The sequence below is a fragment of the Pseudophryne corroboree genome, chromosome 9 (genome assembly GCF_028390025.1).
Source record: "Pseudophryne corroboree isolate aPseCor3 chromosome 9, aPseCor3.hap2, whole genome shotgun sequence".
NCBI lineage: Eukaryota > Metazoa > Chordata > Amphibia > Anura > Myobatrachidae > Pseudophryne > Pseudophryne corroboree.
In genome coordinates this window covers 326,471,973-326,616,151 of record NC_086452.1, presented here as the reverse complement: position 1 = coordinate 326,616,151, position 144,179 = coordinate 326,471,973, and the positions used below count along the sequence as shown (strand labels likewise).

Genomic DNA, 144,179 nt, shown 5'->3' with positions numbered 1-144,179 from the left:
AAAATGCCCCAAAAAATGCAAATCAAGATATTAGCAATCTGTTATGTTAGTTGAGATTTAGATAAGCTTTGAAAGCTGTGCTTGCCCTTCCTTCCGCACAATTTGTATAACCTTTATCTGTATAAATTGACACAAATATTGAATATGGAAGACAGGGCTGTCCTGAACTCCAAATTCAGTAGGTTCAATAGAACAGGAGTTATTTCATATTTTATACTTAGAAGCACATTGGGGCGCACTTCACGGACTTTGAAATGTAGAAATAAATTGAGCAACAAGCTGTATTGGCAGAAATATACCTCCGCTGCAGCTACCATTAGGACGATTGACACATGCCGTCAGAATCACAAAGACATTGCACTCTGCATATAACTCTGCACATATGCAAAGAAGCTAGTTTGTAAAAACTAGACTTGCTAACTTTCTGGGACATCCCTTTTGTGACTGAGCCATTATTGGTGTTATCTCTACCACCAATAAGCACTTAATATTTCCACTACAGGGAATAATCTGTGTAAGCTACTAGGGTGGCCAATCCCGGAATCGGGATCCACAGGATCCCGGACTGTAGGCCTAAAATTGTCCGGGATTCAATCCCGGGATTGGAGCCTCCAAACCCAGGGATTTCGGGATTAGAAGCCCTCTTGTTCTTTAATGCCAGGCAGCGTTGAGCGTCCTCAGGAAGCTCAGGCGCTGCCCAGCTCCTTCCTCCCGGCTCCCCCTTCCCCATGATGTGTGCACTGGATAGCGTGATGTGAAGTCAGAGGTCATGTTGTTCAGTCTGCCACCAGCCGCCCACGCTGCCAGGTCCGCACCTCACAACCCACCGCCTGCAGCAAGTGAGCCTGTCAGCATTCTCAGAGGATGGTGAGTAGATCTGTAGGCTGGGTGGGTCTGGGAAGGGGGTGGGGCACTGAAGCAGGCGCCGTGGGCTGCGTGGGCACCCTCTGCAGCCGACACCATTTACGGAGACAGACCAGGACCGGTGCTAGGGTGTTCGGCGCCCTCCTGCAAACTATAAATTTGCGCCCTCCCACACTTTATAAAGGGATAGCGTGCGCTGGAAAAAGGGGTGTGGTCTCACAAGGAATGGGCATGGCCACACAAAGTACCCCCATTTCAATTAACTTCACACAGTAGCACAATCGTATTCACTTTACACAGCAAGTAGTAGTGCCGCTTATACACATAATGCCCATAGATAGTAGTAGCGCCCTGTATACGTAATGGCCATAGTAGCAGCGCCCCCTTATACGTAATGCCCATAGTAGTAGTGCCACTTATGCGTAACACCGATAGTATTAGTGTCCCTTATATGTAATGCCCATTGTAGTAGTGCCTCTTTTGCGTAACACCGATAGTATTAGTGTCCCTTATATGTAATGCCCATTGTAGTAGTGCCTCTTATGCGTAATGTCCATAGTAGTAGCGCCATTTAAACATAATGCACAAAGTAGTAGCACCGCTTATACGTAATGCACATAGTAGCAGCGCCGCTTTTACATAATGCCCATAGTAGCAGTGCCACTTTTACGTAATGTCCATAGTAGTAGTGCCGCTTTTACATAATGCCCATAGTAGCAGTGCCACTTTTACGTAATGTCCATAGTAGTAGTGCCGCTTTTACGTAATGTCCATAGTAGTAGTGCCGCTTATATGTAATGCCCATAGCAGTAGCGCCGCTTATACGTAATGCGCATAGTAGCAGTGACGCTTTTACGTAATGCCCATAGTAGTAGTGCTGCTTATACGTAATGCCCATAGCAGTAGTGCCGCTTATACGTAATGCGCATAGTAGCAGTGGCGCTTTTACATAATGTGCACAGTAGTAGTGCCGCTTATATGTCATGCCTATAGCGGTAGTGACGCTTATATGTAATGCCCATAGTGGTAGTGACGCTTATATGTAATGTCCATAGAAATGGCACTTATACAAACAACCCCCCCACACACACACACACACACACACACACACACACACACACACACACTCTCTCTCTCTCTCTCTCTCTCTCTTTCCCTTCACTTACCTAACAGTCTGGCTAGCCATAGCAGCAGCAGCAGCCTGATCCGTGTAGCTCTGACCCCATTCCAGTGTAGCCACGCCCCCTTTTCACCCCGAACCAACCCGACCAATCTTGCTGTCACAGGTGAGGGGGAGACGAGGCTCCAAGCTGCTGGCGTTGCTGCCTGTCATGTAGTGTGACAGGCTAAGCAGCCGGCAGCAGCAGCAGCGGGGGACAGGCCGGCACAGCAGCGGGGATGCAGAGCAGAGACAGCGCCTCTCCTGGCCTGGTGCCTGCCTGCCCTGCATCCCTTTGCTGAGCGGGTAGCGCCGGGCCTGAGTTAGACGCTAAAGGTTCCACTTCACCTCTAGCGTCTGTTTCCCTGCTCTCCTCCAGACGCTAGAGGTCAAGTTAGACCTGTAGCTTCTGACTGTCTCTGTCAACAAGTGTCGGCTGCAGCGGGCACCCACGCAGCCCACGGCGCCTTCTGCAGTTAGGGTGCAGGTGGGACCCCTGGCAATAAGCATGAAACCCCTTGTAATGATCAGAAAACCCCTGGCAATTAGCATGATACCCCTGACAGTGAGCATGAACCCTTGGCAACAAGCATGAGACCTCTGGCAACGAGCATGGAACCCACAGCACGAAACCCCTGACAACGAGTATGAACCCATGGCAACGAGCATGAGACCCCAGGCAACGAGAATGAAAACCCTGCCAATGAGCATGGAACCCAGAGCAGGAAACCCCTGGCAATGAGCATGAGACCCTGGCAATGAGCATTAGACCAATGGCAACAAGAATAGAACCCAGAGTAATTAGAAGCCATACTGTGGGGCAAAATTGTAAGGGATATAGGGCCTAATTCAGATCTAAACGCTGGGCTGCATTTTTTGCTGTCCTACGATCAGATAGTCGCCGCCTACAGGGGGAGTGTAGTTTCGCCGTGCATATGTGCAGAGCCGGTCCTAGGCATAGGCAAACTAGGCAATTGCCTAGGGCATCTGGTATGCCTAGGGGCACAAGCAACTTCTGCTGATTAAAATGATATGTGGCATGCCTATATTCTGTGTGTAGCATTTTGTATGCAGATACAGCCACAGTCGCACACAGTATATAGGCATGCTGCATATCATTTTAATCAGCAGAATTTGCTTGTGCATTCTAGCCACATAGCAATGCAAATAAGATGCATTTTCATAAAAAATAGGCACCCAACATTAGTAGAGCTGCAAGTTGACTCACGCCAGGAACTATATGTGCCATTATGTGTATAAGGGCATTAATAATGTCTAACATATGTGTAAGGGGCACTATGTGTGTCATTATGTGTATAAGGGCACAAATAATGTGTGGCATATGTGTAAGGGACATTATGTGTGTCATTATGTGTATAAGGGCATTAACAATGTGCGGCATATGTGTAAGGGAAATTATGTGTATAAGGGCATTAATAAGGGTTGGCATAATGTGTAAGGTGCATTATGTTTATAAGGACATTAATAATGTGTGTCATATGTGTAAGGGGCATTACTGTGTGGTATTATGTGTATAAATGCATTACCAATGTGTGGCATCATGTGTATAAGGTGCTCTACTTTGTGGCGTAACGTATAGAAAGGACACTACTGTGTGGTCTAATGTGAATAAAGAGCAATATGGTGTGGTGTAATGTGAATAAGGAGCAATATGGTGTGGTCTAATGTGAATAAAGAGCAATATGGTGTGGGGTAATGTGAATAAGGAGCAATATGGTGTGGTGTAATGTGAATAAGGAGCAATTCAGTATGATGTTATGTGAATGAGGGGCACTACTGTGAGGAGTAACATATATAAGGTAAAGTGGTTCTACTGTGTGATGTAATGTAAATAAGGGACACTATCGCATGATGAATTGTGAATAAAGTTGCACTACTGTGAGGCATAATTTGAATTGTGGGTACTATTGTGTGGGCATGCCCCTTGCCAGCAAAAACACATACCTTTTTGGGCTGTGTGCCGAATGTGCAAACTGTTCTTATTTAAATTACAAGGTGTAGGAAAACAAAAAAAGGACTGCTATGGAGGGTGATGGTGCTGGGAAAGGGTTGCAGGGTCAGAGGCGGAACTAGCGGTGGTGCTAGGGGGCACCCGCCAAAATCTTGCCTAAGGCATCATGTTGATTAGGGCCGGCTCTGCATATGTGCGATTGCATGTGTAGCTAAGCTGCAAAAATCCACTTTGTGTAGTCTGTGGGCAACCCAGGACTTACTCCTCCAGTGCGATGAGAACGGGCTGATCGGGCCGGAGCTGACAACAGACACCCTCCTTGAAAACGCTCGGTAATGCCTGTGTTTTTCTCTTACGTCCTAGAGGATGCTGGGGTTCCATTTAGTACCATGGGGTGTAGACGGGTCCTTTGGGAGCCACTGGCACTTTAAGAGTTTAACAGTGTGGGCTGGCTCCTCCCTCTATGCCCCTCTTACCAGACTCAATTTAGAAAATGTGCCCGGAGGAGCCGATCACAGCTAGGGGAGCTCCTAGGAGTTTTCTTAGTTTTATTGTTTTCTAGAGTTTGTTATTTTACAGACAGGCTGCTGGCAACAACCTCCCTGCTTTGTGGGACTTATGGGATGAGTAGTGTCCAACCCAGAGAGGTTAATGGCCACTATCTCCGCTGATAGGACACAGAGCCCCTGAGGGTGATGATCGTTAGCCGCCCGAGGCGACTGCTCGCTCCTGCAGCGTGCCGCCGCCCCCTAAGAGAGCCAGAAAAAAGAAGAGTGGTGAATCTGACGCCTGAGTTCCAGTAAGCGGGTCCCTGGCGAGAATGGCGGCACAAGGGTGGGATCGCAGCTCTGACAGGCTGCGCTCCGGAAGGCTCAGCGGCACACTGTGTATGGCGCTGTGAGGGGCATCCTGGGCCAGCGCAATACCCTACACTAGTCACACATAGCTTTCAAGGTCTAACCCAGAGCTGGCCCTAGGCATAGGCAAACTAGGCAAATGCCTAGGGCATTTGGAATGCCTAGGGGCACAAGCAGCTTCTGCTGATTAAAATGATTTGCGGCATGCCTATATTCTGTGTGTGACTGTATCTGCATATGAAATGCTACGTTACAGTGTATTCCTGGAATTCACTGTAACGTAGCATTTCATATGCAGATACAGCCACAGTCGCACAAAGAATATAGGCATGCAGCATATCATTTTAATCAGCAGAAGCTGCTTCTGCATCCTAGCTATATAGCAATGCAAATAAGATGCATTTTCAGCAAAAAAGGCATCTCCTGCTCCATGGCGTATTGGGGCAAGATGTATGAGGACACATCTGTATCCAAGCAGAGGCAGAATTCACAGTATTAGCGGCTGTGTGAGTGCTGTTGGTTGTGCAATAGTGTTCGGCATATGTGTAAGGGACAGTTTGTGTATAAGCGCATTAATAATGTGCGGCATATGTGTAAGGGACATTATGTGTATAAGGGCATTAATAAAGGTTGGCATATTGTGTAAGGCGCATTATGTTTATAAGGGGCGTTACTGTGTGGTATTATGTGCATAAATGCATTACTAATGTGTGGCATTATGTGTATAAGGTGCTCTATTGTGTGGCATAAAGTAAAGGAAAGGACACTACTGTGTGGTATAATGTGAATAAAGAGCAATATGGTGTGGTATAATGCGAATAAGGAGCAATTCAGTGTGATGTAATGTGAATAAGGGGCACTACTGTGAGTAGTAACTTATATAAGGTAAAGTGGTACTACTGTGTGATGTAACGTGAATTAGGGACACTATCGCATGATAAAATGTGAATAAAGTTGCACTACTGTGTGGCCTAATTTGAATTGGGGGTACTATTGTGTGGCCATGCCCCTTCCCAGCAAGAACATGCCCCTTTTTGGGCTGTGTGCCTAATGTGCGTACTGTTCCTATTTAAAATATAGGGGGTAGGAGCACCAAAATAAGGACTGCTATGGGTGAGGGGTGATGGTGCTGGGAAAGGGGTGCAGCGTCAGAGGTGGAACTAGCGGCGGTGCTAAAGGGAACCAGCCAAAAACTTGCCTAGGGCATCATATTGGTTAGGGCCGGCTCTGTACGCCGATTGCTGACAAGGTGAGCGGCTGCACTAAACACTCTTTCGGAGTACACACTGGAGGGAGGGCAACTTAGGTAGAATAAAGCCAGTTTGTGCAAGGGCCTCCAAATTGCCTCTTTTTCCTGCCAGTATACGTACGGACTGTCTGACGTGCCTACTTGGATGCGGTCACTCATATAATCCTCCACCATTCTTTCAATGGTGAGAGAATCATATGCAGTGACAGTAGACGACATGTCAGTAATCGTTGGCAGGTCCTTCAGTCCGGACCAGATGTCAGCACTCGCTCCAGACTGCCCTGCATCACCGCCAGCGGGTGGGCTCAGAATTCTTAGCCTTTTCCTCGCACCCCCAGTTGCGGGAGAATGTGAAGGAGGAGATGTTGACGGGTCACGTTCCGCTTGACTTGACAATTTTCTCACCAGCAGGTCTTTGAACCTCTGCAGACTTGTGTCTGCCGGAAAGAGAGATACAACGTAGGTTTTAAATCTAGGATCGAGCACAGTGGCCAAAATGTAGTGCTCTGATTTCAACAGATTGACCACCCGTGAATCCTGGTTAAGCGAATGAAGGGCTCCATCCACAAGTCCCACATGCCTAGCGGAATCGCTCTGTTTTAGCTCCTCCTTCAATGTCTCCAGCTTCTTCTGCAAAATCCTGATGAGGGGAATGACTTGACTCAGGCTGGCAGTGTCTGAACTGACTTCACGTGTGGCAAGTTCAAAGGGTTGCAGAACCTTGCACAACGTTGAAATCATTCTCCACTGCGCTTGAGTCAGGTGCATTCCCCCTCCTTTACCTATATCGTGGGCAGATGTATAGGCTTGAATGGCCTTTTGCTGCTCCTCCATCCTCTGAAGCATATAGAGGGTTGAATTCCACCTCGTTACCACCTCTTGCTTCAGATGATGGCAGGGCAGGTTCAGGAATGTTTGGTGGTGCTCCAGTCTTCGGCACGCGGTGGCTGAATGCCGAAAGTGGCCCGCAATTCTTCGGGCCACCGACAGCATCTCTTGCACGCCCCTGTCGTTTTTTAAATAATTCTGCACCACCAAATTCAATGTATGTGCAAAACATGGGACGTGCTGGAATTTGCCCAGATGTAATGCACGCACAATATTGGTGGCAATGTCACAAATCCCCAGGAGAGTCCAATTGGGGTAAGCCATTCTGCGATGATGTTCCTCAGTTTCCTTTAAGAGGTTGTCAGCTGTGTGCCTCTTCTGGAAAGCGGTGATACAAAGCGTAGCCTGCCTAGGAACGAGTTGGCGTTTGCGAGATGCTGCTACTGGTGCCGCCGCTGCTGTTCTTGCTGCGGGAGGCAATACATCTACCCAGTGGGCTGTCACAGTCATATAGTCCTAAGTCTGCCCTGCTCCACTTGTCCGTGGTTAAGTGGACATTGGGTACAACTGCATTTTTTAGGACACTGGTGACTCTTTTTCTGAGGTCTGTGTACATTTTCGGTATCGCCTGCCTAGAGAAATGGAACCTAGATGGTATTTGGTACCGGGGACACAGTACCTCAATCAAGTCTCTAATTGCCTCTGAATTAACGGTGGATACCGGAACCACGTTTCTCACCTCCCAGGCTGCCAAGGCCTGAGTTATCCGCTTTGCAGCAGGATGACTGCTGTGATATTTCATCTTCCTCGCAAAGGACTGTTGGACAGTCAATTGCTTACTGGAAGTAGTACAAGTGGTCTTCCGACTTCCCCTCTGGGATGACGATCGACTCCCAGCAGCAACAACAATAGCGCCAGCAGCAGTAGACGTTACACTCAAGGATGCATCGGAGGAATCCCAGGCAGGAGAGGACTCGTCAGACTTGCCAGTGACATGGCCTGCAGGACTATTGGCTTTCCTGTGTAAGGAGGAAATTGACACTGAGGGAGTTGGTGGTGTGGTTTGCAGGAGCTTGGTTACAAGAGGAAGGGATTTAGTTGTCAGTGGACACCTTCCGCTGTCACCCAAAGTTTTTGAACTTGTCACTGACTTCTGATGAATGCGGTCCAGGTGACGTATAAGGGAGGATGTTCCTAGGTGGTTAACGTCCTTACCCCTACTTATTACAGCTTGACAAAGGCAACACATGGCTTGACACCTGTTGTCCGCATTTGTGTTGAAATAATTCCACACCGAAGAGCTGATTTTTTTTGTATTTTGACCAGGCATGTCAATGGCCATATTCGTCCCACGGACAACAGGTGTCTCCCCGGGTGCCTGACTTAAACAAACCACCTCACCATCAGAATCCTCCTTGTCAATTTCCTCCCCAGCGCCAGCAACACCCATATCCTCATCCTGGTGTACTTCAACAGTGACATCTTCAATTTGACTATCAGGAACTGGACTGCGGGTGCTCCTTCCAGCACTTGCAGGGGGCGTGCAAATGGTGGAAGGTGCAAGCTCTTCTCGTCCAGTGTTGGGAAGGTCAGGCATCGCAACCGACACAATTGGACTCTCCTTGGGGATTTGTGATTTAGAAGAACGCACAGTTCTTTGCTGTGCTTTTGCCAGCTTAAGTCTTTTCATTTTTCTAGCGAGAGGATGAGTGCTTCCATCCTCATGTGAATCTGAACCACTAGCCATGAACATAGGCCAGGGCCTCAGCCGTTCCTTGCCACTCCGTGTCGTAAATGGCATATTGGCAAGTTTACGCTTCTCCTCAGATGCTTTCAATTTTGATTTTTGGGTCATTTTACTGAACTTTTGTTCTTTGGATTTTACATGCTCTCTACTATGACATTGGGCATCGGCCTTGGCAGACGACGTTGATGGCATTTCATCGTCTCGGCCATGACTAGTGGCAGCAGCTTCAGCACGAGGTGGAAGTGGATCTTGATTTTTCCCTATTTTAACCTCCACATTTTTGTTCTCCATTTTTTAATGTGTGGAATTATATGCCAGTATCAATAGCAATGGCCTACTACTATATATACTGCGCACAACTGAAATGCACCACAGGTATGGATGGATAGTATACTTGACGACACACAGGTAGGTACAGCAGTGGCCTACTGTACCGTAATGCTATATATTATATACTGGTGGTCAGCAAACTGTGCAAAAATGAAATGCACCACAGGTATGGATGGATAGTATACTCGATGACACAGAGGTAGGTACAGCAGTGGCCTACTGTACCGTAATGCTATATATTATATACTGGTGGTCAGCAAACTGTGCAAAAATGAAATGCACCACAGGTATGGATGGATAGTATACTTGACGACACAGAGGTAGGTACAGCAGTGGCCTACTGTACCGTAATGCTATATATTATATACTGGTGGTCAGCAAACTGTGCAAAAATGAAATGCACCACAGGTATGGATGGATAGTATACTTGACGACACAGAGGTAGGTACAGCAGTGGCCTACTGTACCGTAATGCTATATATTATATACTGGTGGTCAGCAAACTGTGTAAAACTGAAATGCACCACAGGTATGGATGGATAGTATACTTGACAACACAGAGGTAGGTACAGCAGTGGCCTACTATACCGTACTGCTATATATTATATACTGGTGGTCAGCAAACTGTGCAAAACTGAAATGCACCACAGGTATGGATGGATAGTATACTTGACGACACAGAGGTAGGTACAGCAGTGGCCTACTGTACCGTACTGCTATATATTATATACTGGTGGTCAGCAAACTGTGCAAAACTGAAATGCACCACAGGTATGGATGGATAGTATACTTGACGACACAGAGGTAGGTACAGCAGTGGCCTACTGTACCGTACTGCTATATATTATATACTGGTGGTCAGCAAACTGTGCAAAACTGAAATGCACCACAGGTATGGATGGATAGTATACTTGACAACACAGAGGTAGGTACAGCAGTGGCCTACTGTACCGTAATGCTATATATTATATACTGGTGGTCAGCAAACTGTGCAAAACTGAAATGCACCACAGGTATGGATGGATAGTATACTTGACGACACATAGGTAGGTACAGCAGTGGCCTACTGTACCGTACTGCTATATATTATATACTGGTGGTCAGCAAAATTATGCACTGTACTCCTACTATATACTGTCTACAATGCAGCACAGATATGGAGTGTTTTTCAGGCAGACAATACTGGTGGTCACTGGTCAGCAAAACTCTGCACTGTACTCCTCCTATATAATATTATACTGGTGGTCCCCAGTCCCCACAATAAAGCAGCACACTTAGCACAGATATGGAGTGTTTTTCAGGCAGACAACGTATACTGGTGGTCACTGTCAGCAAAACTCTGCACTGTACTCCTGCTATATAATACAGCTGCTCCCCAGTCCCCACAATTAAGCAGTGTGAGCACAGATATATGCAGCACACTGAGCACAGATAAGGAGCGTTTTTTTCAGGCAGAGAACGGATAAAATTGGTGGTCACTGATCAGCAAAACTCTGCACTGTACTCCTCCTATATTATACAGCTGATCCCCAGTCCTCCCCACAATTAAGCAATAAAGCACAATCAAGTTCAAAAATAAACGGAGAGGACGCCAGCCACGTCCTCTCCCTAACATTTCCAATGCACGAGTGAAAATGGCGGCGACGCACGGCTGCTTATATAGAATCCGAATCTCGCGAGAATCCGACAGCGGGATGATGACGTTCGGGCGCGCTCGGGTTAACCGAGCCATACGGGAGAATCCGAGTATGCCTCGGACCCGTGTAAAATGGGTGAAGTTCGGGTGGGTTTGGTTTCCGAGGAACCGAACCCGCTCATCACTAGTTATATCCCAAATGGAGCAGTTTCACAACAGCCATCTTCAAAACAAGTCAGCCTGGGAATGGCTGAGATTGTTAAGTTCTTTGTGCTCTGAACGAAAGATATGGAGTGGTAAGTCCCGAGCACAAGAACGTGACGCTGAAATGAAGACTAGGTATAAATAATAACCCCTAGCAACCTAACTCCGTTGTTTCACCCGTGTGATCCGTCTACACCTGCGAGACTATGTGTTCTTAGGCCCACGGCAGCCGCATTTGAAGGGCGGATTAGGTCTGCCCAACTCCGATGCCCCCCGGTCTTAGTATGAGACAAGGCGTAAATGGAGACGGGATGATAACAAGGGGACCTCTAACTAAACACAAAAACTGAGCTAGGGGCTATAATAGAACTACAAACTAATAGTATGTGCGGCACGGCTGCCAAAGGAAAAGGAAACCAAGGTACGCTATCCTAACCCAACACGGCACCGCCGATTACCAGGTAGGACAGCTATGGCGGAATACCTCCGCAAAAACACTAAAAGGAACAAGAATAAACGGAATACCGCGACCAAGGCCGCAAGGCACGGCTGAAGGCCGCTACTCACAACACCGGGAACAACCGTAATTGAACCGGAATCTTCGTATCTCAAACGGAGAGGCAGGAAGAAGTACAAAGATTAGCTTCCGACACGAGGAGTCAGGACCACCGGAACAAGATGATTGGATACAGAACACCGGACAGGGAATTTTCTCCAGAGCAGGAACAGCTCACAGGAAGCTATCACCGGCGTCTGTGTCAGGCACTGAGAGAGAATATAACAGGGAGCTCTCCAATAGCAGCAGCGGATCTAAATTAGTAATGTCGTGCAGCTGCCCTGCTGCACGACCCAGAGCTGACAGATGGATTGATTAATGGATAGCAACGGGGAACGCGGTCCGCCTGTGGCGTCCCCGTTGCTAAGGATTCAGCGGCTAGCGTGCACGGCGTCCCAGAGTTGCCATGGACCCGGCGGCTCAGCGCGCACGGCGTCCCGGCATTGCTAGGTGCCGTGTGGCTCAGCGCGCACGGCGTCCCGGCGTTGCTAGGTGCCGTGCTGGGACAGGAGGAGGCGCCTAACAGTACCTTCCCTTGAGGAGGGGTTAAGGAACCCCTACATCCGGGTTTATGAGGAAAGTCCTAAAAGAACAACCTCTTAAGTCTAGGGGCATGTAAATCCTTGTCCAGGACCCAAGACCTTTCCTCTGGACCATACCCTTTCCAGTGAACCAAAAAATAGAGCCGACCACAAGAGAAAATTTAGAATCTAAGACCTTCTCCACTAGGAATTCTTGTTGACCCTGAACATCCACCGGAGGTCTACCCTGAAAAATTCTCTGAGGAAATCTCCTGGAAAAGACACATGGCTTCAATAGAGAACAGTGGAAAGTGTTGCCGATTTTAAGTGACTTTGGTAACCGTAGCCGAAAAGCCACTGGATTGACTTTTTTGACAATAAGGAATGATCCAATAAATCTGGGTCCCAATCTAGCCGAGAGTTGTCGGAGCTTGATGTTGCGGGTTGACAACCACACCTTATCCCATACCTTAAATGTGCATGGGCATCGGAACCTATCTGGAAAAAAATTCTCTCGGAAAGCAGCCTTTTTGAGGGCAAGGTGCACCTTTCTCCAAATAACTCTGAGACGAGAGGTTATGGTCAAGGAAGAAGCTGGACAATGAGGAGTAAAGGAATGGGCTTTACAGTGAAGGCCCAAAACCGAAAAGAATGGAGACTCCTTGGTGGAAGAATGGCAAGAGTTATTGTAGGCAAACTCAGCCTGAGGAAGAAAATCTGACCAATCGTTCTGAAGTTTGGCAGTATAAAGATGTAAATATTGTTTTAGTGACTGATTAACACGTTCAGTCTGCCCGTTAGATTGTGGATGGTATCCAGATGTTAAAGAGAGTTTCATGTTCAATGAGGCACAAAAACGTTTCCAAAAACGGGCAATAAATTGTGGTCCCCGGTCTGAGACTATATCCACGGGTAAACCATGAAGCCTGAAGACATGACGGAGAAACAGAACTGCCAAAACTTGAGCGGAGGGTAATCGGAGAAGAGCAATGAAGTGGGCCATTTTGCTAAAATGGTCCACCACTACCCAAATTACCCAGAATCCGGATGAAAGAGGAAGATCCACCACAAAATCCATGGAAATGTGTGACCATGGCCTGAGTGGAATTGCCAGAGGCATGTGTTGCCTGACCGGCAGAGATCGGGATATCTTATGCTGAGCACAAACCTGACAGGAAAGGACAAATTCCCTTACATCCTTGGAAAGATTAGGCCACCACACCGAGCGAGAGATTAATTCCAAGGTTTTAGCAATACCTGGATGACCAGAAACCTTACTATCATGAAACTCAGCAAGGACAGTGCCTCTCAAGAACTCAGAGACGAAGAGACGATCAACAGGAGTAACACTGGGAGCCTGCTGCTGAAGCTGAACTAGCTGTGTGAATAAATCCTGTGTGAGCCCGGCCCGGATGACGGACGATGAGACAATGGGAGTTGCGGAAGAGAGGTTATCGTGAGCAAGAAGAAAACAACGTGACAAGGCATCGGCTTTGGTATTCTTGGAACCGGGCCTGAAGGTGATGATGAACTTAAATCGAGTAAAAAACAGCGCCCAACGTGCCTGCCGAGCATTTAGCCGTTTTGCTGATTCAATATACTGTAGACTCTTGTGGTCAGTGAACACAGTAATGGTATGCTTCGCTCCTTCTAGACAGTGCCTCCACTCCTCAAATGCCCATTTAATTGCCAGCAACTCTCGATTACCAACATCATAGTTGGATTCTGCGGAGGAGAATTTCCTGGACATGAAGGCACATGGGTGTAACTCCAGAGACTCGGAGTCTTCCTGAGAAAGGATGGCTCCCACTCCAACCTCAGAGGCAACCACCTCGACAATAAAGGGAAGATCTGGGTTAGGGTGTCTGAGTACTGGAGCCGAGACAAAGGCCTGTTTTAGGGCCAGGAAGGCAGACTTGGCTTGAGGCGACCAATTGGCAGGATCAGCTCCTTTCTTTGTCAAGGCCACAATAGGAGCAACTAAATCTGAAAAGGCATGAATAAAACACCTATAATAATTCGCAAAACCTAAGAATCGCTGGATAGCCTTTAAGTTAGTGGGTTGCGTCCAATTTAGGATTGCCTGGAGTTTCTTTGGTTCCATGTAAAACCCCTTTGGAGAAATAATATATCCTAAAAAGGACACCTCCGTGATGTGGAAATCACATTTCTCCAGTTTAGCGTACAAATGATTCTCCCGTAACCTCTGAAGTACTTGTCGCACATGGACCACATGCTGTTTGGAAGACTTAGAATAAATCAAAATGTCGTCTAAATCAACGACCACGAACTTTCCTAGAAAGTTGCGAAGAACATTGTTAATAAGATCCTGAAACACCGCAGGAGCATTAGACAGACCGAATGGCATTACAAGATATTCGTAATATCCAGACTGTGTACTGAAAGCCGTCTTCCACTCATCCCCAGATCTAATTCGGATGAGGTTGTAGGCCCCTCTGAGATCGATTTTGGAGAAAATAACCGCAGTAAGGAGCTGATCAAACAGTACCGAAATCAATGGCAAAGGGTAGGTGTTTTTAATAGAAATCTTATTCAAGGCCCGATAATCAATACACGGTCTAAGAGATCCGTCTTTTTTCTCAACAAACCCCCCCCCCCCCCGCACTTAACGGAGACTTCGAGGGCCTAATAAACCCCTTCCTCAGGTTCTCCTGTACATAATCATTCATAGCCTTAGTCTCGGGGCCAGATAATGCATATAGTCTTCCTTTTGGCAGAGTGGCACCAGGGACTAAGTCAATGGCGCAGTCATATGAACGATGAGGAGGCAGAATATCCGCATTACCCTTAGAGAAAACGTCAGCAAAATCCTGATATTCCGAAGGTATAAGTTCCGGAGTGACAGCCGCGACCCGGATTGGATGAGAAATACATTCTTTAACACAAGAACTCCACCGGGAAATTTCCCCAGACCGTCAATCTATGGTGGGATTATGAAAGGCAAGCCAGGGGTGACCTAAAATAACAGGCACAGCCGGACAATGGGTAAGATAAAACTCAATTTTCTCGGAATGTAAGGCCCCCACCGTCAGTTGTACTGGAGGGGTGCGATGAGTAATTACCCCATTAGAGAGTGGACCACCATCTAACCCGTGCATGGTGATAGGTCTATCTAAGGGAGACTGCGGAATTCCCAAAGCCTGAGCCCAGGCAAGATCCATAAAATTCCCAGCAGCTCCGCTGTCAATAAAGGCTGACACAAACGAACTGAGACTTCCAGAAGAAATTTTTACAGGAATTAACAAGGAATTATTTGAGGAGATTAACTGTAGACCCAAGTGAACCCCCTCACAACTCACTTGGTCAGAGCGTTTCCCTGCTTATTTGGACAGTTACTCGCCACGTGTCCCTTACCACCACAATATAAGCAGAGCTCCGACTTTAGCCTTCTGGCTCTTTCTTCTGGAGACAGCCGGGAGAGACCCACTTGCATAGGCTCCTCGACGTCCTCAGGGAAAGCATATACACCTGGACTAGACCTGAAACTAGCCCCTCTTTCAGCCCTCCGTTTTCGGAGACGACGGTCAATCTTAATAGCAAGCTCCATGAGCTTATCTAAAGTCTCCGGGGCTGGATACTGAAGAAGGCTATCCTTAATTACTTCAGACAAACCGAGGCGAAACTGACTGCGCAGGGCAGGATCATTCCAGCCACAGTCGTTCGACCAACGGCAAAATTCCGTACAATAGGCCTCGGCGGGACTTTTACCCTGTTTAAGTGCATGTAAGTGGCTTTCGGCCGATGCTTCCCTATCTGGATCATCATACAATAAGCCTAACGATTTGAAGAAGGCATCTACTGTTTGTAAGGCTGCATCATCAGATTTTAACCCAAATGCCCAGGTTTGGGGATCGCCTTGAAGCAAAGACATCACAATGCCCACCCGCTGAAACTCTGTACCTGAAGACCGGGCCTTAGCCGAAAATACAGTTTACAGGCTTCCTTAAAATTAAAGAAATCTTTTCGGTTACCCAAAAAGCGATCAGGAAGGTGCATTTTTGGTTCAGGAGTCACACCCGGGGAAGCCCGCAGTAGATCTTCCTGCGACCTTACCCGAAGGGTAAGATCCTGCACCATCTGAGTGAGTTCCTGGATCTGATTGGCCAAAAGCTGATTGGGATTCATGAGGACAGAATTCCAACACCTCCCCAGTTAGAATATTGGATTAATTTTGCTTATGTAAAGTTTTGTTTGTTTTTTTGGGGCCGGTGATAATGTTACGTTCTTTGTGCTCTGAACGAAAGATATGGAGTGGTAAGTCCCGAGCACAAGAACATGACGCTGAAATGAAGACTAGGTATAAATAATAACCCCTAGCAACCTAACTCCGTTGTTTCACCCGCGTGGTCCATCTACGCCTGCGAGACTATGTGTTCTTGGGCCCACGGCAGCCGCGTTTGAAGGGCGGATTAGTTCTACCCAACTCTGATCCCCCCTGGTCTTAGTATGAGACAAGGTGTAAACGGAGACGGGATGATAACAAGGGGACCTCTAACTAAACACAAAAACTGAGCATGGGGCTATAACAGAACTACAAACTAATAGTATGTGCGGCACGGCTGCCAAAGGAAAAGGAAACCAAGGTACGCTATCCTAACCCTACACGGCACCGCCGTATACCAGGTAGGACAGCTATGGCGGAACGCCTCCGCAAAAACACCAAAAGGAACAAGAATAAACGGAATACCGCGGCCAAGGCCGCAAGGTGCGGCTGCACGCCGCTACTCACAACACCGGGAACAACCGTAAGCGAACCGGAATCTTCGGATCTCAAACGCAGGTACCAACCGACACAAAGGCAGTAAGAAGTACAAGGATTAGCTTCCGACACGAGGAGTCAGGACCACCGGAACAAGATGATTGGATACAGAACACCGGACAGGGAATTTTCTCTAGAGCAGGAACAGCTCACAGGAAGCTATCACCGGCGTCTGTGCCAGGCACTGAGAGAGAATATAACAGGGAGCCCTCCAATAGCAGCAGCGGACCTAAATTAGTAATGTCGTGCAGCTGCCCTGCTGCACAACCCAGAGCTGACAGGTGGATTGATTAATGGATAGCAACGGGGAACACGGTCCGCCTGTGGCGTCCCCATTGCTAAGGATCCAGCGGCTAGCGCGCACGGCGTCCCGGCGTTGCCATGGACCCGGTGGCTCAGAGCGCACGGCGTCCCGGCGTTGCTATGCGCCGTGCAGCTTAGCACGCACGGCGACCCGGCGTTGCTAGGCGCCGTGCGGCGACAGGAGGAGGCGCAGCGGCCGTGCCGCGCCGAGACCGTTGCTTAGCAACGGTCCGGCGCTGTGGAGAGCCGCCACGCCTAACAGAGATACGGCGAGGAGACAAAAGCGGTGGTTAGGATGAGTAGCAATTATTCTAAGGGTAGGAGGGTTGTTGTACACTCCTTGCTCTGAGCTCAGGCATGGAATGGAGCTATCTAACTGCCCTGGCATTGTATTGGCCACACGTGACAATAGAAGGTGTGTGCTGAGAGTCACGGGGGCACTCCCCCATATCTCTGCATGCCAGGCGGTCGATCAGATTGACGGAAGGTGGAACTGCTCTGCCAGCCCTTGTATGTGAGCCAGGCAGCCGAGCAGAGTGCTCGGCCAGCCCTGTTCTCTCTGCATTGCTGGCATGACCCATCAGGCCTTCTGGCATTTGCCAGAAGTGCCAAATGGTCAGTCCAGCCTGGCCTGAGCCTGCGCTCGACTATGACTGCAGTGAAATTTTACTGAAGCACTGCACAATTATAAGGGATGAAGTTATTCATACATTTATACTGACTCTGCTCTTCATAGTAGTTGTCCTCTGATTGGAGTTTAATCTCCTTTCTGCACTTCCAAGACCAGGGGGTATATTTCCTAAAAATCTATTATGGAGTCATCTTTATGATTGAAAATGGATTTAAATCTATTCCTTTTGATTTTCTAAAATCCTTAAAAAATCCCTAATTTACTAAGAATTGATTTTGCATTTAATGTTCAAATCGAATTGAATGTTGATCGATTTTGCTAAAGGATTTTGAGTTGAATTTATGAAATCCCTTACCAATCGAATCTAAAATCCCCTTAAATGTCAAATGCAAATACGAATCCTTATTCCTTCCTATTGGGCCAAATGTATCACATGCACATTAATTAACAGGGTTCAAAATTGGAAACCTCAATAAAAGTGTAATTTAAGGGTGTGGTATGGAAGGTCGACAGTAACTAGGTCGACAGTGTCTAGGTCGACCACTATTGGTCGACAGTAACTAGGTTGACAGGGTCTCTAGGTCGACATGGCCTAGGTCGACAGATCAAAAGGTTGACATGCGTTTTTTATATATTTTTGGTGTTGTTTTCTCCATACAGTGACCGGGAACCCCAATTAGTGCACTTTGTCGCTCACCATGCTTTGGGCAAATACGAATGGAACTTCCTTATTCCTTCTTATTGAGCCAAATGTATCACATGCACATTAATTAACAGGGTTCAAAATTGGAAACCTCAATAAAAGTGTCATTTAAGGGTGTGGTATGGAAGGTCAACAGTAACTAGGTCGACAGGGTCTCTAGGTCGACAAATCAAAAGGTCGACATGAGTTTTTATGTATTTTTTGTGTCGTTTCCTCTGTACAGTGACCGTGAACCCCAATTAGTGCACCGTGTCCCCTTGCATGGCTCGCTTCACTTGCCATGCTTCGAGCAAGGTGCCTCCCTACGCTCATGTTACTATTCCCAATCATAGTCCACGTGGATTGTTAAGTATGAAAAGTTTAAAAAAAGAAAAAAATTGTGAAAAACTCATGTCGACCTAGAACATGTTGACCTAGAGACCCTGTTGACCTAGTTAATTTCGGCCAATAGTGGTCGACCTAGTTACTGTCGACCTAGAGACTGGATCCCTTAATTTAATGTGAAAGTAAGTTGTAATTTATCTTCATACCACAGTGAGTGCTGTTTGAGTATTTGACCTCATTTGTGAAGAGATGGCAATTAGTAGGAGTAGCAGGGCCGGTTCGAGCCCTCTCTGCGCCCCGGGCAGGAAATGGGGGCGTGGCTTAATAAGGGGGCGTGGTCATTTACGCCCCCTGTACAGTAGTAGCGCCGCTTAAATGCTGAGCGGTGCGCGATGACGTCATTGCGCACCGCACAGCAAAAGGTTCTCTCCATGAAGGGAAACTAGACGCGTAGCGTCTAGTTCCCTTCACAGGGGACACAGCCGGGGTACACAACAGGCAGCGGAGGGCACAGCAGTGGCAGATCTTGCCATGGTGCGGCGCCCTCCGGAAGGTGGCGCCCCGGGCAAAAGTCCTGCTTGCCCGTGGCAAGATCCGCTACTGAAGAGTAGGCAAGTCAGCATAGGGAGTTGGAGTGATCCTGCACCTGCTGCATCTAATGTGGTGGAGAGTGAGGGCCACCAAACAGACTCTGGTGAGTGAGCGCAGGCTGGTAAGACTAAAGGCCCATACACACTGGGCGGCTTTGAGCTGAAAGCAGCTCACCTTTGGTGTTTTGAGCTGCTTTCAGCTCAAAACTGCCCAGTGTGTATGCCCCGGCGATGAGCGCTGATGCGCGCCACCGCTTCATCGCTGGTGGCCGCCGTTCATCTGCTGGTATTACCAGCAGATGAACGGCAGGGTGAACAGCTTTCCATAGCGCCCTGCTGACATGGCTAGGCAGGGGGGAAAACCGCCCAGTGTGTATGCACCTTAAACCTGGCAGGAATGTTAGATTTAGTTTGGCAGAAAATTGTCCCTTGGTAAATGTTATCCTTAAATATTATGAGGAATTATTTGGTAGGAGGATACAGTAAACCTCAGGTAGGAGCAAAAATATTATGTGGCAGGAGGCTGTAGATGCAGTGAGGGTGTGGTATAAAAGATAGATAGTGTCTAGTTAGACAGTCAATAGATAGACACCATATGTTAGACAGACATTAGGTCGACAGGTTCAAAAGGTCAACATGAAAAAGGTAGACAGTACAAAAGGTCAACAGGGTCAAAAGGTCGACAGGGTCAAAAGGTCGACATGAGAAAAGATAGACACCATGTTTTTTGCATTTTTGTGGTTTGTGTGGATAGTTTTGTCATCTGGGACCCCCAATTGTAGAAAGGCATACCCTCGCGGGGCTCGCCACGCTTCAGGTTTATAACCAACTCTATGCCGACATGCATAGAGAAGGTATGAAATAGTCCAAAAACATGTTAAATAAAAATACACTTGTCTATCTTTTTATGTCGACCTTTTGACCCTGTTGACCTTTTGTACTGTCTACCTTTTTCATGTCAACCTTTTGACCATGTCGACCTTTTGACCTTGTTGACTTAATGTCTGTCTAACATACTGTATGGTGTCCATCTATTGACTGTCTAACTAGACACTGTCTATCAACTGGATACCATGCAGTGAATAGCACTGGGACATTGAAGCGCAGTAAACCCCAGTGCATCAAGCGTTTTTGGGACAGAAGAAAAATGGTTAAGGGGAAGATGACCATGTGGTACTGGAGGTGGTTCAATTGAGCACATCCACTTCAATGAATATGAGGAGCAGGTGAGGGCTTGCATTCCACAAAAAGCGGTGTCAGGAGTGAATGTGCATGACACTGATGCACCACCATGTCCTCCTCAATCTGGTAAATTGTAAATACCCTGCTTAATCCAATATTTACAGATGTTTTTTGTTGTTTTTTGAATGGTGTTTCTTTAATTTTTAAACATGCTATTTTGTTTCAAGTACTCACTGCAAGTACACAGGCACTGTGTTGGCCATTTGTACACCTGTAATTAATGTTAACTTAATGTTTGTTTCCAGCCCAGCCAACGAAAAGCACTTCTGCACCACAATCCACACCAGTTGATGATCAATGTCCTGGTAATTATTGCCAAAATGTGTCTTAATTTTGCGATTGTGTTTTTATTTTAACAATGAAACCATGAAAAAAATTTGAAAAATTATATGTACATACAGCTAGAGATAAATCTCAAACTGTATATATATCTGGCGCTGAAATGCAATGTATGGTAATAATTTACCAGATGGTGATAAGTAAAAATCGTGACTTATAGGGCTGCTGAGCAAAACAGCTGGTTAGGCTGAACAACTAATTGAAGTACAAAGAAGGAAGAAATGCTCTGCGCACCAAAAATCACTTGGAATTAATTAATTGATTAATTAAGTGCAGTCTAGCAAGGAGAATGATTGACTCAATGAAGCTTGACCTTTTTTATAAAGAAAAATATTTTATAAAACAGTTAATGACACAGAACAAAGTATATGAGACAAACAGTACATATATATATATATGGCTATTACAACGGAGAATAAGTATTCCAGCAAGTCTGTCCTCTAATTACCATTGTGGCAGCAATTACAAATTTTTACATTCTCCTCGTGCAAATGCATACAGGACTCTGCATTACATCTCAGGAATCAGCACGGGGGTAATTATTACCGTTTGTTTTGCTTCTAATAATTTCATATTGTGGAGCCATCTGTGGACATTTTATATGATTCCACACTGGGACGCCAGTGTCAGAATCAATTGTTGCTCTCTGTAAAGAGCCTCTTTCACTTAAGATATCTGATCTGCATTTTAGATACATTGTATGCTGTTTAAACAGCACGTTCATAAAAGTTAGATACAGTGTTTCTGTTTACACTTGCAAGAGGTGAAAACCTCCGGTTTTTATACTGCTATATATATATATATATATATATATATATATATATATATGTACTGTTTGTCTCATATACTTTGTTCTGTGTCATTAACTGTTTTATAAAATATTTTTCTTTATAAAAAAGGGCAAGCTTCATTGAGTCAATCATTCTCCTTGCTAGACTGCACTTAATTAATCAATTAATTAATTCCAAGTGATTATTGGTGCGCAGAGCATTTGTTCCTTCTTTGTACATGAAAAAAATGTGACAATAATGAGTATCATACCACAGACTTTTGTTAAGAAGTAGTGTTGTAATATATTGTTTTGTTTTCTTGGAACAAAAACAACAAGGTGTAAAGGTGTGTACACATGGGGGGTCATTCCGAGTTGTTCGCTCGCAAGCTGCTTTTAGCAGCTTTGCACACGCTAAGCCGCCGCCTACTGGGAGTGAATCTTAGCTTATAAAAATTGCGAACGAAAGATTAGCAGAATTGCGAATAGACACTTCTTAGCAGTTTCTGAGTAGCTCCACACTTACTCGGCATCTGCGATCAGTTCAGTGCTTGTCGTTCCTGGTTTGACGTCACAAACACACCCAGCGTTCGCCCAGACACTCCTCCGTTTCTCCTGCCACTCCCGCGTTTTTCCCAGAAACGGTAGCGTTTTTTCACACACACCCATAGAACGGCCAGTTTCCGCCCAGAAACACCCACTTCCTGTCAATCACATTACGATCACCAGAACGAAGAAAAAAACTCGTAATGCCATGAGTAAAAAACCTAACTGCATATCAAATTTACTTGGCGCAGTCGCACTGCGGACATTGCGCATGCGCATTAGCGACTATTCGCTCTGTTGCGAGAAAAAAAAAACGAGCGAACAACTCTGAATGACCCCCATGGTGAGATAAATCTGTAAGATTTTGACTATATAGTCAAAATCTTATGAAAAGTTAGTGCATAGCTCAAGGTATTAGGCAGCTTGCAATACAGATGCAATCCCAATGTGCGCTTCCGTGGGGTCGGTATCGTAAGGCTATATAGACTGTGCAGGTAAGTCAGTCTTGACTATCTAGTGTACTATCTAGTACAAAGTATAGTCAAAATCGGCACTCAGTCAAAATCGTAAATGGACAAAATCTCAAGCACAGATAGTCAAAATCTGTCCTATCTGTGCTATCTGGGCTCTGGGGGAGTTCAAGGGAAATCGCATAGTCAACATCGAGCATAGCAAGGATCTCACCTTGTGTACACACCTTAATTGATCATTTTGAAATTGCATAACAAATATCTGCATATTTTTTGCAAGTCATATTAGTAAATAAGTAACAATGTAATTTCCAGAACATAAAATTGGACCATCATCTGCATTGGCCCAGCACACCACTACTGAGGTGCCACCAACACACCTCAGGCTCTTGCAGTGGATTCTGGTAAGGGGTGTCAAACCTATATTTAAACAAGTAAATATGAAAAATGTAAAAAGCATCCTGTTGCAAAAATGAAAAACAGTACTCACTGGGATTATAGTCATTTTTTTTTTTTTTTTTTTGCACTTTCTGCAGTTGTAAATTAACTTCACCTTTTGAAATGTTTGTGGCAAAAAACAATCGGTTATACCTGTTTTCTTTAATTGTAGATTTTGAACTCTCTCTATTGGAGGAGTATCTAATTTCACAGCCCATGCGAGATGATGATGATGATGACGGAGAGACCTTCACCCTGCATTTGCACACCGTAACACCAATGCCTGAGGATGATTTCCCACAACCACAAAAACTACCACACACATCACCTCCACCTGCAATAATCAGAGATCAGGACATACTACATGCCATCCAAACGTTTGAGCAGACCGAAGTTGCATTTCTACAACATCAAACACAACAAAATCTAATCTAATAGACAAGTTAGGAGACTAACTTCAGTGTTAACAGAATTAATTCAAACATAGTGCGTCTGAGTACAGCTATTGAAATACAAAACGGCCACACTGCCCCACATGCTTTTGGAAACTTTTAAAGTTATCACAATCAATTTCTAATCAATAGAATGGTGTTTGAAGCCAAAATTGAATGTCTAACATCAGTCTAAACATTTGTGGATTTGAGGAGTGATTTTGAGTTCGATTTCAAATCGATTTGCAAATCGAATTTCTGTAAATGAGGGGATTCTTTGTTGGGCTATGCGAAAATATTCATTATGGTATGAACTTACCGTTGATAATGTTATTTCTCCTAAGTACACAGGATCCAGAAGATAACATTAGGATATGATGACACGACAGCGGAATTGCACTAATCGGTCAAAGCTTTCAGCCTCCCAGCATGCAACGGGCCCGTCCATATATCCCAAGCCTCCTGGCTCAGGCAAATCAGTTGTTTTTCCAAAGCTCAAGGCAAGAGAATCATAGAGAGCCCTAATCAGGAGAGAAAAACACACATGCATACCCTTTCATACAAGAAGCAAGAGGTTAGTGATCCTCAAATCAAGTGTGTCAGTGTGGGATCCCTGTGGATCCTGAGGATTTGGGAGAAATAACGTTAAGTTCTTACCATAATGAATATTTCTCCGGCACGGTCCACAGGTTATCCACAGGATAACATTGGGATGTCTCAAAGCAATTTAGTGGTGGAGACGCTCCTGATTGGACAGGAGAATCCTTCGCCCGAATTCAGCGTCCTGAGAGGCAAAGGTATCAAAGGCATAATGTCTAATGACTGTGTTAATGGAGACCATGGGGCTACCTAACATATCTATTCTGCTAAAGCACCATGTTGTGCTGCCCATAATGGACCTACCTTATAAGTAGAATGAGCAGAGGCATTATCCAGAACAGGGAGATCAGCTTGAGAATATGCTTCTGAAATTTTCATCCGAAGCCACTTCGCCAGTGTCTGCTTATCAGCAGGCCATCCTCTCTTGTAAAATCCGTAGAGAATGAAGAGAGTCTCTGCCTTTCTGATGGCACTGGTACGATCCATGTAGATCCTTAAGGCATGGACTACGTTCAAAGATCCATCTCCCGCAGAAAGGTCCGACCCCTGGAAGGCCGGGACTACAATTTCTTCGTTAAGGTGTAATTTAGACACCACTTTAGGAAGATACCCAGATTTAAGAACTGCTCTATCTGGATAAAAATCAGAAATGGAGGGCGACATAACAATGCCCCTAAAACTGAAACTCTTCTAACTGAAGCAATAGCCAGTAGAAAGAGAACTTTAGCTGTAAACCATTTAAGATCCACTCTTTTAAGTGGTTCAAATGGGGCAACTTGAAGGGCCTTTAGGGCTAAATTTAAGTCTGAAGACACTGTAGGAGGAACAAAAGGAGGTTGAATGTGCAGCATTCCCTGGAAAAAAGTTTGCACATCCTGCAGGTTAGCAATTTTCTTTTGGAACCATACAGTCAATGCTGACACCTGTACTCTCAAGGAAGCCACCCGTAAACCTTTATCCATTTCTGCTTAAAGGAATACTAAGACTCTGGAAACACTGAAAAACCAAGGGTCAAATTTTTGAACACAGGGGGTAATTCCAAGTTGATCGCAGCAGGATTTTTTTTTAGCAGTTGGGCAAAACCATGTGCACTGCAGGGGAGGCAGATATAACATGTGCAGAGAGAGTTAGATTTGGGTGTGGTGTGTTCAATCTGCAATCTAATTTGCAGTGTCAAAATAAAGCAGCCAGTATTTACCCTGCACATAAATAAAATAACCCACCCAAATGTAACTCTCTCTGCACATGTTATATCTGCCTCCCCTGCAGTGCACATGGTTTTGCCCAACTGCTAAAAAATTTCCTGCTGCGATCAACTTGGAATTACCCCTACTGCACTATTTAATATCGGCTTGCCATATTTGGTGATAAATGTGAGCTGAGGAAAGTTTCATTGCTCTGAGCATAGTTTGAATTACCTGTTGTGAGAATCCTCTTGCCTTCAGGATGGAAGTCTCAAGAGCCACGCCCTCAAAGTCAGTCGATCAAGATTTTGTGTGATACCCAGGACCCTGAGACAGTAGATCTGGACGTTGAAGAAGTAGGAATGGAGCATCCATCGACACCCTCTATAGATATGTGTACCAATGTCTTCTGGACCAAGCCGGAGCTATTAGTATCACAGCACCCTTACCTTGTCTTACCTTTCACATCACCCTGGATCACAGGGCGATCGGTGGAAACACATGAGCCAGACGAAAGTTGACAAGTCATCCACAAAAGTCACTCTGGGATCCTTTGTTCTTGACCCGTATGTGGAAACTTTGTTGTTCTGATGGGACGCCATGAGATCTATCTCCGGTAACCCCCATTGTCTACCAGAGTTTGTAAGACCTAGGGGTGTAAAGCCCATTAGTTTGCATGAATGGTGTGTCGATTGAGAAAATCCACTTCCTAGTTTAGGACTCTCGGAATGAATACTGCGGACAAGGCTGGATAATGAAGATCTGCCAACCTTAACGTGTGACTTACCTTCTTCATTGTGTTTTGGCTGCGAGTTCCTCCCTGATGCTTGAGGTACGCTACTGCCATTGCCATGTCCGAGCGGATTCGAACTGGTTTCATCAGAAGAATATTCTTTGCCTGAATAAATGCCATATATATGGCCCGAAGTTCCAATATATTTATTGGCAGGCAACTTTCTTCCTTGGTCCGCTGCCCCTGGAAACAACTCCTTCCTGATACTGCTCCTCAGCCCTGCAGGCTGGCATCCATTCTCAGAGTTTCCCAATCTGATATCCAAAGGAGTCTCCCTTTGTCCAGACAGGATGTCTGCAACCACCAAGCTACTGACCTCCTAATTTCCAGAGGAAGACCATAATCTGTGCTTTTATTGTCTGATGAAAACCATTCCCATGGAAAGGATCAGACGCTGCAGATGTATTGAGTGGAACTGAGTATACTCCATCATGTCGAATGTCTACACCATCAAACCCATCACATGCATTAACGCGTAAATGGATACCGTTTGAATGTGTAGCAACTAGGGAGGCCAATCCCGGGCCGTTTTTTCAATCCCAGGATCCCGGGATTGCAGAAGGGAGCAGGGAGAGTGGGAGTGGAGGGCAGTGGAAAAGAGTGTAGAGAGCACGGAGTCTGTAGGGTGCAGCGCTGGATAGTGAGTGTAGTGTAAGGAGCAGCGCTGGATAGTGGGTGTAGTGTAGGGACTAGGGAGCAGCGCTGGATAGTGGGTGTAGTGTAGGGACTAGGGAGCAGCGCTGGATAGTGGGTGTAGTGTAGGGACTAGGGAGCAGCGCTGGATAGTGAGTGTAGTGTAGGGAGTAGCGCAGGATAGTGGGTGTAGTGTAGGGACTAGGGAGCAGCGCTGGATAGTGGGTGTAGTGTAGGGGGCAGCGCTGGATAGTGGGTGTAGTGTAGGGACTAAGGAGCAGCGCTAGATAGTGGGTGTAGTGAAGGGACTAGGGAGCAGCGCTGGATAGTGGGTGTAGTGTAGGGAGCAGCGCTGGATAGTGGGTGTAGTGTAGGGACTAGGGAGCAGCGCTGGAGGGTGGGTGTAGTGTAGGGAGCAGCGCTGGATAGTGGGTGTAGTGTAGGGACTAGGGAGCAGTGCTGGAGGGTGGGTGTAGTGTAGGGACTATGGAGCAGCGCTGGAGGGTGGGTGTAGTGTAGGGACTAGGGAGCAGCGCTGGAGGGTGGGTGTAGTGTAGGGACTAGGGAGCAGCGCTGGAGGGTGGGTGTAGTGTAGGGACTAGGGAGCAGCGCTGGAGGGTGGGTGTAGTGTAGGGACTAGGGAGCAGCGCTGGATAGTTGGTGTAGTGAAGGGACTAGGGAGAAGCGCTGGAGGGTGTAGGAAGCGGAGTGGGAGGGAGGCTGAAGCGAGCACTGCAGTGAGGGAGGGTGGGTGTCAGTAATACTACACTTACTATTAGACGGGCGGCAGCCATGGACAAGATGCGCTGAACGCGCCGGAGGCCTTTCAAATTGTAGCGCTGGCCGTCAGCCAGTCAGAACGGGCAGTCCGGCAGCCAATCAGGAGCCACTGTGGCCGCTTCCCTGATTGGCCGCCGGTCCACCAGCTGTGATTGGCTGGCGGCTGGCGCTACATTTGAAATGCCGCCGCGGTCTGTGTTCATGGCTGCCGCCCGCCTAATACTGCCACCTGCCTAATAGTAAGTGTTACTTACACCAACCCTCCCTCACTGCACATGCGCAATGCAATCCCGTGAATCCCGGGATTGGAGGCTCCAATCCCGGGATTCAAATCCCGGCATTTTTGGGCCTGAATCCCGGGATCCCGCCGATCCCGATCCCGGGATTGGCCTCCCTAGTAGCAACTCCTGAATCCTTAAATGAATTTTGGATATTTTGTTCAGAGGTAAAATTACTCTCTGAATACCCACTTCTAAAACACAGCCCCCAAGTGAGTCATGCACTGTGACGGAACCAGAAACGGATTTGCCCAATTTATGAGCCATCCGTATCTCTGTAAACAGGCTATTATCTGTTGCAGATGACACTGAAGCCATTCCTGAGACTGTGCCAGGATAAAGAAGTCGTTGAGGTATGGAAAATACCTTATCCCCTGCTAATGGAGATAAGATGCCATCACCACCATAATTTGGGTGAATACACTGGGAGCTGTGGTCAGTTCAAATGATAGGGTCTGAAACTGAAAATTATGCTGGAGAGCAGTGTTTAATGGTTCATTAGCAAACTTAACACCTGCAGTTTTGACCAAGGAGGATTAGAGCTAAATGGATACACTATTTATTATCTGAGAACTAATACAGAATACATTAGGATACCTATATGCTGGGATCAGTAAATCTTCTCCTCCTTGTCTCTTCTCAGTACGGGTGTCGGGGCGAGTCTCGGTGGCGCATTTGGATCCTGCAAGGCTGTGCGGCATCAGGATCCATCTAACACCACATACGAGACCAGAAACCGCCGCCCGTCCTCTTTTCTTTCACGGCACAATTCGCTCTTCCACTCTCATCTGCTCTCTGCTCAGTGAAAAGGCTAGACAGCAGATGGGAGTAGCGAGCATAGGCGTGCGCAGAGACTGACTGGCGGGTGCCGCTCCGGACTTCCCCCCCTCCACGGCATTATAGTGTTCTCTCACCTCCCCTGTCCTGGATATAGACTGCTTACCTGGCCGCCTAGGTGAGCAGTCTATGGGCCGCCCAGGTAAGGGGAGGTGAGAGAACACTATAATGCCGTGGAGGGGGGGGGAAGTCCGGAGCGGCACCCGCCAGTCAGTCTCTGCGCACGCCTATGGTAGCGAGTTAGAGTGCCCACTGTTTCTTCCTTCATCTGTGTTCTCACAAGCACATTACCAATGACACTGAGGTACCAAACTTTTCTTCTGATATGGCAACTGAAAGGGATTAATGACATATGTATGCATCAAGCTGCCTCTGTTTAAAGTGTACCTGCAGGATTGTCCAGGAGTATATGCAATGTTACCAATGTTCCCATATGATTTGAGATAGGGGGCACCTGTTTAAATTCCTGCCTGAGCTGTCAAAGATAGAGGTGCAGCTTACAGGTGGAGTGTAGCTCTGAAATTATAATGTTTTGCACTATAAGGTACATCTGATCAATCATAGCCTCATGTGATTTTACAGAGGCTTTTTGAGCTTAACATATTAATAGCAGACACCAAGCTACCTCATCTAGTGTGATATTGACCTGTAAAACTTAACACCCCTGTTAGACCATTGTGGGATGTATACAATGTTATATTGTGTTTCTGTATGATTGGGAACAGTGGGAAGTCAATATTGTCAAGCAGGGCCGTAACTACGTGTGTGCCAAGTGGGCTTGGCACACAGCGCAGTTGCCCTGAGGGCACACGGCCAGCGGCATGTAATGAGTCAAATTGACTCATTACATGTTGCCTCTAAGTCTCTGCGCCGTGCGCCGCGCTGTGAAGATAGAAGACATCAGCGTCGCCGCCGGGCAGCGGAGAAGGAGGAGGGAGGGGGAGCAGGGAGCCGCAGCAGCGCTATGTTATTGGTAGTAAGCGCCGCTGCAGCATCCCCCTCTCCTTCCGTATTGGCTGCAGCCAATACGGAAGGAGAGTGGGATGCTGCAGCGGCGCTTACTACCAATAACATAGCGCTGCTGCGGCTCCCTGCTCCCCCTCCCTCCTCCTTCTTCTCACCTCACTGCCTGCACCGAGGGAGCTGCACGAGGAGCCTGTCAGCGGGGAGAAGGTAAGTATATCCCCCCCCCCTCTCTCTCTCTCTCTCTCTCTCTCTCGGACACCGCCTGCCGCAATGTGTAAAAAATGGGACTGGCTGCCGCAATGTGTAAAATGGGACTGGCTGCCGCAATGTGTAAAAAATGGGACTGGCTGCCGCAATGTGTAAAAAATGGGACTGGCTGCCGCAATGTGTAAAATGGGACTGGCTGCTGCAATGTGTAAAAAATGGGACTGGCTGCCGCAATGTGTAAAATGGGACTGGCTGCTGCAATGTGTAAAAAATGGGACTGGCTGCCGCAATGTGTAAAAATTGGGACTGGCTGCCGCAATGTGTAAAAAATGGGACTGGCTGCCGCAATGTGTAAAAAATGGGACTGGCTGCCGCAATGTGTAAAAATTGGGACTGGCTGCCGCAATGTGTAAAAAATGGGACTGGCTGCCGCAATGTGTAAAAAATGGGACTGGCTGCCGCAATGTGTAAAATGGGACTGGCTGCCGCTATGTGTAAAAAATGGGACTGGCTGCCGCAATGTGTAAAATGGGACTGGCTGCCGCAATGTGTAAAATGGGACTGGTTGCCGCAATGTGTAAAAAATGGGACTGGCTGCCGCAATGTGTAAAAATTGGGACTGGCTGCCGCAATGTGTAAAAAATGGGACTGGCTGCCGCAATGTGTAAAAAATGGGACTGGCTGCCGCAATGTGTAAAAAATGGGACTGGCTGCCGCAATGTGTAAAATGGGACTGGCTGCCGCTATGTGTAAAAAATGGGACTGGCTGCCGCAATGTGTAAAATGGGACTGGCTGCCGCAATGTGTAAAATGGGACTGGTTGCCGCAATGTGTAAAAAATGGGACTGGCTGCCGCAATGTGTAAAATGGGACTGGCTGCCGCAATGTGTAAAAAATGGGACTGGCTGCTGCAATGTGTTAAAAGGGGGACTGGCTGCTGCAATGTGTAAAGAGGGGGCCTGGCTGCTGCAATGTGTAAAAAGGGGGCCTGGCTGCCGCAATGTGTAAAAAGGGGTCCTGGCTGCCGCAATGTGTAAAAAGGGGGCCTGGCTGCCGCAATGTGTAAAAAGGGGGACTGTCTGCTGTAATGTGTAAAAAGGGGGACGCTGTCTGCTGTAATGTATAAAAGGGGCTCTACCTGGTGTAGTGGCGCTACTGTGGGGCCTATCACTCTGCTGAGGCACCTGTGCCGGATACTTTGACAGCCTATACAAATCACTCTGCTTGTGTGTGTGTGTGTGTGTGTGTGTGTGTGTATATATATAGCAGACGAGGGGACTGCAGCATTCAAATTTGAATAAAGGTTTTTTACTGAAGCATATAAAAGGTTACAAAATGCCTATACAGGGCCGACGTTTCGGTGCTGCAAGCACCGTTTTCAAGGCAGGCATGAAATACTGAATAAAGATAGCTAACAAAGGTAGTTGTTAGCTATCTTTATTCAGTATTTCATGCCTGCCTTGAAAACGGTGCTTGCAGCACCGAAACGTCGGCCCTGTATAGGCATTTTGAAACCTTTTATATGCTTCAGTAAAAAACCTTTATTCAAATTTGAATGCTGCAGTCCCCTCGTCTGCTATTCACTACTCTCACCGAAGGCACCAGGAATCAATTGTTCCAGCACGGAGTGACGGTTCGTACCAGTACTATATATATATATATATATATATATATATATATATTTCTCTAACGTCCTAAGTGGATGCTGGGGACTCCGTAAGGACCATGGGGAATAGCGGCCCTGCAGGAGACTGGGCACATCTAAAGAAAGCTTTAGGACTAACTGGTGTGCACTGCCTCCTCCCCCTATGACCCTCCTCCAAGCCTCAGTTAGATTTCTGTGCCCGACGAGAAGGGTGCACACTAGGGGCTCTCCTGAGCTTCTTAGTGAAAGTTTTAGTTTAGGTTTGTTATTTTCAGTGAGACCTGCTGGCAACAGGCTCACTGCATCGAGGGACTAAGGGGAGAAGAAGCGAACTCACCTGCGTGCAGAGTGGATTGGGCTTCTTGGCTACTGGACATTAGCTCCAGAGGGACGATCACAGGTTCAGCCTGGATGGGTCCCGGAGCCGCGCCGCCGGCCCCCTTACAGAGCCAGAAGAGCGAAGAGGTCCGGAAAATCGGCGGCAGAAGACGTTCCTGTCTTCAATAAGGTAGCGCACAGCACTGCAGCTGTGCGCCATTGCTCTCAGCACACTTCATACTCCGGTCACTGAGGGTGCAGGGCGCTGGGGGGGGCGCCCTGAGACGCAATAAAACACGATAAAAATACCTTACATGGCAAAAAATGCATCACATATAGCTCCTGGGCTATATGGATGCATTTAACCCCTGCCAGAATATACAGAAAAACGGGTGATAAGGCCGCCGAAAAGGGGGCGGAGCCTATCTCCTCAGCACACTGGCGCCATTTTCCCTCACAGCTCAGTTGGAGGGAAGCTCCCTGGCTCTTCCCTGCACTACAGAAAGGGTTAAAAGAAAGAGAGGGGGGCACTAATTAGGCGCAGTATTAAAACATACAGCAGCTATAAGGGGAAAAACACTTATATAAGGTTATCCCTGTATATATATATAGCGCTCTGGTGTGTGCTGGCATACTCTCCCTCTGTCTCCCCAAAGGGCTAGTGGGGTCCTGTCCTCTATCAGAGCATTCCCTGTGTGTGTGCTGTGTGTCGGTACGTTTGTGTCGACATGTATGAGGAGAAAAATGATGTGGAGACGGAGCAGAGTGTCTGTAACAGTGATGTCACCACCTAGGGGGTCGACACCTGAGTGGATGTACTGTTGAAAATTACGTGACAGTGTCAGCTCTGTATAAAAAAACAGTGGTTGACATGAGACAGCCGGCTACTCAGCTTGTGCCTGTCCAGACGTCTCATAGGCCGTCAGGGGCTCTAAAGCGCCCGTTACCTCAGATGGCAGATACAGACGCCGACACGGATACTGACTCCTGTGTCGACGGTGAAGAGACAACCGTGATTTCCAGTAGGGCCACACGTTACATGATTGAGACAATGGAAAATGTTTTATACATTTCTGATAATACGAGTACCACCAAAAAGGGGTATTATGGTGAGGGAAAAACTACCTGTAGTTTTCCTGAATCTGAAAAATAAAATGAGTTGTGTGATGATACGTGGGTTTCCCCCCGATAACAATTGATAATTTCTTAAAAAGTATTGGCTGTATACCCTTTCCCGCCAGAGGTTAGGGTGCGTTGGGAAACACCCCCTAGGGGGGATAAGGCGCTCACAAGCTTGTAAGAACAAGGGCTCTACCTTCTCATGAGATGGCCGCCCTTAAGGATCCTGCTGATAGAAAGCAGGAGGGTATCCAAAAATGTATTCACACACATACTGGTGTTATACTGCGACCAGCAATCGCCTCAGCCTGGAGGTGCAGTGCTGGGTTGGCATGGTCGGATTCCCTGACTGGAAATATTGATATCCTAGATAAGGATAGTATATTATTGCCTATAGAGCATTTAAAAGATGCATTTCTATATATGCATGATGCACAGCGGAATATTTGCCGACTGGCATCAAGTATAAGTGCGTTGTCCAATTCTACCAGTAAAATGGTCAGGTGATGCGGATTCCAAACGGCATTTGGAAGTATTGCCTTTAAAAGGGGACATTTGGGGTCGGTCTTTTAGACCTGGTGGCCACGGCAACAACTGGGAAATCCACGTTTGTACCCCAGGTCGCCTCTCAAAATAAGACGCCGTATTATCAGGCGCAGTCCTTTGTTGGCAAGCGGACAAAAGGTTCCTCTTTTCTGCTCGTGACAGAGGGAGAGGAAAAAGGCTGAAGAGATTACCCAGTTCCCAGGAACAGAAATCCTTTCCCGCCTCTGCAAAAGCCCTCAGTATGACGCTAGGGCCTTACAAACTCAGGCACGGTGGGGGCCCGTTCTCAATGAATTTCAGTGCGCAGTGGGCTCACTCGCAAGTAGACCCCTGGATCCTTCAGGTAATATCTCAAGGGTACATATTGAAATTCGAGACGTCTCCCCCTCGCCGTTTCCAAAAGTCGGCTTTACCGACGTCTCCCTCTGACAGGGAGGCAGTTTTGGAAGCCATTCACCCAGCAGGTGATAATCAAGGTACCCCTCCTGCAACAGGGAACGGGGTATTATTCCACACTATTGTGGTACCGAAGCCAGACGGCCCGGTGAAACCGATTCTAAATCTAAAATCTAAAATCTTTGAACACTTACATACAGAGGGTCAAATTCAAGATTGAGTCACTCAGAGCAGTGATTGCGAACCTGGAAGAAGGGGACTACATGATGTCTTGGGACATCAAGGATGCTTACCTTCATGTCAAAGTTTACCCTTCTCACCAAGGGTACCTCAGGTTATGGTACAGAACTGTCACTATCAGTTCAGACGCTGCCGTAGGGATGGTCCACGGCACCCCGGGTCTTTACCAAGGTAATGGCCGAAATGATATCCCTTCGAAGGAAGGGAATTTTAGTTATCCCTTACTTGGACGATTCCCTGATAAGGGTAAGATCCAGGGAACAGTTGGAAGTCGGTGTAGCACTATCTCAGGTAGTGTTGCGGCAGCACGATTGGATTCTCAATATTCCAAAATCGCAGCTGGTTCCGACGACTTGTCTTCTGTTTCCTAGGGATGTTCCTGGACACAGTCCAGAAAAAAGGTGTTTCTCCCGGAAGAGAAAACCAGGGAGTTATCCGAGCTAGGCAGGAACCTCCTAAAACCGAACCAAGTCTCAGTGCATTAATGCACAAGGGTTCTGGGTAAAAATGGTGGCTTCCTACGAAGCAATCCCATTCGTTAGATTCCACGCAAGAACTTTCCAGTGGAACCTACTGGACAAATGGTCCGGGTCGCATTTTCAGATGCATCAGCGGATAACCCTGTCACCAAGGACAAGGGTATCCATCATGTGGTGGTTGCAGAGTGCTCATCTTCTAGAGGGCCGCAGATTCGGCATTCAGGACTGGGTCCTGGTGACCACGGATGCCAGCCTGCGAGGCTGGGGAGCAGTCACACAGGGAAGGAATATCCAGGGCTTAGGGTCAAGCCTGGATACATCACTTCACATAAATATCCTGAAGCTAAGGGCCATTTACAATGCTCTAAGCTTAGCAAGACCTCTGCTTCAAGGTCAGCCGGTGTTGATCCAGTCAGACAACATCATGGCAGTCACCCACGTAAACAGACAGGGTGGCACAAGAAGCAGGAGGGCAATGGCAGAAGCTGCAGGGATTCTTCGCTGGGCGGAAAATCATGTGATAGCACTGTCAACAGTATTCATTCCGGGAGTGGACAACTGGGAAGCAGACTTCCTCAGCACGACCTCCACCCGGGAGAGTGGGGACTTCACCCAGAAGTCGTCCACATGATTAAAAAACTCGACAGGTATTGCGCCAGGTCAAGAGACCCTCAGGCAATAGTTGTAGACGCTCTGGTAACACCGTGGGTGTACCAGTCAGTGTATGTGTTCCCTCCTCTGCCTCTCATACCCAAGGTACTGAGATTGATAAGATGGAGAGGAGAAAGCACTATATCCGTGGCTCCGGATTGGCCAAGAAGGACTTGGTAACCGGAACTTCAAGAGATGCTCACGGAGGATCCGTGGCCTCTACCTCTAAGAAGGGACCTGCTCCAGCAAGGACCCTGTCTGTTCCAAGACTTACCGCGGCTGCGTTTGACGGCATGGCGGTTGAACGCCGGATCCTGAAGGAAAAAAGGCTTTCCGGATGAAGTCATCCCTATCCTGATCAAAGCCAGGAAGGATGTAACCGCAAAAACATTATCACCGCAATTGGCGAAAATATGTTGCGTGGTGCGAGGCCAGTAAGGCCCGACGGAGGAAATTCAACTGGGTCGATTGCTACATTTCCTGCAAACAGGAGTGTCTATGGGCCTGAAATTGGGGTCCATTAAGGTTCAAATTTGCGGCCCTGTCAATTTTCTTCCAAAAAGAACTAGCTTCAGTTCCTGAAGTTCAGACGTTTGTAAAAGGGGTACTGCATATACAGCCTCCTTTTGTGCCTCCAGTGGCACTTTGGGATCTCAATGTAGTTTTGGGTTCCAAAAGTCACATTGGTTTGAACCACTTAAATCTGTGGAGTTAAAATATCTCACATGGAAAGTGGTCATGCTGTTGGCCCTGGCCTGGGCCAGGCGCGTGTCAGAATTGGCGGCTTTATCCTGAAAAAGCCCTTATCTGATTTTCCATTCGGACAGGGCGGAATTGAGGACTCGTCCTCAGTTTCTCCCCAAGGTGGTTTCAGCGTCTCACCTGAACCAACCTATTGGTGGTGCCTGCGGCTACTAGGGACTTGGAGGCCTCCAAGTTGCTAGACGTTGTCAGTGCCCTGAAAATATATGTTTCCAGGACGGCTGGAGTCAGGAAATCTGACTCGCTGTTTATCCTGTGTGCACCCAACAAGCTGGGTGCTCCTGCTTCTAAGCAGACTATTGCTCGTTGGATTTGTAGTACAATTCAGCTTGCACATTCTGTGGCAGGCCTGCCACAACCAAAAATCTGTAAATGCCCACTCCACAAGGAAGGTGGGCTCATCTTGGGCGGCTGCCCGAGGGGTCTCGGCTTTACAACTTTGCCGAGCAGCTACTTGGTCAGGAGCAAATACGTTTGTAAAATTCTACAAAATTAATATCCTGGCTGAGGAGGACCTGGAGTTCTCTCATTTGGTGCTGCAGAGTCATTCGCACTCTCCCGCCCGTTTGGGAGCTTTGGTATAATCCCCATGGTCCTTACGGAGTCCCCAGCATCCACTTAGGACGTTAGAGAAAATAAGAATTTACTTACCGATAATTCTATTTCTCATAGTCCGTAGTGGATGCTGGGCGCCCATCCCAAGTGCGGATTGTCTGCAATACTTGTACATAGTTATTGTTACAAAAATCGGGTTATTATTGTTGTGAGCCATCTTTCAGAGGCTCCTCTGTTATCATACTGTTAACTGGGTTCAGATCACAGGTTGTACGGTGTGATTGGTGTGGCTGGTATGAGTATTACCCGGGATTCAAAATCCTTCCTTATTGTGTACGCTCGTCCGGGCACAGTATCCTAACTGAGGCTTGGAGGAGGGTCATAGGGGGAGGAGCCAGTGCACACCAGTTAGTCCTAAAGCTTTCTTTAGATGTGCCCAGTCTCCTGCGGAGCCGCTATTCCCCATGGTCCTTACGGAGTCCCCAGCATCCACTACGGACTATGAGAAATAGAATTATCGGTAAGTAAATTCTTATTATATATATATATATATATATATATATATATATAAAACCATTGTGGGTAATCAGAAAAATGGTTGGAAAAATTGACTGGTAATATTGATAAGTATAATAATGTGCTTTTTAAACAAAATGTTTATATCGGTGTGCCTTAATTAATTTTTTATTGCATTTTTAAATAAGTCTATTTGTATTCTGTATTTATGTATTGTGTTAAATTGTGTATGCTTATTAGCTTTGAAAATTGCCGCTGACGAGCCACCAGTTTTGTAGCTCTAGCGTAGTTTTTATGAAATTAGCTGTCTATTTACTGATTTATTTATTTTTATCAGATTGTATTAATGATTGCTGTCTAATACTTTTAAGTGAAGCTGCTGCTGCTGCTGCTGCTGAGAATTAGAGCGGCTGATGGTAATTAACAATTATTGGTACCATTATTGATATGTGACTGCTATATAAAGCTCGTGCTGACGTCTGGTAAGCTAACGTCCTGATGAAGTGATTACGAAATGCATTGAGGTGGGTCTTACCAGGCGATTCCTGTTTCACATGAGCTGTCATCCCCGACTTCACCCGATACAGGTGTCCTGACGGATTGGTCGCTGAAGCTGGTGCGGTCCGTGGTCCCAGATCCAGGTGCAGCGGGCTGCAGCTTTTGCCTTGTGGTTTTACTTTTCATGTGATACACAGCCCACAGAGTGGGCTATCAGGGTACGAGTCCAATGCTATTCATTTGACCTATCCTGTGTATATATGTGGTTTATGAATAAAATTGATTTGCACTATGAGCGCATTCTCCTTCTTTTGCTATTTCCAGATACTTTGCTCTTGAGAGTCAGAGCTATATGAGGAGTACTGCTGCGTTGTGAATATACTCCGGTGCTACAGCCCAGTGTTGTGCTTTTACCTGCGGACTGAGACTAATCACCAGCGCACCTGTACACATCTCTTTTCTGTGGATATATATATATATATATATATATATATATAAAACCATTGTGGGTAATCAGAAAAATGGTTGGAAAAATTGACTGGTAATATTGATAATCACCTTTAAAAAGAATTAAATTGGAAACAGTACAAGGGGATTATTGCAACCACACTGTTTATAGGTGGTTGACAGGAGAGACCAATAGAGGACCTAGACAACGTTCCTCGTTTAATAGACACAAAACACCATTCACAGTGGATTCCTCATACTCCTCCAGTGAAACTGAGAATAGTGATCTTTTGCCCCCTAGTGGTAATTTTTTAGGGGTTTCTCAGGAACCAACAGGTGTAGCTGGCAACAAGGGCCCAAAGGCCGCACGAGGAGGGGGCAGGGGAAGAGTAAAAAGAAAATAGCTTCAGTTAATAATGTATTTAACTTATCTTCATATAAATTAACCCCAGCAGAGGAATCAGTATTAGCGTTGGGACTCTCCTTTGTACCGACTTTCAGAAGGGAAGATTTTGACCACCAAATTGATATGTATAAAATGGGCCGTAAATTACGCTTAAGAGAATTTTTTGGAGACACAACCATATCCCAGGCTAGCAAGAAAGTTTTCATTATTAAAAAACCAAGTGAATTTGATCCCCCCTCAACAAATTCAAGCATAAAAACTTTCATGAGAATGGTAGATGAGGACTGTAAACAATCCTTTAGGACCAGGTGCAGTTATCAAAACATCAGTTTAGCACAAAAAATGTCAATTAGGTCCCTTCAGGATAATGACCAGATTGTAATACGGATGGCTGATAAGGGTGGGGGAGTCGTAGTACTTGATTACAGTTATTAGGATGAGGATGTCAGATTACAGCTAGCTGATACGGCTACTTACACTAAGAAAAGGTATAACCCTATGTATGAAATAAAGGGCAGGGTAGATTCCCTGTTGTCATGTGGCCTGTCCAGTGGCTGGTTGGATGAACAATTAGTAAAAGTATTGACAGTTGATCATCATGTCTGTCCAATACTGTATTGTATTTCTAAAATCCACAAGTCACTTGACAGGCCACCTGGCCGTCCGCTAGTATCGGCAGTTCATTCGTTTCTACAACCTTTAGCACAGTATATTGATTTTTTGTTGCAACGCATTGTGGTGTGCAGCAAAAGCTACATAAAGGATACAGGAGATTTCTTATCCAAACTTATGCGGATTGGTGACTTACCCTCTGAGAGTTTGTTTGCCACAATGGATGTTTCTTCCCTGTATACCGTAATCCCCCATGATCAAGGGGTTTCAGCGGTAAGGGAAGCAGTGATTAATTTTGATTTTTGCGGCCCACCAGTCGACTTTCTTTGTGAGATGATTTATGTTGTTCTAACCTTGAATAATTTTCAATATGCGGATTCTTTTTATGTGCAGAATGCTGGGACCACGATGGGGTCTAATTTGGTGCCAGTGTACGCTAACGTCTATATGACTCAATAGGAGAACACTTATATTTACCCCAAATACGGTCCCAGCATTCTGCACTACTATAGATACATTGATGACATATTTCTAGTGTGGGGGGATTCCCGTGAAAAATTCTAGGAGATGGTCCAGGAGCTCAATGGGCTTGACAGCCCAATATGATTCACCAGTAATGTCCAGACTAACCAAATTGAGTTTCTTGATGTTTCTTCTGTTTTTCACTAGCCACCATCCAAAATCCCTTAAGAACGGGTTGCCAATTTCACAATTTTTACGGGTAATGCGTAATAACACAGAAGAGGAGGCTATGGAGAAGCAAATAACAGAGATGGCTGTCCGGTTTGAGGAGAGAGGCTATTCGATGGGCACAGTGAAGAAGGCTCTGAAGAGAGCAAGATATATCTTTAATAATGGACATTCTAAGACCAATCCATCATCATCTGATAGAATGGTTATTACTACCCAATTTGATACCAATGCTCCAGCTTTTGCACGATCAGTCAAGAAACATTGGTCAGTAATTGCTACAGATAAGACGTTTAAAAGCATAGAAAAAAAGCCCTTCATTTCATTTGCTAGGGGCCCAAACCTTAAGCAACTACTGATGAAACCGACTAAAAACTTTGAACTTACACCAAAATCAACGTGGTTGAATCCTAAAAAAGTGGGGTGTTTCCGATGTCTTGGGTGTACAACATGCAACATTATGCTGACAGGAAGAATTTTCTCTCACCCACATACGGGCAAGAAAATTGCTATCAAACAATGTCACATGTTCAACTGATCACGTTGTATACATATTAATGTGCCCATGTGGCCTTTATTATGTGGGCAAGACTGTCACTTCATTTCGCGAGAGAATGGCGAACCACCGCTTGTCAATTAGACAAGCTATGATAAATAAGAACAGTGATAAACCGGTGGCACAGCATTTTTTGACACATGGACATCAACTATCATCTCTTAGAAGCATGATCATTGACCATATCCCTAAGAATTCTAGGGGCGGTGATAGGGGTCGACAGTTACTCCAAAGGGAGTCAAGATGGATTTTTAAGTTGGACACTAAGTCACTGAAGGGACTCAATGAAAATATAAATTATAGATGCTTTTTATGATGATGGCAATATGGTGCAGGGTATCAATGAATCCAACGATTAGTTGGGTATAACACTGAATCTTTTCATGTATATTTTCTTTTTTCTTGTTTTGTGATCTGTATATGTGTGTGTGTGTATATGTATATATATATATATATATATATATATATATACTAGATCCAAAGTAAGCTGGCACTCATAGAGGCTTTACAAACACGCAGACACAGTTATGTAGTCAACGTTTCAGGGCTTCTGCCCTTTTATCAAGACCAACTGTAACATACAAAAAATAAAACATTTATACCTTACCCACACCTCGTGCACTTGCTTCCACGGCGCCCACAGAGACCCGATGACGTCATTGGCGCGCACCCGCGCCGGCGACCCGGCATCAGAGGGGGGCGTGGAGTAACATTTAGTGTCGTCCCATCACCATGGAGACCCGACCAAACTGCGGAAATGAATGCATATACAGCTGATTCAATCGTAGCCCACAATACATAGAGCACTGTATATCCTAGGGAATAAACGGACTGTATTGTACTAAACTTAATACCATGTAAAGACAAACTGTCAGCCTACATAAACATAGGAACAACTATGGCAGGTCTAAATTAGTCTGAATTTTATAGCAAATATCTGCAGCTCATTATGTAGAAATTAAAGAGAGGCATTCTCCTGCTACAGGTAAGGGAAAAAGAAAGCTGATATAAAAGCTAAACTATAGGAAGCTAGTAAAGGATAATATTTCATTGAGTCCAAAAGGCTTCACGGACTGTAATGCATGGATCCACCAGGTTTCCTTTTGGAGTAAAATACGACCACGATTTCCTCCCCTTGGGGATTCCAATACTCCATCAATAATTTTGTAGCGTATTGACGACATGCTGTGTTGCAGATCCTTAAAGTGGCGAGCTACCGGCTGGTCAGAACCCTGTCCCTCCAAAGCCGCACGGATACTAGACCGATGTAATGCTATTCTTTCTTTAAATTGACGAATAGTCTTGCCAATATATAGCAACCCACAAGGGCATTTGATATAATATATCACGTATCGGCTCGTGCAAGTATAAGGTCGCTTGATCCTAAACTCCTTTCCTGAGCGCGGATGATGGAAAACAGCACCTGGTTCCAAACTGCTGCATGTGGTGCACCCAAGACATTTAAAATTGCCCGGCTTCCTCGTCAAGAAATGAATAGGGGGTGAGGCTTTGAGATTTGAGACGTCGTTATGTACCACCCAGTCTTTAATGTTTCTTCCTCTCCGATAGGAGGGCAAAATCTTCGTTCCTTTAAAGGACTGTAATTGTTTATCATGAGTGATAATGGGCCAAATTTGTTTGGCCTTCTGCATGGTCCCCATACTGGAGGTAGAGAAATCTTGTGGCCAAACTATGAAGTCCGGGTTTCTTGTTGTTTGAGATTTATGTAATAAACTTGTTCGATCTTGCATTAGGGCCCTATTTTTAGCTTCCCTTAAATATTTCAGTTTGTAGCCTCTTCTAATAAATTTCCATGTCATGATGTCCATTTGTTTAATGGTCTCCACTTGATCACTGCAGATACGCCTGATCCTAATATATTGGGAATATGGCAATCCCCATTTTAGGGTCGGCGGATGATGACTACTTGCATGTAAAGTGGTATTTCTGTCCGTTTCTTTGACAAATAAGGAAGTATGAAGGTGATGGAGATGATCCTGTTTGACGGCCACATCTAAATAGTGTATTTCTTCATAACTGGTAGAATATGTGAATTTATTTGAGTCATCCAACAGGTTGATGTCAAGCATGGTCTGTTGGAAACTCTCTTGCGATCCTGACCATAATACAAAGATATCATCTATGTAGCGGAAGTATGCTTTGATATTACCCGCTGCATTAGGGTTAGTCAGAAAAAGTTCATTTTCAACTTCTCGCATGAAAATATTAGCGAAGCTCGGAGCCACGCATGACCCCATCGCGCATCCCGAGCTTTGCCGATAGAATCTACCATCAAAAATAAAATAGTTGCGTGTTAAAGTTAATTCCAGTAACTGAATAAAAAAGTTGATGTCTGGACCTTTGTATTTGTGACTTCCTGTGATACACCGTCTGATGGCTTCAATACCTCTTTGATGGGGGATATTGGTATATAAGCTGATCACGTCTATGGTACACATCAGGTAGTTCTCTGGTAGTGGCGACAGCTTCTCCAATTGTAACAAGAAGGCCGTAGTGTCTTTCAGACAAACCTTATGATCTTGTACAACCGGCTGTAGAAAAAAATCCAAATACTTGGAAATATTATAGAAAAGGGATTCTCTTGCCGCTATTATAGGTCTTCCTGGCGGATTCACGGGGTTTTTGTGGAGTTTTGGAATAGTGTACAAGACCGGAATGATTGGCCAGTCCTGTGTTAATATTTCCTTTATCTTGTAATCTATGATGTTATCCTCCACGGCTTTATTCAAGATGTCATCAATTTCCGCTTTGAATGTGGGCGTTGGATCCGAGAGTAACTCTTGGTAAGTAGATTCATCAGCAAGCTGTTTATACACTTCAGATTTATAAGACACCACATCCTGGACCACTATACCTCCGCCCTTATCCGCCGAACGGATTATGATGTCTTTATAACCAGCTAGATTTTTCAAGGCTGCGCGTTCTTCCGTGGACAAATTATTGATTTTAGAAGCATGATTCAACTGAGGTTCTTCAAACACATTATTCATGTGATTAACGAAGCAGTTTATGTTGTTATTTGAGGATACTGGATCAAAGGTAGAAGGTTTGTGCAGGGGAATGTCCTGTGTCGGTAACGGGGGACTCTCTCCAAAATGTTCCTTCAGTCTTAACCTACGACCGAATTTGTATAGATCCACTTTATTTTTAAAAGTGTCAGGTTTCTTTGTGGGAACAAAGGATAACCCCTTATTCAACACCGACAGTTCATCAGTTGTTAAAGAGCGTGATGACAGATTGAAAACTAAGTTTTCTTGCTCTTTGCTTTTTTGGACTTTCCTTGCCCATTGTCCACCACGGCGGGTGTAGGGCCTTTTTTGAGCTCTCTTGCCGCTCTTGTAGTGACCCCCGCTGGGGGTTTCCTCACGTTTTTTGAAGATGTAGCCCCGGCACATTCTGTATCACTAGATGAAGGTGCACTTGAATTATCAGTATCCAAATTGAATCTCTTATTACGTCGGAATTTAGGCCTCCTGTTCGAATCAGTGCCCCGGTTATATGCCCACGCATACACTTTATTTTCCAAATAATCTCTGTCTACAGTGTTACGCTTGGTATTCTTGAATTGGATGAGGTCCAGGCGATATTTCTCTATATCCGTGGTTAATTTATTCAGTAACTCTTGTGAGGTTTCACCCTCAATTACTGAATAGTGACTTGCTTCAAATATAGTGATTTTCTCTCTGGCTAGAAGAAGTTCTCTACGGGATTCCTCTATAACCAGAAGAATCAAATCGTATGAGCATTTGTTTAAAACTGCGGCCCAACGTCTGCAGAAATCTGGATTATGACGTCCAATTGTAGGAATATTTCGGACGCGGAAGCCGCGGGGAATTTTCTTATCCCTATAATAATCAGACAAAGTCACTCCGTGAAAATAAAAGTCAATTTCCTTTTTCTTAAGTCTGTTTAAAGCCAAAAAAATCTGTTCTGCCGTCTCTCCCCCACATGCATCCTCCAATTTGTCTGTAAATAGAATAGCCTCTGCTTCTGTATCAGTGAGGCTTAATCCTTCTCCCACCGGAAGTGCAATGTTGCTGTAGCCCGGTATTGGATCAGCTGAAGACATGCTATTCCAGCCAATATACTGTTAAAAACTGCAGGCAATCTTGAGGCAAAAAATAATATACCACACACTGGGTGCCCGGACAGTCCTGACTGGAAATTACCAGAAAAGCACAATATGAAAGTCCAAATTGCGTCCAGCACTCCAGGGGTTAATGTAATAAATGCTCCGGTGCCCTGCTCAAATAAATAATGCACTAGATCCAAAGTAAGCTGGCACTCATAGAGGCTTTACAAACACGCAGACACAGTTATGTAGTCAACGTTTCAGGGCTTCTGCCCTTTTATCAAGACCAACTGTAACATACAAAAAATAAAACATTTATACCTTACCCACACCTCGTGCACTTGCTTCCACGGCGCCCACAGAGACCCGATGACGTCATTGGCGCGCACCCGCGCCGGCGACCCAGCATCAGAGGGGGGCGTGGAGTAACATTTAGTGACGTCCCATCACCATGGAGACCCGACCAAACTGCGGAAATGAATGCATATACAGCTGATTCAATCGTAGCTCACAATACATAGAGCACTGTATATCCTAGGGAATAAACGGACTGTATTGTACTAAACTTAATACCATGTAAAGACAAACTGTCAGCCTACATAAACATAGGAACAACTATGGCAGGTCTAAATTAGTCTGAATTTTATAGCAAATATCTGCAGCTCATTATGTAGAAATTAAAGAGAGGCATTCTCCTGCTACAGGTAAGGGAAAAAGAAAGCTGATAAAAAAGCTAAACTATAGGAAGCTAGTAAAGGATAATATTTCATTGAGTCCAAAAGGCTTCACGGACTGTAATGCATGGATCCACCAGGCTTCCTTTTGGAGTAAAATACGACCACGATTTCCTCCCCTTGGGGATTCCAATACTCCATCAATAATTTTGTAGCGTATTGACGACATGCTGTGTTGCAGATCCTTAAAGTGGCGAGCTACCGGCTGGTCAGAACCCCGTCCCTCCAAAGCCGCACGGATACTAGATCGATGTAATGCTATTCTTTCTTTAAATTGATGAATAGTCTTGCCAATATATAGCAACCCACAAGGGCATTTGATATAATATATCACGTATCGGCTCGTGCAAGTATAAGGTCGCTTGATCCTAAACTCCTTTCCTGAGCGCGGATGATGGAAAACAGCACCTGGTTCCAAACTGCTGCATGTGGTGCACCCAAGACATTTAAAATTGCCCGGCTTCCTCGTCAAGAAATGAATAGGCGGTGAGGCTTTGAGATTTGAGACGTCGTTATGTACCACCCAGTCTTTAATGTTTCTTCCTCTCCGATAGGAGGGCAAAATCTTCGTTCCTTTAAAGGACTGTAATTGTTTATCATGAGTGATAATGGGCCAAATTTGTTTGGCCTTCTGCATGGTCCCCATACTGGAGGTAGAGAAATCTTGTGGCCAAACTATGAAGTCCGGGTTTCTTGTTGTTTGAGATTTATGTAATAAACTTGTTCGATCTTGCATTAGGGCCCTATTTTTAGCTTCCCTTAAATATTTCAGTTTGTAGCCTCTTCTAATAAATTTCCGTGTCATGATGTCCATTTGTTTAATGGTCTCCACTTGATCACTGCAGATACGCCTGATCCTAATATATTGGGAATATGGCAATCCCCATTTTAGGGTCGGCGGATGATGACTACTTGCATGTAAAGTGGTATTTCTGTCCGTTTCTTTGACAAATAAGGAAGTATGAAGGTGATGGAGATGATCCTGTTTGACGGCCACATCTAAATAGTGTATTTCTTCATAACTGGTAGAATATGTGAATTTAATTGAGTCATCCAACAGGTTGATGTCAAGCATGGTCTGTTGGAAACTCTCTTGCGATCCTGACCATAATACAAAGATATCATCTATGTAGCGGAAGTATGCTTTGATATTACCCGCTACATTAGGGTTAGTCAGAAAAAGTTCATTTTCAACTTCTCGCATGAAAATATTAGCGAAGCTCGGAGCCACGCATGACCCCATCGCGCATCCCGAGCTTTGCCGATAGAATCTACCATCAAAAATAAAATAGTTGCGTGTTAAAGTTAATTCCAGTAACTGAATAAAATAGTTGATGTCTCGACCTTTGTATTTGTGACTTCCTGTGATACACCGTCTGATGGCTTCAATACCTCTTTGATGGGGGATATTGGTATATAAGCTGATCACGTCTATGGTACACATCAGGTAGTTCTCTGGTAGTGGCGACAGCTTCTCCAATTGTAACAAGAAGGCCGTAGTGTCTTTCAGACAAACCTTATGATCTTGTACAACCGGCTGTAGAAAAAAATCCAAATACTTGGAAATATTATAGAAAAGGGATTCTCTTGCCGCTATTATAGGTCTTCCTGGCGGATTCACGGGGTTTTTGTGGAGTTTTGGAATAGTGTACAAGACCGGAATGATTGGCCAGTCCTGTGTTAATATTTCCTTCATCTTGTAATCTATGATGTTATCCTCCACGGCTTTAGTCAAGATGTCATCAATTTCTGCTTTGAATGTGGGCGTTGGATCCGAGAGTAACTCTTGGTAAGTAGATTCATCAGCAAGCTGTTTATACACTTCAGATTTATAAGACACCACATCCTGGACCACTATACCTCCGCCCTTATCCGCCGAACGGATTATGATGTCTTTATAACCAGCTAGATTTTTCAAGGCTGCGCGTTCTTCCGTGGACAAATTATTGATTTTAGAAGCATGATTCAACTGAGGTTCTTCAAACACATTATTCATGTGATTAACGAAGCACTTTATGTTGTTATTTGAGGATACTGGATCAAAGGTAGAAGGTTTGTGCAGGGGAATGTCCTGTGTCGGTAACGGGGGACTCTCTCCAAAATGTTCCTTCAGTCTTAACCTACGACCGAATTTGTATAGATCCACTTTATTTTTAAAAGTGTCAGGCTTCTTTGTGGGAGCCGGGCAATTTTAAATGTCTTGGGTGCACCACATGCAGCAGTTTGGAACCAGGTGCTGTTTTCCATCATCCGCGCTCAGGAAAGGAGTTTAGGATCAAGCGACCTTATACTTGCACGAGCCGATACGTGATATATTATATCAAATGCTATAGGTTGCTATATATTGGCAAGACTATTCGTCAATTTAAAGAAAGAATAGCATTACATCGATCTAGTATCCGTGCGGCTTTGGAGGGATGGGGTTCTGACCAGCCGGTAGCTCGCCACTTTAAGGATCTGCAACACAGCATGTCGTCAATACGCTACAAAATTATTGATGGAGTATCGGAATCCCCAAGGGGAGGAAATCGTGGTCGTATTTTACTCCAAAAGGAAGCCTGGTGGATCCATGCATTACAGTCCGTGAAGCCTTTTGGACTCAATGAAATATTATCCTTTACTAGCTTATATATATATATATATATATATATATATATATGTATGATTTGTTATTTTTTCCTATATATGGGATCGTTGGGTGACTCGGGTCTATGTATGCAGCTTGAAATGATTTGCCTATATGGCACATCATTTAACGTATATAGCATTGTTTAAGGGCACCCAGAGGAATATTTGGGAGCTATATGCGAATGTCTATGCCTGACCCTATGCTGTTAATCAGGATGGGTTGAGTTGAAATATACAGGTGTTTCATTGTTGTATGCCGATATATCCTAGCCGAGTCGTGGCGATCACCCCTAAGCAGTGCCCCCATAGGTGCAAAGTTGAGTTGAAGTGATATTAATGGCCTTGCGCTGCAGTGTCCTAAGAGGCAGTGTTGTGTGGGTTGTGACCTATATTTTCATTGCACCTGGTTACCGCGGCAATGGCCGTAAACACTGTATATGGTTGGGATTCGTCGCAGGAAGTGACACGCACCGGTGGAACGCAGAGCCCGAAAGTGCGGACGCCTGTGGAACGCACTGCGTTTCCTGCACGCCGGGAGTGTAATGCAAGGGCGGGCGCATGCGCAGAGTGGTGACACGCACGCCGGCTGGCTAGAGGCAACAGCATAACACACCTGTTATGCGATGGCATAGTATAAAGCCGGGTTTGGGCAGAGGCGTTCTCTAATGGCTCCTGAGCATATGGGTGGTGATGACTAGATGGATTGATCTTTAACGGTTGCTGACCGAATTCGACAGATGGATAAGTAACATGTTTTTATTAGGATCATATTTCAAGCTGGATAAATAGGCACACTGGTTGCCTGGCTGTTTATACATCACTTAAAAGCAAACAAATGTTTTAAATGGAGCCACCTATTAATATCCTTTGAAGTGCCCGATCTGGGTGAAAATAAATACAAGATTTTTTTTTATATAATATGTTTGAGTGCCCTTTCTGAATATATATATATATATATATATATATATATATATATATATATATATATATAAAATAAGAATTTACTTACCGATAATTCTATTTCTCGTAGTCCGTAGTGGATGCTGGGGACTCCGTAAGGACCATGGGGAATAGCGGCTCCGCAGGAGACTGGGCACATCTAAAGAAAGCTTTAGGACTATCTGGTGTGCACTGGCTCCTCCCCCTATGACCCTCCTCCAAGCCTCAGTTAGGATACTGTGCCCGGACGAGCGTACACAATAAGGAAGGATCTTGAATCCCGGGTAAGACTCATACCAGCCACACCAATCACACCGTACAACTTGTGATCTGAACCCAGTTAACAGCATGATAACAGAGGAGCCTCTAGAAAAGATGGCTCACTACAGCAATAACCCGATTTTTTGGTAACAATAACTATGTACCAGTATTGCAGACAATCCGCACTTGGGATGGGCGCCCAGCATCCACTACGGACTACGAGAAATAGAATTATCGGTAAGTAAATTCTTATTTTCTCTAACGTCCTAAGTGGATGCTGGGGACTCCGTAAGGACCATGGGGATTATACCAAAGCTCCCAAACGGGCGGGAGAGTGCGGATGACTCTGCAGCACCAAATGAGAGAACTCCAGGTCCTCCTCAGCCAGGGTATCAATTTTGTAGAATTTTACAAACGTATTTGCTCCTGACCAAGTAGCTGCTCGGCAAAGTTGTAAAGCCGAGACCCCTCGGGCAGCCGCCCAAGATGAGCCCACCTTCCTTGTGGAGTGGGCATTTACAGATTTTTGGCTGTGGCAGGCCTGCCACAGAATGTGCAAGCTGAATTGTACTACAAATCCAACGAGCAATAGTCTGCTTAGAAGCAGGAGCACCCAGCTTGTTGGGTGCATACAGGATAAACAGCGAGTCAGTTTTCCTGACTCCAGCCGTCCTGGAAACATATATTTTCAGGGCCCTGACAACATCTAGCAACTTGGAGTCCTCCAAGTCCCTAGTAGCCGCAGGCACCACAATAGGTTGGTTCAGGTGAAACGCTGAAACCACCTTAGGGAGAAACTGAGGACGAGTCCTCAATTCCGCCCTGTCCGAATGGAAAATCAGATAAGGGCTTTTACAGGATAAAGCCGCCAATTCTGACACGCGCCTGGCCCAGGCCAGGGCCAACAGCATGACCACTTTCCATGTGAGATATTTTAACTCCACAGATTTAAGTGGTTCAAACCAATGTGACTTTTGGAACCCAAAAACTACATTGAGATCCCAAAGTGCCACTGGAGGCACAAAAGGAGGCTGTATATGCAGTACCCCTTTTACAAACGTCTGAACTTCAGGGACTGAAGCTAGTTCTTTTTGGAAGAAAATTGACAGGGCCGAAATTTGAACCTTAATGGACCCCAATTTCAGGCCCATAGACACTCCTGTTTGCAGGAAATGTAGGAATCGACCCAGTTGAATTTCCTCCGTCGGGCCTTACTGGCCTCGCACCACGCAACATATTTTCGCCAAATGCGGTGATAATGTTTTGCGGTTACATCCTTCCTGGCTTTGATCAGGATAGGGATGACTTCTTCCGGAATGCCTTTTTTCCTTCAGGATCCGGCGTTCAACCGCCATGCCGTCAAACGCAGCCGCGGTAAGTCTTGGAACAGACAGGGTCCTTGCTGGAGCAGGTCCCTTCTTAGAGGTAGAGGCCACGGATCCTCCGTGAGCATCTCTTGAAGTTCCGGTTACCAAGTCCTTCTTGGCCAATCCGGAGCCACGATATATAGTGCTTACTCCTCTCCATCTTATCAATCTCAGTACCTTGGGTATGAGAGGCAGAGGAGGGAACACATACACTGACTGGTACACCCACGGTGTTACCAGAGCGTCTACAGCTATTGCCTGAGGGTCCCTTGACCTGGCGCAATACCTGTCGAGTTTTTCCCAACGGTTTATAATCATGTGGAAGACTTCTGGGTGAAGTCCCCACTCTCCCGGGTGGAGGTCGTGCTGAGGAAGTCTGCTTCCCAGTTGTCCACTCCCGGAATGAATACTGCTGACAGTGCTATCACATGATTTTCCGCCCAGCGAAGAATCCTTGCAGCTTCTGCCATTGCCCTCCTGCTTCTTGTACCACCCTGTCTGTTTACGTGGGTGACTGCCGTGATGTTGTCCGACTGGATCAACACCGGCTGACCTTGAAGCAGAGGTCTTGCTAAGCTTAGAGCATTGTAAATGGCCCTTAGCTTCAGGATATTTATGTGAAGTGATGTCTCCAGGCTTGACCATAAGCCCTGGATATTCCTTCCCTGTGTGACTGCTCCCCAGCCTCGCAGGCTGGCATCCGTGGTCACCAGGACCCAGTCCTGAATGCCGAATCTGCGGCCCTCTAGAAGATGAGCACTCTGCAACCACCACAGGAGGGACACCCTTGTCCTTGGTGACAGTGTTATCCGCTGATGCATCTGAAGATGCGACCCGGACCATTTGTCCAGCAGGTCCCACTGGAAAGTTCTTGCGAGGAATCTGCCGAATGGGATTGCTTCATAGGAAGCCACCATTTTACCCAGAACCCTTGTGCATTGATGCACTGAGACTTGGCTCGGTTTTAGGAGGTTCCTGACTAGCTCGGATAACTCCCTGGCTTTCTCCTCCGGGAGAAACACCTTTTTCTGGACTGTGTCCAGGATCATCCCTAGGAACAGAAGACAAGTCGTCGGAACCAGCTGCGATTTTGGAATATTGAGAATCCAATCGTGCTGCCGCAACACTACCTGAGATAGTGCTACACCGACCTCCAACTGTTCCCTGGATCTTACCCTTATAAGGGAATCGTCCAAGTAAGGGATAACTAAAATTCCCTTCCTTCGAAGGAATATCATCATTTCGGCCATTACCTTGGTAAAGACCCGGGGTGCCGTGGACCATCCATACGGCAGCGTCTGAACTGATAGTGACAGTTCTGTACCATAAACCTGAGGTACCCTTGATGAGAAGGGTAAATTTTGACATGAAGGTAAGCATCCTTGATGTCCCGAGACATCATGTAGTCCCCTTCTTCCAGGTTCGCAATCACTGCTCTGAGTGACTCAATCTTGAATTTGAACCTCTGTATGTAAGTGTTCAAAGATTTTAGATTTAGAATCGGTCTCACCGAGCCGTCCGGCTTCGGTACCACAACAGTGTGGAATAATACCCCGTTCCCTGTTGCAGGAGGGGTACCTTGATTATCACCTGCTGGGAATACAGCTTGTGAATGCGACTGGGGCCTTTTATATACACACAGCGTCTCAGACGGAAGCGGGAATTCAGTTCATGACAGGAAACTCGTCATGCGGAGGAAACTGGTCATGAACCGGGTGAAGGATGACCAAGGGAGCGTTTGACTCCCCACTGCTGACATACTACACCTGGAGCCTTTGATCCCTAAGGCCTAGTGCTGGTGCACCCTAGGTGGCAGCCTCGTCAGTGACTGTTTGGTAGTCTCTTCCCAAAACAGTGCGGCTGTGTCTGTGTTCCCCCCTCTAAGTGGAACCGATGCCTTACCTTCTCCCCATGCTCCGACCACAGCCTGGTAATGTCTGCTGGACTTGCTAGTACATCAGACACAGACGCCCACCAAAACAACACTGTACTCATGGGTAAGTGTTGTCGCGACCCGGCAGGGAGTTGTTGGAGCGACTCTTTCAAAGGTACGTATAAGATGCTTTTTAGAAAGATTTCTCAAAAAATAGAAAGACTATAAAACTAAAATAAAAAAAAGCTTCTGGCTGCTAAAAACCAGCAGCCCATTGACCATGGTCCGGCTCCTGCCGCACCAAACAAAAAAACTGATTTGCCTGAGCCAGGAGGCGGGGATATATGGACGGGCCTGTTGCATGCTGGGAGGCCGAAAGCTTTGACCGTTTGTTGCAAATCTGCTGTCGCGTCATCATACCCCAATGTTATCCTGTGGATAACCTGTGGACCCTGCCGGAGAAATTGGAGCTTTAAAACATGAGGCTACATTGTTGAAATTTTGATCATTAACCACAAGTCGCAGGCTATTACAATTGGACCCTAGTGTCTTTTGCAGTTATAGCAAGAAAAATTATTATTAAACTATCAGTGGGTATAGGACTTAAATGGACAGTTGGAGGAATACCCTCCAGTATATGCTTATGTAAACTGATTGACTTTTTGGTATTACAAGCCATTCAAACACAAAACCGATAATAGACGTACCTTAAAAGCTTTTAAAAAGGATAGAGACTGAACAACGGTTCATGAAGGGCCCACCGGGAGAATGCTGTGGTGAGAACCCATGCTTAGGGGTGTGGCCAGACGCTACATATCCTTGGCTAGCCATTAAAGAGTACATGGGCTGGGCCCTTTTATATCCATCTATTCTGTATGTATGATAATGTACCAGACTAATAACAGCTATGCACTGTAGTGACTACACCATAGTCCTGTTCAGTAGAATATAACATATGTATAATGTATAACTGAAGTGAACAGTCTGGAACCTGAACCCTAGAGAAGGGTTTGGGCCCTTGGGCAGCGAGGCCCACCGGGGGGTCCTCTGCTCCAGTGGGCCAGTCAGACCCTGGCTTCAGGTGATACATATTAACAGCTACGATCTTATGAGCAACATTGATTGCAACACTGTTTTAAGTATATAAATTTGGGATTTATGCTTTGCTTTTAGAACGATTTTAATGTGCTAGCTTGTTACTTATGTTATCATAACACTTATCAAGTTATTCTATATTTGTGTAACAAATAAATGTCTTTTCAATTGTACACACTTGACCTAAATATTTGCAGATATAGGTTGGCACAAGCTGATTTTTCTTGTTTCATTTAAATTAGAGGTGGCACAGACGCCTCTCTTTTGGGAATGCTGCGGGTGTGGTATGCAAGGTCGACAGGGTCTCTAGGTCGACATGTGTGTGTTTTTTTGGTGTCGTTTTCTCCGTACAGTGACCGGGAACCCCAATTAGTGCAACGTGTCCCCTCGCATGGCAAGCAAGCTTCGGGCAAGGTGCCTCGCTGCGCTCGGCACACGTTACTATTCCCAATCGTAATCCGCGTGGATCGTGAAGTATGAAAAAGGTAAAAAAAAAAAGAACAATTGTGAAAAAATCATGTCGACCTTTTGACCTGTCAACCCAGAACATGTCGTCTTCGAGACCCTGTCGACCTAGTTACTGTCGACCATTAGTGGTCGACCTAGAGACCGGATCCCAATGCTGCAGGTCTGTCTCTGTATAGATAAATGTTAACACTGCATTTATAAAAAAGAAACACAATTTTAAAATAGAAATCTAATTATTAACGTATGTATAGATTGATGGACCTTTAGCTTTTTTCTTTTGCAGTTATAGCGTATCATTATAGAATAATAAGCTGTACCCTGATAGCTACAATGTACCATCCTTTACAAGGAAAAAGTATTTGATGCTGTTGCACCCTCTGGTGTTAAGAACAAAGACAACACATAACTACATTAATCTAAAGACAAGGGTGGTTATTCCGAGTTGTTCGCTCGTTGCCGATTTTCGCTATGCTGCGATTTGTTGCTAAATGCGCATGCGCATGGTACGCAGCGTGCATGCGCTTAGTTATTTAACTAAAAACTTAGCAGTTTTGCTGTTGATCCTGCGGTGCTTTTCAGTCGCACTGCTGATCGGTGAGTGATTGACAGGAAAGGGGCATTTCTGGGTGATAACTGAGCATTTTCAAGGAGTGTGCTAAAAAATGCAGGCGTGTCAGGGGAAAACGCGGGAGTGTCTGGAGAAACGGGGGAGAGGCTGGCCGAACGCAGGGCGTGTTTGTGACGTCAAACCAGGAACTAAACTGACTGAGCTGATCGCAATCTAGGAGTAGGTCTGGAGCTACTCAGAAACTGCAAGAAAGTATTTAGTAGCAATTCTGCTAAACTTTCGTTCGCTATTCTGCTAAACTAAGATACACTCCCAGAGGGCGGCGGCCTAGCGTTTGCAATGCTGCTAAAAGCAGCTAGCGAGCGAACAACTCGGAATGAGGGCCAATGTTTCTGGGATATATTTTCTACTGATTGCTGGATGTGAAAGTGTAATAATATCACAAAACCAGGCATGTTTTGCATATATTACCATTGTCCTTTTAAATCCAGCCCCCAAAGCCAGTGATTCTCTGCGGCTTTGTGGGCTGGATTTAAAAGGTCAATCTTTAGTAAAAAAACATCAACCCCAAGAGTATATTGCTGTACCCCTACACCTTAGATAACATTCACATTTGAAACTAGCTTATCATCTTAACACAGTGTATGTATACATTTTCTTGGCTTAATGATTATTCATGAAATGCAGCCTATCAGTTTTCCGGGAACCAATACTATGGATTGAAAACCTGTTATATGCGAAAACGCATGCATTTTTTTTTAATGCAAACTTGATACTGTAGCTAGAGACAGCAGTAGCAAATTTTTAAAACCATTTATAAAACCTATTTACCACCAAAAATCAAGGTACGACCCAGGTAATTGAACACAATATCTAGCCATGTCACAGGGGTTTGAAACCAAGGCTGGACCCAGACAAATAGCAGGTCTTCCCTCTGCTGGCTCTTGGACATGACATCATCTCCAAGTGCCAGTGAGCAGGCTCTCCATAGGCTTTCAGCATGACCTGTATCACCCGTGTCCTTCCTGGTAGCTACCAGGGTCAGATTCCAGGGTAACTGGACCTGGGTTATTATTCAGAGACCCTTTTACACAAAACATTTACTCAGATTGCCCTGGCAAAAGTCCAAGATATTTGTTTGGTGTAAAAGGGGTATTATAAAGTACTGTATGATTGTAAGCATGATTGTAAGTCCTCTCTACCTTGCCTCTTTTGGCTGCACCTTCTCTACCAACCTCGTTTATCCATGTGCTGTTTCTATGTATGATTTCTTATACCTGCTTAGAATAATAAAGCACAAAGGAATATGGTTGCTTCTGTTCTGTGTGAGGAATGGATTCTAGGTATCACTAAGTACAGCAACACAAAAATAAATGCTATGTTAATTATTGGCAGACAGGATTAGGATTTATTTGTTTGTTTGGCTGCACCAGAATGCTAGACTACCATCTCCACTACAAACTGATCTGTTACCATATACCACTGCCACCAAGGGGGCAGTAACTGTGACCAGATTCATTTCTAAAGTGTTTCACTTACAAAAAACACAACTAGCATTTGTAATCATTGACCTTTATTGTTATATCCCTTTTTTAAACACACTTGAAAAAATAAAATAAAAACATGCAAGTTACAGCCTTTCAAACCACTGAAATTTCAAGATACCTGGTAAAACACAAATGGGAGCAACAACACATTGTGATATGTTACATACGTTTCCGTCACTAAAAGGATTGCATAATCATTTTTACAAATATGACACTTCAAAGGAATTAATTACACAAGTTTTCACAACAGTATCCTTGCTTCGACAAATATGGACTATTACAAGTAAGTGCAGCATTGGTGTAATGTCACTATCTTAAGAGGAAGCCAGCTTTGGCCTGCAACTCCAGTTACGGCAATGGAAGAACAGGCAGTATATATAAAAAAAAAAAAAAAAACAGGTCACTGAATTTCATCTTTCACTAAAACTCCAGAAACCAGAGACTTCAGAAAATGGACTTGGAAATATAAAGGCATTATGGTATGAATAGAAAATTCAGGCAGGTAGCAGAAATGTAATCTTGACCATTGTAAATGGTCTTAAAGTAGATTCATTACCTAATAATGATAGTGATGTCACTGAAGCAAGAGAGACTCATGAATACTACATCAGCCTTAAAATTAGTGCCTGAAATAGTAAGAGATGGTTCCACTTAATGCTTAAAATAACTCACAAGCATATGCATTATTGTGCTAAGTCATATATGGCTTAATAACGGCATACCGCAATTAGAAACATAGAACATATTTGAAGTCTGCCTTTCTTACAGTAAATGTTTGTTGTTTACGCACTTAGTGACTGATTAAATGATGGATTTCAGGGGTATTCCATTGGCAGCTGGTAAAGGACCGGGCAACTGTGCTCTGGTAGTGAAAGGCTAACATACTCAAATGAAGTTCCCCATACCATTGATTATTTCCTTGTCCTTCATTTATAACAGTGCAGAATACACAATGTGGAATTCATTTTGGTAGATACATAATAAGAATGGTTAGTGGCCCAAAGTAGGTATTAAATGTACAGTGTAAAATTCATGACTATCCAGCACCACATATCACAGATTAACAAAATAATATTCTAGGATTAAATAATAGACATGGGATGGTTTTTCTAGCATCTGGTTAACAGTAATCTTTGTATAGATGATACAGTGTAAAGAGTAGGTAAAGAATGTCTGATAACCATGGATCAGAATATTTCATTTAGCCTGAACACAGACTGTCTCAATGAGCAGTGAGGTAATACGTAAACACCTTGCTGAACTGCACCTCTACCCTGTTTCACCAGCTAGTGATAAACTGGCATTACAACACAATCCATTCAGGTACAGTACTTACCATGCTACTAGAACATAGAAACAGGGCAAGAGACCTAGGAAATGCATACAAAATGAAACCTAATTCTGGCAATATCCCTTACAATTATATATTGGCTGCCCTAACTAACTGCTGATGAGACTCAATAAGGGGTGTTATCCACAAAGGTGCATTAGGAGACTGACACACTAGTCAACCACTATTTACAATGCAGCTTTAATTCTGGAAGAAAAGAGCCGTGATAGCCTTCCTCCTGCCAGCTTGAAACGTGTGTGGGCAGTTAATGTTTTGGTGACTGTACGCATGTAATGACACACGCAGAAGTAGGAGATGGTGAGTCATATCTACCAGCTGCTGATATACCCCGAGTATTACATTACCAGCATCAGTTACAATGCTCCTAATGTAAGACACTGTCTCAGCATGTGATTTAAATCAGCTACGGCACATTATATATTTTACTGGCTTTGCCTTGTGAAGGGTTATATGATGCCTAATGTTTAGGGTTAGTCTGGTCATCATGCTGCTGTATAATGACATTAAGGTGGTCTGGTACACTATGTCCCTATTAGGGATTGCACTTTGATGTAAATCACTCCTACTGAATCAGATACACATGGGTTCTAATTTAAAAAAAATAATTTAATTTGACATTAAAATGTGTCCAAGAAAAGGGCAAAGTTGAGCTTTGGTGATGAAGAAAAAATTAGTAAGCACTAAAAACCAATCAATAAAGTGAAGGAATAGATACACAGGTGTATGCAAACTTTATTTAGATGTTAAAGGACCAACAACAAAAAAATGACTGCTTCTGTAAACCATCAACCCTACGCAGTGTGGAGAGACTACAATGGCTATATATAGCTGGTGAAATGTAGAGAGAGGTCTCTGTCCCCTACATTGAATTCTGGGTAACTTGATGCTGAAACAGGATACCAATAACGGATGACAATCCTGACCGCACCATCTGTTCCTCCACTAACACCTATGCCCCGTTACTTTGATTAGAAAGAAATTTGCCCTTCACGTCGCTGCCATCATGTCCTTGTGGGACATTTCTGAATGCTAGGTAGAGAAAATTTGGAGTAAAAAAAAATAAAAAATTATGTATGGGAAATCTCAGTCATGATTATGGAGTTATCATGTAACTCAGTTTGCTTCAATGTTTTCTTTCCTCCAACCATATAAATGTTCCCGGTTGTATTTCTCACAATCAAAATACTGGAAATATTTTTTATACGTCATATTTAATCATAAAGACTCAATCTGAATAATGTTTTGGAACGTTAAGCTCAACAAAATATACTGCTTTCCAGAAAATGCCCATCAAGAAATTGAAAGGAAAGATAAAGGTTGCTAGATCCAATATAATACACAAAATAAAATACAGAAGAATTTTGGCAGAACTGTACTTTGTTGGCTGGATTACACTGCAGGCCACCCAGAGAGTATAGATATTATGCCACTGTAACCTTCACATGCCATCCTCATATCAAGCTTCATTCCCCAGTCCTCAAAAGTATATCTGGCTCTGATAAGGAGCAGTAAAGAACATATCCCATTTCATCCACCTCATCAGGTGTGAGCTCTGAAAATAAATTAATTTTGGGGTCCAATGCAGAGGGTAGTTCCCCTTTCTCTAGGTGACCTATAGTCTCTTTGAGGGCTTGCAAGAACCGGTCTGCTAATGCCTCCTGTGACCAATCCTCCTCCTTTTCACAAATGTGAAGCAGTATATTGGTCAGGTGGGAGGCTGTGAGGTGTGAGAGTGTCAGATTGTATCGACAGATGGCCTTCAGGATTTTCAGGCAGAGGCAACGACACCCTGAATCCTGCTGATCCCGTCCTATCAAGGCAGCGGTTTCTGCCACGCGCTGGCTTAACCGCCACATGTTTCCATAACGCGGTAGTCTATGAGCTTTGGCGACTGCTGCACGCTCCCCAAGTGCAACCAATGGAAGAAAGTCAATGAAGAGCCTCCGATCCTCCTCATACTGAACCTCCAAGATGAGGCTTTCTGATGGCACCACTGGACGAATCACGTAGCCTAACATGCTGCCAATGGCTGGCCAATTGATTGAACCTGCAACAACTTTCTCAAAAGTGGCTACCACAGCCTTGGGACAAAGGTAACCTCCTACCACACAGCGATCCCAATAACTGGTCCCACGAGGAAAGTATTCAATATTCTCTCTACGCAGAAGGCAGAATCCTGGCAGATTAAGGATTGTTTCTTCCCCGGGGACACATGACCATAAATTAATGTCCACAGCGAGAGGTACCATTAGCTGAATGTGATCTGCTCTCACAACCTGAAATTATTGAAAAGAAAAACTCAGTACAAATGAAACACCAATATGACAAGACAGACAGACCATAAACTATTTCTCCCTAAAGTTGTTTTCTTCTAATTAAATATTTGCAGTATATCACATTGATTTAACAAACACCAAGACATATTTTACAAGTTGTTCATTTGAAACAAAGCAGCTATGGGTACTGTCTGCCCACTGCATAGTAAACATCTATTTTTGCTATAGCTCACAATATTATGTGAGTAAAATGATATTCCAATGTTGGTTCAAAATTTGCCATTAATTGGGGGTTTTGACAGCACGGAGGAAAATGTCCTGTTTTGCATTATTCATTCTTCACAGGCTTGCTTGCAAATAGAGCAAAACACTGATGAGTGGGGTACTATAGTGGAATCCAATTCCAGACTTTTTCCTGTACCCGAATTCCATGTTGACCACCTTACTTGCTGCCCTGCTGTCGCTGTCACTTATTAAAGGGGGCGAGGATGAACTTCAGCTGGTGGAAAAGAAGCGTGTCATGCATAGTAGTGTATAAAGCAGGCCACTTCCTCCTGCTGTGTCTTCTTAGCTGGCTAGCTACAGAGAGAGATGGTCACTGGAATCTGCTGGGGACAGTAGTACTAAGAAAAGGAGAGAGGCTGAGAGCAGATAGTAGCAGTAGGGAGAGGAAATAGATAGAGTCAGAGTGGTACTCACTGTGGGGCTCATGGGGACAGCTGTATTTGGATTCCTTGCTGTTGCAGGCTTGCAGCAGCACTTTCAACAGAAGGACTTGTCCGGACAGTAGTCCAGGACTGGAGTTGTACAAATACAAACTAAACAAAATCACACCAACATTGCTAGGGACTGAGGCAGCCTTTGCATTGCCATTCCCTTGTATAAAAACTTGCAGAAAAGTCGAATTGAGATGCGGGAGCAGAGACGGGGTAGAGGAGCAGACGGGAGGAGGGGGGGGGGGGGAAGAGGGATTACGAGGGTGAGCCACGGGCAGATGAGGGAGAGCAGCGCTACAGCAGTGGCATAGCGGCCTAGCCGGGGGATGTCACAGCCGCCGCTCACAGCAGCGTCCACCCAGCTCCAGCAAGCGAGACCTCGCTTGCTGGAGCCGGGTGGACGCTGCTGTGAGCGGCGGCTGTGACACATGCTCCGGCTACGCTGCTATGCGCTGCTCTCCCCCGTCTTCTTTTAAAAGTCGAATTGAGATGTCATTGAATAGCCCAAGTCGGATCCATTCCGACACATGAATGTCAGAATGGATCCGACTTCAATTGAATATACCCATATATATATATATATATATATATATATATATATATATATATATATATATATATATATACTAATAATATTAAAGGTGTGCAGAAGAAAAAAATAACACAAACATTTTAGATTGCACTTCAAAGTGCAGCAGTACCATTGTGGAATTTTATTTGTGGACTTGGCGGACTGTTGTCTGGTTCTGCATAATAGCAACAATTGAACATAAAATATAAGACAGATATTATTATTATTATTATTATTATTAGTAGCCCAGTAATCCCAAACCCCAGGATTTGTAAATAATTTTGGGACTGGAATCAATAGGTGCTGAGAAGTAATAAGAGGATTTTGGTACTTACCGATAAATCCATTTCTCTGAATCCACTCTGGGATACTGGAGATCTTAGACAACTGGGGCGTGAAGGATGCAAACTGGTGGTAGCACAATATATAAAAAAAAAATTATGCACAGCTGGCTCCTTCCCCTTCATGCCCCCTAATCCCTCCAATTTGGAAAATTGACAGAGAAGAGAAAACATGAAAACTTAACACAATACGGGCAGGAACCAACCGTACCAACATGTCAAACAGCAACTAAGAATTATAAACCTAACAATTCTAGGGGACACTGGAGATCTTAGACTGCTAGGGACGTCCCAAAGATACCCCCCGTGGGTGGGAGTGCGATCCGAAGCCTGAAGGACCAAACGTCCAAAATTTGCATCCCTAGATACAAATGTATCAACTTTGTAAACGTGTGTGCTGACGACCATGTGGCAGCTCTGCAAAGTTGGGTAGTGGAAGCTCCTCTAGCTGCAGCCCACGAAGCTCTCACTGATCTGGTGGTATAGGCACCTACTCGAAACGACACACTCTTACCACAAACGAGATATTTGATGGTTAGCCGTATCCACCTGGCCAAAGTTTGCTTTGAAGCCGGCCAACCCTTCTTGGGGCCATGATACAGTACGAACAAAGCGTCTGATTTCCTAGCAGAAACCATAGTCTGAACATACAACCGTAACGCTCTGGCCACATCCAAAGACATGTCCCCATCGGGTAATCCTTGGAAAAAGGGAACCACAATCGGTTGATTTATGTGGAAACCTGAAACCACCTTAGGAAAAACTCTGCCTTTGTATGGAGATCCGCCCTGTCTTCATGAAACACAAGGAAAGTACTTTTACATGACAGGGCCCCTAATTCTGAGAACCTCCTTGCCAATGCTAAGGCTAGGAGCAAGACTGCTTTTCAGCTCATATATTTGAGATCCGCCCTTTCCAAAGGTTCAAAAACGGACGATCTCAAAAATTCTAAGACCAAATTTAGATCTCACAGGGCCGTGGGAGCTCTAAAGGGTGGTTGGATTCTCAACACACCCTGTAAAAATGTCTGGACTTCTTGTAAGACCGCCAGACGTTGCTGAAAAATTATAGAAAGGGCCAAGACCTGTACCTTCAAGGATCCCAATCTCAAACTGCCAACCAAACCAGTTTGGAGAAACCTCAATAGTCTAGTAAGATGAAATGCTCTCAGATTCCAACCCTTAGGCTAGCACCAGTCCATGTACCTCTTCCAAATTCTATAGTAATGTGCAGCCGTGACTGGCCTCCTTGCAGCCAACACAGTAGGAATAGCTGATCTCGGGGGTGGTCTTCAGTTTGCATGCTGTCGGGATCCCGGCGCACAGTATACTGGCGCCGGAATCCCGACAGCCGGAATCTTTTCGCCCTCTTGGGGGTCCACGACCACCCTGGAGGGAGAATAGATAGCGTGCACTACCGTGCCCGCAGCAAGCCCGCAAGGGGCTCATTTGCGCTCGCCCAGCTGTCGGTATGCCGGCTGTCGGGATTCCAGCGCCGGGAGCCCGGCCGCCGGCATACCCTACTACATCTGATCTCGAAATACCTGTGTCTCTTAGCATCCTGGTCTCAAGAGACACGCCGTCAAACGTAGACGGTTCAGATCGGAGTGAAGAAATGGACCTTGTGACAACAGGTCCTCCCTCTGCGGCAGCTTCCAAGGATCTTCCTCTAGGACTCTCCTCAGGTCTGAGTACCAACTTCTGCGAGACCAGTCTGGTGCTATTAAAATCACCCACGTTCTTTCCCGCATGGCCTTTTTCAACACTCTTGGTAAAAGGAGAAATGGCAGGAAGATATACACTACTTCGTATGTCCAGGGAATTGCCAGCGCGTCCACCGCCACTGCTGCTGGATCCTGGCCACATACCTTGGCAGCTGATGGTTGTTCCGAGAGGCCATCAGGTCTCTATCTGCGGTAGACCCCACCTTCGTACCACTGCCTCGAATATCTGAGGATGTAGACACCACTCTCCTGGATGCATATCCTGACGACTGAGGTAGTCTGCTTCCCAATTTTCCACTCCTGGAATGAAGACTGCCAACAGAATTATGTCGCACTTGTCTGCCCAAGATAGAATCTTTGTGGCCTCTTAATGCAATGCGTCTTCTTGTTCCTCCCCGACGGTTTATGTATGCTGTTGCCGTTACATTGTCCGACTGTATTCTCACGTGCTGAGCCCATACCAAGTCCTCCGCTAGAAGAAGGGCATTGTAAATGGCTCTCAATTCCAGTACATTTATTGTGAGACTGCTCTCCTGCGGTGACCATCTTCCCTGAAACTGATGGTTGTCCAGAACTGCTCCCCAACCTCTGAGACTGGCATCTATTGTCAAAATTTTCCAATTCCAGATTCCAAACCTCTATTACGACGTCAAGTTTCTGTGGACCGACCACCAACTCAAAGATTTCCTGGCTTGGGGCGACAAGCGAATCTTTCGGTGCAGAAGTAAATGTCTGCCTTCCCCCTGAGCAATCAAATTCAGCTGAAAGGGTCTGGAATGTAGTCTGCCATACTGGATTGCTTCGAGGGATGCTACCATCTTTCCAAGCAGCCGCACACAAAGGTGCAGAGACACCATCTGACTCTGTAGAACCAGACGATCCAGTTCCTTTATGTCTCGAATCTGGTCTTCTGGGAGAAACACCTTCAGATGTATCGTATCTAAAATGAGACCCAGGAATTGAATCCTCTGCGTTGGCTGTAGGTTGGATTTTTTTAAATTCACAATCCAGCCATGTCGAATCAGAAACTGATGAGCGATCTGAGCATCCCTGATCAACTGATCCTGAGAGGGAGCCTTGATAAGAAGGTCATCTAGATATGGGATTATAGTTACCCCAAACAATCTCAATTTCGCTACCATAAAAAGCCATGATCTTTGTGAAGACTCTCGGGGCTGATGAAAGGCCCGAACGGCAGAGAGCTGAACTGGTAATGAGTCCTGCCCACGGCAAACCTTAAATAGGACACCATGAACTCACCTTGCTCCAGTCCAGTCAGGAATTGATTTAGCACCTTCAGGTTGAGGATTGGCCTGACAAATCCATCCGGTTTTGGCACTACGAAAAGATTTGAATAAAATCCCGTTCCTCTTTGAGAAGTCGGGATAGGTATAAATACTTCCCTCTGAAGTAACTTTTGAATAGCTGTATCTAATGCCCTCGCTGTTTGAGGGCTCAGAGGGAGTCCTGTTGTAAAGAACCGACTGTGAGGTCGGCTTAGAAACTCTATCTTGTAACCCTGGGAGATAATGTTGTTGATCCAGACTTCTGGTGAGGTTTCGGCCCAGGGGTCCCGAAAGCTTTCCCACTGTGCGCCCACCATAGGAGACCCAAGGGTGAGCTGGGAGACAGTCATGCCACGGTCTTGTCAGCAGGTTTAGGATCTTGTTTTCGGGCTGCGGACTGGGAGCGGCTTCTGCCTTTGTTTCCACGAGCTTGACCACCAAAACCTCTTTCTCTAGCTCGAAAGGATTAGGACAGAAAATAAATGAACACCGGACCAGAGTAATTTCTTCTGACCGGTGGCGTAGCTCTGGGAAACGTGGTAGGCAGAAAATAATATTTTAAACCTACCGGTAAATCTTTTTCTCGTAGTCAGTAGAGGATGCTGGGGACTCCGTAAGGACCATGGGGATAGACGGGCTCCGCAGAAGACATGGGCACTTTAAGAAAGACTTTAGGTATGGGTGTGCACTGGCTCGTCCCTCTATGCCTCTCCTCCAGACCTCAGTTAGAGAAACTGTGCCCAGAGGAGACGGACAGTACGAGGAAAGGATTTTTGTTAATCCAAGGGCAAGATTCATACCAGCCACACCAATCACACCGTATAACTTGTGATAAACTAACCAGTTAACAGTATGCAAACAACATAGCATCAGTCCAAGACCGCTGAAAACTATAACATAACCCTTATGTAAGCAAAACTATATACAAGTCTTGCAGAAGTAGTCCGCACTTGGGACGGGCGCCCAGCATCCTCTACAGATGAGAAAAAGATTTACCGGTAGGTTTAAAATCTTATTTTCTCTTACGTCCTAGAGGATGCTGGGGACTCCGTAAGGACCATGGGGATTATACCAAAGCTCCCAAATGGGCGGGAGAGTGCGGATGACTCTGCAGCACCGATTGAGCAAACAGGAGGCCCTCCTCAGCCAGGGTATCAAACTTACAGAACTTTGCAAAGGTGTTTGAACCCGACCAAGTAGCAGCTCGGCATAGTTGTAGTGCCGAGACCCCTCGAGCAGCCGCCCAAGACGAGCCCACCTTCCTAGTGAAATGGGCCTTGACCGATTTTGGTAACGGCAATCCAGCCGTAGAATGCGCCTGCTGAATCGTGTTCCAGATCCAGCGAGCAATAGTCTGCTTTGAAGCAGGGGCGCCAACCTTGTTGGCTGCATATAGGACAAACAGTGCTTCTGTTTTCCTGACTCCAGCTGTTCTGGCCACGTAAATTTTCAAAGCCCTGACTACATCAAGGGACTCGGAATCCTCCAAGTCTCACGTAGCCACAGGCACCACAATAGGTTGGTTCATATGAAAAGATGACAGCACCTTAGGTAAGAATTGAGGACGGGTCCGCAATTCCGCTCTGTCCATATGGAAAACCAGATAGGGGCTTTTATGAGACAAAGCCGCCAATTCCGACACTCGCCTAGCCGAAGCCAAGGCTAATAACATGACCACCTTCCAAGTGAGATATTTTAACTCCACCATTTGAAGTGGTTCAAACCACTGCGACTTAAGGAAACTCAACACCACGTTAAGGTCCCAAGGCGCCACCGGAGGTATAAAAGGAGGCTGAATATGCAGCACTCCCTTCACAAAAGTCTGTACTTCTGGGAGAGAAGCCAATTCTTTTTGAAAGAAAATGGATAAGGCTGAAATCTGAACCTTAATAGAGCCCGATTTTAGGCCCAAATTCACTCCAGTCTGTAGGAAGTGAAGGAAACGGCCCAGATGGAATTCTTCCGTAGGAGCATTCCTGGCCTCACACCAAGAAACATATTTTCGCCATATACGGTGATAATGTTTAGCTGTTACGTCTTTCCTAGCCTTTATCAGCGTAGGAATGACCTCATCCGGAATGCCTTTTTCCGCTAGGATCCGGCGTTCAACCGCCATGCCGTCAAACGCAGCCGTGGTAAGTCTTGGAACAGACAGGGCCCCTGTTGCAACAGGTCCTGTCGTAGAGGAAGAGGCCACGGATCTTCTGTGAGCATTTCCAGCAGATCCGCATACCAGGTCCTTCGTGGCCAATCTGGAACAATGAGAATTGTTCTCACTCCTCTTTTTCTTATTATCCTCAACACCTTGGGTATGAGAGGAAGAGGAGGAAACACATAGACCGACTGGTATACCCACGGTGTCACTAGGGCGTCTACAGCTACCGGCTGAGGGTCTTTTGATCTGGCGCAATACCTCTGTAGCTTTTTGTTGAGGCGGAACGCTATCATGTCTATCTGGGGCAGTCCCCACTCACTTGCAATCTGTGCGAAGACTTCTTGATGAAGTCCCCACTCTCCTGGATGCAGGTCGTGCCTGCTGAGAAAGTCTGCTTCCCAGTTGTCTACTCCCAGAATGAACACTGCTGACAGAGCGCTTACATGATTTTCCGCCCAGCGAAGAATCCTGGCGGCTTCCGCCATTGCCACTCTCCTCCTTGTACCGCCTTGGCGGTTTACATGAGCCACTGCGGTGATGTTGTCTGACTGGATCAGAACTGGTCGGTCGCGCAGTAAGGTCTCCGCTTGACGTAGGGCGTTGTATATGGCCCTCAGTTTCAGGATGTTTATGTGAAGACAAGTCTCTTGACTTGAACAAAGACCTTGGAAGTTTCTTCCCTGCGTGACTGCTCCCAACCTCGGAGGCTCACATCCGTGGTCACCAGGATCCAGTACTGAATGCCAAACCTGCGGCCTTCTAGAAGGTAAGCACTCTGCAGCCACCACAGGAGAGATACCCTGGCTCTGGGGGACAGGGTGATCAACCGATGCATTTGTAGATGCGACCCGGACCATTTGTCCAATAGGTCCCATTGGAAAGTCCTCGCATGGAACCTGCCGAAGGGAATGGCTTCGTATGATGCCACCATCTTTCCCAGGACTCGAGTGCAGTGATGCACTGACACCTGTTTTGGCTTCAATAAGTTCCTGACTAAAGTCATGAGTTCCTGAGCTTTTTCTTTCGGAAGATAAACCTTTTTCTGGTCTGTATCCAGAATCATGCCCAAGAAAGTCAGACTAGTTGTAGGAACTAACTGCGACTTCGGGATGTTGAGAATGCAGCCGTGTTGCTGTAACACCTTCAGTGAAAGTGACATGCTGTTCAGTAACTGCTCCCTTGATCTCGCTTCTATGAGGAGATCGTCCAAGTACGGGATAATTGTGACACCTTGCTTGCACAGGAGCACCATCATTTCCGCCATTACCTTGGTGAAAATCCTCGGGGCCGTGGAAAGCCCAAACGGCAACGTCTGAAATTGGTAATGACAATCCTGTACTGCAAATCTCAGGTACGCCTGATGAGGTGGATAAACGGGAATATGAAGGTATGCATCCTTTATGTCCAGAGATACCATAAAATCCCCCCTTCCAGGCTGGCGATGACCGCTCTGAGCGATTCCATCTTGAACTTGAACCTCTTCAAGTATAGGTTCAGGGATTTTAAATTTAAAATGGGTCTGACCGAACCGTCCGGTTTCGGGACCACAAATAGGGTTGAGTAATATCCCTTCCCTTGTTGAAACAGGGGAACCTTGACCACCACCTGTTGAAGATACAATTTGTGAATTGCATTTAACACTATCTCCCTTTCTGGGGGAGAAGCTGGCAGGGCCGATTTGAAAAACCGGCGAGGAGGCACCTCTTCGAATTCCAGCTTGTAACCCTGGGAAACAATTTCTATTGCCCAGGGATCCACCTGTGAGTGAACCCAGATGTGGCTGAAAAGTCGAAGACGTGCCCCCACTGGGGCGGACTCCCCTAGCGGAGCCCCAGCGTCATGCGGTGGATTTTGTAGAGGCCGGGGAGGACTTCTGTTCCTGGGAACTAGCTGTGTTGTGCAGCTTTTTCCCTCTGCCCTTACCTCTGGCAAGAAAGGACGCACCTCGTACTTTCTTGTTTCTTTGTGATCGAAAGGACTGCATTTGATAATGTGGTGCTTTCTTAGGCTGTGAGGGAATATAAGGTAGAAAATTTGATTTACCCGCTGTAGCTGTGGAGACCAGGTCCGAGAGACCTTCCCCAAACAATTCCTCACCCTTGTAAGGTAAAACCTCCATATGCCTTTTTGAGTCGGCATCACCTGTCCATTGCCGGGTCCATAGGACTCGTCTAGCAGAAATGGACATCGCGTTGATTCTAGAACCCAGTAGACTAATGTCTCTTTGAGCATCTCTCATATATAAGACCGCATCTTTTATATGCCCTAGGGTCAATAAAATGGTATCCTTATCTAGGGTCTCAATATCCGCTGATAAGGTATCTGTCCACGCTGCTACCGTGCTACAAACCCAGGCCGACGCAATCGCCGGTCTGAGTAAGGTACCAGAATGTGTGTAAATGGACTTCAGGATAACCTCCTGCTTGCGGTCAGCAGGGTCCCTGAGGGTAGCCGTATCTTGGGATGGCAGCGCTACCTTTTTGGATAAGCGTGTTAATGCCTTATCCACCCTAGGGGGAAGACTCCCACCGTATCCTGTCTGTTGGCGGGAAAGGATACGCCATAAGAATCCTTTTGGGAATCTGCAGTTTTTTGTCTGGAGATTCCCAAGCTTTTTCACATAATTCGTTCAACTCATGTGAGGGGGGAAAGGTTACCTCAGGTTTCTTTCCTTTATACATGTGTACCCTCGTGTCAGGGACAGGGGGTTCCTCTGTGATATGCAAAACATCTTTTATTGCAATGATCATATATCGAATACATTTACCCACTTTTGGCTGTAATTTTGCATCATCATAGTCGACACTGGAGTCAGAGTCCGTGTCGGTATCTGTGTCTACAATATGGGATTGTGGGCGCTTTTGAGACCTTGAAGGTCCCTGCGACATAGGGACAGACATGGGTTGACTCCCTGGCTGTTCCCTAGCTTCAGCTTTGTCTAATCTTTTGTGCAATAAATTTACACTAGCACTTAAAACCTTCCACATATCCATCCAGTCAGGTGTCGGCGTTGTCGACGGAGACACCACACTCATTCTCTCCTCCTCCCCCTGAAAGCCTTCTACCTCAGACATGTCGACACACGCGTACCGACACACCACACACTCAGGGAATCCTCTTAACTGAAGACAGTTCCCCCACAAGGCCCTTTGGAGAGACAGAGCGAGAGTATGCCAGCACACACACAGCGCTATATGACCCAGGAAAAAACACTATATAAATATATGTTTACCCAGTAGCGCTGTTTGTACATATATAAATGCGCCAAATTATGTGCCCCCCCTCTTCTTCAAAACCCTCTTTCACCGTTGGTTAAGCAGGGGAGAGTCCGGGGAGCTTCCTCTCAGCGCTGTGCTGTGGAGAAAATGGCGCTGGTGAGTGCTGAGGGAGAAGCCCCGCCCCCTCGGCGACGGGCTTCTGTCCCGCTCAAATATACTGAAAACTGGCGGGGGCTCATTATATATACAGTGCCCAACTGTATATATACATATTTTTGCCAAAAAGAGGTTTATATGCAGCCCAGGGCACCCCCCCTGCGCCCTGCTCCCTTACAGTGACTGCCGTGTGTGAGGTGTATGGGAGCAATGGCGCACAGCTTCACCGCTGTGCGTTACCTCAGTGAAGATCATGAAGTCTTCTGCCGCCTTTGAAGTCTACTTTTCTTCTCATACTCACGCGGCTTCTATCTTCCGGCTCTGTGAGGAGGACGGCGGCGCGGCTTCGGGACGAACTCCAGGGTGAGACCTGTGTTCCGACTCCCTCTGGAGCTAATGGTGTCCATTAGCCTAAGAAGCAGAGCCTTGAAACTCACAGAAGTAGGACTGCTTCTCTCCCCTCAGTCCCTCGATGCAGGGAGTCTGTTGCCAGCAGGCTCCCTGAAAATAAAAAACCTAACTAAAATACTTTCTGACAGGAAACTCAGGAGAGCTCCCTGTAATGCACCCAGTCTCCTCTGGGCACAGTAGTAAACTGAGGTCTGGAGGAGCCAGTGCACACCCATACCTAAAGTCTTTCTTAAAGTGCCTATGTCTCCTGCGGAGCCCGTCTATCCCCATAGTCCTTACGGAGTCCCCAGCATCCTCTAGGACGTAAGAGAAAAGTAGATTTTCCCGCTGTTGCCTGCGAAGTCCATTTGAATATTGAAAAAAAGGAGTGAGAAACTTAGTGCGCAATTAATCCCCAGATGCAGCAAAAGATTAGTGTATTAAAGTGTACATCCAAAGACACTAGAATATATACATGAAAGAAAAATATATACACATATCTGTAGCGCTCAAAAGGGAAAAAAATATATATATAAATGCACCCTTAAAGTGAAAAAAAATATATTGGATTGATAATCACCCTAAGGATTTTTTTTTTTTTTTTTCATAGGAGCACAACCTTGTTATTTTTATTTCACTTTTTCTTTAGTTAAACGGTCTCCACTGGAACCTGAAAAAACAATGCAACCTCCTCCACACAAAATGTGTGTTAGGGTGAACACATAAAAGAAAAAGATAGTGCAGTGAAACCTTTTTTAATCAAAGATTCTCATCAATCGAATGCACTTACAAACGGTTATGATTAAATCAGCACGTCTCATATATTTCCATTAGGCACACAGCAGTTGCAGTATCGTCATTAGCCCAGGATAATGATCCAGATGATGTTGAGAATCTAGAGAAATGTGACTACCTCCACATAGCCGTGTTTTTGAGGTTAAGACACAAACAATAAAAGAGAATATAGTGCGATGATCCTTTTAAAATCTAGAGAATTTATTTACATCAAAGCACTTACAAACAAACGTGATTTTTTCAGCATAAAAACATATCCATGTGATCCAGTGGACAAACAGCAAACACCCTCAGGTTCAATCCCAGATAGAACAAAACAGGAAAAATGATCTCTCAATCCGGATATAGAGAGATCATAAACCAAAGGATAGTTACCGCAGTCACCGCCAAAGTTACATGGAAGAGGAACACTTAACGCGTTTCTGACCTGTTGGGTCCTTCATCAGAAGTGTAAAGTTCCTTCACATAAGTGCCATATTTATAGCGCACATATTAGTAACAAATACAGACACCTGCAAACATTTAGAAACAATCCCCGGCATTCACGTATCTCGCGCATGCGTCATTGAAGTCCGGAAGTTCGTCATGCGTTCCATTTCAAAGGCGGAAGTATGTCGTTGCGTTCCACAGTACCGGAAGAGGCTTCCCTTCATTCGTCTCGTCTTGCGCAAACGTAATTCAATAGTTCTGTATGCGTTCCAGCATCTTTCAGGAGTATATATTCTCATTCCGAGATATGGGGATCATATAAGCCGGGTCCATTATAGTATCATTTTATATGCAGGTGTCCGCACATAAGTCCCATTAAAAAACCATAAAACATAAAATAGAAAATCAAAAATTAAGAACATATTAAAAGATACTCATATATGAATATATAATAAAGTGCATGGAAGAAGGTGCTATTGACAAACAGTGCTTACAGAGAGTTTAAAAGGGTGGTTAGGTGAGAAAACACTTGATTTCAAAATCACCGTTGAGGCCCTTAGGAACCAATGTCCCCAAACGGTGAATCCACCTCATTTCCATCCTAGACAATCTATCATCTAAATTTCTGTTACGCCATGAGGGTAAAATCAGTTGTATACCTATAAAATTCTTCAAGCAGCATGTCTTAGAATTATGAGTTTTTTTGAAATGTGCCGAAACCGTATGGGTTTCCAATCCCTTACGTATATTATATACGTGTTCGGCCATCCTGACTTTTAAACAACGAGTGGTCTTCCCGACATACAATAAACCACAAGTGCACTCCAAGATATATATCACATTCTTGGAGTGGCACGTGATGAACTCCCTTATAGGAAAGACCACACCATTCACAGTAAAGTCAGTTTGTTTACGTTGTTTATTTTCTACTGATTTGCACATTAAACAGTCTCCACATTTGTGGAAACCCTTCGTTCTTATACTTTGTCTTATTTCTGGTTCTATGCTACTTTTTACAAGATGGTCCTTCAATGCAGGTGCCTTTCTATATACAAAGGACGGTTGGTCCGGAATACATGATCCCAAGATAGTATCTAATTTAAGTATTTTCCAGTTCTTTTTAAAGATACATTCTATATCTCTATGGCATGTATTGTACTGTGTAATAAAGGCCCATTGTGCATTGTTAGTGGTGGATGGTGTTTTTTTATTTTTGTTGTTCAATAAATCCTGTCTTTGTACATGGTCTATTTTATTTCTCGCTTTTGTGAGGATCTTTGAGGAATAGCCCTTTACTTCAAAGCGTTTAGTCAGATCGTCCAATTGCTTTTCACAGACACTAGGTTCTGTGCAATTCCTTTTGATCCTAGAGAACTGACCAAAGGGGATACCATCTAACCAATTTCTGTGATGTTCACTTGTTCTCTCTATAAAATTATTGCAATCTGTTGGCTTTCGATAAGTCATAGTATGAATTGAACCTTCTTTGATATAAATACTAAGGTCTAAGAAACAAATTTCTTCATTACTTATGTTAAAAGTTAAATTGATAGACATGATGTTAAGATTCAAATTAGTACAAAAATCATCTAAGGATCCTCTATCACCACTCCATATAAAAAAGATATCATCTATAAAACGATGCCAGGACACCAGGTTCGCCACCAGAGCACCATTAGCCCAAATGGTGTACTCCTCCCAGTACGCCATAAATAAATTAGCGTAACTGGGGGCGAACCTGGTGCCCATGGCAGTTCCAATCATTTGGAGATAAAAGGATCCATCGTAATAAAAGTAATTGTTAGAAAGTATAAACTTGATACTGTCAATGATAAAGTGCTTAAGTGCTACTAAAGGATGGCCGAACACGTATATAATATACGTAAGGGATTGGAAACCCATACGGTTTCGGCACATTTCAAAAAAACTCATAATTCTAAGACATGCTGCTTGAAGAATTTTATAGGTATACAACTGATTTTACCCTCATGGCGTAACAGAAATTTAGATGATAGATTGTCTAGGATGGAAATGAGGTGGATTCACCGTTTGGGGACATTGGTTCCTAAGGGCCTCAACGGTGATTTTGAAATCAAGCGTTTTCTCACCTAACCACCCTTTCAAACTCTCTGTAAGCACTGTTTGTCAATAGCACCTTCTTCCATGCACTTTATTATATATTCATATATGAGTATCTTTTAATATGTTCTTAATTTTTGATTTTCTATTTTATGTTTTATGGTTTTTTAATGGGACTTATGTGCGGACACCTGCATATAAAATGATACTATAATGGACCCGGCTTATATGATCCCCATATCTCGGAATGAGAATATATACTCCTGAAAGATGCTGGAACGCATACAGAACTATTGAATTACGTTTGCGCAAGACGAGACGAATGAAGGGAAGCCTCTTCCGGTACTGTGGAACGCAACGACATACTTCCGCCTTTGAAATGGAACGCATGACGAACTTCCGGACTTCAATGACGCATGCGCGAGATACGTGAATGCCGGGGATTGTTTCTAAATGTTTGCAGGTGTCTGTATTTGTTACTAATATGTGCGCTATAAATATGGCACTTATGTGAAGGAACTTTACACTTCTGATGAAGGACCCAACAGGTCAGAAACGCGTTAAGTGTTCCTCTTCCATGTAACTTTGGCGGTGACTGCGGTAACTATCCTTTGGTTTATGATCTCTCTATATCCGGATTGAGAGATCATTTTTCCTGTTTTGTTCTATCTGGGATTGAACCTGAGGGTGTTTGCTGTTTGTCCACTGGATCACATGGATATGTTTTTATGCTGAAAAAAATCACGTTTGTTTGTAAGTGCTTTGATGTAAATAAATTCTCTAGATTTTAAAAGGATCATCGCACTATATTCTCTTTTATTGTTTGTGTCTTAACCTCAAAAACACGGCTATGTGGAGGTAGTCACATTTCTCTAGATTCTCAACATCATCTGGATCATTATCCTGGGCTAATGACGATACTGCAACTGCTGTGTGCCTAATGGAAATATATGAGACGTGCTGATTTAATCATAACCGTTTGTAAGTGCATTCGATTGATGAGAATCTTTGATTAAAAAAGGTTTCACTGCACTATCTTTTTCTTTTATGTGTTCACCCTAACACACATTTTGTGTGGAGGAGGTTGCATTGTTTTTTCAGGTTCCAGTGGAGACCGTTTAACTAAAGAAAAAGTGAAATAAAAATAACAAGATTGTGCTCCTATGAAAAAAAAAAAAAAATCCTTAGGGTGATTATCAATCCAATATATTTTTTTTCACTTTAAGGGTGCATTTATATATATATTTTTTTCCCTTTTGAGCGCTACAGATATGTGTATATATTTTTCTTTCATGCGAAGTCCATTTGTCTAATACCGGACCAAATAAGGCTTCCCCTACAAAAGGGATCGCCACCACTGCCTTCTTGGAATCTGAGTCCACTTGCCATTCCCTTAACCACAGTATCCTTCTGGCCGATACAGCTGAAGCCGAGATGCGTGACAATCTAGATACCGATGCATCAACAATCGGGTTTTCCCATTTTTTCCTATCATCCTGAGGGAAAGGGAAGGATGTAATTAACCTTTTAGGAATCTGAAACTTCTTGTCAGGATTAACCCAAGTTTCTTCAAATAGGGAATTTAATTCCTGAGATGCAGGGAAAGTAACAGAGGATTTATTTTTCACATTAAAATAAGATTCCTCATACTCCCCTGTCATCTGTGTCATCCTTGATGTGCATGACCTCTCTAATAGCTTCTATCATGGCCTGTATTCCCTGTGACAGGGCTGCATCCCCCCACCTAAGTCCACCTCACCCTCCTCTGGGTCTGACACATCATCATCAGTGTCAGCCTGCAGGATTTGGGTCAGAGTACGCTTTTGTGGACAAATGGCAGGGATATGAAACGCTGGCATGGGACTTGAATCTCTATTCATCAGATCATCCACGGACTGTCTTAACTGTTGCGTCTCTTTCTCAGTATGGGACAATTTATTAGAAATATCTGAGATCATCCCTTTTAGAGAATCCAACCATGCTGGTTCGGATACACTAGTCAGAAAATGTGTACTACCCTGAGTACATTGTAGTGATCCCCCTGAAGAAGTAAAACACTCTGCAGTGCATGAAACACACTCCTTGCCTGCCATTGTAATGTGAAAGTATACACACACACACAGCAGAAAAGTTAAGCCCAGTTAACCCAAACAGAGCCCTTCTAGGGGGACACAGAGTATGATGTAGCCAGCCACACAGCACCCTACTTGCTAAAGCTGAGCTTAGCTGGGCCGCAGACTAAATACCCTTAATAGGGTATTAGTATTCCTATACTGCTCGCCTCCCTGCTATGACCCCCTGGTACCGCTGAGGTAATCTGGATTCCTTGTGGAGGAGCTGCGTGTCTCAGGCTGTTCAGAGAGATCTGCAAGGGGAAAATGGCGCTGGTGAGGCGCTGGGTCCGCTCAAAGTGAAGCCACGCCTCCAGTCTTCCCCTTTTTTTTTTAAACTACTGGCTGAGGTTATATGTGTGGTTTACAGTGGGTTAGAACCCCTGTAAACTTAGTGCCAGTGTGGGTATAGTTGTGGCTTCAGCGTGCCCCTCACAGCAGAACATGTTATGTCTCTGGAGCCGCAGCCTGTCAGCGCTGCGCTCCTACACTCATGCCGCCATTACCAGTGGCGACCCGCTAACCGGGACGCCTGCCATCTACTTGTCACTCTTCTTACTTCTGGCTCTGTTAGGGGTGGCGGCGTGCTGCGGGACTGTACGGTTGCCATGGTGGGGCTTGCGAATAGGTCCCTCAGGAGCTATGTCCTGTCAGCGGGGAATGGGACCATTAACCCTAAAGGAGGTTGGGCCATTCCCCCCCCCCTAAGTCCCACGAAGCAGGCAGTCTGGTGCCAACCAGACCTGCCTGAAAACAACAAACAGAAAATAAATGCAGAAAACTGTGCAGGGGCTTCCGTAAGTGTGACTGGCTCCTCCGGGCACATTTTCTAAACTCAGTCTGGTAGGAGGGGTAAAGAAGGAGAAGCCAGCACACACTATTAATTACTTAAAGTGCCAAGGCTCCTAGTGGACCCGTCTATACCCCACGGTACTAATGTGGACCCCAGTATCCTCTAGGACATAAGAGAAATAAAAAATAACAAATCTTAAGTAGTATAAACCAGCCTGACGTTAGTAACTCTCACAACACTAATTGTCCACACCGTCTGAGTTGAGCGGGTTGAGACTTTTGATGCGCCTTCCCCACAGGACCTCTCAGCAGAGTCCCTTGGAAGATAAAACATATAGATTCAAATCCATTATATTCAGAAAGATCACAGCCGCTGAGCCCTTTATCTGCAAACAGCACCCTAATCCACTGTAAGGAGGTACCCTGCTCTAAATCCCCTTCTGTGAACTGACTCTAAAGATGTCCGCCCCTTCTGAGAGGAAAAGTCCACTGAAACTGCGCGCCTAAACAGAATAACAAAATGGCCGCAACTGACTTTTTTGTTAACATCACAGCCACCTTCCGCTGTCTGAATACTGTGCGCCCAAAGGGAGCCCCGATGCACGTCCCCCTCAGTCAGACTAATTACCAGCGCTTCGTTTTATAAGCCTCCCTCAGCGTGTCACCGCTGTACCGGACGCTGCTGAATTACCTCCCAGCCTGTGACGTCCTCTCCGCTGTCTAAGTACCAGTGCTCCGTCTTCTATGAGGCCTTCCTGAAGCTGTGCGCCTCCGCTGCTGCTCCTGTTGATGGCGCCGCTTAGCTGCTGGGTTTTCGCCTTGCTATAGCGGTGACCTCAGCGGCTGTACTACACCAGAACCTCTGTATTGCGCGCCTTGCTCTTGGAGTATTACAGCTGGGGCTGGGGGGAAACGATTGTTCTGCTGGCCGCTACATTCACCCTAACTGCCTCATGTAAGTACTCACTGCGCTGCTAAACCAATCTTCTGATAGAGATGTCGATCCCTTTTACTGGGATCTTTGTCTCTTCTATACTTAAAGTATAGTATAGGAAGCCTTCACCCTCCTTTCACACAGGCTGGATCTGCTCTCTGATATTTCAGCACAAAAATAGATTCCTTATGGAGCAGGAGCTCCTTTTATGTGCTGCTCTCTCCAGCACAATTTTTCAAACTGGAGGGATTAGGGGGGTGTGAAGGGGGAGGAGCCAGCTGTGCATAATTATGTTTTAGATATTGTGCTACCTCCAGTTTGCATCCTTCACACCCCTACTGTCTAAGATCTCCAGTGTCCCCTGGTGGATGAATGAGAAAAGTAGTTTAATCACAAATGAACATTATTGGACCATTTTACAATGAGGTCACTCGGCATGGTGTACAAAGCAGATGAAGGCCACAAAGTAAGTAGCTTTGGTGGATTAGTTATTTGTACTGTGCATAACCCCACTAAGTAAACAAATCATAAGTTGATGCTTACATATCTACAAACACACTCAATGAAAGCTCAGAACTACAGGTTAAATGGAAAAATAGGATTTTAATACCTACCGGTAAATCCTTTTCTCTTAGTCTGTAGAGGATGCTGGGGACTCCGTAAGGACCATGGGGTATAGACGGGATCCGCAGGAGACATGGGCACACTATAAGACTTTGAATGGGTGTGAACTGGCTCCTCCCTCTATGCCCTTCCTCCAGACCTCAGTTAGAAAACTGTGCCCAGGGAGACGGACATTTCGAGGAAAGAAATTATTGTTTAAACATGGTGAGTGTCGTACCAGCTCACACCACGAACATACCGCAGAACGTGGCATTCAATAGAATACCAGCCAACGGCATGAACAATACACAGCCACATGCTGAGAGAATATGTAACACAACCTGTGTGTCAACACAACCAATAATAAGACACCGCATGCCATGGCATGAACAACGTCAGCAACAGCCTGACAGAAAAGAAACACCACAAGAGTGTAACCATAACCAATAACTGCAGACACAGTACGCACTGGGACGGGCGCCCAGCATCCTCTACGGACTAAGAGAAAAGGATTTACCGGTAGGTATTAAAATCCTATTTTCTCATACGTCCTAGAGGATGCTGGGGACTCCGTAAGGACCATGGGGTTTATACCAAAGCTCCAGACCGGGCGGGAGAGTGCGGACGACTCTGCAGCACCGTTTTAGCAAACAAAAGGTCCCCATCAGCTAGGGTATCAAACTTGTAGAGCATAGCAAAAGTGTTTGAACCCGACAAAGTAGCCGCTCGGCAAAGTTGAACCGCCGAGACTCCACGGGCATCCGCCCAAGAAGAGCCCATCTTCCTAGTAGAATGGGTCTCCACCGACTTCGGTAACGGCAATCCAGCCGTAGAACGAGCACGCCGAATCATATCACAGATCCAGTGTGTAACAGACTGCATAGACGCAGGCGCCCCAATCATGCTGGGAGCATACCGGACAAACAGAGCCTCTGTTTCCCCAATCTGAGCCAAATTGGCAAACTAAATATTCAAAGCCCTGACTACATCGAGAGACTTTGAATCAGCTAATGCCTAAGTAACCACCGGCATCAAAATAGGCTGATTTCTGCGAAACCCAGAAACCACTCTTGGCAGAACTATTATCAGAGTTCTCAATTCCTCTCTATCCACATGGAAGATCAAACAGGGCTCTTGTGAGACAAAGCCGCTACTTCAGACACCCGCCTTGCGGACGCCAAAGCCAATAGCATGACCACTTTCCAAGAGAGAAATTTTAACACAACCTTTCACAAAGGTTCCAATCAGTGTGACACAAGAAAACGCAACACCAAGTCAAGGTCCCATGGTGCCAACGGGGGCACAAATGGAGGTTGGATGTGCAGTACTCCTTTCACGAAGGTCCGAACGTCCGGAAAGGTTACCAATTCTTTCTTGAAAGAAATTTTATGAGGCCAAAACCGCACTTAAATGGAGCCTAACTTTAGGCCTGCGCCCACACCTGCTTGCAAAGAATGGAGAAGAACGACCCAGCTGAAAGTCTTCCATAGTAGCCTTCGTGGATTCACACCAAGACACATATTTCTCCAACACGGTGGTAAGGCTTTGCCGTTACTTCTGTTCTAGCCTGAAGAAAAGTGGAAATGACTTCACTGGAAATACCCTTTCTGGTTAGGATATGGCGTTCAACCGCCACGCCGCCAAACGCAGCCGCGGTAAGTCTTGATACAAGCCAGGATCTTGCTGTAACAGTTCCTCACATAGAGGAAGAGGCCAGGGATCCGCTATGAGTAAATCTTGGAGAACTGGATACCTAGCCTTCCATGTTCAAACCGGAAGAATGAGGATCGCCTGAACCTTTGTTCGTCTTACGTTTATCACCTACAGAAGAGTGAAAACGGAGGGGACACATAGACCGACTGAAAACACCCAAGGTGTCCCGAGGACATCCACTGCTATAGCTTGAGTGTCCCCTGACCTGGAACAATATCCCTGAGATCTCTCATTGAGGCGAGACACCAATATGTCGAATTGAGGCACACCTCAAAGACCTGTCGCTTTAGTGAAACTTCTCGATGACGACTGTATATCTCCCGAATGGAGATCGCATCTGCAGAGGAATCTATTTCTCCGTCGTTCACATCTGGACCAAAGACTGCTAATATAGCATTTACCAGTCCTATCACCCAGCGGAAAACTTTTACGGCATCTGCCATTGCGGCTTTGCTCCATGTTCCGCCCTAGCGGCATACTTACACCACAGCTGTCAAATCGTCCGACAGAATTAACACGGCAGATCACAAAGCATATGTTCATTGAAACTAGCTCTTAATTCAAGAAAGTTTATTGCAGACAAGCTTCCCACCTTGACCTTTTCCTCTGGAAATACTTCCCTTGCAAGGACTGCTCCCCAGTCTCGGAGATCTGCATGCACGGACACCAGGATCTCATCCTGGATTCGAACCTTCTTCCCTCTAGGAGGCGAGTACTGAGCAGACACCACAGGAGCGATATCCTGGCCATTAGGGTTATATTCTGGCGCATGTGCAGGTGAGACCCGGACCACATTTCCAACTGGCCCCGTGAAAACCACTCTGGCATTTGACCTGCTCACTGAAAAGCCTCTTAGGCCGCACCATCTTCATCAACGGAACATAGTGAAGGATTGTCACAGCAAATCTGATCCGACTCTGGATCCTCAAACCTGTTTCCACAGGAAAACACAAAACCTCAACCGTTCAGTATCTACTCTGATACCCACCTCCGACATCTGCGTCGTTGGGAACAGTCAGAGAAACGATTTGCACCACTTGTTTCTTGACCTCGCCTTAATCAGGAGAGCGTTTCAGTACAAAATAACAATAGCTCTTACTATTGAAAGAAACCCATCATACTGCCATCACTACTGATGAAATGGCAAAGACAATCCTGGTATCAACCCAGGTAAAACGCATTTAACCCCTTTTCCACCTTGACGTGCTAGAGCTCTTTGATTTTTTTTTTTTAGGGACAGCAGGACAATGTCCTGAACCTGACGCAACTCTGGAATGGCGCCGCGTACTATCTCCCCTTCAAGAGGGGAATCACTAAGATCTATTCGAAAATCAGTGAGGGGAATCATCTGTAAACTCCAGCATGTCCCCCTTTGGATTCTATTAGTAACTCATAGGTCCAAGTCCATTCCCGGACTGACTGAAGAATAGTAGACGAGTTCCCACCGGAGTGGGCTCCAGCCAGATAGACCCAGCACCATGCATTGGATGTGGTAGAACAGAAAACAACATCCGCTTCTGCGAACCTAACAAGGCTGCAGAACTCTTACCTTTTCACCTTCCACAGTCTGCACCGAAAAGGAAAAAAGAAGGGTATCAAACCGGTTAAAATTACTGCATCCCACAACCGAATGCGTTACCAACCGTTGTGAGGGAATCTAACTCACGAAGTTAGACTTATATCTGCCGAGATTGACTGAACCGAATTGAGGCCTCCCCAACAGCGGTACACCGTCCCAGGGAAACACTCCAGTATCTCTCGGATCCAGCCTCAGCATTTCTTCTGCAGTCGCACGACAACCTGCCGCCATGTTATAGAGAAGAATCAACATAAGAGACATCCCCTCTCTCTATAGGGTAATTCTATCGGATGCCTTTCCGAATACAAACACTCCCCCATGTGCAGGTAATGCAAATAACTCCAAAGTAAAGAATAAAATATTACTTAGCTTCCTGTGTACAATCCTTTGTGACAGGGCCCCGTGTCGACCAGGAGTTGACTTTCACAGTATTCTATCCGCAGCGGTAAAAGAATAAACATTCGGACTCCTTGTGAGGATCTGAGACCAACTCGTCACGGCTGACCTAGAGCATTATCAACAGAGCGACCAGCACATGAGAAGGAATACTTTCACTTCAGCATTCGTTAGAAGTCATAATATTAATAAACATAATGCAATACACAACTACACACATATATATATATATATATATATATATATCATACATATAAGCGGATTGTCCTGAACCGTCGGGTCCCTAGTGACATTAATGTGTTCTGAATGTGTATGATAATGTACTGAATGCCCCCAATTGTGGATCTAACAGGAAACCTTATGGTCGACAGAAAACCTAGTAGTCGTCGACAGGAGGGAGTAGTAACCAGGCAAAATAACATTCTTACGACCCTGAGGGGTCCGAGGGGAGTATATATAAATAATTTTAATAACACTCCCCCACATATACTACCATGTCTGTGCTCGAGCTACAGGCCCATGGAGCCGTACCACACATATACATATAAATATATATACACAGGCATAAGGCAGTTACAGCATGTTAATTTACACCCAGTAATAACAGTTGGTGCCGACAGGGTCACCCACATACGACTGTCTCCCATACAGTGTATACTTTTGACAAGCATACAACTACCGACCTGCTGACTCTGCATCTACTGTATCAAGTACCAACAGGCGTCGGCGAAGCCGACAGTGATCCCCATAGCTGTTTGTGACAGAACACTCACGCATGTCGACACATGTGGACTATAGTGGGTATATCTGACAGGGAACACACAGAGAAATATGCACAACAATGATTACATGCCCATTTCTAAACAATAGTGCTATATTTCCCTCAATATAACACTAAAAGACTGTGCCCCCCTTCGTTTGCACTGTACACATCTTTTGGCGGGGACAGAGAAAATGGCGCTGAACACTGCTGTGAGGGCTAAGCCCCGCCCCTTTTCCGGCATGCTTCAGCCCCGTTATAATATAGTTTCTTATGCAGGCAGGGGACTGTATATAGTGTCTACGCACTATATACCCACTGAAATAATATATATATTGCTGTCCAGGGCGCCCCCCCCTGCGCCCTGCACCCATGTAAAACCGTTGGTGTGTGGGAGCAATGGCGCGCAGCACGACCGCTGCTTTATACTGGCGGGGGTATCGTACATGGTGCCCGGGGCCCGAATATGCTTTCATGCCAGTCTACATGAGACCTTCAGTAACTGCTGCCCAGGGCGCTCCCCCCCAGCGCCCTGCACCCTGTGAGTGCCGTTGGTGTGTGGGAGCATGGAGCGCAGTGCTACCGCTGCGCTTACCTCCGTTACTGAAGTCTTCTGCCGTCTGACGCCTTCTGTTCTTCTTATACTTACCCGGCTTCTTTCTTCTGGCTTCTGTGAAAGGGGTGACGGCGCGGCTCCGGGAACAAGCAGCTAGGCGCACCAAGTGATCGAACCCTCTGGAGCTAATGGTGTCCAGTAGCCTAAGAAGCAGGGCCCTTGAACTAAGAAGAAGTAGGTCTGACTTCTCTCCCCTCAGTCCCACGGTGCAGGGAGCCTGTAGCCAGCAGGTCTCCCTGAAAATAAAAAACCTAACAATAAAGTCTTTAGAGAAACTCAGGAGAGCTCCCCTAGTGTGTGTCCAGTCACTCCAGGGCACAGAGTCTAACTGAGGTCTGGAGGAGGGGCATAGAGGGAGGAGCCAGTTCACACCCATTCAAAGTCTTATAGCGTGCCCATGTCTCCTGCGGATCCCGTCTATACCCCATGGTCCTTACGGAGTCCCCAGCATCCTCTAGGACGTATGAGAAATTATGCATATTTGAACCTAAAATATGTACTGGAAGCTTGTATGAGAGAAGATATGCTCGTAGATAGTGATCCATAATACATGCAGCATCATCTCAAAATTAACATTTATAGGCATTAGGGATATACGACTTGTAGTACCATTATACATATATAAAACCACAAACACGCAGAACTTCTACTAAACATGTTACCTGCAGGTCATCATAGAGGCTTCCGCTGAGGTGCATGTCCTTCAGTGGCATGTCTGGAAACTTGCTGTGGATGAAGTTGCGCAGTTCACAGCAGATGTCTACAGCGGCCTGCTTGGCACAACTCTGTTCTGATGGTGGGATGGCAACATGCTTCTTGTAGTAAGAGAACAGTTTTTCCTGAAGTGATAGTTTCAAGCGGGTCTTCTTCAGATCTGTCTGGATCTTACAAGCTGGGGGTTTGGGCCGGACAGACTCTGAAGTGAATGAGTGAGAGAATCCAAGTCAGCAAAGCAGTGGAAAATTTGGCTTTGAATCTGATTAAATATTTTATAAATACACAAGTAAAGCGACTGTACCACTCCCACACTGGGGTACTGTAATTTTCTTAGGATGTTACAGTGTCACAAAAGGGACATGCTTTCACCCAGAAATACAACTGGATACACATATAGTACATCTACAAAAGAGAGAATAATACAGCACTCCAACATCCCAAAATGGTGCTCAGGCTGAGCAAGCATTATTATGATCTGTTACAATCCACCTTAGACATCTTTCTTCATGGCTGCCGTGAAGAGGCAAAAGAGGTCTATGCTCAGCTCGATAGGAAATGTGGTGAGCTTCATGAGCTCCTCAAAAGCAAGGGCCTAAGACATCTCAGAAAATGCCTTCTATGACACGCACAGGCCTTTGTCTCAGACTGGACACAGGGAAATTTAGGGTGACAATGGGAGCAGGCAATCACTTATACCCCTTTCACATCGCACAAATAACCCAGTATCAACCCAGCATATTGCCGGGTCGACACGGGTCAGTGTGCGATGTGAAAGGGCCATGTTCAAATTCCTGGGTCGCCTGACCCGGTAATTCAACCAGAGTTGAATAACCAGAAGGGTTATTCCCGGGTTGAATACCGGGTCAGGCGCAGTGGAATGGGTTGCAGGGTCGATGCGACCCAGTACCCATTCACAGCATAGGGAGAGGCGGCGCGGAGATGAGCTCATCTCCGAGCGCTGCCTCCACCCCCGGCTCTGCCCCCGCCACTATGGAGATGGAGATGTGAAAGCGGTATTATTAGACTGTCCCTCCATGCTTGGTTTTGAACATACTATCCTTCCCACACATAGAACAAATGTAAAAGATTTTCCTAGAGATATTGGTAGACAGTAGGAGAAGGTGCTGGATTCTGTTTCCCTTTGCATCCAATCTCACTGATGAGGTACTGAAGAATTGCCACCTCTCCCCAGGGCCCAGTACAGAAAGATGACAGTCTCCCCCATGCTGTGACTATTATATGCCTGTTCCATCTGACAAACTTTTTACATTAGATACATTAGATAAGTAATCTTCTCTTACGTCCTAGAGGATACTGAGGTTCACATTAGTACCATGGGTATAGACGGGTCCACTAGGAGCCATGGGCACTTTAAGAAATCAATAGTGTGCACTGGCTCCTCCCTCTATGACCCTCCTACCAGACTCAGTTTAGAAAATGTGCCCGGAGGGAAGCTCCTGAAGCGTTTTCAACATTTATTTTCCGTTTGCTATTTTACATTGCTGGGTGGCACCAGCCTGCCTGCTTCGTGGGACTTAGCGGGGGTAGAATGGCCCAACTTCCTAAAGAGTTAATGGTCCCGTTTCTCCCCTGACAGGACACTGAGCTCCTGAGGGAGTCACTCGCAAGCCCCACCATAGCGAGCGTACCCTCCCGCAGCACGCCACCACCCCTAACAGAGCCAGAAGAAAGTGGGTCGCCGGCGGGAATGGCGGCACAAGGGTAGAAGCGCAACGCTGACATGCTGGCTGCGCTCAGGGAGGTTCAGGGGGACACGCTGTGAGGGGTGCACTGAGCCACCAATGATACCCACACTGGCACATAATTAACAAGGGTTCTAACCCTCTGTTATAGTACACAAGACCTCAGGCCAGTATAAAAAAAAACGGGAAGCCGCGTTACGGGGCATTACGGGGGCAGGGCTTCACTATGAGCGGATCCAGCAGCTCACCAGCACCATTTTCCCTCTGCAGCATGCTCTGACAGACATCACAGGGAAGCGCAGCTCCTCCACACAGACTCCATGTCTCCTCAGCGGTACCAGGGGGTCTTAGAAAGGGGGGGGGGGGGGGGGGGGGAGTGTTCTAGAATACTAAGCCCTATTAAGGGACTTAGTGTGGTGACTCAGCTGAGTTTTTTTTACTTGGCTAAAAGGGCGTGGTGTGGCTGGCTCCAATTTCTGTGTCTCCCTGTCCGTGTGTATTTTCACCTTGTGTGTGTGGGTGTGTGTGTGTCCCTGCACGTTACCATGTCCAGGGACTGTGTCTCCTGCACAGCAGAGTGTCTGTTTTCCCCTGGAGTCTCCCTACTGTGTACACATTCTCAGGCTAGTGGGAAAGAACCCCCATGGTTAGATTCCATTAAAGCGATGGGGGGGGGGGGGGTACAGCCCTGTCACAAGGAATACAGGCTCTAATAGAAGCTATGAGAGATGTCCTGCACATTCCTGGCGGATGTAGAGGAGGAATCTTATTTTAATGTAAAAAATAAATCCTCAGTTACTTTTCCAGCTTCAAAAGGAATTGAATGCACTGTTTGAAGAAACTTGGGCTAATCCTGACAAAGTTTCAGATCCCTAAAAGGTTAATTAACTCCTTTCCCTTTCTTCTGGACGATAGAAAGAAATGGGAAAACCCGCCGATTGTGGACGCATCGGTATCTAGGTTGTCACATTAGATAGTCTTACCGGTTCCTGGGGCAAGATTGAGACCACTCTCAAATCTTTATACACTGCTGCTGGGGTGGCCCAGAGACCCACTATTGCTTGTGCATGGATCACTAAGGCCATTGCTAAGTGGTCAGGTAACCTAATTAACGGATTAGATTCCTTACCCAGGGGGGAGATAATTTTACTCCTACAGCATATTCAGGACTCTGCTACCTTTATGTTAGAGGCCTTAAAAGAAATTTGGTTGCTCAACGCACACACCACTGCCATGGCAGTGTCAGCACGCAGGAGCTTGTGGCTACGCCAATGGACTGCGGACGCGGATTCCAGGAAAGGCGTGGAAAGCCTACCATTCACAGATGAGGCCCTTTTTGGAGATGAACTGGATACATGGATATCCAAGGCTATGGCGGGTAAGTCTACGTACCTTCCTTCCGCAGCACCCCCAGCTAGGAAAACCTACTCTGCTCCAACTTTGCAGACCTGTCGGGCAGCGAAATTTAAAGGCAAATCCAAAGGTTCTTCTATAGCCTTCAAAGGTAATAGAGTTAAAACCAGCAGCTGCAGGTTCTCAGGAACAGACCTCCAGTTCTGCTTCCTCAAAGCCTTCGGCATTACGGTGGACCGCACTGCCTGGATAACTGGCAGGTGGGAGTCCGGTTACGTTATTTCAGTCACATTTGGGCAACATCATACCAGGATCCCTGGGTCAAAGACCTTATCGCCCAGGGGTACAGACTGGAGTTTCAGGAACTCCCACCTCACAGATTCTTCAAATCAGGCTTACCAGCTTCTCCAGAGGCAGGTCTGATTTTGCAGGCAGCAATCCAGAAGCTGGTACAATCTCAGGTCATTGTCCCAGTTCCCCTTCAACTACAAAACAAGGGTTATTACTCCAACCTGTTTGTGGTACTGAAACCGGACAGTTCGGTAAGGCCCATTTAAACCTAAAGTCACTGAACCCATATTTAAGAGTGTTCAAGTTCAAGATGGAGTCTCAGAGCGGTGATCTCACGTCTGGAGGAGGGAGAATTTCTGGTGTCTCTGGACATCAAGGATGTGTACTGTCATATTCCGATTTGGCCACCTCATGAGGCTTACCTACGGTTTGCACTACAGGACTGTCAGTACCAGTTCCAGGCCATGCCACTTGGCCTCTCCACGGCACCGAGGGTGTTCCCCAAGGTAATGGCAGAGATGATGTTTCTCCTCAGGCAGGGAGCGAACATATCACTGTACCTGGACGACCTGTTGATAAAAGCACCATCCAGGGAGAGGTTGTTGGACAGCATTGCCCGCTCAACCAGATTACTCAAGGATCATGGGTGGATTCTGAACCTGCCAAAATCCCACCTGGAACCAACACAGAGGCTTCCGTTCCTGGGGATGATACAAATTATGGAGGCACAGAAGGTATTCCTTCCGTTGGAAAAGGCACTGGTAATTCAGTCGATGGTGCGGGATGTTCTAAAACCAGCCTGGATATCGGTGCATCTATGCATTCACCTTCTGGGGAAGATGGTAGCCTCTTACGAGGCTCTACAGTACGGAATGTTTCACGCAACACCCTTCCAGCTGTATCTGTTGGACAAATGGTCCGGATCACATCTTCACATGCACCAGAGGATACGTCTGTCGACAAAAGCCAGGATTTCTCTTCTGTGGTGGCTTCAGACTTCTCAGATGTGGCAAACTATCCACCAAACAAAGAAATGCGCCTTAGTGAGCAATTGCTGATCGCTGCTCTCAAAAGAACAGGGTATTAGCAAGTGTGTGTGTGTGTGTGTGTGTGTGTGTGTGTGTGTGTGTGTGTGTGTGTATATATATATATATATATATATATATATATATATATATATAGACAATAAAGAACATATAGAGAGCGCAAAACAGACTATGCTTGTTTACATTATTTGAAACTCAAAAGCCAAGTGTAAAATATGATAAAATAAATTAATTATACACATTGGTGTGTTGAAGACTCAGGAACTAAACACATTGGTGTGTTGAAGACTCAGGTTGATGTTATTTGCCTAATAGCAATATATTGGAATATTCAAAGATTACTGTAGCTCAAAGTTCCTTAGGAAATTCCAAATGACCATAAGAAATACATATATAAATGTGCTTGCCCTTTTATCATTAATTGCACAGTTATTAAGAAAGTTTTCAAGCTTATTTGATAGCAACTCCGCTCATTGGGGCAGAAATGACACTCAGCACTGCGGCGGCTCCGTCAGCCGCTCTCCATAGATTGATACTGCAGTAGTGGTGAATGCTTACCGCTTCCGAGTGAGTTTAGGACTGGCAGCACTGGGCGTCTCCGTGCGCTGGCTAGTTGTACTACTCACTCGTAATGGATGATTGTCGGCCACGGTCCCCGTTTTGCAAGGGAAACCACTGCAGGTGGCTCGAAGTCCAAAAAGGCGGTGCGATGCAGTGCAGTGTAATAGCGGATAGTGTCCGTGCAAATAGCAGGAGTCCCGAAGCCTGTAACCCTGACGCGTTTCTCAACCAAAAAGGCACTGGTTGTTTCTTCAGAGGGAAAGAGTAATCGTTTCCTTCCCAGCCTCTGCTTTTATAGAGACCAGGGGCTAATTAGGTTTAAAAGTGCAATCACCTGAGAGTCCATTCGTTCAGATTAAACATAAAACAGGTGTGTAAAAGATCCACATTATATCCACATTCAGATATAAAATATTTAAATCATTATACCTACAATAAGAAAACATTTGTTATGCCTATTCATTGTGACATCTGGCAGAGCGTATTTGAAACATTTTCACACTGATCTTGTTAATGTTTTTATAGTATTATCATTATTAAATTTATATTTATACTATTAGTATGAGTAGACAGCAAAACACATATTAGCATATAGGTATTTAGATGTACATAGTAAAGCAATTTCTTAATAGATGGATAGAAATATAGAGATGTGTATATATACCTAAGACTATAATAAAAATTGAAATAAATATTATAATAAAAATCATTATACAGATCCATTGGGTTCACTACGATATGCCGGCAGTCGGGCTCCCGGCGACCAGCATACCGGCGCCGGGAGCCCGACCGCCGGCTTACCGACAGTGTGGCGAGCGCAAATGAGCCCCTTGCGGGCTCGCTGCGTTCGCCGCGCTGCGGGCACGGTTGCGCGCCACGCGTGCCACGCTATTTTATTCTCCCTCCAGGGTCGTGGACCCCCACGAGGGAGAATAAGTGTCGGTATGCCGGCTGTCGAGATCCCGGCGCCGGTATACTGTGCGCCGGGATCCCGTCAGTCGGCATACTGAAGACCACCCGATCCATTTACATAGATGTGTGCAAAAGGCACACTTCCTTATTCCAAATATACAAGATCATTAATTTCTAAGGACAATAGTACTGAAATGGAATACACTTAAATATACAGATAATGTAAAATAAATGTACTAATAACAGTGACGTTAGTCACCATAATAATGTAATAAACTATACATAGAGAGAATTTATATAGAGACACTTAGTACACTTAGATTCATTATATTAAATTATACAGATGATGGGGAACCGGACTATACAAGGAAAAAATAAGATTTTAAACCTACCGGTAAATCTTTTTCTCCTAGTCCGTAGAGGATGCTGGGGACTCCGTAAGGACCATGGGGTATAGACGGGCTCCGCAGGAGACATGGGCACTCTAAGACTTTAGATGGGTGTGAACTGGCTCCTCCCTCTATGCCCCTCCTCCAGACTTCAGGTAAAGAACTGTGCCCAGAGGAGATGGACAGTACGAGGAAAGGATTTTTGTTAATCTAAGGGCGAGATACATACCAGCCCACACCATCCACACTGTACAACCTGGTATATACCAAACCAGTTAACAGGATTAACAAAACAGCATCAGTCAGAGACTGATCTCAACTGTAACATAACCCTTATGTAAGCAACTACTATATACAAGCCTTGCAGAAATAGTCCGCACTGGGACGGGCGCCCAGCATCCTCTACGGACTAGGAGAAAAAGATTTACCGGTAGGTTTAAAATCCTATTTTCTCCTACGTCCTAGAGGATGCTGGGGACTCCGTAAGGACCATGGGGATTATACCAAAGCTCCAGACCGGGCGGGAGAGTGCGGATGACTCTGCAGCACCGATTGAGCAAACTTGAGGTCCTCATCAGCCAGGGTATCAAACTTGTAGAATTTTGCAAACGTGTTTGAACCCGACCAAGTAGCTGCCCGGCAAAGCTATAATGCCGAGACGCCTCGGGCAGCCGCCCAAGAAGAGCCCACCTTCCTAGTGGAATGGGCCTTTACAGAATTTGGTAACGGCAATCCAGCCGTAGAATGAGCCTGCTGAATCGTGTTACAGATCCAGCGAGCAATAGTCTGCTTAGAAGCAGGAGCGCCAACTTTGTTGGCTGCATACAGGACAAACAGTGCCTCTGTTTTCCTAACCCGAGCCGTCCTGGCTACATACATTTTTAAGGCCCTGACTAAATCAAGGGACTTGGAGTCCTCCAAGTCACCCGTAGCCACAGGCACCACAATAGGTTGGTTCATATGAAACAACGACACCACCTTAGGTATAAATTGAGGACGAGTCCTCAACTCTGCTCGATCCACATAGAAAATCAGCTAGGGGCTCTTGTGAGACAAAGCCGCCAATTCGGACACCCTCCTCGCAGATGCCAAGGCCAACAACATGACCACTTTCCAAGTGAGAAATTTTAATTCAACCGTTTGAAGAGGTTCAAACCAGTGTGATTTAAGGAACTGTAACACCACGTTAAGGTCCCACGGTGCCACTGGGGGCACAAAAGGAGGTTGGATGTGCAGCACTCCCTTTACAAAATTCTGGACTTCTGGGAGAGAAGCCAATTCCTTCTGAAAGAATATAGATAAGGCCGAAATCTGCACCTTAATGGAGCCTAACTTAAGGCCCATATCCACTCCTGTCTGTAGAAAGTGGAGAAAACGACCCAGCTGAAAATCTTCCGTAGGAGCATTCTTGGCTTCACACCAAGATACATATTTCCTCCAGATACGGTGATAATGCTTCGCCGTTACCTCCTTCCTAGCTCTGATTAGAGTAGGGATGACTTCCCCCGGAATACCTTTCCTAGCTAAGATTTGGTGTTCAACCGCCATGCCGTCAAACGTAACCGCGGTAAGTCTTGAAACACACAGGGCCCCTGTTGTAACAGGTCCTCCCTGGGAGGAAGAGGCCACGGATCTTCTATGAGTATTTCCTGAAGATCTGAATACCAGGCCAATCTGGAACAATGAGTACTGTCTGCACTCTTGTTCGTCTTATGATTCTCAATATTTTTGAGATGAGTAGCAGTGTAGGAAACACATAGACCGACTGAAACACCCACGGTGTCACTAGGGCGTCCACCGCCACTGCCTGAGGGTCCCTCGACCTGGAACAACAATACGTCCGAAGCTTTTTGTTGATGCGTGACGCCATCATGTCTATTTGAGGAAGTCCCCAACGACTTGTTACCTCTGCAAAGACTTCTTGATGAAGTCCCCACTCTCCTGGATGGAGATCGTGTCTGCTGAGGAAGTCTGCTTCCCAGTTGTCTACTCCCGGAATGAAGAGTGCTGACAGAGCGCTTACATGATTTTCTGCCCAGCGAAGAATCCTGGTGGCTTCTGCCATTGCTGCTCTGCTCCTTGTCCCGCCTTGGCGGTTTACATTCGCCACTGCTGTGACGTTGTCTGACTGAATCAGAACGGGTTGGTTGCGAAGAAGATTCTCTGCTTGTTGTAGGCCGTTGTATATGGCCCTTAATTCCAGCACATTGATGTGTAGACAAGCCTCCTGGCTTGACCATATTCCCTGAAAATATCTCCCTTGTGTGACTGCTCCCCATCCTCGGAGACTCGCGTCCGTGGTCACAAGAACCCAATCTTGAATGCTGAACCTGCGACCCTCTAGAAGGTGAGCACTCTGAAGCCACCACAGGAGAAATACCCTGGCCCTGGGGGACAGGCTTATCCTCCAATGCATTTGTAGATGGGACCCTGACCACTTGTCCAGAAGGTCCCACTGAAAAGTTCTCACATGGAACCTGCCGAACGGAATGGCCTCGTAGGCCGCCACCATCTTTCCCAATACTCGAGTGCATTGATGAACTGACACTCTTTTTGGTTTTAGCAGGTCCTTGACCATGTTCTGGAGTTCCTGGGCTTTTTCCATTGGGAGAAAACCCCTTTTTTTTTCGTGTCCAGAACCATGCCCAAAAATGCCAGCCGAGTCGTCGGAACCAACTGCGACTTTGGCAGATTTAGAATCCAGCCATGTTGTTGTAGTACTCTCAGGGAGAGAGACACGCTTTTCAGTAACTGATCTCTTGATCGTGCCTTTATCAGGAGATCGTCCAAGTATGGGATAATTGTGACTCCCTGCTTTCGCAGGAGCACCATCATTTCCGCCATTACCTTGGTGAAAATTCTTGGGGCCGTGGAAAGCCCAAACGGCAACGTCTGAAATTGGTAATGACAATCCTGTACTGCAAATCTCAGGTACGCCTGATGAGGTGGATAAACGGGAACATGAAGGTATGCATCCTTTATGTCCAGAGATACCATAAAATCCCCCCCTTCCAGGCTGGCGATGAGCGCTCTGAGCGATTCTATCTTGAACTTGAACCTTTTCAAATATAGGTTCAGGGATTTTAGATTCAGAATTGGTCTGACCGAGCCATCCAGCTTCGGGACCACAAATAGGGTTGAATAAAACCCTTTCCCCTGTTGCACTAGGGGAACCTTTATAATCACCTGCTGTTGACACAGCTTTTGTATGGCAGCTGAAACTATTTCTCTCTCTGGGGGAGAAGCTGGCAAGGCCGATTTGAAAAATCGGTGTGGAGGCACCTCTTCGAACTCCAGTTTGTAGCCTTGGGATACAATTTCGACCACCCAAGGATCCAAATCCGATTGAACCCAGACTTGGCTGAAGAGCCGAAGACGTACCCCCACCAGTGCGGACTCCCTCAGCGGAGCCCCAGCGTCATGCTGTGGATTTTGTAGAGGCCGCGGAGGACTTCTGTTCCTGGGAACTAGCCGTAGCTGGTGTTCTTTTCCCTCTACCTCTACCTCTGGCGAGGAAGAAAGAGCCCCGACCCTTTCTGAACTTATGCGACCGAAAGGACTGCATCTGGTATTGAGGTGTTTTCTTTTGCTGTGGGGGAACGTAAGGCAAAAAAGAAGACTTACCCGCGGTAGCTGCGGAAACCAGCTCCGCGAGAGTCCCTCCCCAAATAAAACTTCACCTTTGTAAGGTAAAGCCCCAATATGTCTCTTTGAATCAGCATCACCTGTCCATTGACGGGTCCACAGTGACCTTTTAGTAGAAACTGCCATGGCATTGGCTCTTGAACCCAACAGCCCAATATCTCTTGCAGCCTCTCTCATATATAACGCTGCGTCTTTAATGTGACCCAAGGTCAACAAAATACTATCTTTATCTAGGGTGTCAATGTCAGATGACAAGTTATCTGTCCACGCTGCAATTGCGCTACCCACCCATGCCGACGCTACTGCCGGTCTGAGCAGGTCACCCGTATGCGTATAAATTGATTTTAAGGTAGTTTCCTGCCTGCGATCCGCAGGATCCTTGAGGGCTGCCGTGTCCAGGGACGGTAGGGCAACCTTTTTGGACAAGCGCGTTAAGGCCTTGTCCACCGTGGCCGAGGATTCCCACCGTAACCTATCCTTTGAGGGGAAAGGATACGCCATAATAATTCTCTTGGGAACCTGCAGTCTTGTCTGGAGTTTCCCAAGCATTTTCAAATAAAGCGTTCAGCTCATGAGATGGGGAAAACGTTACCTCAGGTTTCTTTTCCTTAAACATGCAGACCCTCGTGTCAGGGACAGCGGGGTCCTCTGTGATATGCAAAACATCTTTTATTGCAATAATCATATATTGAATACTCTTGGCCACCCTTGGGTGTAACCTTGCATCATCATAGTCGACACTGGAGTCGGAATCCGTGTCGGTATCAGTGTCTGCTATCTGGGAAAAGGGACGTTTATGGGACCCTGAGGGGTCTTGTGACACAGTCAAAGCCATGGATTGACTCCCTGCTTTTTCCTTGGACTCTGCTTTGTCCAATCTCTTATGTAATAAGGTCACATTAGCATTTCAAACATTCCACATATCCAACCAATCAGGTGTCGGCTGTGCCGATGGAGACACCACCACCATCTGCTCTGCATCCTCCCTCGACGAGCCTTCCGCTTCAGACATGTCGACAAACACGTACTGACACCCCCACACACACTGGGATATATGAATATGGGGACAGCCCCCCAATAAGGCCCTTTGGAGAGACAGAGAGAGAGTATGCCAGCACACACCCAGCGCCCCTAGATACTGAAAACAAAGTCTCAGCCTGTACAGCGCATTTTATATTATATTATATATATATATATATATATATATATATATATATATAATTTGCACCAAATAAATGTGCCCCCCCCTCGTTTTTTGTCCCGTTACTTGTTCAGCAGGAGAGAGTCCGGGAGCAGCTTCTCTGCAGCATGCTGTGGAGAAACTGGCGCTGGTTAGTGCTGGAGGATCAAGCCCCGCCCCCTCGACGGCGGGCTTCGGTCCCGCTCATTTTTTTTATACTGGCAGGGGTTTTAAAATATACTGGGGGGCGTTATCTCACAAAAGCCCCTATTTGATTTTTCATGAAGATAGAGCTAGACTCAGAACGCGTCAGCAATTTTTTCCTAAGGTGGTGTCTGCGTTTCATATCAACCAACCTATTGTGGTTCCGGTGCTTACAGACACCTCTGCTTCCTTATAGTCCTTGGATGTTGTGAGGACTTTGAGGATCTATGTGAAGCGGACAGCCCGTCACAGAAAATCTGACTCGCTGTTTGTTCTCTATGATCCCAAGAAAATTGGGTGTCCTGCTTCAAAGCAGTCTATTGCTCGCTGGATCAGGTGTACTATTCAGCAGGCTTATTATACGGCAGGATCGACGGTTCCTAAAGTACAGGCCCAATCTACCAGATGGGTGGGTTCTTCCTGGGCGGCTGCCCGGGGTGTCTCGGCTTTACAGTTCTGCCGAGCAGCTACTTGGTCAGGTACGAACACGTTTGCTAAGTTCTACAAGTTCGACACTTTGGCTGCTGAGGACCTTCAGTTTGGTCAATCCATTCTACAGGAACCTCAGCACTCTCCCACCTGGTTTGGGAGCTTTGGTACTAATATGGACCCCAGTATCCTCTAGGACAGGGGTGGGCAATTATTTCAGCTTGGGAGCCACATAACACATTCCAGCGAATATTCGAGGGCCGCACACAAACAGGGTGTCACACAAAGCGTCAGGGGGTGTACACTGTCAAAAACGTCGGGAAGGTAGGGGTACAGGGTGCCATATACACAGAGGTAGGGGTACAGGGAGCCATATACACAGAGGTAGGGGGTACTGGGTATCAAACACAGGGGGGGGGGGGGAGTACAAGGTGTGTAACACACACACAGGGGTAGGAGGGTACTGGGACACACACCAGGGGTGAGGGGGTAGTGGGGGTCAAACACAGAGGTATGAGGTACAGTGATTCACACGGGGGGGGGGGGGGGGGGGTACAGGGCTCCCAGGGTGCTCACCTCTCTCTGCACCAACACCAATCCACTGAGCTGCAGGGTGTGATATGCAGAACCCATATACAGGCCAGGGGGAACCAGGCTGGTCACTCAACAAGTGTTCTGCAGCCCATGGAGCCGTGCCGCGAATCATTTCGGGTGTGAGGCCGGAACTGTGACCGGGAGGCCAAGGTCTGCTTTCTCCTCCCTGGAGGAGGGAGGGTGCGTGAGATGCTGCCGCTGTTCCTCCATGGTGCTGCAGCAGGGAGCAGGGGGTGGAGCTGGCCGAGGTGGTTAGCCAGGGAGCAGGAGACAGTCGGCGTCCAGCTGCCCAGATGATCCGCTGGCCCCATCCGCTGCTGCCCGCATCCGCTGCTGCCCCTGCTTTGGCTCCGCCCCCCGTACCGCCCAGCGCCTGACGTCGGAAAGGAAATCCTGGTCAGCAGCCCCTGTGACGTGACCGGGATTTCCTCAGCGGCGCCGCGTCTTGGAGCTGCTGTAGTGCAATGACAAGCGGCTCAGCCAGTCGGGCCGCTTGTCATTGGGCACTGGTGGGGGACAGTGGCCCAGGCAGGATCGGTTCGCGGGCCGCATCCGGCCCGCGGGCCGCATGTTGCCCAGCCCTGCTCTAGGACGTAAGAGAAAATAGGATTTTGATTACCTACCAGTAAATCCTTTTCTCGTAGTACGTAGAGGATACTGGGCGCCCGGCCAGTGCCTTGTGTTCCTGCACTGTTACTTTGTTAAGAATTCTTGTTGGTTCAGCTGTTCCTGTTCAAGTTTGGTTAGCATGGCTTTCCTCTTGTTTGTGTGTGCTGGTTCAAATCTCACCACTGTTCTGTTAAATCCTTCCTCAGGATATGTCCGTCTCCTCGGGCACCGTTTCTAAACTGAGTCTGGTCAGAGGGGTATAGAGGGAGGAGCCAGTGCACACTATTGATTTCTTAAAGTGCCCAAGGATCCTAGTGGACCCGTCTATACCCCATGGTACTAATGTGGACCCCAGTATCCTCTACAGAGTACGAGAAAAGGATTTACCAATAGGTAATCAAAATCCTATTTTAGACATATTGCTTTTTTCTTTAATTTTTTTTAGTTTACAATTGTTCTAGCACAAAGTATATTAAAAACATATTTTTAAATACCGTATATACTCGAGTATAAGCCGAGTTTTTCAGCACATTTTTTGTGCTGAAAAAGCCCCTCCTCGGCTTATACTCGAGTGATGCTCCAGGACCCAGTGGCGTAACTAGGGGCCCGCAGCCCCTGCGATCGCTTGGGGGAGCGCAGGGCTGCGGGGCGCCCTAGCCGCCACTGATCTTTGCTGCCTGGGAAGGAGGGACACGGAGGGCACAGCGCGCGCCTCTCCTGTGTCCCTCCTGCGTCTCCAGCGACAGGTCTATTAAATGAAGTACCCCGTTTGTGAGCTCTGATTGGCTCACGAACCAGCACTTCATTTAACAGACCCGCCGCTGCCGCCGGAGGGACACAGGATAGGCGCGCGCTGTGCCCTCCGTGTCCCTCCTTCACAAAACAGCGGGGGAGCGGGGAGGGGAAGCATATTTGGCACTTGGGGGGGGGGGGGGGCACATGTGGCACTGAGGGGGCATATGTGGCACTGAGGGGTATATGTGTACCTGGCACTGGGGGGTATATGTGTACCTGGCACTGGGGGTATATGTGTACCTGGCACTGGGGAGGCATATTTGGCACTGGGGACATGTGTGTACCTGGCACTGTGGGGGAATATCTGGCACTGGGAGCACAGCCCTAGCAACAAGCTTGAAACCCAGCATTTCCCACCCTAGGCTTATACTCGAGTCAATAAGTTTTCCCAGCTTTTTGTGGTTAAATTAGGTGCCTCGGCTTATATTCGGGTCGACTTATACTCGAGTATATACGGGTAAGTTGAAAAAATAGCCTCTTCATGATAGTTATCTAAAAGTCTCCAAACAACCTGTTACCTGGATCAAATGCTGAAGTGTCTGTCGGAAGGGTCTGCAAACTGCGACTCACAGATGTCTTCATGTCTTTGTTCAGCAGTCTCGTAGATGAGCCTAACCAGCTTGGCTCCTCCCAGCTACGTTTACCAGACTGGCTGGAACGGGAAGGACTTGCAGGAGCGCTAATAGCTCGATCATACATCTAAACAAACATGGGGGGAAAAGTGTCCATTGTTACTACCATGGAGATTTTGTTATCTTTTTATAACATTTTATTACTAATAAGTATAACTTTTGTTTTTGTTTTTTTTACTTCAACAAGAATCTGATTCATCCAAACAAAAAAATCCTTCAAAAATGTTAACTTTTTTCCACTACCACAATCATAATTTTATCAATTCTATTGTCAACTTCTCACTACCATTTCTACATCCCCCAAGTCCTGGCTTGTCAATTACACACTAGCAAAAGCCCTCATCATCCCCCAGCATCACCCATGATCTCATGAATGGCACACTGAATAAATGTTCTGCAAAAGTGGAAGTCATTAGCAAAAGTCTTGATTACCTCAAAATTGCTGCCATCTACCATAATAGTCTTTAAGCCAGGATGTTTTAGCCCCACACCCTACCCAATTATAAAAGGGAAAAATGCGCCCTTCCCCTTTAGTGGTGCCCTACTAAAACAGCCTGCCGCTGCTGCTACGTGAATAGATGCTGTGCGCGTGCATCTATTCAAATTAAAGTGAGAGCTTGGGAGAAGCCCAGCACCTCCGCAGATGCTGGAGACGCCCCCATTAATGACATCAAGGGGACTGGAATGCCCCCAACAGTGATGCCGGCAAGGCCGTGCCCCCTTTGAGTGCGCATGCAGTACCTGCCTGGTAAATTGGCACCCTGCCCTGCCCTAATCCTGCGGGGAACACTAACTACTGAAATGCTCTGGACACTGCCAAATAAATCCACTCTCTCATCTCTGTTCAGGGTTCTTATTAACCCTCTCATACTAAGCCCAACTACCATCCTCACTGCACAAGAACTTGCTTCCTACTTCCATAACAAGATTAACAGAATGCTAACTGTATTGTAGATCGGTCAGTAGACTATCCCCTGTATTGTATATAGAGCACTCGAATGCTCTCAGTCTTACATATCAGTCACTACAATGCATTCTCTATGTATGTTACCATCTGAGTAGGACCACATGACTGAATGTCTTTCTGCTATTTTAACCTGGATGTCCTTTTATCAGCTCAATTAATTTCAATCTTCAAATTTCAGTTAATCTTTTCACCAATCAACAGAAAGTATCTACCTGACAGCTCTCTTTCTGTAAATCCTATGTCTGCTTAGGTGTCATAGTTGACTGTCATTTGTTTACCACATCCAATATGCTGCAAACATCTAATGGAGTGTACACACGGTGAGATACTTTCTTACGATTTTGACTATATAGTCAAAATCGTAAGAAAAGTTAGTGCAGACCGCAAGGTGAAAGTCACCTTGCGTTCCCGATTTGATGCGCGGTCGGCATCGCAAGCCTAGATAGACTGTGCAGGCAAGTAAATTTTGACTATCTCATAGAAGAGATAGTCAAAATGGACACTTAGCCAATATCGCACATAAGGGGTCATTCCGACCCGTTCGCACGCAGCGGTTCTTCGCTGCGGTGCAAACGGGTCGGAACAGCGCATGCATGGAGTGCGCATTGCGCACGCGCGTTGTTGCCCGGCGACTTGAAAAAAGAAGACGCAGCGCTGATCGCAAGAAGACTGACAGTGGAGAGGCGTTTCGGGGCAGATACTCACCGTTGGATGCCGTTTTCAAGGAGTGGTCGCCGAACGCAGGCGTGTCCAGGTAAACGGAGAGTGAATGTCTGACGTCAATGCCGGGAGAAATGTCGCTGGATCCGTCGCACAGGGTTACTCTTCCACTGCACAAAACTTTTTTAGCTAAGCAGGGCTGCACAAGCTAAAGTACACTCCCCCATAGGTGGAGATCAGTTGATCGCACCAGCAGCAAAAAGTTGCTGGCTGCGATCAACTTGGAATGACCCCCCTAGTCAGTATCGCAAGCACAGTCATCAAGTGCTTGCGATGCCCACCTAGCCCCTGTCGCATAGTAAGAATCGGGCACATTGTGTATGCACATTAAGGCTGGGTGGGTACACACTTGCCGATATCACATCAGAAGTTACATTGTGCAAGATCCCCCCTGCAAACAATATCGTTCATACACACTGAACGATATTGTTTGCTTCTCGTCAGTGCAATATTTCAAGGGGAAAACTTAACATATTGCACATCGTTAACGACCCGCGGGAGCGCGCATCATTAACGATATAGTGACTACACACTGGACGATGTGAACGATATATCATCCGCCCATCGCCAAGTATGAACCCAGGCCTTAGAAACACTACCAGAATTTGCATATATCTCACACAAAAATGTATTTGATACATTCAATATCCTGCACCGACTACTGCAAATCCCTTCATATTACCGTTAACTTGTTAAGCGCCAGAGCGCTTTGCAACACAGGACAGTGGAGTAAGCAGGTACATAGAAAGGTAGACAAAATAATGCTGCTTTCAGATCGCAAATGCCGGATCCTACCCGGTAAGAGAAACGTGTCCTTACCGGGTGGGAAAGCCTCTGCTGGCTTTCTGACCCGGTAATATGCCGGGTCGGTTGCCATAGCAGCGGGGGACGCAGCAGCAGCAGGGTCAGGGGTGGAGGCGGCGCTGGGAGATGAGCTCATCTCCTGCGCCGCCTCTCCCTATGCTGTGAATGGGAGCCGTGTCGCATCGAAACGGCTCCCATTCACACTGCACCTGACCCGGTATTCAACCCGGTAATAACCCTTCTTTTTAACCGGGTTGAATTACCGGGTCAGGCGACCCGCTAATTCGGCAAAGGTGCTTTCACATCGCACACTGACCCGTTTCGACACGGCAATATGCCGTGTCGATACCGGGTTATTTGTGCGATGTGAAAGGGGTATAAGTGCAGACATAAAAACAAAGACAGGAAGGTCTCTGCTCATGAGAGAGTTTACACTGTAAATAAAACAGTCAATTGAGGAGCAAGTGTGACTCAGAGTGTAGATTAGCACAGTTGTGAGAGGGTGTAGTACTGCTGACCGGCGGACGCCGGGATCCCGGCAGCATACCGACGCCGGGATCCCGGCGGGGAGGGGCGAGTGCAGCAATCCCCTTGCGGGCTCGCTGCGCTCGCCACGGGTTCTATTCCAACTCTATGGGTGTCGTGGACACCCACGAGTGGAAATAGTCCCTGTTGGTCGGCATGCCGACCATCGGGATACTGACCCGTCGGCCTGGTGGAGGAGGTCATGTGACTGTCGGTCAGCTGACCGGCGGTCACATGAATACCACCCTTGTGAGGGTGTGGATAGCAGATTTGTGATTAGGGTAAATTCCTAAATGGGTTTCCAGAGAGCATTCAAAGATTTGAAGGCTGTGGAAGAGTGATTAGTCTAGGGAGAGAATTCAATAAGTTTCCAATAGCAGGAGGTTGCAATGTCAAGGCGGTAGATGATGATAGCATGGACCAGCATTTTATTTAAGAAAAGTGTTTATTCTGGCAATATCGCTAAAGTGGATGTTACAGAACTGGGAGAGAGACTTAGGGCAGTGGTTCCCAAACTTTTCTGAATCATGGTGCCCTAGAGTATCAGAATTTTTTTCACGGCACCCCTAGGCCAATAATTTCTTATTGAGAAATTTAGAAAGAAATATTGAATTAAGTAGATTGTGTTTATAGGTCATCCTTAGGCTCAATTTTGTGGTGAGGGACAAGATTTGCTTCTGTTTGTCCCCATATTTTATGACTAACAGCCACCAGCACTGGTTTTGCCTTTTATATTGACCATAAATAATTTGAATTGATCCTGGAACACCAATCCAAGGCACCCCTGCAAGTGTCCTGAGGCACCCCAGGGAGCCATGGCACACAGTTTGGGAACCACTGACTTAGGGGCTTATTTATCAACTAGGTGACTCATCGCGCTCTACGGGCGCTCTTCACACCGTTGCATGGGGCTATGCCCCTTTAACCCTTGCACGCCTTTGGGGTGTGCAATATTTTTATTATATGGAGTATTAACTCCAACCATAATTTTGTGAGTGGTTAAATATTGCACGGACAAAGTGCGTGCGATGGTTAAGGGGGCGTAGCCCCTTGTGACTGCGTGAACTGTGCACGCAAGGCACGGTGAATCACTTAGTAGGTGCTGTGGTTGGGGGAGTGGTGGGTGCGGAGGAGATCCGGATGGTAGGGGGTCGGGGGGTGCCGACGGGTGGTGGAGGGGCTGATGTGGTGGTGCCGCGGGTGGGGGAGGGTGCGGGGTCGCAGTGGGCAGGACATCCTAGGGATTAAGTGGGGGCAGATATATTGGGGAGGGGAATCCCAGACATACATGGGGCACATATAGTTGGGGCGCAGAGGGACATCCCAGGGATATGTGGGGGCAGAAATACAGTAGTTAGGGGGCAGAGGAACATCGCAGGGATAAGGGGGGGCAGAGTGACATCCCAGGGATATGTGGGAGCAGATACAAATTAGGGTCCCAGAGAGAAGTGGGGGCCGATATAGTTACGTGAGGAGGAATATCCCAAAAATAAGTGAGGATCAAACATATGTGGGGGCCAGAGGGTTCTCATAGACATAACCGTGGCAGGACCAAGTATAAGGGAGACAGAGGAGAAATAGGTTGAGCTAGAGGAAAGAATTAAGGAGCAGGTAAGAGGAGAAGGGGGAGTGGAGTATAATGGGGACAGTAGCCTATAGTGGATGTACAGTAACAGGATAGCACAGGGTGAGATGGGGCAGGGTTGAGAGAATGATCTTAGTCAGGATCTCAGCTCACCTCTCACAACGGGTGGTCTTCAGTATGCCGACTGACGGGATCCCGGCGCACAGTATACCGGCGCCGGGATCCCGACAGCCGGCATACCGACAGCCGGCATACCGACACTTATTCTCCCTCGTGGGGGTCCACGACCCCCCTGGAGGGAGAATAAAATAGTGTGGCGCGCATAGCGCGCCACCGTGCCCGTAGCGCGGCGAGCGCAGCGAGCCCGCAAGGGGCTCATTTGCGCTCGCCACACTGTCGGTAAGCCGGCGGTCGGGCTCCCGGCGCCGGTATGCTGGTCACCGGGTGCCCGACCGCCGGCATATCGTTGTGAACCCCTAACAACAGTAGCAGGGCTGGGGGCAGTCAGTGTGATCGCTGAGGCTTGGCTGTGTTATGGTCTCCATCTGTGTGTGCATCCCGGGAGTTTGGCAGGAGCTGTGCTGTTAACCTGCTGTGTGCTCTGCCCTAACCACCGTATCAGTTTGCTGATGCGGTGGTTAGGGCAGAGTCTGGCAGACAAACACTGTCTCCCTTCATGCAGTACCCGGCTCAGCTCCCGCAGCCATGGTGCGATTGAGCATTACAGCGGCCGCGGTATTTCAAATGTGTAGGCGGCCGCAAGCCAACCAAAGCTCATGGATTGGCTGCCAATCAGCAGCCGCCAATGCGGGCGCTCCTGATTGGCTATCTGTCCACGATATTCAGGTGGCTTGCAGCCGGTACGACTTTTAAAGTGCTGCTCCCGCTGTCACTACATGAAGAGGGTCCCATGCCGCTACCCTCTCGCTCCATGGCTACCCGCTGGCAAGGCAATACAGGCACTGTCCTGACACCCGTGCCTCCCTGTCAGGACTTCTGCGCCCACAGCCCCCCCTCTGATGGCGGCCCTGTATGGGCATACAGTGCCCGCCATACAGGCTTACCACCCGGACTGGCATGGAGTGCTGGTGCTGCGGGGGGCGCTGGTCGCTCACTGACAGCACCACTACAGAGACGGATGGGGAGTGGGTGTGAACGAGCTGTGGGCGGCTTGCTTGCAACTAACTACCCTCCGTATCCGCTTTGTTCCCCTCCCTGCATATGCTGTCAGTGTCTCTTGCTGCTACTCCAGCTAGGCATGGTCACCTCCCTAGTAGTGTCAATGGACGCCTTCCCTGCTGCTGGCACTGGTGTATCTCCCTGCAGATCCTGTCTCCGCCCATTGTTGTGACTCCGCCCAGCGTTAGCCACACAGTCACAGAGAGACAGATCTGGGAAAAAATATAGGAGACGAATGATAAAACTCATTGTGAATGAAAACTATGTAGTGTGGGGTCACAGCAGTGGCATATCTATAATAGTGTTCACACTAGGCAATTTTTTTAAGGGCAAAACCCGCCCTGCCCTTTCTGCGGCGCCCTGCTAAAACTGCCGCCCGCTTCCTGCCCTCACAGCGTGTAAAGATGCCGCGCGCATGCGTGCGGCAGCCATTCACGCTGAGAGAGCGGTTGGGGGAAGCCCAGCACCTCCGTAGGTGCTGGGCACGCCCCCAACAGTGACGCCGCCGGCCGCCCACGCCCCCTTATCTTACGTCTGCAGGCTGAAGCGCCCACTTTTATTACCCGGAATGACCCGCCCCCTATTTTGCATGGCCACGCTCCCTTTACGCCACGCGCGCACGCTAGTGCCCCTCCAGGTCCGGCGCCCTGCCCGGCCCGGATTCTAGAGTGAACACTATATAATGGGTGCAAGGTGCGGTGCACACGGGCCCCTGGGTCCAGAGAGTTCCACACCACACACCCATTTTTTGAATACTTACCCCTCCAGAGTCCCGCGTCGGCGGCAACAGCACTGCACAGATCACCGGGAAAATAGTGCGGGGGCCATTTTCCCAGAGTTATGTGCAGTAGAAAAATCTCCATTTTCCCTGAGACCTGCGCATGCACACTGGACTCTGGTACAGCGCTAGGGTCTCTAGCGACCCTAGTGCTCAAAGTTCTGCTGCACTGCTGGCTAGAGAGGAGGGGGCCTAGAGAGAGACTGCACACGGGCCCCTACTCACTTACGACGTCCCAGGGTCACAGCCAGTCTCCCCTGCTAGGAATAAATTGCTCCCCTTTGGATCCGTCAATGCCAAGCATTTCCTGAAAAATGGTCCCAAATTACTAAATAGGCAACATTTACTATCTTTCTATACTCAAATAACTTACCGAACCACAAATAAACTTAGTGTGACAGGATCATATAGCTCATTAGGAATGTTTTCCCACCTTGGTGGACCAATATGCCATCTGTAGGTTTAAAATTACGTATGAAAGCCCTATTTTGATATAGATTGCGGGCTTCCGAGATGGGCCCTAGTAAATTCTTGCCAATCCCAGTCTTGTGTTAATATGGTTTTTGTTCCTAACTGTAAAACTGATGAATATGCTGGGGTTATATACATAAATGTTAATAAACATACCCGCTTCACTGCAAGTGTGGCTATTCCTAGCATTGCAGCTCCCCCAACTCCTAGTACAAGGCGGGCGTTGGACAACACAAAGTCAATAGCAGTGCCCATGCCATTGTCATCCTTTTTCCCCTTCTTTTCACCAGCTCCTGCCATGTTTACCTGCAATATGAAACAAACAACTGACTCAGGTGTCTCAGAAAAGTAAAAAAAAAAAAAACCCCAAAACAATTACCTCAGAGATCTATATGGAAATAAATAAGATTTTACTCACCGGTAAATCTATTTCTCGTAGTCCGTAGTGGATGCTGGGACTCCGTAAGGACCATGGGGAATAGCGGCTCCGCAGGAGACTGGGCACAACTAAAGAAAGCTTTAGGACTACCTGGTGTGCACTGGCTCCTCCCACTATGACCCTCCTCCAGACCTCAGTTAGGATACTGTGCCCGGAAGAGCTGACACAAAAAGGAAGGATTTTGAATCCCGGGTAAGACTCATACCAGCCACACCAATCACACCGTATAACTCGTGATACTATACCCAGTTAACAGTATGAAATATAACTGAGCCTCTCAACAGATGGCTCAACAATAACCCTTTAGTCAAACAATAACTATATACAAGTATTGCAGACAATCCGCACTTGGGATGGGCGCCCAGCATCCACTACGGACTACGAGAAATAGATTTACCGGTGAGTAAAATCTTATTTTCTCTGACGTCCTAAGTGGATGCTGGGACTCCGTAAGGACCATGGGGATTATACCAAAGCTCCCAAACGGGCGGGAGAGTGCGGATGACTCTGCAGCACCGAATGGGCAAACTCTAGGTCCTCCTCAGCCAGGGTGTCAAACTTGTAGAATTTAGCAAATGTGTTTGACCCCGACCAAGTAGCTGCTCGGCAAAGTTGTAAAGCCGAGACCCCTCGGGCAGCCGCCCAAGAAGAGCCCACCTTCCTTGTGGAATGGGCTTTCACAGATTTAGGATGCGGCAGTCCAGCCGCAGAATGTGCAAGCTGAATCGTACTACAGATCCAGCGAGCAATAGTCTGCTTTGAAGCAGGAGCACCCAGTTTGTTGGGTGCATACAGGATAAATAGCGAGTCAGTTTTTCTGACACTAGCCGTCCTGGAAACATAAATTTTCAGGGCCCTGACTACGTCTAACAACTTGGAAGCCTCCAAGTCTGTAGTAGCCGCAGGCACCACGATAGGTTGGTTCAAATGAAAGGCTGATACCACCTTAGGGAGAAACTGGGGACGAGTCCTCAATTCTGCCCTATCCATATGGAAAATTAGATAAGGGCTTTTACATGACAAAGCCGCCAATTCTGACACACGCCTGGCCGAAGCCAAGGCCAACAGCATGACCACTTTCAACGTGAGATATTTTAATTCCACGGTTTTAAGTGGCTCAAACCAATGTGACTTTAAGAAATCCAACACCACGTTGAGATCCCAAGGTGCCACTGGAGGCACAAAAGGGGGCTGAATATGCAGCACTCCCTTAACAAAAGTCTGAACTTCAGGTAGTGAAGCCAGTTCTCTCTGGAAGAAAATCGATAGAGCCGAAATCTGGACCTTAATGGAACCCAATTTTAGGCCCATAGTCACTCCTGACTGTAGGAAGTGCAGAAAACGGCCCAGCTGAAATTCCTCCGTTGGGGCCTTCCTGGCCTCACACCACGCAACATTTTCGCCAAATGCGGTGATAATGGTTTGCGGTCACTTCTTTCCTAGCTTTAATCAGCGTAGGAATGACTTCCTCCGGAATGCCCTTTTCCTTCAGGATCCAGTGTTCAACCGCCATGCCGTCAAACGCAGACGCGGTAAGTCTTGGAACAGACAGGGCCCCTGCTGCAGCAGGTCCTGTCTGAGCGGCAGAGGCCATGGGTCCTCTGAGATCATTTTTTGAAGTTCCGGGTACCAAGCTCTTCTTGGCCAATCCGGAACAATGAGTATAGTTCTTACTCCTCTTCTCCTTATTATCCTCAGTACCTTGGGTATGAGAGGAAGAGGAGGGAACACATAAACCGACCGGTACACCCACGGTGTCACTAGAGCGTCCACAGCTATCGCCTGAGGGTCTCTTGACCTGGCGCAATATCTTTCTAGCTTTTTGTTTAGGCGGGACGCCATCATGTCCACCTGTGGCCTTTCCCAACGGTTTACAATCAGTTGGAAGACTTCTGGATGAAGTCCCCACTCTCCCGGGTGGAGATCGTGCCTGCTGAGGAAGTCTGCTTCCCAGTTGTCCACTCCCGGAATGAACACTTTTGACAGTGCTAACACGTGATTTTCCGCCCATCGGAGAACCCTTGTGGCTTCTGCCATCGCCGTCCTGCTTCTTGTGCCGCCCTGTCGGTTTACATGGGCGACTGCCGTGATGTTGTCTGACTGGATCAGTACCGGCTGGTTTTGAAGCAGGGGTTTTGCCTGACTTAGGGCATTGAAAATGGCCCTCAGTTCCAGAATATTTATGTGTAGGGAAGTCTCCTGACTTGACCATAGTCCTTGGAAGTTTCTTCCCTGTGTGACTGCCCCCCAGCCTCGAAGGCTGGCATCCGTGGTCACCAGGACCCAGTCCTGTATGCCGAATCTGCAGCCCTCTTGAAGATGAGCACTTTGCAGCCACCACAGCAGAGACACCCTGGTCCTTGGAGACAGGGTTATCAGCCGATGCATCTGAAGATGCGATCCGGACCACTTGTCCAACAGGTCCCACTGAAAAGTCCTTGCATGGAACCTGCCGAATGGAATTGCTTCGTAGGAAGCTACCATTTTTCCCAGGACTCGCGTGCAGTGATGCACCGACACCTGTTTTGGTTTTAGGAGGCCTCTGACTAGAGATGACAGCTCCTTGGCCTTCTCCTCCGGGAGAAACACTTTTTTCTGTTCTGTGTCCAGAACCATCCCCAGGAACAGTAGACGTGTCGTAGGGACCAGCTGTGACTTTGGAATATTTAGAATCCAACCGTGCTGTTGTAGCACCTCCCGAGATAGTGCTACCCCGACCAACAACTGCTCCCTGGACCTCGCCTTTATCAGGAGATCTTCCAAGTACGGGATAATTAAAACTCCCTTTTTTCGAAGGAGTATCATCATTTCGGCCATTACCTTGGTAAATACCCTCGGTGCCATGGACAGACCAAACGGCAACGTCTGGAATTGGTAATGACAATCCTGTACCACAAATCTGAGGTACTCCTGGTGAGGATGGTAAATGGGGACATGCAGGTAAGCATCCTTGATGTCCAGTGATACCATGTAATCCCCCTCGTCCAGGCTTGCAATAACCGCCCTGAGCGATTCCATCTTGAACTTGAATTTTTTTATATATGTGTTCAAGGATTTCAAATTTAAAACGGGTCTCACCGAACCGTCCGGTTTCGGTACCACAAACATTGTGGAATAGTAACCCCGTCCTTGTTGAAGGAGGGGCACCTTGACTATCACCTGCTGAGAATACAGCTTGTGAATTGCCTCTAACACTGCCTCCCTGCCTGAGGGAGTTGTTGGCAAGGCAGATTTGAGGAAACGGCGGGGGGGAGACGTCTCGAATTCCAGCTTGTACCCCTGAGATACTACTTGAAGGATCCAGGGATCCACCCGTGAGCGAGCCCACTGATTGCTGAAGTTTTTGAGACGGGCCCCCACCGTACCTGGCTTCGCCTGTGGAGCCCCAGCGTCATGCGGTGGACTTGGAGGAAGCGGGGGAGGACTTTTGCTCCTGGGAACTGGCTGTATGCTGCAGCTTTTTCCCTCTACCTCTGCCTCTGGGCAGAAAGGACGCGCCTTTAACCCGCTTGCCCTTATGGGGCCGAAAGGACTGTACCTGATAATACGGTGCTTTCTTTGGCTGTGAGGGAACATGGGGTAAAAATGCTGACTTCCCAGCTGTTGCTGTGGAAACGAGGTCCGAGAGACCATCCCCGAACAACTCCTCACCCTTATAAGGCAAAACTTCCATGTGCCTTTTAGAATCTGCATCACCTGTCCACTGCCGAGTCCATAACCCTCTCCTGGCAGAAATGGACATTGCACTTATTTTAGATGCCAGCCGGCAAATATCCCTCTGTGCATCTCTCATGTATAAGACTGCGTCTTTAATATGCTCAACGGTTAGCAATATATAGTGTCCCTGTCTAGGGTATCAATATTTTCCGACAGGGAATATGACCACGCAGCTGCAGCACTTCACATCCATGCTGAAGCAATAGCTGGTCTCAGTATAATACCTGTGTGTGTATATACAGACTTCAGGATAGCCTCCTGCTTCCTATCAGCAGGCTCCTTTAGGGCGGCCGTATCCGGAGACGGTAGTGCCACCTTTTTTGACAAGCGTGTGAGCGCTTTATCCACCCTAGGGGATGTTTCCCAACGTGACCTATCCTCTGGCGGGAAAGGGTACGTCATTAGTAACCTTTTAGAAATTACCAGTTTCTTATCGGGGGAAGCCCACGCTTCTTCACACACTTCATTTAATTCCTCAGATGGAGGAAAAACTACTGGTAGTTTTCTCTCTCCAAACATAATACCCTTTTTTGTGGTTCCTGAGGTAACATCAGAAATGTGCAACACATTTTTCATTGCCTCAATCATGTAACGTGTGGCCCTATTGGAAGTTACATTAGTCTCATCGTCGTCGACACTGGAGTCAGTATCCGTGTCGACATCTGTGTCTGCCATCTGAGGTAGCGGGCGTTTTAGAGCCCCTGATGGCTTTTGAGACGCCTGGGCAGGCACAGGCTGAGAAGCCGGCTGTCCCATATTTGGTATGTCGTCAAACCTTTTATGTAAGGAGTCGACACTGTCGCGTAATTCCTTCCACATAACCATCCACTCAGGTGTCGACCCCGCAGGGGGTGACATAACATTTATCGGCATCTGCTCCGCCTCCACATAAGCCTCCTCCTCAAACATGTTGACACAGCCGTACCGACACACCGCACACACACAGGGAATGCTCTGACAGAGGACAGGACCCCACAAAGCCCTTTGGGGAGACAGAGAGAGAGTATGCCAGCACACACCAGAGCGCTATATAACACAGGGATGAACACTATAACTGAGTGATTTTCCCTTATAGCTGCTTATATATATACTGCTGTGCCTAAATTTAGTGCCCCCCCTCTATTTTTTACCCTTTGTAGTCTTGAAACTGCAGGGGAGAGCCTGGGAGCGATCCTTCCAGCGGAGCTGTGAGGGAAAAATGGCGCCAGTGTGCTGAGGGAGATAGCCCCGCCCCTTTTTCGGCGGACTTTCTCCCGCTTTTTTATGGATCCTGGCAGGGGTATTTTTCACATATATAGCCTCTAGGACTATATATTGTGATTATTTTGCCAGCCAAGGTGTTAATATTGCCCCTCCCAGCGCCCTGCACCCATCAGTGACCGGAGCGTGAGGTGTGCATGAGGAGCAATGGCGCACAGCTGCAGTGTTGTGCGCTACCTTGTTGAAGACCGAAGTCTTCTGCCGCCGATTTTCAGGACCATGCTTCTGGCTCTGTAAGGGGGACGGCGGCGCGGCTCCGGGACCGGACGATCGAGGTCGGGTCCTGTGTCGATCCATCTGGAGCTAATGGTGTCCAGTAGCCTAAGAAGCCCAAACTAGCTGCAAACAGGTAGGTTCGCTTCTTCTCCCCTTAGTCCCTCGTAGCAGTGAGTCTGTTGCCAGCAGATCTCACTGAAAATAAAAAACCTAAAATATACTTTCTTTTCTAGGAGCTCAGGAGAGCCCCTAGTGTGCATCCAGCTCAGCCGGGCACAAGATTCTAACTGAGGTCTGGAGGAGGGTCATAGTGGGAGGAGCCAGTGCACACCAGGTAGTCCTAAAGCTTTCTTTAGTTGTGCCCAGTCTCCTGCGGAGCCGCTATTCCCCATCGTCCTTACGGAGTCCCAGCATCCACTTAGGACGTCAGAGAAATACAAAAATAAAAAGGTGCAAAAGGAAAAAAAAGCTGATGTTGCCAATAACATTTAGATTTAAATTTATAACAAGTAACATCTCAGAAGCTGTTATGGGAGACACTTCATTCTTTCAACTTCAAAACTGGAGCAAGTGTGAACTGAGGGCCTTATTCAGCATGGACCGTTAATCTGAAAAATTACAGTTGTCTGCGAGTAGAAAAGCGCTGCTCTGACAGAAAAGAAAAAATGCCCCCAGCAAATTTGCGAATGCATTGAGATCGCTGTCCAATTGCAGATGCATACGCAAATCCTGGAACCTTGAAGAATCTTTGTAGTCTGAGCAAATTTAAGTAGGTCTGAGGCTGCTACTAATCTGCGACTGAGAAGGACTGGAAATGGTCTGCACTGAAATCTTACACCCTCCCCAAAAATAAATAAAATTTGAACGCGCTGTCCGATATTAAAGAGTATTTATTAAACAGTTAAGATCAACTATAAAATCACATTAAAAAACACATATACTCAATGGTACTAATCATTCGAACTCTTTCCAAAAATCACGTGAAACAATAGTCGCACTTCATATAACAGTTGAATCAACTGAAACCATTAGATTGGGTCCAGCTGTATGAAGTGGATACACTTGCAATATTTAATCAGCATACTATGTTGCAAATGAATTAAATGTATCCACACCAATAAAATTATCCACCAATTGCATTAGCTCTGCAGCCTCCTGCAATAATCTTATTTATCAGTTCCAGACTTATCCAGAGGAGATCGATAATGATAAGCCCCAATCGTCATGGAGTGACATATAATGATGATATTATTTAATCCCCCCGCTGGAACAGTTCTTATTGAAGTCACTGATAAAGTTTGTGCACTTTTGTAATAACAGTGGAGATTTTAGACATGCTTACCGGATGATTCTTTCTCCTGCTAGAGAAATGCAGGTCCGGTCCCAGTTGTTAACAAAGCCGGGCGTCCCCGTCAGAGCTTATAGCTGTCGTGCCAGTCCTCGTTCTACTGCTGTAAATTATCAGCTAGACCACACCAACCGTGCAGATTGACGGTATCCGCAGCAGGTATTGACCGTACTTTCCCGCCTGCATTTTTTCTGACACACCCAGAAAATGTCAGGTTTCTGCCCAGAAACGCTGGCTTCCCGCCAAACAGCGGTTGCATTGTGTATTACCCCTCTCGCATGCGCCGTTGTTCGATAATCGATACATTTGCGATTTCTCTAATTAGTGATCCATGCTGAATTAGACCCTGAGTACTTACAGCTTCATTCAGAGGTTGGAGCAAATAAAAAAAAATAAAAAAATGGAGAAAACAAGGAATCAATTTCCGATTAGAACCCATATTGAAAATGCATTCATTTATTTGCATACAGGGAAACATGACTTTATTTACATGTAGTGTACAAATACTGTGCAGCTTTGTTTTTACAATAAAATTTAGAATTAAGCTAAGACATGCCATTCCCATTTTATATCTGACCCAGAGGCATTGCAACAAATAGTCTTGCCAAGCTGCAAATTGCATTTTTATTTATTTTTTGCTCCTAAAACTTAATCAGGTCCTTAGTTTCTTCACTTAATTTCATTCTCAAAATGGAAATGTGTTACTCTATGTTTCTTACAATAATTTCTAACAATCTAACAATACAGGTAACGAGTGGAGGATAGAAGAGCTTCTTAAAGAAGAAGTAACAGGTCTGTGAGAGCTAGAAATCTTGCTGCTTGGTAGGTGTCCAAATATTTATTTTCCGCAAGAATATACAAATAAATTGTTTAAAAATCATACAATGTGATTTCCTAGGTTTTTTTTCAGATCCAGGGGGTATATGCAATTGCGGTCGAATTCCGGCTAGAATTCGACCGTTTTTGGATTCGACACAAATCGACAGTCGAATCCTGGCCGCCGGGACCCGAATTCGACATATTCAATAAAAAACGGATTCGACAGTCCCGCTGTCGAAAAACGGATCAATTGACGATAGTGTGCGTCCTGGATTCAACTTCATGGACGGCACAAAAGTGTTAAAAAAACCCTGAAAAAAAATTGCGTGGGGTCCCCCCTCCTAAGCATAACCAGCCTCGGGCTCTTTGAGCCGGTCCTGGTTGTAAAAAATAAGATTTTACTCACCGGTAAATCTATTTCTCGTAGTCCGTAGTGGATGCTGGGGACTCCGTAAGGACCATGGGGAATAGCGGCTCCGCAGGAGACTGGGCACAGCTAAGAAAGATTTAGGACTACCTGGTGTGCACTGGCTCCTCCCACTATGACCCTCCTCCAGACTTCAGTAAGGATACTGTGCCCGGAAGAGCCGACACAATAAGGAAGGATTTTGAATCCCGGGTAAGACTCATACCAGCCACACCAATCACACCGTATAACTCGTGATAATATACCCAGTTAACAGTATGAACACAACAGAGCCTCTCAAAAGATGGCTCAACAATAACCCTTGTAGTTAACAATAACTATATACAAGTATTGCAGACAGTCCGCACTTGGGACGGGCGCCCAGCATCCACTACGGACTACGAGAAATAGATTTACCGGTGAGTAAAATCTTATTTTCTCTGACGTCCTAGTGGATGCTGGGGACTCCGTAAGGACCATGGGGATTATACCAAAGCTCCCAAACGGGCGGGAGAGTGCGGATGACTCTGCAGCACCGAATGAGAGAACTCAAGGTCCTCCTCAGCCAGGGTATCAAATTTGTAGAATTTTGCAAACGTGTTTGCCCTTGACCAAGTAGCAGCTCGGCAAAGTTGTAAAGCAGAGACCCCTCAGGCAGCCGCCCAAGAAGAGCCCACTTTCCTCGTGGAATGGGCTTTTACAGATTTAGGCTGCGGCAGGCCAGCCACAGAATCCGCAAGCTGAATTGTGCTACAAATCCAGCGAGCAATAGTCTGCTTTGAAGCAGGAGCACCCATCTTGTTTGGTGCATACAGGATAAATAGCGAGTCAGTCTTCCTGACTCCAGCCGTCCTGGAAACATAAATTTTCAAGGCCCTGACTACGTCCAGTAACTTGGAGTCCTCCAAGTCCCTAGTAGCCGCAGGCACCACGATAGGTTGGTTCAAGTGAAAAGCTGATACCACCTTAGGAAGAAACTGGGGACGAGTCCTCAATTCTGCCCTATCCATATGGAAAATCAAATAGGGGCTTTTACATGACAATGCCGCCAATTCTGACACACGCCTAGCCGAAGCCAAGGCCAAAAGCATGACCACTTTCCACGTGAGATATTTTAAATCCACGGTTTTGAGTGGCTCAAACCAATGTGACTTTAGGAAACCCAACACCACGTTGAGGTCCCACGGTGCCACTGGAGGCACAAAAGGAGGCTGAATATGCAGCACTCCCTTGACAAATGTCTGAACTTCAGGCAGTGAAGCCAGTTCTTTTTGGAAGAAAATCGACAGAGCCGAAATCTGGACCTTAATGGAACCCAGTTTTAGGCCCATAGTCACCCCTGACTGTAGGAAGTGCAGATCTCGACCTAGCTGGATTTCCTCCGTTGGGGCCTTCCTGGCCTCACACCACGCAACATATTTTCGCCATATGCGGTGATAATGTTGTACGGTTACATCTTTTCTAGCTTTAATAAGCGTAGGAATGACTTCCTCCGGAATACCCTTTTCTTTTAGGATCCGGTGTTCAACCACCATGCCGTTAAACGCAGCCGCGGTAAGTCTTGGAACAGACAGGGCCCCTGCAGCAGCAGGTCCTGTCTAAGCGGCAGAGGCCATGGGTCCTCTGAGATTAATTCTTGAAGTTCCGGGTACCAAGACCTTCTTGGCCAATCTGGAACAATGAGAATAGTTCTTACTCCTCTTTTCTTTATTATCCTCAGTACCTTGGGTATGAGAGGAGGGAACACATAAACCGACCGGTACACCCACGGTGTCACTAGAGCGTCCACAGCTATCGCCTGAGGGTCTCTTGACCTGGCGCAATATTTTTCTAGCTTTTTGTTTAAGCGGGACGCCATCATGTCCACCTGTGGCTTTTCCCAACGGTTTACAATCAGTTGGAAGACTTCTGGATGAAGTCCCCACTCTCCCGGGTGGAGGTCGTGCCTGCTGAGGAAGTCTGCTTCCCAGTTGTCCACTCCCGGAATGAACACTGCTGACAGTGCTAACACGTGATTTTCCGCCCATCGGAGAATCCTTGTGGCTTCTGCCATCGCCGTCCTGCTTCTTGTGCCGCCCTGTCGATTTACATGGGCGACTGCCGTGATGTTGTCTGACTGGATCAGAACCGGCTGGTTTTGAAGCAGGGGCTTTGCTTGACTTAGGGCATTGTAAATGGCCCTCAGTTCCCGAACATTTATGTGTAGGGAAGTCTCCTGACTTGACCAAAGTCCTTGGAAGTTTCTTCCCCGTGTGACTGCACCCCAGCCCCGAAGGCTGGCATCCGTGGTCACCAGGACCCAGTCCTGTATGCCGAATCTGCGGCCCTCTCTGAGATGAGCACTCTGCAGCCACCACAGCAGAGACACCCTGGTCCTTGGAGACAGGGTTATCAACCGATGCATTTGAAGATGCGATCCGGACCATTGGTCCAACAGGTCCCACTGAAAGGTTCTGGCATGGAACCTGCCGAATGGAATCGCTTCGTAGGAAGCTACCATCTTTCCCAGGACTCGCGTGCAATGATGCACCGACACCTGTTTTGGTTTCAGGAGGCCTCTCACTAGAGATGACAGCTCCTTGGCTTTCTCCTCTGGGAGAAACACTTTTTTCTGGACTGTGTCCAGAATCATCCCCAGGAACAGTAGACGTGTCGCCGGAACCAGCTGAGACTTTGGAATATTCAGAATCCAACCGTGCTGGTGTAGCACCTCCTGAGATAATGCTACGCCGACCAACAACTGCTCTCTGGACCTCGCCCTTATCAGGAGATCGTCCAAGTATGGGATAATTAAAACTCCCTTTTTCCGAAGGAGTATCATCATTTCGGCCATTACCTTGGTAAATACCCTCGGTGCCGTGGACAGGCCGAACGGCAACGTCTGGAATTGGTAATGACAATCCTGTACCACAAATCTGAGGTACTCCTGGTGAGGATGGTAAATGGGGACATGCAGGTAAGCATCCTTGATGTCCAGAGATACCATGTAATCTCCCTCTTCCAGGCTTGCAATAACCGCCCTGAGCGATTCCTCAGCGTCATGCGGCGGACTTAGCAGAAGAAGCGGGGGAGGACTTTTGTTCCTGGGAAGTGGCTGTATGCTGCAGCTTTTTTCCCCTACCTCTGCCTCTGGGCAGAAAGGACGCGCCTCTACCCCGTCTGCTCTTTTGGGGGCGAAAGGACTGCACCTGATAATACGGTGCTCTCTTTGGTTGTGAGGGGACATGTGGCAAAAATGCTGACTTCCCAGCTGTTGCTGTGGACACTAAGTCTGAAAGACCATCCCCGAACAACTCCTCACCCTTATAAGGCAAAACTTCCATGTGCCTTTTAGAATCTGCATCACCTGTCCACTGCCGGGTCCATAACCCTCTCCTGGCACAAATGGACAGTGCACTTATTTTTGATGCCAGCCGGCAAATATCCCTCTGTGCATCTCTTATGTAAAAGACAGCGTCTTTAATATGCTCTACGTTTAGCAATATAGTGTCCCTGTCTAGGGTGTCAATGTTTTCTGACAGGGAGTCTGACCATGCAGCTGCAGCACTGCACATCCATGCTGAGGCAATAGCTGGTCTCAGTATAATACCAGTGTGTGTATATATAGCTTTCTGGAGAGCCTCCTGCTTTCTGTCAGCAGGTTCCTTTAGGGCGGCCGTATCCTGGGACGGCAGTGCCACCTTTTTTGATAAGCGCGTAAGTGCTTTATCCACCCTAGGGGGTGTTTCCCAACGTGACCTATCCTCTGGCGGGAAAGGGTACGCCATTAGTAATTTTTTTGAAATTACCAATTTTTTATCGGGGGAAGCCCACGCTAGTTCACACACTTCATTCAATTCTTCAGAAGGGGGAAAAACTACTGGTAGTTTTTTCTCCCCAAACATAATACCCTTTTTTGTGGTACCTGGGGTCACCTCAGAAATGTGTAAAACATTTTTCATTGCCTCAATCATATAACGAGTGGCCCTATTGGACATTACATTAGTCTCTTCGTCGTCGACACTGGTATCAGTATCCGTGTCGACATCTGTGTCTGCCATCTGAGGTAGCGGGCGTTTTAGAGCCCCTGATGACTTTTGAGACGTCTGGGCAGGCACGGGCTGAGAAGCCGGCTGCCCCGCATTTGGCATGTCGTCAAATTTTTTATGTAAGGAGTCGACACTTTCGCGTAATTCCTTCCACAACTCCATCCACTCCGGTGTCTGCCCCGCAGGGGGTGACAACACATTTATAGGCACCTGCTCCTCCTCCACATAAGTCTCCTCATCAAACATGTCGACACAGTCGTACCGACACACCGCACACACACAGGGAATGCTCTGACAGAAGACAGGACCCCACAAAGCCCTTTGGGGAGACAGAGAGAGAGTATGCCAGCACACACCAGAGCGCTATATAAATCAGGGATTAACTAAATTATATCCCCTTATAGCTGCTATATGTATATTGCGCCTAAATTTAGTGCCCCCCCCTCTCTTTTTTACCCTTTTCTGTAGTGTAGACTGCAGGAGAGAGCCAGGGAGCTTCCTTCCAGTGGAGCTGTGAGGGAGAAATGGCGCCAGTGTGCTGAGGGAGATAGCTCCGCCCCTTTTTCGGCTGACTTTTCTCCCGCTTTTTTATGGATTCTGGCAGGGGTATTTATCACATATATAGCCTCTGGGGCTATATATTGTGATATATTTGCCAGCCAAGGTGTATTTATTGCTTCTCAGGGCGCCCCCCCCCCCAGCGCCCTGCACCCTCAGTGACCGGAGTGTGAAGTGTGTATGAGGAGCAATGGCGCACAGCTGCAGTGCTGTGCGCTACCTTGGTGAAGACTGATGTCTTCTGCCGCCGATTTTCCGGATTCTTCTTGCTTCTGGCTCTGTAAGGGGGCCGGCGGCGCGGCTCCGGGACCGAACACCAATGGCCGGTTCCATGCGGTCGATCCCTCTGGAGCTAATGGTGTCCAGTAGCCTAAGAAGCCCAAGCTACCACCAGTTAGGTAGGTTCGCTTCTTCTCCCCTTAGTCCCTCGCTGCAGTGAGTCTGTTGCCAGCAGATCTCACTGTAAAATGAAAAACCTAAAATATACTTTCTCTCTAGGAGCTCAGGAGAGCCCCTAGTGTGCATCCAGCTCAGCCGGGCACAGGATTCTAACTGAAGTCTGGAGGAGGGTCATAGTGGGAGGAGCCAGTGCACACCAGGTAGTCCTAAATCTTTCTTAGCTGTGCCCAGTCTCCTGCGGAGCCGCTATTCCCCATGGTCCTTACGGAGTCCCCAGCATCCACTAGGACGTCAGAGAAATACGGGGAAAAAAATGACATGGGATCCCCCGTATTTTAACAACCAGCACCGGGCTCTGCGTCTGGTCCTGGTGCAAAAAATACGGTGGACAAAACACGTAGGGGTCCCCCGTATTTTTAACACCAGCACCGGGCTCCACTAGTCAGAGAGATAATGCCACAACCGGGGGACACTTTTATATCGGTCCCTGCAGCCCTGGCATTAAATCACTAACTAGTCACCCCTGGCCGGGGTACCCTGGAGGAGTGGGGACCCCTTAAATCAAGGGGTCCCCCCCTCCAGCCACCCAAGGGCCAGGGGTGAAGCCAGAGGCTGTCCCCCCCATCCAAGGGCGGCGGATGGAGGCTGATAGCCAAGTGTCAAAAAAAAGAATATTGTTTTTTTGTAGCAGAACTACAGGTCCCAGCAAGCCTCCCCCGCAAGCTGGTACTTGAACCACAAGTACCAGCATGCGGGGGGGGAAACAGTGCCATGTTTACACATGGGACCCCGACTGCCGGACCCCCATGACTGCTGTCAAAGAGGGTCCCTTCAGCCAATCAGGGAGCGCCACGTCGTGGCACTATCCTGATTGGCTGTGCGCATCTGAGCTGTCAGGCGGCGCATAGGCGCTCCATTATAGTAAAATGGTGGGAACTTTGCGGTCAGCGGTTAACCGCGAGTAACCTCAACTGCTGACCGCAAAGTTCCCACCATTGGATACAATGTGCTACAGTGTATCTCGAGTGCGCCGCCTGACAGCTCAGACGCGCACAGCCAATCAGGAGTGTGCCACGACGTGGCGCTCCCTGATTGGCTGAAGGGACCCTCTTTGACAGCAGTCACGGGGGGTCCCGGCAGCCGGGGAAAGGGGTCCCATGTGTAAACATGGGACCCCTTTCAGTGCGTGGATCGTGTTTTGCAGTTTTTTATTTTGTCAAATACGTGGATTACAAACTAAGAAGAGGACAGATCTACACTGGATTGTCGTGAGTATAATTTTATTTACAGGTACCCCGTGGATTATACGTGACCGAGCCTCGTGTCAACATAGGTAAGTATGAGTGTATGTCGGTGTGCATGTATGTAATAAAGTTATACTGTCACGGTGTGTGTGTACTGTTTTTATTTGTTTTTTTTTTGTAGTAGAACTACAGGTACCAGCAGGCCCGTTCCCCCCCCTGCATGCTGGTACTTGTGGATCTCCCAAGTACCAGCTTGCGGGGGAGGCTTGCTGGGACTTGTAGTTCTGCTACAAAAAACAATATTCTTTTTTTTTGACACTTGGCTATCAGCCTCCCATCCGCCGCCCTTGGATGGGGGGGGACAGCCTTGGGCTTCACCCCTGGCCCTTGGGTGGCTGGAGGTGGGGACCCCTTGATTTAAGGGGTCCCCACTCCTCCAGGGTACCCCGGCCAGGGGTGACTAGTTGGGGATTTAATGCCACGGCCGCAGAGACCGGTATAAAAGGCTGTGGCATTATCTCTCTAGCTAGTGGAGCCCAGTGCTGGTGTTAAAAATACGGGGGACCCCTACGTGTTTTGTCCCCCGTATTTTTGGCACCAGGACCGGACGCAGAGCCCGATGCTGGTTGTGAAAATACGGGGGATCCCATGTCATTTTCCCCCCCGTATTTTTACAACCAGGACCGGATCAAAGAGCCCGAGGCTGGTTATTCTTAGGAGGGGGGACCCCACGCATTTTTTTTCAGGATTTTTAACCCATTCCCACTGAAAAACATGCTCTGATCTCTCCATATCATTTTAGTCAGTAAAAAAAAAAAATATTCTTTTAAAAAATATATTAAATTATACTTGTGGCTCCTAAATAGACAAACCAAGTAGATAATCCCTTCTAATATAAATAGATATGCTATTAGCAATCAAAAAAACACAAAAAAAAACATGTTTTTTTTAAATATTATTAGATCACGACAGCAAAATGAGGCGGGCTGAAATTGACGAAATGACTGTCGAAAAGCACTGTTGTCGAATCGACATTCTTCAATTGAATATACTTTTGTCGAAAAGCCGCATTTTTACCACTGCAGACATGTCGAATTTTAAAAATGTCGAATTGCAAAAAGTCGAATCTGAAATGGCAGGTTTTTTGACGAAAAGTACTGTATTGCATTGTCGAATCCAATTCGACAGGTTTTTTTGTTGAAAATGCCCCGTTTTTCGACATTTGCGGCAATTCGACCGCAATTGCATATGGCCTTCTGTCTCTCACAGTTGAAGTGTACCAATGATGGAAATTACAGACCTCTCTCATCTTTTTAAGTGGGTCAACTTGCACAATCGGTGGCTGTCCAAATACGTACGTGTGTATATATATATATATATATATATATATATATATATATATATATATATATATATATATATATATATATATATATATATATATATATATATATATATATATATAATAAGAATTTACTCACCGGTAATTCTGTTTCTCGTAGTCCGTAGTGGATGCTGGGAACTCCGTAAGGACCATGGGGAATAGCGGGCTCCGAAGGAGGCTGGGCACTCTAGAAAGATCTTAGACTACCTGGTGTGCACTGGCTCCTCCCACTATGACCCTCCTCCAAGCCTCAGTTAGGTACTGTGCCCGGACGAGCGTACACAATAAGGAAGGATTTTGAATCGCGGGTAAGACTCATACCAGCCACACCAATCACACCGTACAACTCGTGATATGAAACACAGTTAACAGTATGAAACAATAGAGCCTCTCAACAGATGGCTCAAAAATAACCCGATTTAGTTAACAATAACTATGTACAAGTATTGCAGATAAACCGCACTTGGGATGGGCGCCCAGCATCCACTACGGACTACGAGAAACAGAATTACCGGTGAGTAAATTCTTATTTTCTCTAACGTCCTAGTGGATGCTGGAAACTCCGTAAGGACCATGGGGATTATACCAAAGCTCCCAAACGGGCGGGAGAGTGCGGATGACTCTGCAGCACCGAATGAGAGAACTCCAGGTCCTCCTCAGCCAGGGTATCAAATTTGTAGAATTTTGCAAACGTGTTTGCCCCTGACCAAGTAGCTGCTCGGCAAAGTTGTAAAGCCGAGACCCCTCGGGCAGCCGCCCAAGATGAGCCCACCTTCCTTGTGGAATGGGCATTGACAGATTTTGGCTGTGGCAGGCCTGCCACAGTATGTGCAAGCTGAATTGTACTACAAATCCAACGAGCAATAGTCTGCTTAGAAGCAGGAGCACCCAGCTTGTTGGGTGCATACAGGATAAACAGCGAGTCAGATTTTCTGACTCCAGCCGTCCTGGAAACATATATTTTCAGGGCCCTGACAACGTCTAGCAACTTGGAGTCCTCCAAATCCTTAGTAGCCGCAGGCACCACAATAGGCTGGTTCAGGTGAAACGCTGACACCACCTTAGGGAGAAACTGGGGACGAGTCCTCAATTCTGCCCTATCCATATGGAAAATCAGATAAGGGCTTTTACATGATAAAGCCGCCAACTCTGACACTCGCCTGGCTGAAGCCAAGGCCACTAACATGACCACTTTCCACGTGAGATATTTCAGATCCACGGTTTTTAGTGGCTCAAACCAATGTGATTTTAAGAAACTCAACATCACGTTGAGATCCCAAGGTGCCACAGGAGGCACAAATGGGGGCTGAATATGCAGCACTCCTTTCACAAATGTCTGAACTTCAGGTACTGAAACTAGTTCTTTTTGAAAGAAAATCGACAGAGCCGAGATCTGTACCTTAATGGAGCCCAGTTTTAGGCCCATATTCACTCCTGCTTGCAGGAAATGCAGAAATCGACCTAGTTGAAATTCCTCTGTTGGGGCCTTTTTGGCCTCGCACCATGCAACATATTTCCGCCATATGCGGTGATAATGCTTTGCCGTAACATCTTTCCTGGCTTTAATAAGCGTAGGAATGACTTCCTCCGGAATGCCCTTTTCCTTCAGGATCCGGCGTTCAACCGCCATGCCGTCAAACGCAGCCGCGGTAAGTCTTGGAACAGACAGGGGCCCTGCTGCAGCAGGTCCTGTCTGAGCGGCAGAGACCACGGGTCCTCTGAGATCATCTCTTGAAGTTCCGGGTACCACGCTCTTCTCGGCCAATCCGGAACCACGAGAATTGTGTTTACTCCTCGCTTTCTTATTATTCTCAATACCTTTGGTATGAGAGGTAGAGGAGGGAACACATAAACTGACCGGTACACCCACGGTGTCACTAGAGCGTCCACAGCTATCGCCTGAGGGTCCCTTGACCTGGCGCAATACTTCTCTAGTTTTTTGTTTAGGCGGGACGCCATCATGTCCACCTGTGGACGACCCCATTGATTTACAATCATTTGGAAGACTTCTGGATGAAGTCCCCACTCTCCCGGGTGGAGGTCGTGCCTGCTGAGAAAGTCTGCTTCCCAGTTGTCCACTCCCGGGATGAACACTGCTGACAGTGCTAGTACATGATTCTCCGCCCATCGGAGAATTTTTGTGGCTTCTGCCATCGCCGTCCTGCTTCTTGTGCCGCCCTGTCGATTCACATGGGCGACTGCCGTGATGTTGTCTGACTGGATCAGCACCGGCTGGTGTAGGAGCAGGGATTTTGCTTGACTTAGGGCATTGTAAATGGCCCTTAGTTCCAGAATATTTATGTGAAGGGCAGTCTCCTGACTTGACCATAGTCCTTGGAAATTTCTTCCCTTTGTGACTGCCCCCCAGCCTCGTAGGCTGGCATCCGTGGTCACCAGGACCCAGTCCTGTATGCCGAATCTGCGGCCCTCCAGAAGATGAGCACTGTGCAGCCACCACAGAAGAGACACCCTGGTTCGTGGAGACAGGGTTATTAAACGATGCATCTGAAGATGCGATCTGGACCACTTGTCCAACAGGTCCCACTGAAAAATCCTGGCATGGAACCTGCCGAATGGAATTGCTTCGTAAGAAGCTACCATCTTTCCCAGGACCCGCGTGCAGTGATGCACCGATACCCGTTTTGGTTTTAGGAGGTCTCTGACTAGAGAAGACAACTCCCTGGCTTTCTCCTCCGGGAGAAACACTTTTTTCTGGGCCGTGTCCAGAATCATTCCCAGGAACATTAGACGTGTCGTGGGGACCAGCTGTGACTTTGGGATATTCAGAATCCAGCCGTGCTGGCTCAGCACTTCCTGAGATAGTGCTACTCCCACTAACAACTGTTCCTTGGATCGTGCCTTTATTAGGAGATCGTCCAAGTATGGGATAATTAAAACTCCCTTTTTTCGAAGGAGTATCATCATTTCCGCCATAACCTTGGTAAATACCCTCGGTGCCGTGGAGAGTCCAAACGGCAGCGTCTGGAATTGGTAATGGCAGTCCTGTACCACAAATCTGAGGTACTCCTGGTGAGAATTGTAAATGGGGACATGCAGGTAAGCATCCTTGATGTCCAGGGATACCATGTAATCCCCCTCGTCCAGGCTTGCAATAACCGCCCTGAGCGATTCCATCTTGAACCTGAATTTTTTTATGTATGTGTTCAAGGATTTCAAATTTAAAATGGGTCTCACCGAACCGTCCGGTTTCGGCACCACAAATAGTGTGGAATAGTAACCCCGGCCTTGTTGAAGTAGGGGTACCTTGATTATCACCTGCTGGGAATACAGCTTGTGAATCGCTGCTAGCACCGCCTCCCTGTCTGAGGGAGCAATCGGCAAGGCGGATTTTAGGAAACGGCGGGGTGGAGTCGCCTCGAATTCCAGCCTGTATCCCTGAGATACTATTTGAAGGATCCAGGGATCCACCTGTGAGCGGGCCCACTGATCGCTGAAATTCCTGAGGCGGGCCCCCACCGTACCTGGCTCCGCCTGTGAAGCCCCACCGTCATGCGGCGGACTTGGAAGAGGAAGCGGGGGAGGACTTTTGTTCCTGGGAACCTGCTGTTTGCTGCAGCCTTTTTCCCCTGCCTCTGCCTCTTGACAGAAAAGACCCTCCTTTTCCCCGCTTGTTTTTCTGGGACCGAAAGGACTGAACCTGATAAAATGGCGCCTTCTTAGGCTGTGAGGGGACATGGGGTAAAAATGCTGACTTCCCAGACGTTGCTGTGGAAACTAGGTCGGAGAGACCATCCCCAAATAATTCCTCCCCCTTATAAGGCAAGACTTCCATGTGCCTTTTGGAATCTGCATCTCCAGTCCACTGGCGAGTCCATAAGCATCTCCTAGCAGAGATAGATAATGCACTTATTTTAGATGCCAGCCGGCAGATTTCCCTCTGTGCATCTCTCATGTATAAGACTGAGTCTTTTATATGGTCAATTGTTAGCAGGATCGTGTCTCTGTCTAACGTGTCAATATTTTCTGACAGTTTATCTGACCATGCAGCGGCAGCACTGCACATCCATGCTGACGCAATAGCTGGTCTGAGTATAATGCCTGAGTGTGTATATACAGACTTCAGGATCGCCTCCTGCTTTCTATCAGCAGGTTCCTTAAGGGCGGCCGTATCCTGGGACGGTAGTGCCACCTTTTTAGACAAACGTGTGAGCGCTTTATCCACCCTCGGGGGTGTTTCCCAACGTAACCTATCCTCTGGCGGGAAAGGGAACGCCATTAGTAGCTTCTTAGGAATTACCAATTTCTTATCAGGGGAAGCCCACGCTTCTTCACACACTTCATTTAATTCATCTGACGGGGGAAAAACTACAGGTAGTTTTTTCTCCCCAAACATAATACCCTTTTTTGTGGTACCTGGATGTAAATCAGAAATATTTAACACCTCTTTCATTGCCTCAATCATGCAGTGAATGGCCTTAACGGGCATTAAATTTGACTCATCGTCGTCGACACTGGTGTCAGTATCCGTGTCGACATCTACTTGTGCCACCTGAGATAACGGGCGTTTCAGAGTCCCTGATGACTTTTGAGACACCTGGACAGGCACGAGCTGAAGACTCGGCTGTCCCACAGTCGGCATGTCGTCAAATTTTTTATGTAAGGAGTCTATACGTGCACTCATTTCCTGCCATAATACCATCCACTCAGGTGTCTGACCCCCAGGGGGTGACATCCCTGCTAAAGGCATCTGCTCCCCCTCCACATCATTATCCTCCTCAAACATGTCGACACAGCCGTACCGACACACTCCACACACACAGGGAATGCTCAAATAGAGGACAGGACCCACAAAAGCCCTTTGGGGGGACAGAGTAAGAGTATGCCAGCACACACCAGAGCGCTATATATATATATACACAGGGACTAACTGAGTTATGTCCCTAATAGCTGCTTTTTATATAATATACTGTATACAGTGCCAATTTTAATGCCCCCCCCTCTCTTTTCCCTCTTACTGTACTGTAGAATTGCAGGGAAGAGCCAGGGAGCTTCCTTCCAGCCGAGCTGTGAGGGAAAAATGGCGCCAGTGTGCTGAGGAGATAGGCTCCGCCCCTTTTTCGCGGCCTATTCTCCCGCTTTCTATGGGATTCTGGCAGGGGTATTTACCTCATATATAGCCCCAGGGGCTATATATTGAGGTATTTTAGCCAGCCAAGGTGTTTTTATTGCTGCCTCAGGGCGCCCCCCCCCAGCGCCCTGCACCCTCAGTGACCGGAGTGTGAAGTGTGTATGAGGAGCAATGGCGCACAGCTGCAGTGCTGTGCGCTACCTTGGTGAAGACAGGATGTCTTCATGCCGCCGATTTTCCGGACCATCTTCTTGCTTCTGGCTCTGTAAGGGGGACGGCGGCGCGGCTCCGGGACCGAACATCAAGGCTGGGCCTGCGGTCGATCCCTCTGGAGCTAATGGTGTCCAGTAGCCTAAGAAGCCCAATCCGGCTGCAAGCAGGCGAGTTCGCTTCTTCTCCCCTTAGTCCCTCGCTGCAGTGAGCCTGTTGCCAGCAGGTCTCACTGAAAATAACAAATTCTAAGACTATAACTTTCTAAGAGCTCAGGAGAGCCCCTAGTGTGCATCCAACCTCGGCCGGGCACGAAATCTAACTGAGGCTTGGAGGAGGGTCATAGTGGGAGGAGCCAGTGCACACCAGGTAGTCTAAGATCTTTCTAGAGTGCCCAGCCTCCTTCGGAGCCCGCTATTCCCCATGGTCCTTACGGAGTTCCCAGCATCCACTAGGACGTTAGAGAAATATATATATATATATATATATATATATATATATATATATATACACACACACCCACACACACCCACACGTATCTATACATACATTTTTAATATACAGGTATACATATTTATATTCTAATACTGTTGCTTAATACATGTCCCTCCACAATAAACTTACCTGCAGACTTTAGAAAACAATACACGGATGGTGGCTAGAACCTTTTACACTAGTCCTCCCAGATTGGTCCTGAGTAAAAATTGCCCTTTCTCCAGCTGTTTCTCTTTGTCCTCCAGCTTTGTGAGGCTCTGATTGTTCCTAAATTCTCGACGCACATATGAGGCGTAGTAGTCACGATCAGTAAACTGAAGTTTGCGCCCTTCTCGCAGCAGGGCACGATACAGAGTCAGTACAGCATCACGGGACCAGCCTGCCATGGCAGGAATATACAAATAGCTGGCCCTGCCAGTCTGAGGAAAGGGACATACAAACAATGTGATATGGTTATGCATTCAAAAGCAAAAACATATTTTACACATATATACATACATACTATGCACTTAAAAGATAAGTAAAATCTATTTGGTTCATGTTCAATATTGTATGACAGGGGTTCTCAAACACGGGTGGTCTTCTGTATGCCGAATGCCGGGATCCCGGCGCACAGTATACCGGCGCCGTAATCCCGACACCCGGCATACCGACAGATATTCTCCCTCGTGGGGGTCCACGACCCCCCTGGAGGGAGAATAAATAGCGTGGAGCGCATAGCACGCCACCGTGCCCGCAGCGTGGCGAGCCCGCAAGGGGCTCATTTGCGCTTGCCACGCTGTCGGTATGCCGCCGGTCGGGCTCCCGGCGCAGGCATGCTGGTCGCCGGGAGCCCGGCCGCCAGCATACCATACTACACCCCTCAAACACCTCACCTGCTGGGTGACCTGGAAAATGTTTGGGGCAGGGCTCACTGGATTAAAACTATTTTTTTTTTTTTAAACACTCTTTTATTATTATGCTGTGACTACTGGCAGGGCACAGTGACTTCTTAAAAAAAAACATATTACACTAAAAATACTAGTGTTTTTATTCAAAATGTTTAATGCCAGTGCTACTGTGTGACTCCTCCTTGTGTGCGTGTTTCTCTAAAACGTGCTTTTGCATTTTCCATTACTATTCAGATTTATTTATTATTATTATTATTATAATAAAATCACTGGCATGAAGCGTGGCGAGCCCATGAGAGGACTCACTGCCAGGATTCCGGCTGACAGGATGCTAATGTCGGTATAATGACAGCCGTCATCCTGTCTGCCGGTCTCCCGTATGTAATCTGTCCTAATAAGTAGGACTAATGTTTAACATTAACTTCATATTATTTTCAATTAAATCTACCTCTGAGTGTACTTTGTATGTATTAATATGTTTAGTCTACCTACATATGTAGGTAGACTAAACATGTAATAGGAATAAGTAGCTGTAAAAAGTGGTTTTATTGAAAGATGTAAAATAAATAAAATCAAAGCCTTATAACAGTATTAATGTTAGAAAGCATTAAAACATGGTTCATCACTGCTTCTAATATATGATTAATTTCTTTCATTAAAACATTAATGCAAAAAAAACAACAACAACAAAGTTTAAATCAAATAAAAGCTTTTTTTTGTTAAACTTTATTATTATTATTATTTTTACAACTCTGGTTTGGGGTCCTGAGGACAGAGTATGACAACAGCTACTGTATGAAAAAGTACTACTACATTGTATAAAATTATTTATTACTCTAGCAGTAGATATCAAATACAGGTTACCTGCCAGCTGCTGCAAAACAACTGCCAACATATTCTTACAAACTGGGAGTGTAGTTCCACATCAACAGCAGCCCCTCAGAATTCCTAAATCTGTTGTTAATGGTGCAACACTCCCCAAATGCAGAATAAAATTGCACATTGATAAACGTTTTTATGGTTGTGTGATAGTTTATAAACATGATTTTTTACAATATATTTATTTAATACATATTTTTAACACTATGGGGGGTATTTATCAATACTTGGAGACAGAGAAACTTGTGAAGGATAAAGTACCTGCATTCAGCTTCTGCCTTACATTTTGTAGGTTGTGTTTGAAAAATGACAGTTAGGAGCTGACTGGCTGGTAGTTTATCTCTCGCAATTTTATCTTTCTCCAAGCTTTGATAAATATCCCCCTGAATCTAAATAGCAATATTGGACAATTCCTGGTTGCTTTTTTGCACATTATAATGCCATAAATGTCACATTAACCAGTAATTTATTGAAATCAAATGTGTTTCCATCAGTAGTTTGATATTTAGGCAAAAATTAACAAATGTAAAAAAATAAATAAACGTAACCTTTTTATTTCACTTTTCCTTTTTTTAATATGTCTACTACAAAGTAACCAACAGGATTTTAGATGTTACTCTGCTGCAACAAAGTATCAGGGTAAAAAGGAGTTATGGGGCCCTTCATACTGATAGGTCAGCGTTATATTAAGTAAAGGGCTAAGGTCGTTAACCCTTTACTAGACATTTGTATGATGAGACATGTTATACTGACATAAGATATCATGATACGGCTATTATTTATGCTCGGACATGAGCTCACCCTCCACTGACCCAGCTTTCTTTGGGGAACAACTGCCTTGCCGCTCAGAGAACTACCGCTCAGGGTCGCCGGTAATATATCGGAGCTTCCGCTCTCTCCAGGAGGTTGGTAAAATTCTTCCGGCTTCCATAAACCATAGAGAGGACAGAGCGCACTCACCAGAAACAATCTGGAGAAATGAAGAGCGCCCTGGCGCGTTGAATGCTGGGATACTAGGCTAACCGACCCGTTACTTGTTAAAAGTGGCTCTAATAGAAGCTGCATAGCACAGCGCTGATAGTATAACACAGTACGGCCTGTCTGTCAGAGTAGTCACTAAGTGCTGGCTTTCTCACTTTAATCATACACAGTGACTGATAAAAGCAAGAAGCATTTTACTCGAAGGCAGAGACGAAAAGGCACATTATCCTATAGGGAGCAGAGGTGAACTTCAACTCCAAACCTAAAAGCCAAATAATAAAACTGCTATGGTATAGTTAGGCAGGTGGGTCATACATTCTATTCTGTGTTGGGGTCCATAGTCTCCACAGAGTTAACAACCTTGGGTATGGCTGGTGGAGAGGTGACAGACCCTCCAACATGACACGCCCCACTAGGTACAAAATGCTCTGTTCCTGGACTTCCCTCTTAATTTGTGATTGCCATCACCTGTAAAGAAACGGATTTCTTATCATTTAACTAGTTCAACACAGGTGATGGAAATCATGAATTAAGAGGGAAGTCCAGGAACAGAGCATTTTGTACCTAGTGGGGCGGGTCATGTTGGAGGGTCTGAGGTGACAGGTAAAATTCTGGTGCATGGTTTTCCAATAGGAGTCAGAATTGTGTTTAGCCATATATGAAAAAAACGTAAGCTCCGGACCCTCAATTTTGATCAAAAATGAAAATTTCTAAAGTGTCCCAATTCCTGCTTTAAACTGGGGCATATTCAATTAGGGTCGAAAGCTGTCGTCTGTCGAAAAGACGGCAGTTTTCGAATTTTTAAGGTCGAATCGTGATTCGACCTATTCAATCCCAGCCAGTGGCGTCAGAAGGCGGGTGTGGCCCGCACCCAGGTATCACCCACGGAAGGGGTGACACCAAGTGCTGGCCCTTCTGCAGTGACAGGAGCCGAGTGCTGCAGTGTGATAATCCTCTGCAGCACTCGGCTCCTGTCACAGAAAAGGAGCCGGCACTGCACGTTGCCTAGTCACCGGGGGCAGCCAGCATTTCCGAGGAAGCTGGATACACCCCCTGAGTGAAGAAGAGGTGACCTGCGAGGCCACGCCCCTTTAACTTAGCCATGCCCCCTTTCCGGCTGGCCGTGGCTCCGGCGGGGTGAGTGTGGGAAGAGGGGGGTGGAGTGTAGTAATGCAGAGTGCGCATCGGGTGTACCCACACCTGGTGACGCCTCTGATCCCAGCTGTTGATATTCGACAAGTCGGGGAATTCGACTTGTCGAATAGTACGTGAATCGGTGGTATAGCTGCCGATTCACGTACTTTTGAGTGAAACGGGGCCAAATTCTACAGGATTTGGCTCCGTTTCCGACCATCTCAGTCCGACATAAAAAAATGTCGGACTGAGATGTGGGCCCCGAAAGGAGGAGAGGGGGGAGAGCCGCGGGCATACAGGTGAGAGCAGCGCTACAGCACAGCGCTGCAGGAGGATGTGTCACAGCCGCGCCGCTCACGGCAGCATTCACCCGGCTCCAGCAAGTGAGGTCACGCTTGCTGGAGCCGGGTGGACACTGCCATGAGGTCTGGCAGCTGTGAGACATCCGTCTGCAGCGCTGCTCTCCTCCGTCTGCCCACGGCTGTCCCCGCTGGTCTCCCCCCCTCTCCTCCGCTCAGGTCTCATCTCAATTCAACTTTTTTCAAAGTTGAATTGAGATGGGATAGAATAGGGGTTGTCGGATCCATTCCGACAAATGCATGTCGGAATGGATTTGACCCTAATTGAGTATACACCTAGGTATGTATCCAAAATGTACTGGGCTCCTCTACCCTCCCTTCCCCGCTCCTGTACTCAGGCACTTAAATTTTTTGTCGGTGCCAGCAGAAGTTGGACACCACTGAACAGGGGCTGTGCTTTTACATTTTTTATTATTTTCACTTCACATTTCTCCGGCAGAGTCCACAGGTTATCCACAGGATAACAATGGGCTATGTCAGCGGATTGGCACCAATCGATCAAAAGCTTTCTGGCCTCCCAGCATGCAACGGACCCATCCATATATCCCCGCCACCTGGCTCAGGCAAATCAGTTTTCTCTAACGTCCTAGTGGATGCTGGGGACTCCGTAAGGACCATGGGGAATAGATGGGCTCCGCAGGAGACATGGGCACTTTAAGAAAGAATTTGGATTCTGGTGTGCTCTGGCTCCTCTCTCTATGTCCCTCCTCCAGACCTCAGTTTGAATCTGTGCCCGGACGAGCTGGGTGCTGTTTAGTGAGCTCTCCTGAGCTTGCTATAAGAAAGTATTTTGTTAGTTTTTTTTATTTTCAGGGAGCTCTGCTGGCAACAGACTCCCTGCATCGTGGGACTGAGGGGAGAGAAGCAGCCCTACTCTCTGCAGATAGGTCCTGCTTCTTAGGCTACTGGACACCATTAGCTCCAGAGGGATCGTACACAGGATCTCACCCTTTGTCGTCCGATCCCGGAGCCGCGCCGCCGTCCCCCTCGCAGAGCCGGAAGACAGAAGCCGGGTGAAAGAAGCAAGAAGACTTCAAAATCGACGGCAGAAGACTCCAGTCTTCACTGAGGTAGCGCACAGCACTGCAGATGTGCGCCATTGCTCCCACACTACACCCACATACTCCGGTCACTGTAGGGTGCAGGGCGCAGGGGGGGCGCCCTGGACAGCAATTAGAACCTCTTGGCAAAAGTTGGACATATATACAGTTGGGCACTGTATATATGTATGAGCCCCCGCCATAATATTGTACAGAAACGCGGGACAGAAGCCCACCGCTGAGGGGGCGGGGCTTCTTCCTCAGCACTCACCAGCGCCATTTTTTCTCCACAGCTCCGCTGAGAGGAAGCTCCCCAGGCTCTCCCCTGCAGATTCACGGTAGAAGAGGGTAAAAAGAGAGGGGGGGCACATAAATTAGGCGCAAAAACATAAGATACAGCAGCTACTGGGTTAACACTAAGTTACTGTGTGATTCCTGGGACATATAGCGCTGGGGTGTGTGCTGGCATACTCTCTCTGTCTCTCCAAAGGGCCTTGTGGGGGAACTGTCTTCAAAAGAGCATCCCCTGTGTGTGTGGTGTGTCGGTACGCTTGTGTCGACATGTTTGACGAGGAAGGCTATGTGGAAGCAGAGCAGGAGCAACATGAATGTGGTGTCTCTGCCGACGGCGCCGACACCTGATTGGATGGATATGTGGAAGGTTTTAAATGATAATGGTAATTCCTTGCATAAAAGGTTGGATAAAGCTGAAACCTTAGGACAGTCGGGGTCTCAGCCCATGCCTGATCCTATGTCGCAGAGGCCGTCAGGGTCTCAGAAGCGCCCACTATCCCAAATTGTTGACACTGATACCGACATGGATTCTGACTCCAGTGTCAATTACGATGATGCAAAGTTACAGCCAAAATTGGCTAAAGCCATCCGTTATATGATTATAGCAATGAAGGATGTGTTGCACATCACAGAGGAAACCCCAGTCCCTGACAAGAGGGTTCATTTCAGAGGCGGAACTACCGGCAGTGCAGGCAGTGCACTGCACTGGGGCCCGCCTCTGTCCAGGGGCCCAAGCATGTAATGAGTCAAACTGACTCATTACATGCCGCTGTGCGCTGCAGGCAACCGCTGCCCGCAGCGCACAGCCGCCCGGAGATAGGAGCTGAGCAGCGGTACAGACGGGGGAAGGAGGAGGGAGCCGGAGGACGGAGCCGCAGCAGCGCTTTGTTACTGGTGGAGGCGCTGCTGCTGCTGCTCCTCTGCTTCCCTATAGGCTGTCTTCCGAGAACAGCCTATAGGGAAGCAGAGGGGCAGCAGCAGCAGCGCCTCCACCAGTAACAAAGCGCTGCTGCGGCTCCGTCCTCCGGCTCCCTCCTCCTCATTCTCTACTGCCCGGGAATCGTCGTCTGACGCAGCTGCACCGAGGAGCCTGAGGGTAAGTATAATTCTTCCTTCTTTCTTTCTTTCTTTCTTTCTTTCTTTCTTTCTTTCTTTCTTTCTTTCTTTCTTTCTTTCTTTCTTTCTTTTCTTTCCTTCTTTCTTGTGCCTGCCTGCCGCAATGTGTAAAAAGGGGGGACTACCTGCCGCAGTGTGTAAAAAGGGGGGACTGCCTGCCGCACTGTGTAAAAAGGGGGGACTGCCTGCCGCAATGTGTAAAAAGGGGGGACTACCTGCCGCAATGTGTAAAAAGGGGGGACTGCCTGCCGCAATGTGTAAAAAGGGGGGACTACCTGCCGCAATGTGTAAAAAGGGGGGACTGCCTGCCGCAATGTGTAAAAAGGGGGGACTGCCTGCCGCACTGTGTAAAAAGGGGGGACTGCCTGCCGCAATGTGTAAAAAGGGGGGACTACCTGCCGCAATGTGTAAAAAGGGGGGACTGCCTGCCACTATGTGTAAAAAGGGGAATCTGCCTGCCGTAATGTGTAAAAATGGGGACGCTGTCTGCCGTAATGTGTAACAAGGGCACGCTGTCTGCCGTAATGTGTAAAAAGGGCACGCTGTCTGCCGTAATGTGTAACAAGGGCAGGCGGTCTGCCGTTATGTGTAAAAAGGGGTAATCTGCCCGACGCTATGTGTAAAAATGGGGAATCTGCCTGCCGTAATGTGTAAAAAAGGGGGGCTGCCTGACGCTATGTGTAAAAATGGGGAATCTGCCTGCTGCTATGTGTAAAAAGGAGGAATCTGCCTGCCGTAATGTGTAAAAATGGGGACGCTGTCTGCCGTAATGTGTAACAAGGGCACGCTGTCTGCCGTAATGTGTAACAAGGGCACGCTGTCTACCGTAATGTGTAAAAAGGGCACGCTGTCTGCCGTAATGTGTAACAAGGGCACGCGGTCTGCCGTTATGTGTAAAAAGGGCACGCTGTCTGCCGTTATGTGTAAAAAGGGCACGCTGTCTGCTGTAATGTGTAAAAAGAGGAATCTGTTCGCTGTAAGGTGTAAAAGGGTCTCTACCTGGTGTAGTGGTGCTACTGTGCGGCATAATTTGAATAATGGAGACTACTGTGTTGGTATTATTTTGTGGCCACACCCCTTCCCCACGAAGCCACACCACTATGTATTTTTGCGCGCGCCTACGGCGCGCACTGCCCCCGGGGTGGACTTGGATGGGGGGGGGGGGGGGGCCCAAAGCATTTTGTCGCACCTGGGCCCACCGCTTGCTTGTTCCGCCACTGGTTCATTTGTATGGGGAAAAAAGGCAGGGGGTGACCTTTCCCCCTTCACATGAGCTAAATGAGTTATGTGAAAAGGCTTGGGAATCTCCAGATAAAAAAACTGCAGATTTCCAAACGGATGCTTATGGCGTATCCTTTCCCGCCAACGGACAGGTTACGTTGGGAATCCTTCCCTAGGGTGGACAAAGCTTTAACACGCTTATCCAAGAGGGTAGCCCTGCCGTCACAGGATACGGCCACCCTAAAAGATGCTGCGGATAGAAAGCAAGAGGGTACCCTGAAGTCCATTTATACACATTCAGGTACCTTACTAAGGCCGGCAATTGCGTCGGCCTGGATGTGTAGTGCTGTAGCAGCGTGGATGGATACCTTATCTGAGGAACTTGATACCTTAGACAAGGATACTATATTAATGACCCTGGGGCATATAAAAGACGCTGTCCTATATATGAGAGATGCTCAAAGAGACATTAGCCTACTGGGCTCTAGAATAAATGCGATGTCGATTTCTGCCAGAAGGGTCCTGTGGACTCGGCAATGGACAGGTGATGCCGACTCAAAAAGGCACATGGAGGTTTTACCTTACAAGGGTGAGGAATTGTTTGGGGAGGGTCTCTCGGACCTGGTCTCCACAGCTACTGCTGGAAAGTCAAATTTTTTGCCATATGTTCCCTCACAACCTAAGAAAGCACTGTATTACCAAATGCAGTCCTTTCGATCACAAAAAGGCAAGAAAGTCCGAGGTGCGTCCTTTCTTGCCAGAGGCAGGGGCAGAGGAAGGAAGCTGCACAACACAGCTAGTTTCCAGGAACAGAAGTCCTCCCCGGCTTCCACTAAATCCACCGCATGACGCTGCGGCTCCACAGGCGGAGCGTCTCCGAAATTTCAGCCATAAGTGGGTTCACTCCCAGGTGGATCCCTGGGCAATAGAGATTGTGTCTCAGGAATACAAGCTGGAATTCGAAGAGATGCCCCCTCACCGATACCTCAAATCGGCCCTGCCGGCTTCCCCCTTAGAGAGGGAAATAGTGTTAGCTGCAATTCACAAATTGTATCTTCAGCAGGTGGTGGTCAAGGTTCCCCTCCTTCAACAAGGAAAGGGTTATTATTCGACCATGTTTGTGGTACCGAAACCGGACGGTTCGGTCAGACCCATATTGAATTTAAAATCCCTGAACATATACCTGAAAAGGTTCAAGTTCAAGATGGAATCGCTCAGAGCGGTCATCGCCAGCCTGGAAGGGGGTATTTTATGGTGTCTCTGGACATAAAGGATGCATACCTTCATGTCCCCATTTATCCACCTCATCAGGCGTACCTCAGATTTGTGGTACAGGATTGTCATTACCAATTCCAGACGTTGCCGTTTGGTCTCTCCACGGCACCGAGAATATTTACCAAAGTAATGGCGGAAATGATGGTGCTCCTGCGAAAGCAAGGGGTCACAATTATCCCATACTTGGACGATCTCCTCATAAAGGCGAGGTCCAGAGAGCAGTTGCTGATCAGCGTAGCACGCTCTCGGGAAGTGTTACAACAGCACGGCTGGATTCTAAATATTCCAAAGTCGCAGTTGATTTTCTACGACTCGTCTGCCTTTCCTGGGCATGATACTGGACACAGACCAGAAGAGGGTTTATCTCCCGATGGAGAAGGCTCAGGAGCTCATGACACTGGTCAGAGACCTATTAAAACCAAAACAGGTGTCGGTGCATCACTGCACGCGAGTCATGGGAAAGATGGTGGCATCATACGAGGCCATTCCCTTTGGCAGGTTCCATGCGAGGACCTTTCAATGGGATCTGTTGGACAAGTGGTCCGGATCACATCTTCAGATGCATCGGCTGATCACCCTATCCCCAAGGGCCAGGGTGTCTCTCCTGTGGTGGCTGCAGAGTGCTCACCTTCTCGAAGGTCGCAGATTCGGCATTCAGGACTGGGTCCTGGTGACCATGGATGCAAGCCTCCGAGGGTGGGGGGCAATCACACAGGGAAGAAATTTCCAAGGGCTGTGGTCAAGTCAGGAGACTTGCCTTCACATCAACATCCTGGAACTAAGGGCCATATACAACGCCCAACGTCAAGCGGAGTCCCTGCTTCGCGACCAACCGGTTCTGATTCAGTCAGACAACATCACCGCAGTGACTCATGTAAACCGCCAAGGCGGCACACGGAGCAGGGTGGCGATGGCGGAAGCCACCAGAATTCTTCGCTGGGCGGAGAATCACGTAAGCGCACTGTCAGCAGTGTTCATTCCGGGAGTGGACAACTGGGAAGCAGACTTCCTCAGCAGGCACGACCTCCACCCGGGAGAGTGGGGACTTCATCGAGAAGTCTTCACGCAGATTGCAAGTCGGTGGGAACTGCCACAGGTGGACATGATGGCGATAGCTGTGGACGCACTGGTGACACCGTGGGTGTTCCAGTCAGTCAGTCTATGTATTTCCTCCTCTTCCTCTCATACCCAAGGTGCTGAGAATCATAAGAAAAAAGAGGAGTGAGAACAATACTCATTGTTCCGGACTGGCCAAGAAGGACTTGGTATCCAGATCTGCAAGAAATGCTCACAGAGGACCCGTGGCCTCTGCCTCTAAGACAGGACTTGTTGCAACAGGGGCCCTGTCTGTTCCAAGACTTACCGCGGCTGCGTTTGACGGCATGGCGGTTGAACGCCGGATCCTAGCAGAAAAAGGCATTCCGGATGAAGTTATTCCTAAGCTGATAAAGGCTAGGAAGGATGTGACAGCTCAACATTATCACCGTATATGGCGAAAATATGTGGCTTGGTGTGAGGCCAGGAATGCCCCTACGGAGGAATTCCAGCTGGGCCGTTTCATTCACTTCCTACAGGCGGGAGTGACTTTGGGCCTGAAATTGGGTTCCATTAAGGTCCAGATTTCGGCCTTATCCATTTTCTTTCAAAAAGAACTGGCTTCTCTGCCTGAAGTTCAGACGTTTGTAAAGGGAGTGCTGCATATTCAGCCCCCTTTTGTGCCTCCAGTGGCACCTTGGGATCTTAACGTGGTGTTGAGTTTCCTGAAATCACACTGGTTTGAACCACTCAAAAGGTGGAATTGAAATATCTCACGTGGAAGGTGGTCATGCTATTAGCCTTGGCTTCGGCTAGGCGTGTGTCAGAATTGGCGGCTTTGTCACATGAAAGCCCTTATCTGGTTTTCCATGCGGATAGAGCAGAATTGCGGACCCGCCCACAATTTCTGCCGAAAGTGGTTTCATCCTTTCATATAAACCAACCTATCGTGGTGCCTGTGGCTACTACTGACCTGGAGGATTCCGAGTCACTGGATGTGGTCAGGACTTTGAAGGTTTATGTAGCCAGAACGGCTAAGGTCAGGAAAACAGAATCTTTGTTTATCCTGTATGCTTCCAACAAGCTTGTGGCGCCTGCTTCAAAGCAAACTATTGCTCGCTGGATCTGTAACACGATCCAGCAGGCTCATTCTGTGGCAGGGTTGCCGCTGCCTAAATCAGTTAAGGCCCATTCCACAAGGAAGGTGGGCTCTTCTTGGGCGGCTGCCCGAGGGGTCTCGGCATTACAGCTTTGCCGAGCGGCTACTTGGTCAGGTACAAACACCTTTGCAAAGTTCTACAAGTTTGATACCCTGGCTGAGGAGGACCTTGTGTTTGCTCATTCGGTGCTGCAGAGTCATCCGCACTCTCCCGCCCGTTTGGGAGCTTTGGTAAAATCCCCATGGTCCTTACGGAGTCCCCAGCATCCACTAGGACGTTAGAGAAAATAAGATTTTACTTACCGGTAAATCTATTTCTCGTAGTCCGTAGTGGATGCTGGGCGCCCGTCCCAAGTGCGGACTTCTTCTGCAATGCTTGTATATAGTTATTGCTTAAATAAGGGTTATGTATAGTTGCATCAGGGTTGATCTGATGCTCTGTTGTTGTTCATACTGTTAACTGGGTAAAGTTATCACAAGTCATACGGTGTGATTGGTGTGGCTGGTATGAGTCTTACCCTGGATTTCCAAAATCCTTTCCTTGTACTGTCAGCTCTTCCGGGCACAGTTTCTCTAACTGAGGTCTGGAGGAGGGACATAGAGGGAGGAGCCAGAGCACACCAGAATCCAAATTCTTTCTTAAAGTGCCCATGTCTCCTGCGGAGCCCGTCTATTCCCCATGGTCCTTACGGAGTCCCCAGCATCCACTACGGACTAAGAGAAATAGATTTACCGGTAAGTAAAATCTTATTTTTTGTCTGGTGCGGCAGGAACCGGACCATGGTCAGAGGGCTGCAGTTTTTAGCAGCCCTGAGCTTTCTTATTTTATTTTTATAGTCTTACTATTTTTTGAGTGATCTTTCTAAACATCGTTTTATACGCATATTGGAAAGAGTCGCTCCAACAACTCTCCGCCGGGTCGCAACAACGCTTACCCACGAGTACAGTGCTGTTTCGGCGAGCGTCTGTGTCGGATATACTAGCAGGACCATCAGACGTTACCAGGCTGTGGCCGGAGCACGGGGAGAAGGTAAGGCATCGATTCCGCTTAGCATGCATGGAATACGGATACAGCCGCACTGTTTTGGGAGGAGACTACCAAACAGTAGCTGACGCGCCGCCACCACGGGTGCTCCAACGCTAGGCCTTAGGGATCATAGGTTCCAGGAATAGCATAAGGCCGCAATCCCTAGGGTTGATGTCAGCAGGGGGAGTCAGACGCTCTCCTGGTCGCCCCTCCCACCGGTTCATGACCAGTTTCCGCCGAGTCTCCCGCCATGAACTATTTACCCGCTTCCGTCTCAGACGCTACTAGCCATCACAAGGAGACGAGAGGACCCGGTCGCAGCATAGGTGGCCGTGTGACCGGGGCGTCTGTGTTCACTGATTGCTACCACGAGGAGACATGGTCGCAGCATAGGCGACTGCATGACCGGTGCATCTGTGTTCACTGAGCGCTACCACGAGGAAACCCAGTCGCAGCACAGGAAGCTGCGTGACCGGTGCGTCTGTGTTCACTAACGCTACCCCGAGGAGACCCGGACGTAGCATAGGCGGCTGTGTGACCGGTGCGTCTGTGTTCACTAAGCGCTACCATGAGGGGATGCGGTCACAGCATAGGCGGCTGTGTGACCGGAGCGTCTGTGATCACTGAGTTCAGGAAGCGGCAGTGTACACTACTAGCGTCTGGATCCACTCAGCGTTTGTTAATGTATGATCGATCTTGGAAGCGGGTTGAGTCTCCCTGTATCCCACTGTACTGAGTACGGGTAATACAGCACCAAGGGCCTAATTCTGAGTTGATCGCAGGAGCAACTTTGTTAGCAATTGGGCAAAACCATGGGGGTAATTCCAAGTTGATCGCAGCAGGAAATTTTTTAGCAGTTGGGCAAAACCATGTGCACTGCAGGGGAGGCAGATATAACATGTGCAGAGAGAGTTAGATTTGGGTGGGGTGTGTTAAATCTGCAATCTAATTTGCAGTGTCAAATAAAGCAGCCAGTATTTACCCTGCACAGAAACAATATAACTCACCCAAATCTAACTCTCTCTGCACATGTTATATCTGCCTCCCCTGCAGTGCACATGGTTTTGCCCAACTGCTAAAAAATTTCCTGCTGCGATCAACTTGGAATTACCCCCCATGTGCACTGCAGGAGGGGCAGATATAACATGTGCAGAGAGAGTTAAATTTGGGTGGGGTGTATTCAATCTGCAATCTAAATTGCAGTGTAAAACTAAAGCAGCCAGTATTTACCCTGCACATAAACAATATAATCCACCAAAATCTAACTCTCTCTGCAAATGTTATATCTGCACCCCCTCCAGTGCACATGGTTTTGCCCAATTGCTAACAAACTTGCTGCTGCGATCAACTCAGAATTACCCCCTAAGGGGGTAATTCTGAGTTGATCGCAGCATCAAATTTGTTAGCAGTTGGGCAAAACCATGGCCCTCATTCCGAGTTGTTCGCTCGCAAGGCGAATGTAGCAGAGTTACACACGCTAAGCCGCCGCCTACTGGGAGTGAATCTTAGCTTCTTAAAATTGCGACCGACGTACGCGCAATATTGCGATTACAAACGAGTTAGCAGTTTCAGAGTAGCTCCAGACTTACTCTGCCTGTGCGATCATTTCAGTGCTTGTCGTTCCTGGTTGACGTCACAAACACACCCAGCGTTCGCCCAGGCACTCCCACCGTTTCCCCGGCCACTCCTGCGTTTTTTCCGGAAACGGTAGCGTTTTCAGCCACACGCCCCTGAAACGCCGTGTATCCGCCCAGTAACACCCATTTCCTGTCAATCACATTACGATCGCCGGAGCGAAGAAAAAGCCGTGAGTAAAAATACTTTCTTCATAGTAAAGTTACTTGGCGCAGTCGCAGTGCGAACATTGCGCATGCGTACTAAGCGGATTTTCACTGCGATGCGATGAAAAATACCGAGCGAACAACTCGGAATGAGGGCCCATGTGCACTGCAGGTGTGGCAGATGTAACATGTGCAGAGAGAGTTAGATTTGGGTGTGGTGTGTTCAAACTGAAATCTAAATTGCAGTGTAAAAATAAAGCAGCCAGTATTTACCCTGCACAGAAACGAAATAACCCACCCAAGTCTAACTCTCTCTGCAAATGTTATATCTGTCACACCTGCAGTGCACATGGTTTTGCCCAATTGCTAACAAACTTGCTGCTGCGATCAACTCAGAGGGTGTCTGACTGTCGAATTGTGTTGAATTGTGTTGAATTTAAAAACGGTCGAATTCCGGCAATTGCATATACCCCAATGTCTCCTATATCAGCCGCTGGTACCGCAGGGTATATGCACGTGCCTATAATAAGGTAGAAATGTGGTCTCACAGCTATATGTGAAATAGTGTCTCCGATGTGCCTGTCACTGGCATCCCAGTGCAGGATAAGTTCTCACTGTGATTTTTTACCCGATCAAGCGGGATTTGTATCAATAGTTACCCCCTATGGAGATGTAATTCCACCGCAGCACTTTAGCCCTAGTGCAGGGATCTTTGTCCTGGTGGATACCGTTGTAAATTTCCAGCTGGCAGGCAATGTTTAGGAGCGGCCAGTGATCACAGTGGACGGCCCGAGATCGGAGGCGGCAGAAACCCCAGTGGGCGGGCGGTACTGCAGTAGAAGCGGCTGGGTACCGCAGTGTGCAGCACAAACGTGGAGGCGGCAGGAGACCTCAATAGACGGCACACAAGCAACGGCTGGATAAGTTCAAATGAACAGTACTCCAACGGGAGATGACGTAACAAAATTGTGTAGTATACTGTGGAAGTGCTGATTATTTATCATGTATAAGAGCGGCAAAGGTCAGAACACTCATATTATGTTTGTTTTACAAAGCTGTATTGCCCTCTCATGAGCTGGTTAAAGATAGTTGATGTGCATAGTATTTTAGCTTCAGCAGAAATGCAAGGCAGATTCAGGTACAAATGTATCCACCTTGGGCTATGTTTGCACGTATTTTATCCAATAAGCTGAATGAATAATTTCTTCAGAATCCTGTACCAGGTATAGCCTTTACATGCAGATCCACCTATGGTGTATCACTCCCAGCAGCAGCTTCTCAGAGCAATGGTAAGTAAAATCTTCACATTCACAGGCTACACATTGTTGAAATTCATCGGAAGATGAAAGTCCAATTTATTCTACTTCATTATACAGAGAAGAGGTAGGTCTCAGCTGGAATATAGCTGAGTCAAATAAAGCATTGAGGGAGCCTGGTTAAAAACCTAGGCACCTGTATTTAAACATCTTAAAAACCTGAGTGTCCAGAGTCAGATCAGCTGGCAGAAATCAGGGAAGAGGTTTGGGCTTTGCCCAATAAAAAGTTAGAATCCTAAGAAATTGAATTCTAATTACCTTTTTCCAGTTGGGGATGTTTAAAGAGAGGTGGCTCCTAAAGTAGTTATGTAAGTGATCTACTTTGTCTTTGCTTTCCCTGTCTAGGGCAGTCATAGGGCCAAGCCTTGGCTTTTGCTTAAATGGCAAGGACGGTGGTTGCCTGGGCTAATACAATTGAAGGAGAATCTTTTCAATAACGGCAAAATTCTTATATACTGCAATGATCCTGGAGAAACACCAATAGATTTGGCATTGTTTCCTCCAGGGCATTAGCCCCAATCATATCTGCTCGCAGAGCAGTTTTAGCTGGAATGTTGGAGCCGATTCAGAATTTAGGAAAGGTTTTGAATCATTGTCCTTTCTGGAAAGTTTCCTTTGGTAAAGAATAAACAGATATTCTGGAGTTAGGGACAGACTCCAAAAAGGTCCACTTCTTCTACGTACAGTTTAAAACTTAAAGTTTCACTTTCGGACCCTTGTTTTGGTTTCTAGGAAGACTAATAAGGCATGGGGCTGCCAAAAGTCCGGTTGGGATCTACAGCTACACCACCATAGGCCCAATCTTATTTGAGTTTGGAAAATAAACAGTGTGAAGCCTGGTTGGTACTCGAATGTGAGACCATCTGGACAGGTGCTGTAGAAAAATAAACCATCAGCGCATGGTATGGGCCTCTGCCTGGGGACCCCAGGCTGGGGGGGCCGATTACTTCAGGCATACAGTTCTGACACAGTACTAGGTATGATTTCACCTTCACAACCGTCTCGGGTAGAGACGAAGGACAAGGTTGGCATGAAGCAGTTCAGAAATGGCTTCAGCAGGAATAGTCATAATTCCTCTTGCAAACGAGGACAAAGATTTTGCTCCAACCTGGTAAATTCGGAAGCCAAATGGGTCATTTCGGCCTATACTTAATCTTAAAATGCTGAACAAATACGGTTGGAACCTAGGTTGCACTGCAATTGTTATGTACCTTCATGTTCTATATCACTGTCCATCAGTGTTATTTAAGGGTTTGCTATCTTCCAACAGCATTTTTAGTTTTAGGCCTTACCCTTGGGGTTAGCCTGAGTATTTAACAAGAATATGAAGGTGAGCACATCTTATCTCCACTAGCAGGGGTTAAGAAATTTCTCATACCAAGACAATCTTTAATCCTGGCACGCAGGGATTGCTCTTACATCTTCTGCAACAGACAATAACCTGTATGCAGAGGCACAATGATTCAATAATGGGCCAGAAGTGTCTCCAGTTCCGTCACAATGGATGATTCACTTGGGAGCTTTACTGGATCAGGTCTGCAGGAAGTAATTTTTATGGGATCGGTATGAAATACCTCCAATCAAAATCCCGACGGTCGAAATCCCGACAGCAATTGACCGACGGTCAAAATCCCGACAAGGTCAAAATCCCGACATGGACAAAATACTGACATGTAAAATGCCGACAGGTCAAAACACTGACATGCGGTTTTCCTTTTTCTGGTGTGTATGTCGACATAGGTCGACATGGACACCATATAAGTGTACCGCATCCCCTCGCATGGCTCGCTGCGTTCGCCATGCTTCGGGCATGGTGCCTCGCTGCGCTCGGCACACTATTATATTCCCCCTCCAGGTCCACTGGGATGGTAAAGTATGAGCAAGTCGGTTTCAATGAAAAAATCATGAAAAACTCATGTCGGCATTTTGACCTGTCAGCATTTTACATGTCGGTATTTTGACCTTGTCTGGATTTTGACCGTCAATATGGTCACATTCAATATCTGTTTTCATAAGCAGCCCTATACTGGCTCAACTAGGACTCTAAACCTTAGCAAAGCGAATTTTGAAAAGATGACGGTATTTTTCAGGGATATTGAATGGGAAGGTTTGTTTTTAGGAAAAAATACTACGGAGAAATGTGATCTACTAAAATTCCTGCTAGCTAAAAATACTCTCAAATTTATTCCTACGAGCACCAAAAAA

At 46.8% G+C, this 144,179-nt stretch overlaps 2 protein-coding genes across 3 annotated transcripts; both read right to left on the bottom strand.

The window, feature by feature from the left end:
• Positions 1 to 55,785: 55,785 nt before the first annotated feature.
• MIEF1 (mitochondrial elongation factor 1) lies at positions 55,786 to 105,155 on the bottom strand. Its single transcript, XM_063940510.1, has 4 exons — positions 105,012 to 105,155; positions 97,713 to 97,893; positions 83,429 to 83,682; positions 55,786 to 59,403 (listed from the first exon to the last, which is right to left on the bottom strand). Exons 1-4 carry the CDS (start codon positions 105,153 to 105,155, stop codon positions 58,591 to 58,593), a joined length of 1,392 nt encoding a protein of 463 aa, XP_063796580.1. The 3' UTR covers positions 55,786 to 58,590.
• Positions 105,156 to 126,640: 21,485 nt separating this feature from the next.
• On the bottom strand, positions 126,641 to 129,241 carry LOC134958132 (mitochondrial ribosome and complex I assembly factor AltMIEF1). 2 transcript variants are annotated; one of them, XM_063940511.1, is made up of 2 exons: positions 129,038 to 129,241; positions 126,641 to 126,886 (listed from the first exon to the last, which is right to left on the bottom strand). In XM_063940511.1, exon 2 carries the CDS (start codon positions 126,851 to 126,853, stop codon positions 126,641 to 126,643), a length of 213 nt encoding a protein of 70 aa, XP_063796581.1. In that variant the 5' UTR covers positions 126,854 to 126,886; positions 129,038 to 129,241. The 2 variants fall into 2 exon arrangements, with proteins under 2 accessions (XP_063796581.1, XP_063796582.1); XM_063940512.1 differs by having other exon boundaries at positions 129,049 to 129,138.
• Positions 129,242 to 144,179: the final 14,938 nt, after the last annotated feature.

Bases quoted from the DNA above. Each gene is read 5' to 3' on its own strand.
- MIEF1 (XM_063940510.1), bottom strand. From the start codon at position 105,155: ATGGCAGGAGCTGGTGAAAAGAAGGGGAAAAAGGATGACAATGGCATG. The intron at 83,683-97,712 runs GTAACAGGTTGT...CATTCACTTCAG, and splicing joins CACTTCAGCATTTGATCCAG to AGTCTGTCCGGCCCAAACCC. The intron at 59,404-83,428 runs GTAACATGTTTA...CAATAATTTCAG, and splicing joins GCCTCTATGATGACCTGCAG to GTTGTGAGAGCAGATCACAT.
- LOC134958132 (XM_063940511.1), bottom strand. From the start codon at position 126,853: ATGGCAGGCTGGTCCCGTGATGCTGTACTGACTCTGTATCGTGCCCTG.